The sequence below is a fragment of the Phascolarctos cinereus genome, unplaced genomic scaffold, assembly GCF_003287225.1.
Source record: "Phascolarctos cinereus isolate Bilbo 61053 unplaced genomic scaffold, phaCin_HiC Scaffold_4;HRSCAF=312, whole genome shotgun sequence".
Lineage (NCBI taxonomy): Eukaryota > Metazoa > Chordata > Mammalia > Diprotodontia > Phascolarctidae > Phascolarctos > Phascolarctos cinereus.
The window spans coordinates 634,300,998-634,445,176 of record NW_027555847.1 but is presented as its reverse complement, the minus strand read 5'-3'; the positions used below and the strand labels follow the sequence as shown (position 1 = coordinate 634,445,176).

At 38.0% G+C, this 144,179-nt stretch overlaps 1 protein-coding gene and 1 pseudogene across 1 annotated transcript; one reads left to right on the top strand and one right to left on the bottom strand.

Annotated features, from left to right (window-relative positions):
- Nucleotides 1–5,428: 5,428 nt before the first annotated feature.
- LOC110216076 (cyclic AMP-dependent transcription factor ATF-1 pseudogene) lies at nucleotides 5,429–5,960 on the bottom strand (annotated as a pseudogene).
- Nucleotides 5,961–30,459: 24,499 nt separating this feature from the next.
- DNAAF11 (dynein axonemal assembly factor 11) lies at nucleotides 30,460–133,329 on the top strand. The gene is made up of 12 exons (XM_020997910.2): nucleotides 30,460–30,537; nucleotides 51,627–51,794; nucleotides 56,995–57,072; nucleotides 61,634–61,806; nucleotides 66,998–67,230; nucleotides 73,414–73,599; nucleotides 77,524–77,601; nucleotides 84,119–84,184; nucleotides 88,532–88,601; nucleotides 93,095–93,190; nucleotides 124,375–124,457; nucleotides 131,658–133,329. Exons 1-12 carry the CDS (start codon nucleotides 30,528–30,530, stop codon nucleotides 131,833–131,835), a joined length of 1,419 nt encoding a protein of 472 aa, XP_020853569.1. The 5' UTR covers nucleotides 30,460–30,527; the 3' UTR covers nucleotides 131,836–133,329.
- The last annotated feature ends 10,850 nt before the right edge of the window (nucleotides 133,330–144,179 follow it).

The window sequence follows — 144,179 nt, the reverse complement described above, 5'->3', positions numbered from 1 at the left end:
TCTGTATGCCAACTGAGGTGCATTTATGCAAAGAGAACACAAACTAGATGATAAAACAGTCAAACTACACATTAAATAAAAAAGACTTTAAAACAAACAATTACACTTCTCTCTCATGCCTTTAACCAAAAAAGGTTTCTTAACCTGAGGTTTATGAAACAGTATATATGTGTATATACATATATGTATACATGTATATGGGTGTATATGTATGTGTATACACATATGTGTATACATATTTGAGCAATGTATTTCTATGTACTTATTTTCCTTTGTAATCTTAGGTATTTTATTTAATGTATTTAATAGTATTATTCTAAAAACGGGGCCATCAACCTTACTAGTGTCAAAGATGTCTATGGCATGAAAAGGATTAAGAAGCCCTGTCTCTAAAACATGCTATGTATATCTGAGTTCTGCTCCTATGTGACTTTGGGCGAGCAGCTTCCTAGCTCTAGGACTCAGTTTCCCTACTGAAATGAGGGAGCTGGACTAGAAGATTTCCAAAACTAACTTTCTGCTTTAAATTCTATGATTCTATAATGTATAATGAGTAACAAAGCAAACCAAGGTAATTATATGGGCTTCACACTGTCTTTACTCAAATGGTGTTGACCAGTGATACTCAGGTCAGAAAAGTTTTTTTTTCTTTAATCATCAGCTATGTTCAGGACACTACACTTGGCAGAAATACAAAGACAAAAACCAGCATGATTCCTAACCTCAGCAGGAACATGGAGGTACAGCACATAAACAAATAGGTAAGAAACAAGATGGTAGAACTCAATAGAGACAAAGGAGAGATTAGCCAGAATATTCCAGGACAGTCTGACCCTCTCACTTGTCACTAGAATCAGAAGAGTGTTGCAGGAGCACCTTGATCATGGATTAATTTATTTATTGCTTCCCCGTCTTCATGCCAACCCATGCCCTGCCTATCTAGGTCATTAACAACAAAGAAAGAAAGCTTCAGAAAGCACCATGTAGAAGGAGAGAAAGAAGATTCTTAGTAGAGTACTCTGTGGTCATGACCCTCCAGCTTTACAGCCACCTCCTTTGACCCTACATAGGCAATGGGCCCACGGGGCACAGGGAAAAAGAGAGAAGCTAGTTTTTTTTTTCTTAGCAGAGGAATCATAGATTTAAGAGATATATATATATACCTTAGCCTTATTAGAAATTCATCTGCCATTGAACTTAAAAACGACTGATTGATACGACAAAGTCTGTTCACAATGAATATAAATCAAAGAGAATGACTGACAGACAAGTAAACATTTTAGAGCCAAAGAGATTAGGAATTACATTAGCAATTAAAATAAATGTATTATCATTAATGACATTGTCAGTTACCATCTAACTCTGGATGGGCCTCACTTCAAGTTTACTTCTACATGACATACAAAGTCACCATAACATGTAAAGCTACTGTGTCAAAAGAATTGGCTTAAATAACTACTAAGCCACTATCAGTAATCTTTGAAAAATCTTGAACAGACGAGATATTTCAAAATAGAAGGCAGGCAAACCTTTTTCTGATTTTTATAAAGAAGAAGAGGGCAGTCTTCAACCCATAAGCCTGCCAGCTTGACTTCTATTTCTGGCAAAATTCTAGGAGGTGCTATTAATGGGACAATTTGTAAGCATTTGGATAGAGAAGTGGTCATCACTAAGAACCAACATGGCATTATCAAGAATGGTCAAGGTAGATGAATCTCACTTACTTTTGTGATAAGGTTACTAGATTGGTAGATCAGGAGAATGCTGTAGGCATTGGCTATGGTTGATAAGAAATTTTGGAGTTGCAAGGGAATTTAGAGATCATTTAGTCATTTCAAGCATGAGAAAACTGAGGGCCAAAGAAGTGAAATTAATTTTCCAAGTACAAATAGGTAGTAAGAATTCAAACCCAGCACTCATCCCATTATATCAGGTTCTTTCTCTCCTGTACCAGGCTAAAGTCAGGTGGATTTGGGCCTGGTTAGATGACTAGACCCAAAGAGGAGTTATAACTTGATCAATATAAACTTGGAAGGAGGTCTTCAGTAGAATTCCCTAATGATTTAATCCTGGCCTTGTGCTAGACAACCATTTTGTCAATGACACAGATGAAATGGTCTACCATTTCCTTCTCCAGGGGATTAAGGCAAACAAACCTTAGGTGACTTGCCCAGGATCATACAGCTAATAAATGTCTGAGGATGGATTTGAACTCAGGTCTTCCTGTTCCAGGTCCAGGGCTTTATCCACTGAGCCACCTAACTGCAGGTTATCTAACTCAAATACCCATCTTGAATTGCAGTGAATTCAGATATTCTTAGAAGGAGAAACTCTCTGAGAAGGGGCAGAATATGAGCTTTATTAATGCTACTAGAGAAGTTCCCCAAGATCAAACTCAAAGGTTTAGTTCTGATTGCTTAGGTTATATACTTGGAAGTTTATCCAGGACATTTCAAACCTTTTTTATTCAGAGATATAGGCTATTTTGATGTTTTGAGGGTCTGGGCAACACTGATTTTGTTTTGGTTTGGGCCCAGTTTTTGTTTTTTGTTTTTTTGGGTTTTTTTTAACCCAAATTTAGATTGCAGGCAACAGGGTCAGTGCATTGAAAGTTATGTTGGCTCAGTAACCCAGTGTTTTGAGCACTGCTTGTCATCAATATTGGGGTACCCTCTGTTGAGGGAGTCTCTGCTGGGGGGTCACCCAGTCCAAAGCTTTTGTATTACCAGCTATTTAGCACACACTTCAACCTATAAACATCATGTACCAGCAGCTGGGGAGGAACTGAGATGGAATGGCCCGTCCGCTTTTACTGACATGGACCTGTCTGAAAATTGTATTTATAGACTACATTTCCACTCAGTATAATTCACTAAGTGGGGGAAGAGGGTAATCAGAGTGGATCTTAGTCATTGTTTCAGGGTTACCAGCAGCAGATTTAGCTTTGCCCCTTCCCCCTGTGGTGTTTCTAGTCCTTTCTTGAGTCTTTTCTAAGCAAGGGGTAATTTTAATGGCCAAGCCCAGGTCACTGGAAGAAAACTGGGGATTGAAAAGACCAAAGAAAACAGGTATAAATATTTGCTCCCAATCTCATCAGTAGGCAGTATTGAGCATATGGCAGATACAATATTTACATACTAAAGTAGTGAAGAGGTGAATGGAATTCTGTTGCACAAAGTTGGCTAGGAGTTAAAGCTGGAGGCCTTTTGTTGGAAAAGAATCAGTGTGTTCTGCACAACCACCTGCAGGGCCTTCTGTATGCAAAGCAGAGCTGGAAGCCTAACTGACAAAACAGTTAGAAATACATTCAGTTGGCCAGAGAGATAGTAACCCTTTGTAACACTACCCTGAGGAAGGAGAGCAGAGGTCAGTAGGAGCATTGGCAGGAAGGAACAGCAGCAGAGCATCAAAGTGCCAAAGCCTTAAAAGAAATGTCTTTTGTCTCCCTGAGCCTCTGTTTCCTTATCTATATTATGAGGAGGTTGGACTAAATTGCCTGTAAGACCACTTCCCTCCAGCTCTCAAGCTATGATCCCCCCCCATTATGTCATCTATAAAAGTCCTTCTCTAATGGGTCACTGAGGTTCTTGAAAGCTATTCCAAAGGACAGAAAGTTCTGGGAGGTCTGAGTTTTCTAAGCTCTGAAGAAAGGCTCAATAATGAATAGCATGTTGATGATCTAATGCCCATCGTAGAGGCTCATGATTTTGGCTGCAAAGTGATGAATTTTTGCCACAACAATTTTTTAAAAATTTCAAATGCCTTTTAATTTTTACAGGAATAAGACAAAACAATGCATATTATATTAGGAGCTAACAATATTTTTGTAGGTAAGCTCAAAAATGAGTAGTTTGATTACAGAAGTACTGATGTACTAACAGCATATTTTGGATTTCAGATAATTATACAGGAATGCTCATGATTAAAATACTTGCAATTCAGAAAACCTTACTCACCATGAAAACATAAAAATGATCATCTGAGACAAAATATGTATTTTTTTCACTAAAAATTGTATAAACAGATGAAATAAGCACAAAATATAACTTCAGTATTCATGAAGAATAATGATATAAAGTCATTTTTTCTTACAAAGGTAGCATTTATTACCTCACAAAATAATTTCTACATGAATAATTGTTTTAAAATTACATTATTTTTAGACTCATAAGCCCTACATGAGATTTTGATTACAAAAACCTTCTTGGAAAAATATTTTGGTATGTATCTTCATCTGATTTTTAAAAATCCTTTAAAATTTGGGGGCTGGTAAACATTTCTTTTTATCAAAGCACAGTAGAATAAGTAATGCATATCAGTTACATATAGAATAAGCACATCATTTATTGTGAGCCATTTAGAGGAAGTTACCACACCCAAAATATGCAAAATCAACACAATTTTCAAAAAACTTGCAAATGTTCGTGATGATCTATCCAGTCTACTAAAATGTTTCTATAAAATGATTGGAATACTTCTTTGAAAGTTTAATTTTCAGTTCATGTGGCTTGGACATCTTGAAAGACAAAACCTAAAAAATGATTATGCCCTGGGTTTTGTTTTTATTTGTTTGTTTCTTGTTCTTTTTTTTTGGGGGGGGAGGTGAGTTTTTATATTATTTTATTCATTCATTCATTTATTTATTTATTTTTGTTAAATCTCTTGCAAACAAACATTTTTTTTTAATAAGAAATGATGAGCTGGTTGATTTTATTTTATTTTATTTTTTGGCTAGACAATGGGGTTAAGTGACTTGCCCAGGGTCACACAGCTAGTAAGTGTTACATGTCTGAGGTCGGATTTGAACTCAGGTCCTCCTGAATCCAGGGTTGGTGCTCTATCCACTGTGCCACCTAGCTGCCCCATAAACAAACATTTTCTCAAAGATCATTTGAAAGACTTGGCAGTTGAGCAAAGCACACATAATTTATACATTTTACAAAGCATTCGATTTTCTTTTAAATCTACAGTTTAGAATATTGGCAGACAAAAATGTTTACATAAACAGTTGAAAAGGGCATATTTCAGAACCTAGTAAGTAATGAAAATCTATACCAATAAACTATTGGTTACCCCTTACACACACACACACACATCAAACTTCCATTAGTGAATTATTTCAGTTGCAAATTTTGTCGATAACTACTATCTGGAAAATTGAAATTGTCAAAAATTCAAGTTCTGTTGATCAGGTACCATTGTTAATATTAATTCCAATTGAGGTTCCAGTTGTGTCAGGAGCTTGTGTGAAGTCCTCTTATTTCCATTAGGTACTGTTACCAGGACCTAGTAAATAAAATCTTTAGTCTGTATGTTTTGACTTCTAGTTTTAAAAGTTTCATTTTTGACCTTTTTGTTTAGAAAATCCACATAAAAATAAAACCCATTTAATTTTTAGGTAAGTTCATAAAATTTGTTTGCCTACTTTTTAGACACGTTCATGGGAATAGAGATCTTTTAAAGTTTTTAATTCTTCTATTAAAGTTTTATTTCAATTTTACAAGACTGCAACTCCATTTTCCAGACACAACATATTCTTTTTTCTCTCTGTGGCATTCTCGATCAGCTTCTCTATTTTTCATCAGTCTTATTTCTCTTTTCAACTGTGGATCACCTGTTTTGGTTGTCTGAGATGTTATAGTGACTGGAGATGTCATTACTACTGTCTGTGGAAGGTTTGTACTTGCTGGTGTGACACGAGTCTGATAAGTCTGCATATATCCTGATGCAGTCTGTTCAACCAGTTGGTTACTAGAGACAAGTGTCTGCCATCCATCAAATGTCTGTGCATACTGAAAAATTATTGTAACTTGTTGAGTATTGCCTACATTTGTCATTGTTCATGGCTGCAACCCTGTACTCCATCTGTGCTTGGACTGGCCAGCTGTAGCGTTCCATTTGGGGGCAATGGCAATGTATTGTCCAGTGCTAGTCTGGTAGACAGGAGTTGGGACAGACATAGTGCAACTGTTGAAACTCCAGGGTTTTCTTGGTCTCCCTCCTTATCGCTGGTGTCTTCTGAAGAAAGATAGTTCAAGATTTTTTTGCAAGACAGGCGCCGTGCTAACACCCCCGTCCCCCTCCCCCGAGTTTTCTGTGAAGAGCCTATTCTATCAGATGAATCCTGAGAACGTTTACTATCTGACCAGGATGATACCTGCACTGTCTGTACCTGGGGGAGGAGGTGGATTACTGGAGGTAACTGAGAAGTCTGTGCCGCTGACTCTGTTCTTGTTCTCCAGAAACATGTACACCTGTCATTGCTGCAGCTCCTCTTAGTGACAGCTGTTGAGAGACATGAGCACCCTGTACCGTTGGACCTCGTTGTGGATCTGTGTGTGTCCCTGAACTGGTACTTTTGTGGGACTCTTCAATAATCCACTGGGGTCACTGCTGACTTCCCCGTTCGAGTCCTTCCCCAAAGAATCAAGTTCCAAGCCAGGGTCTCTCTACCTCCTGCCTTCGCTCTGTCCTTCCCGCTGCGGTTCTGTCCAGTCCTTTCGTCTCTGGCTCCTCAGAGCTAGGGGCTGTGTATACGGTGGAGGGGCGGAGCCCGGGCTGTCACCATCTGCATAGTCCACTCGGCCCCCGGGCCACACCAAATTTCGAAAGCTTTTTAGTAAGTTGTAGAAAGGTTATCATAATTCTCAGTGGAAGGAGAAATCATACAGACGCAATCATGTTGTTTTGAAGTGCTGGAGTATCCTTACTAAAGCTCTCCCCTACCAGTGTATTATCATGGCCTGGAAACCACTTTGAATTTCCTAGAATGTAAGCTCTTTGAAGGATCCATATATATATATATCTGTATCTGTATCTATATCTAAAGCTATTTATCTATCTTTTTAGCTCTGTTTTTATAGCTGTATTTGAATCTACATTTGTATCTATATCTATATCTGTCAAAAGGAAAATTTTATGTTCAGGCCTTTCACCCTGATTAAAGAGTCACAAGTCAGGATGAGAGAATTAAAAAACATCAAGGCACATCGAGGGGCTGGTCACATGGGGACCCAGCCCTGTTGGGACAGCTTTCATAATAAGAATAAAACAATGCGGATAGGTTTGTTGTTCAGTTTTTTTTTCAGTCGTTTCTGACTCATAGTGATGCCATTTGGGGTCTTCTTGGCAAAGATCCTGGAGTGGTTTACCATTTCTTTCTCCATCGAATTTTACAGGTGAAGAAACTGAGGCAAACAGAGTTAAGTGACTTGCCCAGGGTCATACAGATACTAAGTGCCTGAGGCTAGATCTGAGCTCAGGAAGATGAGTCTTCTTGATGGCAGTTCCAGCACTTTATCTACTGTTCCACCTAACTTCCCTTCTCAGTCTCACTCACATACACTTTGCAGTATTATTTCACATTACCTGCCTACATACACTTTGCGTTCTAGTCAAACAAGCCTAAGCTTCTTCCCAAATGTGACATTCTTGCAAAGTTTGTCCCCCATGTCTGGAAGGCAATTTTTCCTCTCTTCCTCTTAGAATCTCTAGCTTTCCTTAAGACTTAGTTTTGGTGACATTTCCTATGTGATATCTCTCTAGACCTCCCCATACCCATAGTAATAGTTAATAGCTAGCATTTTTATAGGGATTTAAGATTTGCAGAGACTTTACATATGCTTTCTCATTTTATCTTCACCACAACTTTGTGAGGTAGGTGTCATTAATTCTATTTTATAGCTAAGGAAAAGTGAAGTGAAGAGAGGTTAAATGACTTGCCCAGAATCACATAGCTAGTGATTGTTTGAGGCAGATCTCATGCTCAGGTCTTCCTGACTCCAAGTCTAATGTGCTAGCACTTGTGATACCTAATCATCTCAGTAATTGCAATAAAATAAAAAAGAACTCTTAGAACATAGTCAAGAAAAACGTTTCTAAATTCACCATGTCCAACAAATATATGTCTCATTCTGCACGCTGAGTCTTTCATCTCTCTGCCAAGAGAATAGTATGCTTCACCATCAGTGTTCTGGAGTGGTGTATAAACATTGCATTCATCAGCAATCTTAAGGCTTTCAAAATTATTTGTCATTATTGTATAAATTGTTTTGCTGATTCTGCTCACTTTATTTGGAATCATCAGTTCATACAAATCTTCCCAGGAAACAATCCACTTCACCATTTCTTACAATATGATGTCTGAGTAATTTTATAATAACTGAGGAAACAAAGTCTGAGCTTTGTGGTTTATTAGCAAGGCGTGCAACTGCAGAGTAAATTGGGTCCAGGGCCCCTCAGTAGGCACAAGGACCTTGAAGAGAGATTTATAAGGGTTTCTATAGTAAAGTACAGTTACTATTTTTAGATTTAGGGACTTTTCAGGGTTCAAAGATTCTGACTGGTTACATCCATCTGCATCCTGCAAAACAGTGGTATAATAATGAATGTCTCCCCTGAAATCATGTAACTTACGAGAAAAATAAACTTAACTCAGCACAGTGGAGAGAGTACCAGGCCTAAAATCAGAAAGATTCATCTTTCCAAGTTCAAATCTGGCCTCAGACACTTACTACCTATGTGACCCTAGGCAAATCACTTAACCCTATTTGCCTCAGTTTCCTCATCTGTAAAATGAGCTGGAGAAGGAAATGGCAAACCTCTTCAGTATCTTTGCCAAGAAAACCCCAAATGGGGGCAGCTAGGTGGTGCAGTGGATAGAGCATCAGCCCTGGATTCAGGAGGACTGAGTTCAAATCTGGCCTCAGACACATAATATTTACTATCTGTGTGACCCTGGGCAAGTCACTTAACCCCTCCGCCTAACCAAAAAAAAAGAAAAAAAAAGAAAACTCCAAAAGGAGTTGGACATGACTGAAACCAAATAACAAAACTTAACTCAGGAAAATGAGACTTAACTCCAGCAACTGTACAAAAATCATTGGCAATGATACAAGATGGAGTCGGTTTGGTTCTCTACTATAATAGTTCTATAATTTATGGTATACAAATGGCATGGTATACAATTCCCAATTGATGGACACCGCCTTTGTTTCCAGTTCTTTGTGATCATAAAAAGAGCACTATTAATATTTTTTTATACATGAGTCATTTTCTTCTTTCTTTGATCTCTTAGATTTCAGACCTCCCAGCAGGATTGCTGTGTCAAAGGGCACATACAGTTTAATAGCTATGGAGGCATAGTTCCAAATTGCTTTTCCAGAATGGCTGGACCAATTCACAGCTTTACCAACAGAGTATTAATATCTGTGTTTTCTCACAGCCCTCATAGGATTTGTTATTTTCCTTATTTAGTCAATGTTAGCAATCTAATGGCTATGAGTAAGAACTTCAGGGTTGTTTTAATTTACATTTCTCTAATTATTAGAAATTTGAAACATTTTTTCACATAGCTATTTATAGTTTTCCTAGAAAATTATCTGCACCTATCCTTTTACCATGTACAAACTTATTCTTATAAATTTGAATCAGTGTATATTTTATGAATAAACTCTTTTCAGAGAAACTTGTTGCAAAGATTTTTACCTCAATTACGGGCTTTCCTTTCAGTGTTTGATCCATTTGGTTTTGTTTGTGCAAATGCTTTTAAATTGTATGTAATCAAAATTTTACATTTTATCTTCTGTGGCCTCCTAGCCATCTCATCTCTCTGGTAATAGCTACATTCCCTGACCCTTGTACTATACACTCCTGCTGAGCTCAAGCAATGCTTATCAGAGAAAAAAAGGTTTGTACACACATACTTTTAAGTTAAATCTTGAGGAAAATTAATATTATGCTGTATTATTTGATAACCAATATTAGTACATAATCCTTCCTCTCCTGTACTTTGTCAACTCTCCACCCCACCCCATTTCTCATTGTAGCTCAAAAGACACTCTCAGTCTGAACTGTAGGCATGGTTGAATAATCATTTCTGACACTTGCTTGCTAACCTGGGACCCTTCTACTTACAAATAAACAAAGAACCAGCTTGGGTTGGGCCCCTCCTCAGATATGAATTTCTTGTCCTTCTCTTTTCTTGTTAAAGTTAGTTGTGATCTGGTTTCCAAGGGTAAACCATACTAGGTGGATTCTCATTAGGATGGTTCTGATTTTCTAGCCATGATTACTAGAGATAGTAGATGCCCATTAAGCTATTAACATTCCTAAATTGCCAGAGATGGGCATGATGAGCCACACCTGAAGGCCAGCCCACTTTCCCCGGCTGTAGACCTGAGGATTACTCCCAAGGAAGTAATTGGGTGGAGCTGAGGTTACTCTTACATTTAGTAGCTTTTCAGTTGTCTCCTACTCTTAGTGACTCCTTTTAGGGTTTTCTTGACCAGGATACTGAAATGGTTTGCTATTTCCTTCTCTAGATGAGAAAACTGAGGCAAACAGGGTTAAGTGATTTGTCTAGGGTCACACAGTTAGTAAGTGTTTGAGGCTGCATTTGAACTCAGGAAGAGGAGTCTTCCTTACTTCAGGCTGGCATTCCACCCACTTCACCACCTAGCTTACTATCTCCTCATTACAATGTCTACCAATTGGGATTCTCTCCTTTGCCAGTGGTGTTTCAAGTGATGTATTGCAAGGCCAATCAAATGGAAGATTTACCTAGGTTAAAAGGCCCTGTTGGTCATCCCTCAGGGTCTTTCATCATTGAAAGAGGACATTTGGCCCAATTTATTGGTTATTGGTAGGCTAACTAATAAATTGATCAAGCTCACTCAGTTCCCTAGCTTTTTGGGTTGAGATGGCCAGTATGACACATTTTACTAATGGTTCACGCATCACTATTAACAAAAAACTGTCGTCCTTTGTCCCAATCTGCCTTTGTTACAATTTACTCACAACAGTCTGCAGTATTAACACTTTTTTAAATCTAAACAATCAAAACAATAAATCCAGTCTTGATTTATAGCTATTGCCTATTTCTGAAGTATAAATGCTTACACTGAAAATTCAACCATTGTCTCTCACAAGCCAAGCTACTTAGAACTGGCCCCAGCTCGCCCCTGAGTCAGGTGCAGCCAATTATTTGGAGACAGAAACCTGAAAAATGTCTTACGTATAACATAGCTCTGGAACTAGACTGAGTTTTCCTGAAAGCATTCTCTCTCCCATTCTGGGATTTTTTGGACCAAGTAAGAATGTGAGAATTAGGACAAAAGATGACATTTGTGAGGAGATAGATTTTGCTTCAGTCTAAAGATAGAAGTCCTTAACAATTAGAACTATCTGAGACAGAGTGAGCTCCCTGTGACTGAGAATGTTTATGTTGACACTGATAATCAATTTCTGGGAACATATAGAGTGGCTGGCTAAAGTATTTCTGAGGTCCCTGCCAAAGCTGAGATACAATCACCTGTTTCAGGCCAAAAGAGGCCATTTAACTTTTAATTTCTCTGAACAGTGACAGGTTATAACTTGTCTGGGGTTGTTAAAGAGGAGCCCTGTGTGCCCTTTATGTTTGTAAAAGTTTTGGCATAGGGACAGAAAACAGGAAAATGTGAAGTAGGAAGCCAAAAGATAGGGACAAGATTTTAATTTGCTTTTTATCAGAAATAGATTCTCTCAGCTTTTTTTGTTGTTGTTTCTTGATAATTGAACACAATAAAATTATAGTCATTTGTCAGTAATATTTCCTGTTTCTTTTTGTTCTTAGCCTTATTCAGAATGACACATTACACCCTATACTTTGCATTCTACAAGCGACTGCAGAGACAATCAGATCCACTCCAATGACACTTGAGACAATTTCTCCCACTTGTACTCATTCAGTGACATCAAGGTCACTGTACCCTTTGTCAAATATTTTAAAACCAGAGTCAAGTCTTAAGAACAGGAAGTCCATGGGGAAAAGAATTAACTTATGGCTCTTGTGATAAAAAAAATTGGAATTTCCTTATTGTTTTGGCAAACTGATGGGAAGACAAACATGTCAGGAAGTTCACTTATTCATTTGTAACAAAGGTTCCACAAATGTTTGCTATCTGTCTTCCCATCAGCTAGCCTCCTTGCCTAGAATATGAAGAGCATAGAAGGATCTCATAGGAGTACATTAACTATGAAATATCATTTCTGAAAACTCTAAAACCTACCATCAAAGACTATCTGCTACTACCCATACACTTTTCCATTCTCCTGGTAGTATATGAGGAGAAGGTCTTTGTGTTCCACATTCATTTTCTGCAAGTGTTCTTATAGCTAGGTGCTACACTGGATAGGGTACTGGACCTAGAATCAGGAGGACCCGAGTTCAAGTTCAGCCTCAGATGCTTTCTAGCTGTGTGACCCTGGACAGGTCACATCATCTTTACCTGCCTCAGTTTCTTCACTCATTTGTAAAATACCTCTCAGGATTATAAGGATAAAATAATATACGTACAGCGCTTCATAAACCATAAAGCATTGTATAAATGTTAGAAAAAAAGAAAACTAAAAGAAAATCCAAACACAAGTGACAGCTATCTGAGTTCAGAGACACAGCAAAATGGATGAATCAAGAAAAGGCAGAGCTGAAAACCCAGCAAACAAAAGCAAGTCAAAGAAACAGGGACTGCATACTGCCACCATAAAAAAAAAAAAAATCAAAGCTTTGCAGAGGCATATTGCATCAGGTGGCATAGTAGACAGAGCTCTGGCTGTGGAGTAAGGAGGACCTGAATTAAAATCTGACCTCAGTTACTTAATAGTTGTGTGACCCTGGGCAAGTCACTTAACCCTGATAGAAAGAAAGAAAGAAAGAAAGAAAGAAAGAAAGAAAGAAAGAAAGAAAGAAAGAAAGAAAGAAAGAAAGAAAGAAAGAAAGAAAGAAAAGAGTAGAAAAAGAAAACCTATTTGGAATTGTTGATCTTTAGGTCCATCTAGAACTTGAGAACTGATTGAAAAGGGGAAAAACTCTGCAGATGTTCTGGGAGCTGATTGGAGCAAAGCAAAATAAGGCTTATTGCCCTTTGGTGCAATCTATACTCTAAGAGAAGGAAAACTTGCTGATGTCTCCTGTTGCTACTTTTGGAGAAACTTCTCAGAGCCCCAGAGACCGAAGCTAAGGAAACTTTCTGGGTCTCTCGCTTAATGGAGCTTCTTGTCACTGAATTTGCTTAACATTTCTTTGATGCCCAACCAAGGGAGAAGACCTGGAAAGCTACAGACTCTGAGCTTAGGGCTGCTTTATCAATGAAAGAATGTCATAATATTGTTTTCCTAAAAGAGTTTAGTACAGTTTCAGCGGTCTGATAGTAGTAAAAAAGTGACTTTATCTAGCAGAGGAGTAGAAAGGTCAGACAAAGAGCTGATAACACATGGTACAAACTATTTCCTAAAAGAGGCCACTGACATCAAGACCTATAGTATAGGTATAGTATAGCATACTATAGTATAGTATAGTATAGTGCAGTCATGAGGTGCCATGGGCACGTGAGTTTCTATACTCATGTGCCTCAGCACTAAGTTTCTGTAAATATATGCCCACCTTCCCCTCTATGGACACTCCATGCATTAATGAGAGAGTATGACCCAAGTTTATGGGTGGATTATTATATTTTGATTATTCCTTCCATTGAATGTTTTTCTTACCTTTGCTTTGTTCTTTAGTAAGTGCTTCATGGTTAAGGTTCAGTGGTGTAATTGTGATTGATTTATGTAAATGGAAAGCATGGCAGTGGGGAATCAAGAGCAGGACTACTAGAACCCTGAGACTTAGTTGTAGTTCCCCCTCTGGGGAAATCTACCCTGACATGAAGTGGATGCAAAAAAGAAAATTGCTAGCTTGGCTGTGTGATGAGGCAAACAGGAAAATCCCCTTACTCTGATGAACCTTTGACCACTTCCAGCTGAGAGCTAAAGGATTTGATACTTTGAGATGGTGCAGCAAATCACTATTATCCCCTTCATTCCCTCCCCTCCATCCCAACCCCACTATGACAGCATCAGTTTTGTTTTGTTTTGTTTTTAAAAAACAGCCAGCTACTGCTTTCTCTTTTTTTGAATCAAAGAATGTGACGCACTAACATTCTCTGAGATGTTCTGTGAGGGATGGGAGAGTTCTGTCTTCTACCCCAGCATAGTTGTTTACAGCTTGCACATATCCTCTTGAACCAGGTGAGCCAGAGTTGATATTGGGCCTCTGCATCTTTTGCTTCATGTTTCTTTCCCAATCATAGATGATTGAAATGTGATTCTGAGATATGGCCTTTGGCCGAGCGACTTCTCCGGAAATTGATGGGCTCCTCAGGCAGTACTGGCAGAACTTTGGGAAGAGCCCTTTCTTCTCCCTCCACTGAAAAAAACTTAGCACTTTCTGGAGGGTCTAAAGCTCAATAGGATGATGAGATTAATCTCTGATCTGGTTAGACAGAAGACATGGACCTGTAAGGAACTGCTTGGACAATTCGGAACCAAAATGAAGATGAAATACTAATGAGCACTTTCACCAAATGTCTTACATCTGAAGTATCAACTTCCTGTGAGGGTATCATAGTTACAAATTACCACTACATGCTTAAGTTTTTGTCAGTGTATGTGAGTCATATGGGGTGTGTGTGTGTGTGTGTGTGTGTGTGTGTGTGTGTGTAGAAATAAATCTCTCCTATACCTGATCTCCATTGTACACTGATTACCCCTCTCCCTTTTGGGAATACTATAGATATGACCTGACTCTTAAGTTTCAAGTGATTCTCCATGGGAGTCTGGGGGTGGGATATAAAGAGGTAGAGAGTTATTTTTTTTAAAAGCAACAACAACAACAACAACAACAACAAACCTGATCCTTCTCTTAAGGGAAAACTCTTCTAGGACTGAGCATGGTCTGTGTGCCTGAACCCAAAGAAAGGAGCCCCGTAGTGATAGAGGGTGAGTTCCTCAGCTCTCCTGAGCACAGCAGAAGTTGTACATTGTTACAACTAGCTACATTGATCAAATTATCTGGACAATTAATTATTAGCCAATAATGAGTATTTACAAGTAAGACCTTATCACACAGGACATAACAAGGATATTTCAAAAATATTGGAGCACTTTCAATTACACTGTTCTCAAGAATGAAATGTTTTTTGAACTGCTAATAAATATGTCAAATTATTCTTCATTTTAATATTTATTTCATCCTTCCATTCCTATTTTGTGTATGTTTTATAATTACATAATAACTTTGTTCAAGTATATATGTGTATACTTTATAAATATTCACATTTTGAGTGTGGGTCTTCAGATTCTTTTCAACTGGTAGGATGTATGATAAAAAAAAAATGGAGACCACTGGTCTAAAGTCGAAATAAGGAAGAAAGGGGATTAATGTATCTTATAACCAAAGATAAAGATATCAGACTGCCCCTAGAGGCTAGATATGGTAATGTCAGGAATTGTCTCAGTTGTGGACAGAGGCTTTGTATCGGGAACAGAGCGGTGAAAAACAAAACAGGAGTGGGTCAGGGTAGAAAAACTGATGATTCCTCTATTTCATGTGAGGTTTTCCCTCAAAGAATGTTTTGCAGCTTTTTAGACCCCTTTGCCTCCCTCATTAGAACTGTGGATTGGATGTCACTCATGTGACCCCTATCCTTTTTATGGGTCCTAGATGCAAGATGAATGGAACCATAGTGAGAGGAAAGGATCTGTCATTGAAATGCAAGCAAAAAAATGCAACCAGACTACTCAGAGGTAAAAAATTCATATGAAAGAATAGGTACCTTTCTGCTTTCCTTCTCACCATCTTGGATACAGGCACCATAGGACTGGGCAAGAGGACTAGAGGACAGGGAGTGTTTCTTTGTATGTTCTGAAGTTGCCTTTCAGTTTAGGAGTTTCCTTTTCTTTTCCCCTTGGGAGCTAGAGGAGTAAGGGTGGGGCCCAAAGAACAGGAAGCAGGAAGCTGATTTAAAAAAAAAAAATATATATATATATATATATATATATTTTAGGGCTGTTGACACTCAGTTCTAAACTCAAGAGAAAGAAATAAAAGGTGAAATTATGATTTATGAGATTATGAAATGGGAGCAGGCACCCCTAGTTCTTTAGGTATTCACTGTGAAAAAGTCATGATGGCTGTGTCAAGTGAGACTACAATCACCTGTTAACAAGGCACAGAGGGTATTGGGGCAAACTATACAGAAAGTGCAGAGAAAAGTGGTGAAAGGGGTGATGGTGCAGGAACAGGGGATAGATGGGATGGTGAAGGCAAGGAGGCAGTATGAGGATGGAGAGGGAGAAGTAGAGAGTATCACTCACATGGGAGCACTAGGCAGCATGAACCCCATGGAGGTGGAAGAATGGGAGGGAAGGAGAAGCAGGAGTTTGAGGTCTCATTTGTATAGGTTTGTTTGTTTTGTTTTGCTTTTTGGTGAACAAACTGTCATCTGTGTGACCTTGGGGTTAACTCATTAACATAACCAAATCCTCTCCACGTTATCAGTAAAACATTAAAGTTATTAAAATTAACAAATCCATGTCACCTCAAAATTATCAGCACCTTTTCGTGTTCTGCTGGTTTTACTGTGGATGTCTGGAATTTGTCTGAGATTTGTAAGAGTAGAACCAAAATATCCTAACAGCGGCACTTAGAAGACTTTCACTGAATCAGCACATGCTAACAGGATATGAATTTTGGTTACTATATGATGTAATTTGTAAGTTATGCTTCTTTATCTTTGGGACGGTTTGTAAGTGACTACCAGTTCTCTCCTAGCAATCTTATTTCCTGCCATTGCTAGCTACTCTTACTGGCTCCTCTTCTTTGTGAGAACAAATCTCAAAATCTGAAATAGTTTTAGAAATAATTTATTAGGTTATTTGGTAGAGGAGAGCCAGCAGGAAGAGTTTTGGCTCCCTCTCCCCATGTTCTGGAATTAGATGCAGCAGATAGGATTTTGACAAAGGTTTCTGCGTTGGAGTAAATTTTCTGATAAAGGTTTTGTACACAGTCACCTGAAGGGAACCCAAAATACACATTTGGGTGGACCCAAAACATGTCCTGGGTGTGGTTACCCCAAACAAGAATGCTTTGGGTAGATCCAGGACCTGTGGGAACCCAAGATACCTTAGAAAGTTAACATTCTGGGTGCAGACAACCTTTAATCACATAGAGTTGGATTTAAACATCATAATAATTGTCCCGAAATGATATAACAAATCATTTTCCCCACACTACTTACAAGCTTACTATGCTAAGAACTGGGTGGGGGTGGGGGTGGGTGGTTAGGGAGACCAGAACAAGATGCAATTTTAACACTAAGTTTTCTTCTAGATTAGTCCAGTTTCTCAAGAGAGGAATGGGGATAAAGATTTAACTCTCTTGTCTTTGGCTGGAGCTATCCTTGTACATACTACCTTCTAGAGCACCAAACCCAAAATATGTAAAATAAAATACGTAAGATAAGATAAAATAAGATAAAATTACTGCAGGTATATGAAAATCCAATATTTAGAGCAAGTATTAGTGAAATTCTCTCATTACACACACACACACACACACACACACACATACACAGGATACATATATAAATATGAGTACGTATTCATGTGATTTTATCAATAGAAGAAACTCCCGGTTATTAAAGCAGATTAGCAACTATTCTGTAATTTAGAGTCTTGGGGAGCTGAGAGGTTAAATTGGCTTACTCATGGTCATGCTGCCAGTATCTAGCAGAGGAAAGACTTGAACCCAGACCTTTCGGTCACAGCACTCTCCTTTGTGTTTTGCCTTTAGGTGCTGTTTCATAAAAGTATCAGAATTCAGGAAAGATCGTGACTATGACCTATGATCACTGATTCTCAAACTAAGTGCTCATAAATCATTCATTGTGTAGAATACAGAGCACTGGATTTGGATTTATTCTGAGCCGACATGGCTTCATGAAGAATAAGTCAAGCAAGGCTTACTCTATTTTTTGGGCCACTATGCCATTGACAGTATATATGAGTTTCGGTCAGACATTTAAGTATATGAGAAAGCATCAGACAGTAGCAAGTAAACAGTAATATCTAGTGGTTTGTGTAGTGGAAAGAACACTGACCTTGGAGTAAGAAGACCTAGTCTTCACAGGATCATAGATTTATTATTATTGATAATAATAGCTAGCATTTATAAAGCACTTCAAGGTTTGCAATACAATTTACAAATACGATCTCATTTGATCTTCACAACAACTCTGGTAGGTAGGTGATATTATTATTCCCACTTTACAGATAAGAAACCGAAACAGGCAGATTTAAAGCTATTATAAACTTCAGAGGTCATCTAGTCTAAGGCTATTATTTTGCTGATGAGAAAATTGAAGACCAGAGAAGTCAAGCAATTTACCCAAGATCACCGGGTAGCAAATAGTAAAGCCACTATTATAAGATTCTTTCACACCAAATCCAATGCCTTTTTCACTGAACCATCCTACAAATTGTAAGCTCCTTGAGGGCAAGGACTATGCCTTTGTATTTCTGGTGCTTAGAACAGAGCCTGGCACATAGTAAGTGCTTTGAATGAACTCTGACATCATATTGGACCTGATACTGTGGACAAGTCACTTCACCTAGCCTCAATTTCTTCATCTTATGAAGGATTCAGATCTTTGCACTACCTCACTCCTAGGATGCCTGGGAGTTAATCATTTTATAAACTATAAATGGCTATAGAACTATCAACAAGTCAAGTCCACAAGGATTAAGCCCTTACTGTGAGCCAGGCACTGTGCTAAACCCTAGAAATACAAAAAGAAGCAGAAAGAAAGGTAGTCTCTGCCCTCTAATGAGGAAAGATCACACTTAAAAGGTGGCTGAACAAGGGAGCCTGTGTAAAGTTACCCAGCACAGAGGGCATGGCAGAGTAGTAGAGATGGATCAACAGTGGGAACTGGAGAGAAATGAAGGCCTGATTGGCCTGGGCTGCCACCTAAAATGGAAAGTTCTGGAAATAACCAGACAATCAAAAGGTAAGGGCTCAGGGCTGGAGGGCACTTTCTAAGGTGAGGGGTTCAGAGGAGGAGAGAGCTTCGAGGGTGAAAAGGAATCTATGGCATGGTAGACAAAGTCCTATAGAGACTGTGAGCTATATTACTTTTAAGATTACTTGAAAAGATCCACAAATGAAGAGACAGTAGCCCAACCTAATATTGCTACCTATTAGTGGCTGCTGTGCTGAGCAGGACAGGCCTCAGGAGAGATCCTTACTGGATATGTTTAGGAAAAAATGATTCACAGTGAAGAAAAATTACTCCTACAGAGGAGTTGGGGTGTGTGTGTGTATGTGTGTGTGTGTGTGTGTGTGTGTGTGTGTGTGTGTGTGTGTGTGTGTATGTGTGTGTGGGGGTACATGCGGTGTAGCTAGGTGGCACAGTGCATAGAATGCCAGGCCTGCAGTCAGAAAGACTCATTTTCCTGAATTCAAATCTGGCGTCAGACGCTTACTAGCTATGTGACGCTAGGCAAAAAACTTAACTCTGTTTGCCTCTCATCTGTAAAATGAACTGGAGAAGGAAACGGTAAACCACTCCAGGATCTTTGCCAAGAAAACCCCAAATAGGATCATAAGAGTCAGGAAACCTGAGTTCTCAACCTAGGCCTATGATCAGCTCATGGGCTAGTCAATCTAACTCTGCAGCCTGTTTCCTTATCTGTGAAAGTGGGGGGGGGGTGTGGTTTGACCTCTGTGGTCTTTTTTGGCTCATGTGATTTTTTTTTTCCCTAGCCTTCCTAGGTTAAGGACCAGACTGATTTTTAAATTGACTTTCATTTTACCAAAAAAAAAATCCTTAAAGGGTATCCAAGTCATGGTTTAGCTACACTTATCAATTGCATTTATTTATCCCAGGTACTGAGGTAGTGGAGTAGATATGTCCTGGTTCCACTGGAGTTGCTAATGCTAATAGATTTCCATGGAAACACCAGCAGATCAAATCTTGTCTATTTGCTATCCTTCTTGCCCATCACCACAGAGGTTCTACAGATGCTTTTGCTTGTAGGTGACACTGTGCCTACTACATTGATCTCTGGAACCCTGTAGAATCTTCTCAATGAGATTCATAGTCACTCAAAGAAATCATGGATCTAGAGCACCATCTAAACACCATCTAGCCTAACCTATTCATTTTACGAAGGAGAAAACTGAAGCTCTCTGGATGAATCTATATCATTAGTAAGTGTCAGAGTCAGGATTCAAAGCCAAGTTATCTCACTCCAAAAGCAGCATGCTTTCCCCCTGCATCATTCACTTAGGCAATAAACATTTAGTAAATGTCTAATATGTGCCAGGGGGCAGCAAGGTGGCACAATTGATAGAGTGCTGGGCTTGGAGACAGGAAGATTCATCTTCCTGAGTTCAAATCCAGCCTCAGATACACTAGCTGTATGACCCTGGGCAAGTCATAACGCTGTTTGCCTCGATTTCCTCATCTGTAAAATGAGCTGGAGAAGGCAAACCACTCCAGTATCTTTGCTAGGAAAACCCCAAATGGGATCATGAAGAGTTGGGCATGACTAAATGACAACAACTGTGTTCCGGGCCCTGTGCTAGGCACTGGGGATACAAAGGCTAAAGCAGTGTCTGTACTTCAGCAGCTCACATCTAATGGAGGAGACACAGAAAACAAATATGTACAAACAAGCTATCGAGAGGATAAATAGGAAACAAGAGAGAAAAGTGACTAGAATTAAAAGACGTTGGGAAAGGCTTCCTGCTGAAGAGATTTTAGCTGCAACTTAAAGGAAGCCAGGGAAGGCAGTAGGTCAAGAGGAGGAAAGAACATTCCAGTCACAGGGGATAGCCAGAGAAAATGCTGGGAGCAGAAAGATGGAGGGGTCTTGTTCGTGGAATATCAAGGAGGCCAATGTCACTGAAGACTAGGCACTGTGCTGAGAACACAAGTACAAGCAGAAAAAAGATTCCCTGCCCTCAAGGAAGCTTACATTCTAGTGAGGGAAGACAACACATAAAAGGAAGCTCAAAAGAGGAAGGGAGGAAGGAAGGAAAAAGAGAGGGTACCAGTGCCGAAGCATGGGAGAAAAGTCCTGAGAGGCTAATACAGCTTAGAGAAGGTAGCATCTAAGGAGGGACTTAGAGAAAAGGGAGGAGCTAAACAGGCAGAGTTTGAACTAGGGATGGGAAGGTTGAGTGCAAATGGACAGGGCATGAGAAGGTAAGACAAGTTTAGGGAATGGTGATTAGTTTTCTTTGGCTATAATATACAGTACATGAAAGGAAGTACGAAATAAAGAAGAAGTGGTAGGCTTTAGTCAGCTTCTAAATGGCTTTGAATGCTAGACTGAGTTTGCATTTTATTCAACAGGCAATAGAAACCACTGTGGAATTTGATCAAAAGAGGGAGCTTTTCGACGGCAAGGACCATGGATTTTGCCTTTCTTTGTACCCCCAACATTTAGCACAGTTCTTAAAACATAATGAATTCTATTAATCAACTGACTGGCATATTATCTGTCTTTAAATATCTAAAGGTTTCTAATATAGACATTTTAATAATTTGATGGATCTTTTAGCTAATTATAACAACGGTAATTCCTCCAAATGTACAGACAACAATCAACTCATATCATCATAACCTGTGGGACTCATATGTTCTCCTGTAAATTCTCTCAAGGGGTCTAGCCAACATTCTTGGAACCATCTTTTAGAGCTCCTGTTGCTATATGGTTACACATGCAGTGCCTGAGATACTATTGACTATTCCTATCCCTTTGCACACTTCCTTCCCTTTCTCTTAGAAAATATCTTAGAAAATATTCTCTTAGAATATCATTTGGATGATATTCTTCATGCCACCTTTTCTGCACAATTCTTTTTGGTCATAGATTTCAGGCTACTTGCATCCACCATCCACCTTTCCTTTTGGTGACCTATCACAAAGAAGAGAGATTAGATTTATTTTATTTCACTTCAGAGGGCAGAATCAGGATCAATGGGTGGAAGTTACAGTACTGGTACTATACATTGGATCAATGTAAAAAGAAATGGCCTAATAATCAGAGTTGTCCAGCATTGGAATCGGCCAGAGTTCCATATCACAGGCAAGAATTTTCAAACAGGCCGAATGGCCACTTGTCCGAGATTCTACAGAGAAGATTCGTGCTTCTACATGGTCATTGGACTACATGACCTCTGACATTCCTCCCAGTTCTACAATTCAATGATTTTATGGGTCCTACCCTGTAATGCCCTGCATAGGCATTACCTCCTCCACAAAAGCTTTCTTTGATTTCTGTTCTTCTCCAAAATGAGAAGTAATCAATCTTACCTTATTTCTCTAATAACACTTTATTTCCACTATTTCTTTTTATGTTAGCGGTGAGATACATTTATTGACTGTATGTCCCTGGGTAAGTCAACCTCTCAGTGCCCTAGACATCTCTCTAAGACTATATGTTGGGGCAGCTAGGTGGCGCAGTGGATAGAGCACCGGCCCTGAATTCAGGAGTACCTGAGTTCAAATCTGGCCTCAGACACAAAACACTTACTAGCTGTGTGACCCTGGGCAAGTCACTTAACCCCATTGCCTAGCCAAAAAAAAAAAAAAGACTATACATTGCTGGGAAATTGCATTGATAAGGGGGAAGTTCCTCATCTGGTCATTACCCATATCAACAAAATCACAGGCTCAGTCCCTATTCCTATTTCTTTACTATTTATCATATTTTAAATTGTATTATAGTTATCTATCTTCCAGTCTTGTTTCCTCTGCTAGACCATTGGCTCCTGGAGAACTGGAACTGCAACTTGCTCGTTTTTGTATACTTCAATGCTTTGAACTGTATTTTCTTATGATAGATGTTGAATGAATGTCTTTGCAGGATTAGCCTTTGAAAATAGTTGATCTTGGCAGAAAGAATATGTTTTCTGGTATCAATGATACTCAGACACAAATATGAGTGTGAACAGGATAGGATAGGAGAAAATACATTGGTGAAGATAGGGAGGCGACTGGTATATCACCTCTGATAACTTACCTCATTAGGTCCACCACAAAGCTACATTCCAAAGAGCATTTGACTTAGTATCAGCACACCCAGGTTCTAGTCTTAGCTCTTTCATTTATTAGCTGTGTGATCTCCTCTAGAAATGGAATAGTAATTAGGTGCTTGTTATGCATCTTACATATTCTAGGTGTATAGGAGACGTTTGTTGAGTTGAATAAAATCTCCTTTTCCTTCCTAGCATGGCAAGGCTTGTTAAAAATGTGACAATTGTAATTCCTTTCATAGTGTCTTGTTTGTAGTTTTATGATCTTATCTTGTTATATAGATAAAATTATATTTGCTTCTTAGAATTTCATAACCGTGTTATCTTCCCTCTGGGGAATGTAAATAAATCAATACTGCCAGTTCTTGAATATATATGGACATGCACAATTTATGCATAGCTATATTAATAATTAAGGCCCTCTATTCTCGCTTGAGAAAACATCACTTCTCCTGAACTCCCTGGGGAGATTTATACCTATAGCATTTGGTTAGTATCCTGTAGGTTTTGTTTCTTGCTTTCTTTTACTTTTACTCCTAAGAGAACATTCTTCCTTTCCTCAGTTATAACATCAGAGATAAGCATCCATATGGGCCCACATACCCCAGGGCACCTGGCTTTGTTAGTTAATGTTGAGTAAATGAAGAAACATTTCAGTTTCATCCTTTTATTCTCCTTAACCAATTATTGTACTCAAAGATCTCAAAGCATAGATTTGGAAGTGGAGGTAGAAGATAATAATTTGCTCCTTATCACCTGGAACCCCAGAAAAGGAGGGGCTATTTCTATTACAAGTAGAATGTGAGACTTCCTATACAAAAGAGAAAGCTGGGAAGTCATCTTTGGAGTTGTCATACCATTACCACAACAGAGACACAAATTTAAAGGCCTACAATATCCCATTCCCATTTCCTGCCAGCTACAAAGAATGTATAGTCAGTCAATACAATTTATGTGCCAAGTACTGTGCCTTTAAGCTCTGGGGAGACAAAGAAAGAGAAAAAGACATTTCTTACTCCCCAAAGAGCTTACATTGTAATGGAGCAAGACAGCACAAACAAAGAAGCTGAAAAGTAAGGGGATTCAATGGAAGGGATGCCTCTCAGGGGCATGATAGAGAGTCCAGAAGAGCACAGCCGGGTGGGAAATGAAAAGATGGCTACCATGAGTGCTCTTCTTCAGTGGAAAATCTGGGAGGATCTCTCTGCTCTCCACTCTGTGAGTTCAGGGCTGATGTGAATCTTGCAGGATGAAGAGGTTCCCGAGGCATGAAGGTGGGCAGGAAATGAAGAGATGGCTAGCTTCTCTTTGAGACATATCCGTTTTGTAGGGGGGCTTCCTTTTCCACCTTCTCTATTGCGAAGGCAGGATTACACCATAAGTGCTTATTGGCAGAAGCATTTGCCATCAACTGAAGAAGCTTCCTCTTTTTTAAACAACTTGAACCTGAAAGAGCCATCATTCAAATTGCCTCAGTGAGTGGTCCTATTCTACCTGGATCAGGATGTTGTTAGTTAATCCTCCCAGAATTTCTATTTAAGAAGAATACTCATACTAGCCATCTTTTTATTTCCCACCTGGCTCTGCTGGACTCTCCATCATGCCCCTGAGAGAAGTCCCTTCCATTGAATCCCCTTAATTTTCATTTCCTTTGTATGTATGTTGTCTTTAAACAACATTTAAAAATAGCTCTTTGGGGTAAGAACTGTCTTTTTCCCTTTTTTGTCTCCCCAGAGATTAGCACAGTATTGGTACAAAGTACAAGGTCTGCTACTAGTATAGATTTACTGTCAATTGCCTTCTGTAATTTATTTAACTTTTCCTTCAAGAATTGGGATGTTATGCCATTTGGTGCATATACGTTCAGTATTGATATTAATTAGTATGTGGAGTGCTATATTAGCTATTATTTTTATTAGTTTGTAACTTTCCTTCAATAAGTATTTTGTTGTTGTTGTTATTTTTCAGGCATGTCTGACTCTTTGTGACCCTATTTGGGGTTTTCTTGGCAAAGATACTGGAGTGGTTTACCATTTCCTTCTCTGCCTCATTTCACAGATGAAGAAACTGAGGCAAACAGGGTTGAGCAACTTGCTCAGCCACACAGCTAGTAAGTGTCTGAGGCTGGATTTTAGCTCAGGTTTTCCAAACCTCAGGCCAAGGACTCTATCCACTGCGCCACCTAGCTGGCCACAATGAGTATATTGTTGTATATTCACACGAACTTTTTTTTTGAAAGGGGAGGGGAACAAGCATATGTCAGGCACTATGTCAAGCATTTTACAAATATCTCATTAACAGCTCTTGGAGGTGCGTGTTTTTTATTATCCCCATTTTAGAGTTTAAAAAAATACTGAGGCAGACAGAGGTTAAGTGACTTGCTTAGAGTCATACGGTTAGTAAGTGTCTGAGGTCACGTTTGAACTCAGATCTTCCTGACAGCACTATCCACTAAGCTACCTACCCTCCTTTGTATGTTCTACGGCTTACCTGTGTGTGCAGAAGCAGAGCAGGGTGGTAGGAAGTACACTGGCCGGCCTTGGATTTCGAAGATTTGGATTAGAGTCCTGTTTCCACTTAGACTGTGACTTTGGTCAAGTATACATGTAAGAGGCTGCTTGGTCTCATGGAAAGAACTCCGTTTTTGTAGGTAGACAACCCGTTGAGTTTGAATTCTGGCTCTGCTTCTTCCTAATGACTGGGACTTCGACATTTAATTAGTTTCTTTTCTTATTTCCTTTCTCTTTTCTCATATAAAATGAAGGAATTAGATTAGATGTTTTGTGGTTCCTTCCAGCTGACATTCTGTCACTTAACCTCTGTTTACTTCCATTTTCTCAAGTGTAAAATGGGGGATAATAACAGCACCCACTTCTCAGGTTGTTGTGGGGGTAAAATGGGCTAATATTTATAAAGCATTCGGCACAGTGTCTGGCACATAGCAGGTGCTATATAAATGCTAGCTATTGTTGTTATTATTATTGATATTACTGATTGTATGCTGTGGTAAAGTCCTCTGATCAGCCTATTGGTTGCTAAGCCTTACTGATTCTCTTTTCACAATACCTCTTGCATCCATGCACTTTTCTGTACCCCCACAGGCATCCAACTTGTTCAGACCCTTAGTACCTGTATTCTTGACTATTGTAATAGCCACCTAATTGGCCTCAGCTCTCCATCATCTAGTTCTACTATATTTTTCCAATCTTAGTTCGTTTTGTTTCCATTCGTCCATTCTAAATTCCAGCCAAACTGAACTACTAGTTACTCCCCAAACTAGTTATTATATCTACATTATCTATCATAATCCATTCTCTGTGGCTGAAATGAATGAAAGGATGAGAAGCATTTATTAAGTGCATATTATATGCACTGGTGACACACACAGAAAAAACTAGGCATTCCTTACTGTCAGGGAGCTCAAACTTTACCTGAGTGAGGCAACACATAAAAGAATATTGAACTTCATGGCAGATGGGCCCTTGGGTTGTATTAGTAGTGTCTATGTATGTATATGCATATATATGTGCGTGTGTATACATATGTGTATGTATGTATGTATGTGTGTGTGTGTGTGTGTGTATGTATGTATGTATATGGAAGGGCTGGGGAGTGGGGGTGATCTTCCAGGAATAAAAGCAGAGTAGATGGTAAGGCTTAGGAATCCTCCATCTCACCAGGAGTATTGGGGATTCCCATCTCCTCCAAGTCATGTGAGTTGTCAGGCAGCCTTAATGGGATCTGGGAGATCTAGGCCTGGGGCAGGGGTGGGAGGCAGAGGAGGAAGGCAAAGGGGGATGGTGTCTGCCCATATATCCTTCATGGATTCTGAAACTGCCCAGAGAAGCGGAAGGAGGTGAGGGAAAACAAAGTAGGGGGACGTTTGTTCCCATGATTTTGAAATGCATTCCCCTTTTTGAAATCTTTGTTTAGACTCACGTTCCAACTAAGGTGTCACCTCCTCTGTGAAACCTTATCTTATCACCTCAGTTGTGAGTGGCCTCCATTTCTTCTCAAATCACCTATTTATTTGTGTATATTTTGTACTCCCAATAGAATGGAAGCTCATTGAAGATGAAGTCTTGGCTTATTTTTATCCTTGTGCCTAGAATATTTCCTTGTATATAGTAAGTGATTAATAAATGCTTTCTGAATTGAATTTTTGAGCCTCAGAGTCAGTTTCTCTACTTGAATAATAGCTAGCTAGGCAAGCTCTAAGAGTCCTTTTAGTTCAGTCTATAAGCATGGTCTCTATTTTCTGACCTGTAAAAAAGGGATGGAAAATAATATCTCATAAGGTTGTTCAAAGCTTAAATAAGACATGTAAAAAGCACTCTACAATGTAAAGGATTAATATTTAAGGTAATTGAAGGGAAGAACCATGTCTTTTATTTCTTTTGTACAGCAGAGAAGTCCTTATGGGGGAATGGTTTCATTGCCTTAAGAAGATTATCTTGTCTGCTGTGTGGAGGATGAATTGGAAAGGGTGAGATTGGAAGCCTGGAGACCAATTAAGAGGCTATTACAGTAGTGGAATAGAGAGGTTACATGCGAGTGGAGGAAAGGGACAGATATTAGGAGGCAGAATAGACAGGATTTAGCTACTGCTGGGTTGATCCTGAGGGGCTGTTCTGAAGACCTTATTGACTGACTTAATAATCAATCAAACGGGAAATTTTGGTACAATTGCTTGTGTTAGGCTGCTTCCAGCATACCAAGGGTGTGGTCCAGGTGGGGATAGTACTGCTAATGGCCACTAGAGGGCAGTTGAGGGACAGGGAAAGATGTGGAATAGCCAAAGCAAGAGCAGAACAAGGAAAGATATAGCTAAGTTTTCTTTCAGGGGGATCCTCAAAACTTATGGCAATATGAAATTGCGTCCTAACTTCATAGTTCCACTCACATTGATTCATTGTCTTTGGTTATGGTTTGGGTCTGGAAGAGGTTGCATGGAAAGGGCAATGGGACCTGGCTTTGAATCCTCCCTCCATGGCTTGTGAGCCCTGTGATTTTGGGCAAGCCAATTCCCCTTTAGGGGCCTCGGTTTCCTCATTTGTAAAATGAAGTGAGAAGATAAAGGGTTTTTTTTTCTAAATCCATTGTTCTGGATTGGGGAACAGGTAGGGTTGTTAGGAGAAAACTTCTAGGAGTTGTAATCTTAAGGAGTATGTTAAGGGGTCTCCTCAACTCGCCTTTTTAAGTTGCCATCTTTCCCAGAAACACTAGACCCAGAGTCTGGAGGAAGCTGTGAATGTGTCAAGGATAAAGCTCCCCCTGAGCCGACATCATGTGTTGTTGAATCCCAAGCTGGACTCTCTGTGTGTCCTTGGGAGGCAAGATAGGCGCCAGCCAGTTTGTGCCAAGCCGGGATAATGCTTGTGCAGCTAGGGTCTTTTGCAGATAAGTAGACCCTCCTATCTTCATAATCTAGTAGTTCCCATGGGAAAGAATGAGGCTTTTGCCATCAACTTGCTCCTCCGAATGGGGGTGGTCTTGTCTTTTTTCCCCACCTTTGCAGGACAGTTCCCTCTCCCATATCATGCCCCCTTTCTGGTATCCCCTCCTCCCTGCTACTATAAAAATGTAAACTTCTGTAAAGACTGGGAACCCTTTGGGTTCCACATGCATGTTCATTTCTCTTGTAATAAATCTGGTTTTCACATAAGTCTTGTGACGTTATAATTTGCCTGTTGACAAGTGAGATATGAGATAGCCTATTAAGCATGCAGAAGTTGGGGGAATGTAGATCGAGTAGGTCACAGGAAGGCTAAGGAAACTCATCAGATAGTATAACTAAAGTAGAGGGGCTTTAAACCTTCATACTGATTTCTGAAACTCATTCTCCCCAAACTTTCAAGTAGATCAGAGCAGAGAAGTGGAACTCCCATTATGAGAAGCAGGCTACTCTGCATCTCTCCTTTGTCCTGATCACATTTTACCCCGTATGATGTTTGTTCATATATGCTCCTATTAGTTCCTATCAATATCCAAAAACCCTTAAGGGTAGGGACGATGTCATTTTTCATGATAATATCCCCTGTGCCTTATACATAATATGTACTTAATAATTGTGTACGAGGTGTTCAGGGAGGACTAGTATCTCTGGTGTGAGGGTTTGCAGAGTCCTTTTCAGGGCTGCTCAACTGTCTTTGGATAGCTGTCACCCAACTTTCACCTGTAGCTCCAAAAAGCTGTAGCATGTTTATTGTCCGCATCCCAGTAAAACCATCTCAGCAGATGGGCTAAATCCAGTTGAGAGTAACTGACAGGCCTTAAAACAGCTGGTGAGTTAGGGAGATGTCTACCCCAAGCATGTGAAAACTTACCCTGGTGGAATGGGTAGATGAGAACCATTTGTTCCGATGGCCATGAAGGCTGCTGAAGCAGGTGTTGTGGAGTGCTTAGAGCCAAGGGCATCTATTGCATCCCGGGCCATCCCATCACCAGTCATTCTGACTTCTGTCTTACCACTGAACTTCGATGACTTTGGAAGAGAGAGTGAGGCTGATGACTGTGCAACTCTGCCTCACTTAAATCCAGTTCACATGCAAGTCCAGACATCACATCAGCAATATCATTGGCCCTCTTCCAAAATGAAGGACAGACTACAACAACTTCATAACTTCAGACTGTGAGGCAAAGAACACCAGGTTAGGGAAGAGAAGTGTGGGTTAGAATCCTGGCTCTGAGACTGTTTTTGCCAGTGAGACCTTGCAGAAATCATTTCACTTTTTTGGACCATAGTTTCCTCCACTATAACATGAGGAAGCTGGACTTGATTTCCAAGGGCTCTTCTAGTCCTTATCTGTCATTGAACAGCCATGTGAACCCAGGCACTTCTCATGTTTACTCATCCGTAAAATAGTGATACTAATTCTGCCTTACTTGCTATCTATCCTGTTATTTATAGGAGTTGGTTTCACCTGCCTCCTTAACTTAGCTGGGAACTCTTTTAGGCAAAGGAAAACAGCTTTCAGAAGTCTTTAGGAGGGGACCAGGAAAAGCTGCAGCACCTTGGGGTGGGAAGGAGGATGTAAGATGATTGACAAAAGGATATGAATGTTCGTTAGCCTCGGTTTTGGGAGCGGCCCTGGTGCAAAGGAAACAACAGAGCCTCCCAAGCCAGGAGGCTCTAATGCTGCTGAGGAGGCTACCTGTGTGGTCTTGGGCAGGAGAAAACCTTATGTGCAAAATAGGGACAGTTGGACCAGATCAGGGTTTCTTAACCTGGGTCCTAGACTGCTTCGGCAGACTGGTGAAGCCTACGGACCCCGTGTTTTTAAATGAATAAAATAAAATACCTAGGGTTACAAAGAAAAACAATTAGTTTTCAAAATAAAAGAAAAAAGGTCCATGCTCGCCAGGTTAAGATTCCTGTACTAGATCTCTAGGGGCCCTTCTTCTACCTCAACACTCAATAAATTAATCTAGAATTGCACTTCCGGCAACCTCGCCCCGCCTCCCCCCCAAGCCCTTCGAGCTCTAAGAGTGTGGGTCCCATGCGACCGCCGTAGAGTTTGCTGTTTCCATAGTAACGCTCCCGCCCGCAAAGAGAAGACTCCCGGGGAGCGGAGCCGGCTGGAAGCAGGTGGCGGAGCCGGAGCGGAACCGGAGCGGAACCATGGGCCTCAGTAAGCGCTTCCCACGCGCCTTCCCTTCCTGTTCGGCCTCGGCTTTGGGGGCCCACGTCCTGGCACCCCCCTCCCCCTCAGGCTCCTCATTATGGAAGAGACAGCCCCCTAGGGGTGGGGCCAGGAAGGAGTTAAGGCCCCCCCTTTCCCCTCCCGCTCCCTTCTCCCTCCCTCCCTCCCTCTTCCTTCCTCCTTTCCCCCACCCTAATCCCTCCTCCCTCCCTCTTCTTTCCTCCCTTCCCCTCTCTTTCCCTCCTCCTTCCTTCTTCCTTCCCTCTTCTCTCCCTCTCAGTTCCTCTCCTCCCACCCCTTCTCCTCCCTCCCTCTTCCTCTCCTCTCCCCCTTCCCTTCTTTCTTCCTCTCTTCTTCGTGTCTCTCTCTCCCTCCCCTTCCCTCCCCTTCCCCCCCACCATCCTCTCCTCTCCCTCCACTCTCCCTTTCCTCCCATCTCTCTCCTCTCTGATCCTTCCTTTTTCCCTTTCCTCTCTTCTCCCTCATTCACTACCTCACCTTTCCCTAATCCTTTTGAATCTTTACTCTCTCATCAATTCCACCATTCTCCTACTCTTCCCCTTCCCTCCTCCTCTTCTATCCCTTTTCCACCCTTTTTTATTTCCTGTCTCCTCCTCTCTTTCACTTCCTCTTTTCCTCTCACTTTCTCCCTCTCCTCTACCATTTCCCTTCACCTCTTCTTTCTTCCCCTTCTCCTCTCTCCTTCCTCTACAAATCTCCCCTCTCTTCCCATTGTGTTCTCTCCTCTCTTCCCTCTCTCACCTTGTTCCTCTACTCTCACACTTTCCCTAACCCTTCCCCTTTTCTCTGTCCCCTTTCCCCCCTTTCTTCCTTTTTCCTCTTCTCCTTCGAAACACCCCCCTTCCTCCTTTCCCCTTTTCTCTCCCATCTCCTTTCCTCTGCCCTTTTCCCCTTCATCTTCCCTCCTCCAGTCCACCCTCCTCGTTTCTTCCCCTTCCTTCATCCATCCCTTCTCCCTCCCCTTCTAAATCTTCTTCACCCTTTAGGGCAAGGGCGCTTTCTTTTTTCTTTTTCCCCTTCTGGCACAGTCCAGTTACTTAATAAATACCTTTTGAATTAGAGGATCTGGGTTTGAGTGCTAGCTTAGCAGCTTACTAGTATGGTGAAAGGAACACTGAATCTGGAGCCAGAGACATGGGTTCAAGTTCAGGTTCTGCTCCTTACTGCCTGTGTGACCTTGGCCAAGTGGCTTCACCTCTCAGGCCTGATTTTGCTCATCTGAAAAATGAGATGGTTAGACTACAGAGCCTCTGAGATTCCAGTGCAGATTCCTGAGATCTCATAGGGTACTGGAGAGCATGCCATTCAAGGAACTGAGTTTCAAGGAGAGAGCCCCTTCCCTCTAACTCTGTGATGTATCTTCAAGTTCTGAAGGGATGGTGTATGGAAGAGGAATTAGAATTATTTTGTTTGGTGTTTGTTTGGCAGAACTAGGACCTTTGTGTACATGTTGCAACTCAACTGTTTTGTTATTTCTTTTAGTTCCTTTTTTAATTAGGATGGTATGACACAGTGAAGAGTGCTAGGCCTGGAGTCAGGAAGACTCCTCTTCCTGAGCTCAGATCCAGCCTCACGCACTTATTATGTGTCGTGACACTTGGCAAGTCACTTCACCTTCTTTGCCTCAGTTTCCTCATCTGTAAACTGAGCTAGACAAGGAAATGGTAAACAACTCCAGTCAAGAAAACCCCCAAAAAGGTGTCATGAAGAGTTGGATAGGATTGAAAAACAACTAAACAACAAATAAAATAGAATATATCTTAGATATTATGTAGGCTAACTTCTACATTTTACAGAGGGAGAAACTGAGACCCTGTCTCCTGACTGAATTTTTACGAATCGTCCCACATGTCTGGAATTCTCTTCCTTTCATCTCCATCTCCTGGCTTTCCTGTCTTCCTTTAAGTCCCAGCTTTATAAGAAGCTTTTATAAGAAGTCTTTCCTGTCTCCTCAATGCTAGTGTCTTCCCTCTCTGATTATCTCCAGTTTATCCTGCATATGTTTTGTTTGTACATTGTTGTTGTTCATCCTTTGTTCTTGAAGTGGACCAATGGCATTAGGAGGGTGATGCCTTGACTTGCAAGTGAATTACATTTAAGTGAGGAAAGGCAGTGCAAAATCACCAGCCTCACTCTCTCCTCCAGAGTCATCAGGAGTCCAGTGGCAAGATGTAGGTCAGGATGACTGGGGATGGCCCCCTGTTTATCCATAGTTGTTTCTATATTGTCTCCTCCTTTAGATTGTGTGCTCCTTGAAAGCATGGGCTGTTTTTTGCCTTTCTTTGTATCTCCAGGAGTGCATGGCACATAATAGGCATTTAATAATAAATTCCTGTTGACTGGTTATCTCATAAGGGGCAGGAAATACAGCCACTCATGACCTAACCCAGTGCTAAATGTTATGGAAGCTTTAACCTGCTCCATTTTTTCTGACCTGGACCAGTTTGCCCCGCAGGCAGCCTCTGTTCCCTGAGAACTGCCAGACAGTCTGAATTTTTACCCTGACTGTATCTCAGAAACCCAAATCTCAATTGATTCACCAGCCTCAGCCGCCCCCAGTAGAATGAATTGCAACCGTGTGCCACCATTCCTGGTCAAAATTCATTTTGGCCATTCATCTGTCTTCTGTCAGAATCTTTTGGGATACTCACTATCATACAGTGTGTCAGATATCCTTTCTAGCCATGCAAAATTTGCAGATTTGGCTGCATGCCAATACATTTCTTTTATTGTTTTCAATCATGATGCTAATGAATACAATCTCCCCAAAATTACATTTATATAGTACTTACTTGGTTGTCATCATCTTATTTGAGCCTTACAACATGCTTACATAGGTAGTATGAGTAGTAGTATCACCATTTAGCAGAAAAAAGAGCCTGTGGCTAAGAGGTTAAGGGGCTTGCTCACTGTTAATATATCTAGTAAGTCATAAAATCATAGAATAATGAGAGCTGGAAGAAGCCTCAGCCCTGAGTAGGAATTCTTTCACAGTGTTCCTGGCAAGTGGTCTTTCAACCTCTAGTTAAATGACTCTAGTCTTGGAAACTCCCTGCCATATGAGCAACCATTTCACTTCTTTATAGCTCTAACTGTGAAATTATGTTGAGGCAAAATATGTCTTTTTTTCTAACTTTCATCCACTTCTCCTACTTGTGTCAGGACCAAACAAAGTAAGGCTAATCCCCACTCTGTGACAGCCCTTCGCAAACTTTAGAAAGGGATAATGTCCTTTCAGGTTTTCTTTGGATTAAACATATCCATTTCCTCTCGTTGTTCTTAGGGTATGATTTCTGGTTCCTTCACTGTCCTAGTTGCCTTCCTCAAGATTCATTCCAGTTTGCAAGCACTCTTCTGAAAACAAGGCTCCTTAAGCCAGAGTGCAGAGGAACCCTAACCTTCCTTGTTCTGGGCACTTTGCTTCTGCAAATACAATTTAAAATCCGAGCACTGCTGAGATTTAAACTGTAGTCTTGGTGGATTCCTGGATACAGAGTTGCTGCTACTAAACACTCCTTGTACCTTCATTGAATAGAAGTGACTCACCCAAGAGCACAGGGCTGTTAAGTGGCGTACTTGGACTTGGGCCTCCTGACTCCCAGTTCCATGATTTCCTCTATCTGCATGTCTCTCATTTCCCTCTCTGTATATTATTCTATTCGGCTCAGCTCCTTTCTGTTCTCCTCTAGCACTGTTAAACCTCTCTTTTCTTTCTTCTTCCCCATCTCATTCTCTTCTAGTCACTTACTATTCAATTCTGCCCCAGCCTTCCCCCCCTCTATCTCTTGGTCCAGTTGCCCTTTCCCTTTCTGATACAAGGCCTCCTTACCTCTTCTGTCTTTGGCAGTATCAGCATGGGTACCTTCTAGTTATTTAAATAAGGGAGGGCATCCTTTTCCTCACTTGGCTCCGGTAGATGGTTTAGGATTGGCTCCTGTGGGCTTACAGATTAAATTTTCTTTTGTGATTCAAAACTGTATGCCTCAGTGAATCTTGGTGACTGGACTGAGGAGCCAGTGCTCTGTGGTGAACAGGGCTGGGCCCTCTGGATTCAAAACTGACTTGCTGGAAGAGTTTTGGATGTAGATAAGGTATTGTCTCACTTTTGGTGGAGAAGCGGAGGAGTTGGGTTTGGATGCTTGCACAAGAGCACAGAAGTAGAAACATATGATAACCAGCAATCGTAGCGGGATGGGAGACTTCAGAGAGTCCTTTTGAGGCCTTTCACATCGATCTTGTTCTCCTCTCCTGGAGAGGTGTAGCTTCTTGACTTTTCCCCATCCATAATTCTTTGTCTTGGCTCTCTAAGAGGCAACGTGGCAGAGTAGAGTGGTGATAGAGCTTAGAGTGAGGAAGAGCCAGGTTCAAATCCCATCTCAGATGCTTACAAGTAGGGCAAGCAAGGGCAAGTCACTTACCCTTTCTGTGCCCCAATTCCTTCATTTATAAAATGAGGGGTAAGGTGGTGTCTGCCTCTAAATCTGTGATTCTTTCCTCATCTGGAGAATGGAACAATGGGGAGAAGAGGTGGTTAGAAGCCAGCCCTTTGGATTGGCCAACAGTTTGTTTTGGTTTTCTCTGATGGGGTTCAGAAGTCTGCATAGCTCTGTGTTAGGTATGCTAATTTGACCTAGGAATGTTAATTTGTGGTCATCCTCTTTTCTGTTTTATAATTTACCTAGTTGTCTAATGAAGTTACTTTAGATAAATATAGTGAGGTTTCCAGCAAAAGAAAACACTTTGTTCTCTGTACTAATTTTAAGAAATCAATGTGAGAGGCAAACCAATATTCTCCTGATGATGCTATGTAACTGTGAGTCAGAAAATTCTATGAACTGGGAAAAAACCGAAACAAAACAAAATTTCAGGTGGCCCAGAAGGCAATGGAAAAACACATGGTGGATATAAAACAGGTTACAGCATATTACCTGAGACATAGGATAAAAGACATCATTAAGGATTAAGGCAACAATGTGTAGGATCAAAAGAAGAGCTGGGCCAGTCACAAGTAGAGAATTTGGGACAGACAGCCTTCAGAGAGACAAAGAATCATAGAAAGCTCACCAGCATGGGGGGGGGGGTTCTGCTCTGGAAGCTTGATGGGAGGCCCTGGCTTAGGACCTCTTAGTATGGGCAGGTGGGAAGGGCTATCAGCTGCCTCTTTTGGGAAGGCTTCTTATGCTTTTGGTATTTCAGATCTACGCATGTACGTAAGGAAGCTAGAAAGGCAGCCTGGTGGACTCAAGATCTTGGTTCTAACCTCAGCTATGTCCTCAGGAGCCGGTAACATAGAAGGCCCTTTAGCAGTACTTGTTAATTAATATGTGAATTGAAAAAAACCCTTTCACTTACCTAGGCCCGTTTTCTCCTATGTAAAATGAAGACACGTACCCTGCAGCCCTGGCAGGGTTGGGTCTGAGGATCAAATAAAATTATGTTATATATTTTAGTCTAGCTGGACCAGTGATTTCACCAGGGTGGGGATTCCTGGCATGGAAGCTCCTACTTCCAATGCAGATCACCTTGCCTATTTTCACTTGGAGTTTTAGAGAATTACTTGGTACTTGGGGAGGTTGGCTGTCTTTGTCTAGTGTCACACAGCCAGTGTGTTTTAGAGGGGGAGCTTGAGCCCAGGCCTTTAATGTAAGGCTGGCCATTTATCCATTACACTATACTGTCTCCTAAGATAATACAAGGTGTCCCAAAGGTCTTAGTGCAGCTTTAAACTTTAGACTTGATAGATTCTTGTTATTCAATGTTCATGTAGGACATAGAAATTTGAGATCTATTCCAATTTAGAAGTGATTCTTATTAACTTGTATAAAGTAGTCAGTCTGTAAGCACCTACTATGTGTCAGGCACTGTGCTAGGCACCTAGAATACAAAGGCAAAAGACAATCCCTTGCCTTCAAGGATTTTGCAATCTAATAGGGGAGATAAGAAGCAAACAAATATGTATAAACAAGGTATAAACAGGATGAACAGGAAATAATTAACACAGAGAGGCAAGGCACTAGCATTACGAGGAACTGGGGAAGGCTTCCTGAGGAAAGTGGGATTTTAGCTGGATTTGAAGGAAGCCTGGGTAACCAGGAGACAGAGATGAGGACAGAGAGCATCCCAAGCAAGGGGAATAGCCAGTAAAAGTGCCTGGAATCCAGAGATAAAGTGCCTTATTCTTGGAACCCCAAGGAAGTCAGTGTCAATGTATCATAGAGTAAGTTAGTGGTGGGGCAGAATAAGTTGTAAGAAGACTGGGAAGGTAATAGGAGGGGGCTCTAGGTTACAAAGGGCATCAAACAGAGGATTTTATATTTGATGCTGGAGGTGAAAGGGATCCATTGGAGTAGGGGAGTGAAATAACATGGTTTGACTTGCATTTTAGAAAAATCACTCTGGCAGCTAGTTGGAGGATGGACAAGCATGAGGAGAGACTCATGTCCGGGAGATCCACTATCAGGCTATTGAAATAATACCAAGCATGAGGAGATGAGGATCTGTACCAGGGTGGTGGCAGTATCAGAGGAGAGAAGGGGATATGTGCTAGAGAGGTTGCAAAGGGGAAATCAACAGGCTTTGGCAGCAAATTAGATTAGGGAGACTGGAGTGAGGAGTTAAAAATGGCACTAAGTTTATAAGCCTGGGGCCTGGGAGCATGGTGTTGTCCTCTATGGTAATAGGGAAATTTGGAAGGGGGGTGGCTTTAGGGGGAAAAATAAGAAGTCTAGCTTTGGACATGTTGAGTTTAAGAGGTCTGTTTTGAAATCTTAACAGGCAGTTGGAGATGTGAGATTGGAGGTAAGCAGAGAAGTTAGGACTGGATAAGTAAATTTGGGAGTCATCAGCATAAAGATAATAATTGAACCCAGGGTTGCTGCTGAGATCATCAAGTGCAGTTGTATAGAGGGAGAATAGAACAGGGCCCAGGACAGAGTCTCGTGGGATTTCAAAGTTAGTAAGTGTATCTTGGAATAAAGATCCAGCAAAGGAGAGACTGAGGATAGGAGTGAGGGCAGTAGATGGTAGGAATTAGGGGAATGATTCAATGCCAAGGCTTGACTGGGGGTAATCAGCAATGATAAGGGAGTAATTACTTTAGAAGAAAGTAGTGTAGACTTGAACTAGTTCATCAAGGGGTTAAGATGGGGAGAAGAGGAGAGAATGGCCAGCTCAGCGGTGATGCCCAGGGCTGGTGGTCACTGTGGATAAAGAACAAAGTTTAGTATTGAAAGGGAGAGGGAGAGGCTGAAAGCCAATAGATTGATCTGATAAGGGAATTTCAGAGTTGATAAACATGGTGCCCTTGTGGGTAATGGCCAGATCAAGGGTATGGCCCTCTTTGCCTGTGAGGTGGAGGAGGAGGAGGTCATGGGAAATGAGGAAGTTGAGGAAGTGGGAGGCTAGAGTGTTCGAGTGATGGAAAGAATGCTGGATTTGGAATCAGGTGACCTGGGGCTAGGTCCTGTCTTAACCATCTGTCAGATTATTCTCTCTGGGCTTTATTTTTCCTTAACCCATGAAGAGGATGGTATTGGACTAAGTTACTTCCAGGTCCCCTTCCAGCTTCAAATCCTGCATGTCCAATGACCTGGGTTCAAATCTTCTATCCCAAACTTATTAACTGTGTGCCTCCTTTATGGTCCCAGTCTTTTCATCTGTAAAATGGGGATAATAATATCTGCATCATTTATTTCACAGGATTGTTCTGAGAAGATCACCATATAAAACTTAAAGTGCTACAGAAACAACTTATTAGCAATGATAAAAATAACAAAACTTTCTTCTTTTGATAGTTATCAAAATGTTTATTGGTACAGAGGATCTAGGTTAAGTTCAGTAGTTTTTCCTAACCAAAAGCTCAAGCAATTAAGGATTATTGCATTGACCTTTGATTTCTAGGACTAGCAATTGACCCTTTTTCAAAAGAACAAGGGACTTTTGATGCTGATACATTATTATGTAATGCTTTCCTGCCTTCCTCTCCCTCTTTTGCTCAATAGAACTGATATCATTATTAGGCTTTACTATGTATTGTACTTCAAAGTGCAAACAAAAATAGATTTTTTACATATATATGTACATATATACATACACATATATACATATATATGTATTTTTTTTTCCTTTTTGGTGAGGCAATAGGGGTTAAGTGATTTGCCCAAGATCATATAGCTAGTAAGTGTCAAGTGTCTGAGGCCAGATTTGAACTAAGGTCCTCCTGACTCCAAGGCCGGAGCTCTATCCACTGTGCCACCTAGCTGCCCCCACAGATTATATTTCTCTAAGAATTCTTTAATTCATATATTTTCAATAAGTTGTCCTACCATTACTCTGAAATAGATTTTATGGCTCTTTTAAGTTCCTACTTTTGTTATATTTGTTCTCACATGTTGCCAAATTATTGGACCTTGAGCTGTAGTTTATCTGTAGAGATACACTACTTCAAAGTATTACAACAAAGCAAATTAATGTTCATGAAGGACTTCAGCATTTTCAGTTGTTTTTTTTTTGTTTGTTTGTTTTTTTGGTTTTTTTAGTCCAGAGCTAAAAAAATAATTGTTTCAGTCCAGTGATTTCATTAGCATGGGGAGCACCCAATGTGGAAATTCCTTGTCAGAGGCAGATTAGCAATTCAGCCATAACTATTAATTTTAAAGTTGCCAGGGGGCATTCAGAGGCTGAGTTATATGCTCATGGTTAGGCAGCTATTATGTATAAAAGGCAGAAACATTCTAATTAAAACTAATAATGCCAAATAAGTGTTTCTCAGAACTGTGAAGATCCAAATTTGCCAGTGGTCATAAATGACAGTTTGAAATGAGAAAACAGAAAAAAAAAATTGAAGACATAAGGACTCAAAACAAAGTAGTCCAGGGTCATTAACAGAGGAAGAAATAGCCCAATGTGCTTTTCTAGCCCCTGAAAACAATACCATTATCCCCACAAGGAAAATTTATATTTACTTCAGTATAAGATGTTCAAGAAAGCCAGAAAATATGGGTCACATTTTAGAAAGGTTCCTAGATAAAATTGTTATAATAAAAAGAGTATTGGTCATCAAAGGAGTATGCCCCAGTTATCTGGACAGTTGACTCATTTAGGATATCTCATTTGCTTATGCTGCTGAATAAATGAGGTATTAACTATATCTCATTTATATCCAGGAGATAAGGCTGAGACAGTCCACCTGTTCTAATACACACATCAGGAAAGTGTACATAGTATAAAAATACTGAACCTTAAAGCTCTGAAATTCTTTTCTGTCTGCAACATTAACAGAGTTCCTGTTTTGTTCTCTTTGTCTCTTTTTTAAAGAAGCACTAGGGATAGCTGTTTATGGTACTTGGAATTAATTGCCTTTTATTCTATATCTCCGATTGAGTATGGAAATTAGAGGGAGTGAACACTAACCCCCCACTCAGAAGCCACCAGGTCTTTGGCCCACAGACAGAAATGCTTCTGAAATATGCTAAAACAAGTGCAGCTAGAGTCCAGCTGACTCGAAATAGCAGAAACTGAGAAACTCTCCTTTTCCTTCTATTCATCTTCCCCATCTTTTTTCTCTTTTATACCCTTGTGTCACCAGCCTCAATCTCTGTAAGAGACTGAAGTAATAACTTGAAAAGTCTCTTTTAAATAAGGTTGGATTGGATTTCTCAATAGAACTCTCTTCTGTAAGGGGTAAATTATTTGGGGAAAGTACCCTTAATATTCCCTATCATTTATTTAATTAAATCCATGAAAATAAGGAGGATTATGACAGGGTAAATTTTTAGTGACTTTACTGGATCCTGGATGTGACCTGGGGCTTTGATGTTTTAAATAAGGAAAAAGAAAATGAAATTCGATAGTTTTTTATGAAACCTTTTCTACACTCTATTTTGTTTTGTCTCTTTCTATTTTGTGCATTAAATAATCACTTCTATTACCACAGTCCCATGAGGTCAAATTAATATATGCGAGATATTTTGAGATCTTTGGCTAAGTGGTCTCTCAAAAGTGCAGATGGGGAAGGATGGAATGTTTGATAATTTATGAAAGTTTCAAAGTTATTTGTCTTTCTGGTGTTATTACTGTTTAAATTGTTCAGTTCACACAAGTTTTCTCAGGGTTCTCTGAAACCACCCCTTTCATCATTTCTTATGGCATAATAGTATTCCTTTACAGTCATATACTATAATTTGCTCAGTAATTCCCCAATTGATGAGTACCCCCTCAGTTTTTAGTGTTCACCTTCACTAAAAGAACTACTGTAAATATTTTTTGTACATATGAGTCCTTTTCCTCTTTCTTTGATCTCTCTGGGGTGTAGGCCTAGCAGTGACATGGTTTAGTAACTTTTAGGGCATGGTTCCAAATAGCTTACCAAACCCTTCTGACAGAAAGGTGATAAACTCAGGGTACAGTATGAGACATACATATTTTGGGGCATGTCTGATGAGGGAATTTGTTTTGCTTGGTCTGTATATTTATTACAAGGGTTTTGTTTTTATTTTTCCAATGGTGGGAGGTAGAAGGGAGAGAAAAATATTTTTAATTGAAAAAATTAAAAATGTTTTATGGAAACAATGCTTCTTAAAAAAATGTAACTGATCTAAATGAGATGGATAAAATTATAAAATGCTTTCAGATTAAAACTGTGAAATACTATCATTTTCCAATTCTACATAGGTATTCAGGCATATTTCTTCTAGCAGAATCTGTTTTTAGAACTAATGTTTCCCATTACAGAGGAAGCTATGTTGTGAAACAATTTTTGGAGGTGCTATAAAATGGTATGCTACAGAAGGCGCTGGCTTAATATAGTATAGTTCAGAACAGAACCACTGGGAAATTCCAGATTTTCACAGTTCTACCTTCCTCTGTGATTTTCCATTTTCTTTTAATCTATTTTAATTATGTATTACAACTGCTGTTGGGTGGTCTTTTCTCTTCTGTGCTAAGTGAGGGTTTAAAAAAGCCCCACCTTTTGTCTTTGTGAAATCTGCAGTTTGTGCTCTTTTTCTGGGGGTGGGGGTTGGTGTGGGGGGTTGTTGCTGCCAGAGATTTTGTTTTCTCAGCCTTTGATAATTACTGCTGCATAAAGCTATTTACTTCTGTGTGTGAATTTGGTAGGACACTCAGGAGAAGCCTCATGATAAGCCTTACTCCACAAATTGATAGCTCATCTGTTGTCAGGTTACTCAAGTTGGCCCTGTTCTAATCAAACCCTTTGGGTAAGCAGATCAACATTCATCCATTTCAGAGTAATATACTTCTAGAGACAGCAGCCCTAGAAGACCTTGACTAGTCTCCACTAGCCTTAAATCATTCACAGGACTGAGAAGCCTGATTAGTTCTGTGAACTTCCCTGAGTTTTACTGCACATTAGTAAAAAAAAGTTGTCAGCTATAAGTTGGCTACAGGGGAATCTTATTCTGCATATTGCATCATGTTCTCAGTATGTCAGGCTAGTGTTCCCTTGGCATTTTTAGGATGAGAGATATTATAAGAATGATCTTAATTATCCAGAGCCATTGTTGCTACATGTCATTCCCTGGTAGATGATCTTCTAGTCAAACGTAAAAACCTTAGTAATGAAGTAAGCTGAGAATTTAAATCCTGTAAAGTTCCCTAGTCACATCCAGCATAGAGTTGGTTCTGAGGACTTTCACTCAAATGCTTTTTGTCACTCACACCGTGCCTATATCTTTTGAGCATATTTGTGCTCAAAAAGTGCTGCCTCTTTGCCCTTTCTCTCATGCTTGCATTTTCATTCTCCCTCACTCACCTATAACCATACTATACTTCACCATAACTAAATCCATCAAGCACCTTAGATTGTCATGCTAAACAATGATTTCTGGACCATCTTAAAAGTGTTGTGGTTTTTTTTTTTACTAGTCAGGAGATAGTTAAGATTGTAGATGACTGTACAAATGCTGTATTGTCCCTCAACTGTCTTTCACCAAGGTTTCTCAACCCTAAAATATCATGTTAGAGGTCATCTAATCAAAATCATCATTTTATACTTTCAGTATTTGGTCCAAATAGCTGGCTGTTGGTTAGTCAACACCTATCATTTTTGTCACAGTCTTGCTATTTCAACTCGACTCTATAATATATTATTCTTTCCATGGAGATGAAGAGTAAGAGATTGGCACCTTTTTATTTATTTGATGCAACTAAGGAATGATATGAAGCTATCCCTAAACCGCTATGATGCCATATCACCCTTTTCTTTTATTTCTCAAATATCTCATTTTAAGGTGGTTTAATTATTTATTGATAAGACCTCTTCAATTTATCCACATTCTTATTGATGTGTTGGCTCTAAAGAGATAAGTTAACATTTCACGAAACTTGAGATGTGCTCCCTTTTTCTTTATAAACCTGGAAAACGTGGTATTTCCATATTAGCACAGCATCTTTAATTTCTGTCAGTTCATCTTTTCCATTGCATCAAGATTTATCTCAATAATATCATTCATGTTCTGATTCTTGTCTTCAACGATGAAAAGCCTTATCTTTAGTGTCATTGAGCCCTTTAAAAAAATGCAAACCAAACCCAACCCAACCCAACCATTTCTGTTTTCCTAGATCAGTGACAGTCTGGTGCTATACATTAGAGTAGTAGTGTTTGGCCAATCTTATCTTCATAGGTCCTTTAACTGATGAAAGAGTTTTTTTGGTTGTTTTTTTAAAAAAATTTAAAAAATTATTTATTTTTAGTTTTCAACAATCACTTCCATAAGCTTTTGAGTTTTAAATTTTCTCCCTCTCCCTTTCCACCTCCCTCCCCAAGAAGGTATGCAATCTGATATAGTCTCTCTATATATATTTGTATTAAATATTTTCACATTAGTCATGTTGTAAAGAAGAATTAGAACCAATAGAAGAAACCACAAGAAAGAAGAAACAAAACAAAACAAAACAGAAGGATCTGCATTCAGACTCCACAATTCTTTCTCTGGATGTGGATAGCATTTTCCATCATGAGACCTTTGGAGATGTCTTAGATCCTTGCATTGCTGAGAAAAGCTAAATCTATCAAAGTTAGTCATCGCACAACGTGGCTGTTATTGTGTACAACATTCTCCTGGTTCTTTTTCTGAGATGGGGTTATTTAAGAATTTTACTTCTTCTTCTGTTAATTTGGGCAATTTATATTTTTGTAAATGTTCATCCATTTCATTAAGATTGTCAAATTTATTGGCATACAGTTGGGCAAAATAGTTCCTAATTATTGTTTTAATTTCCTCTTTGTTGGTGGTGGGTTCACCTTTTTCATTTTTGATGCTGGTAATTTGGTTTTCTTCTTTTTTAAAATTAAATTAACCAAAGGTTTATCTATTTTATTAGTTCAATAGTTTTCTTAATGTCAATTTTATTAATTTCTCCTTTGATATTCAGAATTTCTAATTTGATATTTAATTGGAAATTATTAATTTGCTCGTTTTTTTAGTTGCATGCCCAATTCATTGATCTTCTCTTTCTCTATTTTATTCACGTAGGCATTTAGAAATATAAAACTTCCCCTAAGAACTGCTTTTGCTACATACCATAAGTTTTGGTACATTGTCTCATTTTTGTCATTCTCTTGGATGAAGTTATTGATTGTTTCTGTGGTTTGTTGTTTGACCCATTCATTCTTTAGGATTAGATTATTTAATTTCTAATTAATTTTTAGTCTATCTTTCCATGGCCCTTTATTGCATATATTTTTTGTATCATGATCTGAAAAAGATGCATTTAATAATTCTACCTTTCTGCATTAGATTGTGAGATTTTTATGCCCTAGTAGGTGGTCAGTTTTTGTGTAAGTGCCATGTACCACTGAGACGAAAGTATATTCCTTTCTATCCCCATTCAGTTTCCTCCAGAGGTCTACCATATCTAACTTTTCTAAAATTCTATTCACCTCCTTAACTTCTTTCTTGTTTATTTTGTGGTTAGATGTACCTAGTTCGGAGAGGGGGAGGTTGAGGTCCCCTACTAGTATAGTTTTGCTGTCTATTTCTTCCTGCAACTCCCTGAACTTCTCCTCTAAGAATTTGGATGTTATACCACTTGATACATATATGTTTAGTAATGATATTACTTCATTGTCTATGGTGCCTTTTAGCAGGATGTAGTTTCCTTCCTTATCTCTTTTAATAAAATCTATTTTTGTTTTGCTTTGTCTGAGATCAGGATTGCTACCCTTGTTTTTTTACTTCAGCTGAAGCATAATATATTCTATCCCGGCCTTTTACTTTTACCCTGTGTGGATCCCTCTGTTTCTTTCTTTCTTTTTTTTTCTTTTCTTTTTTTTTTGTCTAGGCAGTGGGGTTAAGTGACTTGCCCAGGGTCACACAGCTAGTAAGTGTTATATGTCTGAGGCCAGATTTGAACTCAGGTCCTCCTGAATCCAGGGCCAGTGCTCTATCCGCTGTACCACCTAGCTGGCCCCATCCCTCTGTTTCAAACATGTTTCTTGTAAACAACGTATGGTAGGCTTATGGTTTCTAATCCATTCTGCTATTCATTTCCGTTTTATGGGAGAGTTCACCCTATTCACATTCACAGTTATGATTACTGTGTCTTTCTTTCCATCCTATTCCCCTCTCACCCATTTATGCTTTTCTTTCTCCTTTTCTCCCTTTCCCCCCTCACTAGAGTTTTGCTTTTGAGCACCACCTCCCTCAACCTGCCCTCCCTTCTATCACCCCCTCTCTTTTCTTTCCCTTTTCTCTTACTACTTCTTCCCTCCCTTTTTTCCCTCCTTCCCTTTTCTTTCACCTTTCCCCTCCTACTGCCTGTATGTCAAGTTAAAATTCTATACTTAACTGAGTATGTTAGTCTCATCTTGAGCCGAATCCAATGAGAGTAAGGTTCAAACAATGCTCATCTCCCTTCCTTCTTTCCCTCTACTATAATATGTCTTTGTGCCTCTTCATGTGATGTAATTTACCCTTTTCTGCTTCCTCCTTTCCTCTTCTCCCACTACAATTCCTTTTCACCACTTCATTAGGTTTTTTATCATCACATCAAAGTTAACTCAATCCTACCCCCTCTGTCCGTGTATATCCCTTCCAAGTGTCATAATTAAGATATAGTTCTCAAGAGTTATAAGGGTATCTTCTCATGTAGGGATGTAAACAGTTTAATCTTATTGAATAACATATTTTCCCCCCTTTCCTCTTTACCTTTTTATGCCTCTCTTGAGTCTTGTATTTGAAGATCACATTTTCCACTGAGCTCTGGTCTTTTCATCAGGAAAGTCTAGAAGTCCCCCTGTTTCATTGAATGTCCATCTCTTCGCCTGAAAGATTATGCTCAGTTTTGCTGGGTAGTTGATCCTTGGCTGTAATCCAAGGTACTTTGCCTTATGGAATATCATATTCTAAGCCCTCCAGTTTTTTAATATAGAAGCTGTGAAGTCCTGCATAATCCTGACTGTGGTTCTACCATATTTGAATTATTTCTTCCTGGCTGCTTGCAGGATTTTCTCCTTGACCTGATAACTTTGCTGTAATATTCTTTGGTGTTTTCCATTTGGTATCTCTTTCAGGAAGTGATCAATGTATTCTCTCGATGACCATTTTACCTCTGGTTCTAGGGCCTCAAGGCAGTTTTCCTCGATGATCTCCTGAAAGATGCTTTCCAGGCTCTTTTTTTCATCATGGCTTTCATGTAGACCAATAATTCTTAAGTTATCTCTCCCAGATCTATTTTCCAGGTCAGTTCTTTTTTTAATGAGGTATTTTACATTTTCTTCAATTTTTTTCATTCTTTTGATTTTGCCTGACTGATTCTTGATGTCTCATAGAATCTTTAGCTTCCAATTGCCCTACAAACAAAATGTAGTACCAATGAACCAATTTCAATGAATTGTTTTCTTCAGTTAGCTTTTGTATCGCCTTTTCCATTTTGCTAATTTTACTTTTTAAGGACTTGTTATCTATGGTTAATTTTTGTCCTTCCTTTTCTAAGCTATTAACTCTCTCTTGAATACCTCTCATTTCTTTTCCCAATTTTTCTTCTGCCTCTCTTATTTGATTTTTAAAATCCTTCTTGAGCTTTTCCAAGAAGGCTCTTTGGACTTAAGACCAATCTGTATTCCCTTCTGAGGTTTCAGATGTGGGTATATTGATAATGTCATCATCTCCAGAATTTGTGTTTTGATCTCCCCTGTCACCAAGATACTTTTCTATGGTCATTGTTTTTCTATGTTGGTTCTTGCTCATGTTGTTTGCTTTTTTTCTGGCTTTTAAAGCTGATCTCTGCTTCTGGGGCACAGGGTGCACTATCCCAGGCTTCTTGTGCTGGGGGTTAGGGACCTGGTTACTGGAATGTTGAGGTGGGGCTTGCCACTGGCTTGCTGGTATGCTTCCATTCCTGTATTGGTCCCCTTCAGCCACAGCAAGAGGGACCTTTCCTGTTAATCCCCCTAGATTCAGGAGCTAAAAGATTGTGTATCTAGTCTTTCTGCTGACTCTACTTTTCAGGATTTTTCCTGGGGCAGCATTCTCTGGGTTTTTCAAGGTCAGTAAGGGAGGGTGAGCACTACTTACTGCTTACTTTTCCATCTTGGCTCCCAGAAGTCGAAATAGGTGGCTTTCAAACATTCAGTCTGTGAGCTAATAGCTCCAGGAGCAGTGCTTTTGCTGATGCTACTGCCCCTGATTCAGTCACTCCCAAGGCCTTTTCCTGGTTTGCTGGTACCAGGGCTATGTTGCACACACTGCTGCTCTGCGCTGGAGTGCTTCTCTCTCTCCCAGTTCAGATAGACCCCTCCAGCTGACCTTAAGTTGTCTCTGGTATCTGTGGGCTAAGAAGACTGGAATGTGCCACTGCTGCTGGTGATTCAGTACCCTGAAGCCTGCTCCGTCTTTGCTCAGGTTAGGTCTATGCTGGGTCCTGTGTTCTGGGCACTCTTCTCTCAGACCAGTGAAGCAGACCTTTCCTGTCCACCTTTCACGTTGTCTTGGGCTGGAAATCTGCTTCACTCTGTCTCTTTGTGGGTTCTGCCACTCTAGAGTTTGTTCAGAGTTACTTTTTAGAGGTATTTGAAGAGATTTGGGGGAGAGCTCAGGCTAGTCTCTGCTTTCACTCTGCCATCTTGGCTCCGCCCTCCAAAATGCTGAAAGTTTTATTCTACTAGAAGTTGAGGCAAGTGTTAGAAGTTTAATAAGACTTAGGGCACTGAAGACAATTCCTTTACAGCAAAGTAAAGAAGTTCCTTAATATGCTTAATGTCTATCACATGTACTCACTGATAGTAGTGAGTAAACCCATGTAGCAGCTCGGTCCAATTAATGTTTTTCTTTCATTTGGCTTATGCTAGAGTTAATTGTATTCTGTTGGATCACTGATACTGTCTCATGTATCAGTAATGATACATCTTCCTTGAAGCTCCCTCCATGAAAATTTACCATCTTAATTTATCTATTAGCTCCCAGTTTAGTCTCTGTCCTTGGCTCCCTGGTCTCCTTGTTCTATCACTACCATCTGCCTTCTCTGCTCCTATTGATATGCTGTTAAATGCAGCTGGAGGAAGTCATTTAACTGCATGCAGATTAAGTCTGCTACAAATTTATCTTGTTTAATCTCAATGGGACCCTAGGTGATGTACATTAATACTTTTCCTGATCTGTTCTGGCATAATCACTGTGGCTCTCTTTGCTTACCATTGCTACTTCCAAACTTTCCAACTACTATCATCATTCACTAACCTCTCCTCCTTTGAGGTTCATTCAATACATGTTTATTACCCAATCAAAATTCTGATAGCTGATATATATCAATGTCCAGAGCACTCTTTCTATCCTCAGTGAATATAGTGACAGTTCATATGCCAATTCCTGCCCTCATTGTTGGGGAATTCAGCATAGGTAATGGTATTCCCTCAAACGCCCTAACTTCCCTGTTCCTTGATATACTCATTTCCCACAGTCTAGTTTTCTATTCCATCTAAGTTATATACAGATATGGTAATATACTTGGTCTTCTTGTTACCCAGAAGTGTTCATTTCCATGTACATAAACTCTGAAATTATTTTATTGGATCACAATCTTTTATCATTCTATCTTTCCTTCTGCCTTGTAACCGCTAAACTTATTTATACTCAATGTAATGTCTGGTTTCTTCAGCCCTCAGTTCTTTCCAAGGCAGTCATTCCTATATTGGCTGTACTCTCTTCTCCTCCCCATTTGGAACCCTTGGTGAACCAGTTCAACTTCATACTATCTTTTACCCTGGAGTCTCTTGTCCTCTTATCTTGTTCCTGATCTTGCATTGCCAAGACCTATCTTTGGATTGCTTTCACCATCTTCTATTTTTGCTTCTATTCGTATGTTACTGAACAAAGCTGGAGAAAACTCAAAAAACTGGACTGATTAGATCCACTCCAAGTGTATGTTGTATAATCTCAACTGAGTCCTCATTGCAGTAAGGCAGTCTTTTATACCTCCCTAATTTATTCCCTATCACACCCACCACAGCAACTATTCCAAAACTTTTCATCGCACCTCAAACCTCTCATGGCATCCCCTTCCACTACCACCTCAGCTGAGGACCCTATTTAATACTTAACTGAAAATATTGAGACCATTTACTAAGAACTTCCTCTTCTTTCCTCCTCATCTTCCATTACTCAGATGTCTCTCCCTACTATCTCTTCCCACATCCCTGTCTCACATGAAGAAGTGGCCCTTCTTGCTAAGGCAATCTCATCTCCATGTGTCCTTGATCCCAATATGGCCTTTCTGCAGCATCTTGCCCACCCTGCCCTCATCATCCCTATACTCTCACTAATTTTCACTCTCTCTATGGCCTGCTTCCCCATTGCCCACATACACCCTCATTTATCTCTCCTACCTTCATCCTTAAAAAACCTTAACTTGATTTGACCATCTGTACTAGCTCTCATTCTGTATGCCACCTACCTTTTGTGGCTATACTCCTTGAGAAAGCTGTCTACAATTAATGCCTCCATGTCCTCTCCTCTTATTCTCGTCTTAACTTTCTGCAGTTTGGCTCCTGACCTCATAACTCAACTGAAATGCCTTTTCCAAGATTACAGTGATCTATCAATTGCAAAATCTAATGGCCCTCCTTTCATCCTTTTTGATCTTTCTGCAGCCTTTGACACAGTTGACTATCCTCCTTTCCTGGATACTCTGATTTTTTGTTTTTCATGACTCCTCTCTCCTGGATCTCTTGCTATGTGTCTGACCCCTTCCTTCTCAATCTCATTTCCTAGATCTTCATCTAGGGCATACCCATTAAATGTGGATGTCCCCTAAATGTCTTTCTCTGTCCCTTTTCTTTTCTCCCTTTATTCTGTATCCCTTAATGACATATGGATTTAATATTCATCTCTGTGCAAATGATTCTCAAATCAGTTTACCCAGCTCTAACTTCTCTCATGACCTCCACTTTTGCATCACCAGTTGCCTATTGAATATCATGAACTGGATATCCCATAAAAATTTAAAGCTAACTTTGTCCAAAAGCAGAATTCATTATTTTTCTTCCCAAACCCTCTCGCCTTCTGAAGTTCCCCATTTCTGTTGAAAGCACTGCCATCTCCTTGTCATCAGAGTCACAAGCTAGGTGTCATCCTCAACTCCCCACGTGCACTTACCAGACCAATGTTCCCATCATCTCACACCTGGACTATTGTACAAGTTTACTTTTCTCTGCCTTTCCCTGATTGACTTGCCCTGGAATCTCTTCCCACCCCACTTGATCCTCTGCTCAGCTTCCCAAATGATTTCCCTAAAGTGCAGATTTGACCATTATCACTCTGCTGCTCAGTAAATGCCAGTGGCTCCCTGTTACTTCCAGGATAAAATATTAAATCGTGTTTGGCATTTAAATCCTTTCACATCCTGGCCCCTTCCTGTCTTTCCATTCTTCTTACATGTGATGCCACTCCTCTTTTTTGGTGACTCTGGTCTTGCTGTTTCTTGCATGACACTCCATATCTCTTCTCCTTGCCTTGCACTGGCTGTCCCCCATGCTCGGGATGCTCTCCTTCCTCACTTATGTCTCCTGACTTCATCTCTGGCTTCCTTCAACACTCATCTCAAATCTCACTTTGTGTAAGAAACCTTTCCCATATCACCATCCCCCAGCCCCCACTGCTAGTATCTTTACCTCCTATTTACTTTGAATATATCTTTTATGTATGTAGTTGTTTTCATGTTGGGTCCACCATTAGTATGTGAGCTTCTTGAGGATAGGGCCTATGTTTTTGTCTTTCTTTATATCTGAAGCACTTAGTGCCTCACACATGGTGCTTAAAAAACATTTGTTGATTCACTGATTGTTAAATTTGTTGGTCTTTTCTTAACCCTCATCTTTCTTGTCCTTTCTTCAAAGGCCTCCATAACCTGGTCCTTTCCACCTTCCTTTTCTTAAACCTTAAACACCACCACTCCTCTCACCATGTGTACTTTGCTGTCCAGCCACTTTGGCTTCCTCGTTGTTCTTCTTGCAAGTTGCTCCATATCTTGACTCCAGGCTCCCATGACTAGAACTCTCCCTCCTCATTGCTGTCTCCCAGCTTCCTTCAAGTCTCAGCTCAAGTCTTGACTTCTACAAGAAGCCTTTCCTGAACCCCTATCATACTGGTGCTTTCCCTCTATTGATTATCTCCAATTTATCCTGCATATTTCCTTGTTGTAGATAGTTATTTGTATGTTGTCTTCCACACTAGATTGTGAGCTCCTTGAAATCAGGGATTGTGCTTTACTTTTCTTTGTTTCCCCAGCAAGTGGCACCTTGCGTGGTACATAGTAAGTAGGCACTTAAAAATTGACTGACTGAAGATGATGGTATCATATTCACTTGCTCTACAGATCCTAATTTCTTCATTTTACACAATAGCTAACAATAACTGCTGGGCACCTGTGTGTTAGTGTTGTGTGCTTCAATTATAATACTCTTCCATTTCATCTACTTGAGAATTTCTTAAGGGTAAGCAATTGATTTTTTTAGTTGAAAGGTAAACTATTCCTTTTATAATTTAGTAAATAGTAAGTCATTTTGAATGAAATATGTACAGTAATGACAAATTGTTTTTCAGTTACTGAAGATCTTATTAGGCGAAATGCAGAACATAACGACTCTGAAATTTTTTCCTTGGAGGAACTCTCCTTGCACCAACAAGAAATTCAAAAACTAGAAAATATTGACAAATGGTGTCAGGATTTAAAAATTCTCTACCTTCAAAACAATCTCATTGCAAAAATTGGTAAGTTTTTGATAATTTTATCTCAATTTCTTTAGCATTTTTGAATTAGAAAACTTTCTCAAAGGAAGAATCAATCTTTTATGTAGAATAAGAAAATAGAGCTCAAAGCACAAGCCTAGACAACTCTTTTATTCAGGGATTGATTACTGAATTTATTATCTCCCTTTGCCATCCATTAATCAGTTCAGCTGTATGTCGTATCTTCCATCAGAGAGTTTCCAAAGGTAGAAAAATAATATGAATCTCATTTGGTATTTGTAGCCTTGAGTTTTTGATGTGACTTCATGTAGCATTGGTTGAAAGTTTAGTTATTAAAAAGGATGTGTCCCTGAGGTTAACCAAATGTTTACACCAGTTTATCAGGCCAAGGGAATATGAAGGAACTGGGTGAGGTGTGGAATGTCAACAGAAATAGTAGCAGTTCTTTGATTGTCACAGAATACTTTATTGTTGTTATTATTATTATTATTAAGTTTATTGCCCAAATGAAAATGGAAATGATGAGAAGCAGGAAGTGTTTATTAAGCAGCTAAGATGAGCTATTATCTTTTTAAAGCTCTACACAGATGGTTCGTTATGGAGTGGAGGTGACTAATTCTCAAAGATTATGCCAGTGTAGGTTCATATTACTAAGCTGTGGAGGTTTTGGATATGAGTTCTGCAACAGACTTTATAGTAAATATACATACATACATACATACACACATATGCAGCATAATGTGTATACACATGTATGCACATGTGTATATATGTATTTCCATATACAATGTACATTATATGTATAATACATTCTGTGTGTGTATACATATAATATATATACATGTGTGTATATATGTATATGTGTGTATATATATATATATATGTATCTGTGTGTGTGTTTTCTGAGGACCAGTGTTTTTAAGTTCAAAGAGGCTTATCACTAGGTTAATCACTGGTTTGTCACAGCAACTTAAGATCTTACTAATACACAGAAGGGGGTGAGTTGCCTTTTTTTTTTTAATTAATGAGGGAGTACCATCATTAATAATATATCCTGGAAGTTGTTGTATAAAGTATGTGTTAGGCACTTGAGGTTATATGAAGACAAGTAAAAAAGCTTACTGTTTCTCATGAGGCTTACAGTCCAGTACAGGAAGTCAGATAAGTAGCTAAGCTAAGATAAATGGAATCCAAATTAGAATATACATACATAATATATCAGGTGTGCTATTAGAATATAAATGTAGTGAGATCAGATGAGAGAAGTCACTTCCAGCTGGTGGGGTTGGGGAAGGCCCTCTAGGAGAAAAAAATTTCATATGGGTCATGAGTACTCATTATGTCCCAGGCAAGTCACACTGGTGAATACACGCAAAAGAGATGGTTGCTATATCAGTATACATGGAGTATACAGATGTGTGTGTTAGATATAAACACAAATAATTACACAGAAAAGTTCATTATTAAATCATAGTAAGTGAAGAATGAAATATTTTGTTAGTTCAGGTGAGGAAGCAAGGATTCCTGTTGAGGTTGAGAACAGGGAAGGCTCAAAATGTCACCTGTGCCACACATGTTAACAAGTATGCTGTGGGTTCTGACTATTAGTGTAAATATTGACTTATGAGAGAGGTTTTGGGGTTTTGTAGAGTGTGAGGTATATACAGTGAGAAATTTTTAAATTTAAGTTTTTCTGTTACTATTGTCATATATGAATAATTTAGAATTGTTTCCTGAAAACTTAGACTTTGCATTCCTTTTTACTAGACATTGAAATCTTCCAGATTTCTTTAGATAATTATTTCAAGGATCTTTACTAGAAATTAGAAGTTCTGGCACATAGTTGAATTAAAAGGCTGTTACATCAAATCACCAGCCTTTATGCATTGGGACATTGAAGTTTAGTACTAATTGTACAGATTTAAAATAGTTTCTCAGTTTCTTCATTTCCACAGCTGGCTCTTTTAAAACTAATAAACAGTACGAAGCCTTTCTAGAATTGTTGAAAAGTTTCAATTTTTGCTTTCAAATATTTTTAACTACACAAGTTTTTGTTATTTTTCCTTTGCATAATGGGGCTCTTTTCTTAACCCTCTTGAATCTGGTTCTGTCCCCTCTGTTCCAATAAAACTATACTTTTAGTGATCATTTCAACCCTAAATCCTATGATAAAGGCCTTTCTAATCACCAGAATAGAGCAGTGGTCTATTATCATTATTCATTTTCTTTGACTGTTCTGTGGCATTGACATGCCCCTTGGCTTGTCATACTACCTTGGATTTACTTCTACATATGTAATTATTCCTGTATTCCTAACGCACTCTTTTGACTTTCATACACACAGAGTCCTTTCCCCATTTTGGATATTTTTCTTGGTTCTCTCCATTTTTCTCCACTACATTTTTTTACTTAGGTTATTTTATCTAGTTCCCAGCTTTAGCATTCACATCCATGTTGACAATTCCCACTTTTTGTTCTGTAGCCCTAATTTATCACTTGAGTTCTTGTTTTTCATTTCCAGCAGGCTACTTGGCATTTCAACTTCAGTATTCCACAGTAATTCAACATATCTGGAAGTCCAGTCCCTCATCTTGCTTCCCAAACTGTTTCTCCTTCTTACTTTCCTATTTCTGTTAATTTTCTCTGTTACCCAGGATCAAAACTTGAGTTACTTATGACTTCAACCTTCATCTCCCTTCGTATCCACTCAGTCATTACATTCAATCTGATTCCTCCTCACCCCACCATAATGCCTCTTGTATATGTTTCCTCTTCTGTTTTCACTTTGAGAGCCTAAGTTGAGATCCTCATCTCCTTATAGTTCAAAGACAGGGGTTAGAATTCTTGATCTGTTATAACTTGTTTGATCTTGGGCAAGTCACGTGCCTTCACTGGGTTTCAATTTCCTCATCTATGAAATGAAGGGATTAGACCAGATGACTTCTAAGGGCTCTTTCAGTTCTAAATCTTATGTCAGACTATTGCCCACTAGTTGGTCTCCCTCCCTCACTCCTAGATGTATGGATGCATCTGTCTTACTTGGATTGTCTCATGTTCTTCAGAACCCTTCAGTGACACTGTCACCTACAGAACAGATTCCAACTTCCAAGGAAGGTTCCTTAAAGAGGCTAAGATTTTTTGATGAATAGGATCATAGCAGCATTTACCATTAAGCAGTCTATCTGAAGTCTCACTGTTAATTTGGAAGGTACAGAGTTTCTCACTTATATCAGAATTTTCAAATGTCAGTGGAAGTATATTAGATTGTAGGTTATGCCTTCTTATAGCTCTCTGTAATTGGTGATTGCAACATGTAAGTTAAAAATATTTATAGTCATTCAGTGGCAACCCAGGCATAAACTCATATGTTTACTGATTTTATGTGATTTTTAAGCTGAGAAGCAATATAGCGGAAAGATTGGATTTAGGCCCAAAATACCTCACTTCCTGTCCTGACTCCATCATTTACTAAGCTATTGATCTTGTGCTAGTGACGTTACTTCTCTGTGCATTAATGTCATCATTTGTGAAGTGGGGATAATTCTACTTACTTTATTTCTCTCATAGGCTGGTTGTCAGAAAAGCAGTTGATAAGTCATACAGCCCTATGTAAATGTTAACCATTATTACAAGCAAGTAATTCTTTTTATTGTTCAGGCTAACTTCAAAACAAAACTAAGGTACAGTTTAAAAAACAGCTTATCTTTTCATTAAGTGACAAAATATTGTTTACTTAGCTTTTTATGAGCTAACTATGAAAATAATACTATTGATATTTTCTTAAATGAGAACAGTAATGTTTGAAAAATAATGTTTAAACTGGCATTAAGTTACTGTTAAGTAATAACTTATTATTATTTATCACTATTACATTACTAAATGAAGACATTTGTTTAAATCACCATGATAATGAGACATAGGCTGAGGGTCAAATCCCTACACAGATCATTTTATTTACTCTGCTCAACTGCCAGAGATTATAGTCCTAACTCGTAGTCAGCTCTAGAAAATGTTTAGTATCTCTTACAGTGAGGGAAAATAGAGCATGTGGAGGTGGAATACCCACCCACCATCTTTATTTAAAACTGATTCAAAGACTGTGCACTACTGTCACCAAGTTAGTAACTTTAGTTTTGGGTATAAAAAAAAAGACAGCATCTGTTTCCTACCTCGGTGAAGTTAATCTTCCTAAAACATCTAAACTCACATTTTCATTTTGAAGATATCGTGTACTTGTGGGTGCTTAATGAATGTTATAATATTACTTTTTATAGCTATCTACATATTCAGTAGGGAAAATTATGTATGGCTATAGGTGCAAATATTTGCAAGTATCGGGCAATAGTCTGACGTGAGATTTAGAACTGAAAGAGCCCTAACAAGTCAGCTTGCCTAATCCCTTCATTTTATAGATGAGGAAAATGAAACCCAGCAAAGACACATGACTTGCCCAAGATCAAACAGGTTAAACAGATCCAGAATTCGAACTCCTGTCTTTGAACTATAACTACAAACCTAGTGATTTATGTACACTTATGATCTAAAAACGTGCAGTCATAGACTCTTGGCACTGAAAGGGGCCTCAGAGACCATCTAATCCCACTCTTAGCCAAATTGTTAACTCCACCTAGCCGTTAGAGTCTAGCTTTCACTTGAGATCTATGAGAACTAGGAGTTCCCAGCATCCAAGGGAGTCTATGTGTCTAACATTTTTATATTTTATTAAAGTGTTTTCACATGATGCCTCATTTGAGGAAGTATTCTAGTGAATCTTTTATATTTATCTTTTGGCAGAATTTTCTAGCTTTATATTGTCATGTGAAGTAAAATCTGAAAAGCTCTCTATATAATTATTAACTGATATCTTTTAATTATGGATAGAGGTAGCATGATGTCATGGAGATAGTTCTGCATGTGTAGTCAGGAAGACATGGGTTCAAATCACACCTCAGAGACTTCCTAGCTCTGTGATCTTGGGTAAGTCACTTAACTTCTAAAATAAAGTGGTTGAGACTTGGTACTCTATGATCTTAGGACCTAGCTACAGGTTGGAGGTTTTTGTGACAAGGAGTCATGACTCATTCCTCATCCTTAAGCACTTCTCCTGCTGGCTGCAGTGATTTCAGAGATTGCTTGATTTGACCTGTCTGTGCTCACCATTTGATGTGTACAAAAAAGTTGTTTTATAATAAAAACTAATTTAATTCTTGGTTTATTGCAGAAAATATTAGCAGACTAAAGAAATTACAGTATCTGAATTTAGCTTTGAACAACATTGAAAAAATTGAAAATTTGGAAGGTAAGATTTTTCTCTCCAATGTTGAAAATAAATATTTTAAAAACTAGAAGCACAAAGAAATTTGGTTACTAATAAACTTTTAGTATTTTAATAATAATAATTTTTTTACTTTAAAGTATTATTTTTTTACTAACATTTCAGTCATAGACTATTACTTTTCAATACATCTAAGACTTGATGGAGTTTTTCTTGAGCTCCCAGGTTTTTTAAGTTGTTAGGGGCTCAATGTCAGTTGTAGAACTGACCTAAAGCACGACTTCTTGAATTCTTTCATGTCGTGGAATCTTTTGAGAGTTTGGTAAAGCGTAGGCACCTCTTTTTAGAATTGTGTTTTTAAATGCATAAAATAAAATACAATACATAAGATTAACAAAGAAACTAATTGTATTGAAATACAGTTACCAAAACATTAAAAAAGGCAATTTGTTGGTGCAGTATATAGAGTGCTAGGCCTGGAGTCATGAATATCTGAGTTCATACCCAAACTCAGACACTTACTAGCTGAGTATATTACTTAGCTGCTGTCTACCTCATTTTTCTCAATTGTAAAATGATGATAATAATAGTGCCTACTTCCCAGTTGTGAGGATCAGATGCAGTAACATATGTAAATGCTTAGCACAGTGCCTGGCACATAGTAGACACAATATAAATGCTAGCTATTGTTATTCAAAAAATGTACACCCCAGGGTTAGAATCCCTAGAGTTTGGTTGTTGTGTTTTTAAAAATTGTACTTCAAGCATACTGAGTAGAATTATGATGAAACTATATATATGGAAAAGTAATTCAGTATAATTGTAAACCTATAGGTACAGGGTGGTGGTGGTTTTTTTTTAATTTAGTGGGGGGAAGAATGAATTTGATCAACATATGATTTTATAGGATCATAAGATTTAGAGCTGGAAGGGACCAAACTCCTCATTTTACAAATATGGAAACTGAGACCCAGGAAGGTTAAGGAACTTGCCTGAGGTCAGACAGATAGTATCTCCCTTACCAGAACAGATCAGAAAATGTTTGGCGACTTATCTTCTTAGTTGCCTGGAATACTGAGAGGTTAAGAGACTTACATACCCATCCCACAGTCAGTGTTTATCAGATGTAGACTGGATCCCAAGTCTTCTGGACTCAGTCTAGCTTTCTCATCATGTCATGCTTCCTCTTAATATTGATATACTTACCTTTTTATATTACACACACACACACACATACACATATATATATATATATATATATATATAAATAAAATATATACTTATATATTGTTACATTACATTATATAATATATAATATATACATATACATTATATTACATTATATCACATTATATATAATATTTCACATTACATTAATCACATTTAATAGCTTTTATAATTTACAAAGTGTTTTCATCACAGTAACCTTATGAGACCAATAGTGTAGGTATAGTAATGTTTCCATTTTACAGATGAGGAGACCTAGGCATATAGAAGTTACATGACTTGCCCTTGCTCACAGGGAAGGAAAGTGGTTGTGCTAGAACTTGAATTCTGAACTTTGGATTCTTAAATTTAGTGTTCCTCCTACTATAACATATTGCTTCTTTAAACATATTTCTTAAAAATAGGGTATAAACCTATTTTTATGAATTGACTAATACTTTATGCATATTATGATAATTCTCACCTGCCTAACACTTTCTTTTAGGGCTAGCCTCCCTTTTTTTAATGATTATCATCATCATCATCATCATCTTCTTCTTCCTCATTACAAGAAATAAACGTTTATTGATCGTATTCTGGGTCACAACATTGTAGTAGGTCCATGTTAATTTTCCTATCTAGAGTAATCACCTACAGGAGGTAGCATGGTATACTTGGTTGAGTTCTGGAATAGGAATCAGGAGGGACTCATCTTAGCCTCAGACCCTTACTAACTATGTGACCTTTGGGCAAATCACTTAACTGCTCTCAGAATCCTCACTAGTCAAATGATGCTAATAATTACTCCTATTTCATAGAGTTGTTATGAGGATAGATGGGATAATAGAAGTAAAACATCTTAAATCTTAGAGCCATCACATAAATGTGAGCTATTACTACTTTTAACAATGGATTTACTATTCCATCAAAACTCCATTTGTGTTGACGAAAGAATTCAAGAGAAATGTAATACTAAATAGACTTAAATCATAAATAACTTCAAAATGACTATCTAGAAGACTAGAACTTCCCTTTCCATTATGCTATCGTTGCTTTATCTCTTTGCCCCGCAACTCGCACAGTCCCCAATCTCTGTTCTGCATTTTTCCCTTACGCCTGTGCAGGGTGGAGACTTCGATGGCAGAAATGACATTAGCTAGTATGTGCTTTAGACCTATTTACAGTTGGTAGGTAGTCGGTAATGATACATCACTTTATGTTGTAACCTGTCTCATGTAAATTACCTGTTGTTCCCTATGAGATTATACGTTCATTTAAGGCAGACTCTGTTCATATATTAGTAACCTCATTTATCCAGCATTATCAGGGAATGAAGTCTATCACTTTGGGCAAATCACTTTATCTTTAAGCCTTAGTTTCTTCAGTAAATGTAAAATGGATAAAAGAATATCAGTATCTCTACCTAATAAGGTTGTTGTGAATAAACCATTAAATAGTTACCAAACACACCAGAAATGTGAGATACTTTTGTTGGTGCTTTTTAGTGGATTTGTGATTCCTTGATATGGATTCTCTCTCCATCTCACAGATCTCATGTCCGTGTCTTATCCTGTGTAATCCTTGTTAGTATCATTTTCTAAGTCTTCCATAGTGGATATACCTGATGTGTTGGAGGCCTTCCTCTAATTCTCTTAGCGTTTTTAGAGTACCTGTACACTACTTGGGCTTGTTGTCTATTTTTTTTTCCTGATAACTTCCAGCGTACACGTGCTTTGCATCAATAAAGTACTTTATTCCACTTCCTGCATACAGGAAATTGTTGATAACATGTTGCAGCCTGCTCACATCCTCATTATGTCTTTTAATTACTCTTTTAGTCATTTGTTATTTTTTCCCTAAGAGCCTGGTTTTTTAAAAAATGATTTTCTAACCATATAGCATCACTAAGAGAACTCTGGTGATGTGTTTTGTTTGTTTTGTGGCAGTGAACAGTTGGAATCATTGAAATACTGCACAGTTTTCTCAGTGCAGTCCTGTTCCATCTCCCTCTGCATTTCAATTGTGGGCCTTCTTTACTATCCATATAAATTGTTTGACTACCATATAGATATTGATGGATTAACCTGACAGAATGGCCATCCAGGTTCATGTCACAAGCTGGGCAATATGCATCGTTATTGACTTAAGTTGTCTATTGTGGATACTGTACATAAATAAAATCTGTTTATTATTGCTGCAGATTTTATTGAAGAATCTTTGTAGCATTCTTTTTTGCTGCATACTTTGTCATTTAAAAATTTATCTCTACATTCCATTATTTGGCTTCCAGGTGGTTGGGGGATTTCTAAGTTGTTAGAGTCTATCAAGATGATGCAAAATAATTATGTTTCTTATTATTCCCCCGACAATGACAATTGGTAGGAAGGAGACCCAAGATACTTTCAACAGGCAAGAACACTGGACTGAGTCTACTAAAGTAAAATTTCATAGGGACAGATGTAAAAACTTACATTTGGAGTCAAATAATCGATCATATAAGAAGTGTGAAAACGTATGGTTAGACAGAAGTTTGGCAAAAAACTTGGGGGTTTTAGTGGACTGCAAGCCCAGTTTGAATCAAGAATTTTGATTTTTATGAAATTTGAAGGTTTTTTTTGTCACAATTAAAGCGGTGCAGTGAGAATTAAAAAAGAAGCTATTGAATGACAAGAATATTTTCATTAAAAATCTCTGATAGGATAATATCTAAGATTTATATAGAGAAGTGATAAAAATAGAAGACAAAGAGCCCCATTCTAATGGATCAGCAGATAAAAGGATGTGAATATACAGTTTTTCCTGGAGTTATGCTCTTAGTGGGGACATTGAATCTAAAGACCTACCTGGGTAAAAGTTGTATTGACTTGATCTGTGTTATGCCAGATTTGTTGCGAGACCCTGGGTCATGGACTATTTGGGGTATTATAATTATATGTGTTCATATTCTGTTCCTCATTAGGTGGTGATTTCAAATGTGAAGGTAGGAACTTCATCTTAACACAATGTTCTGCACACAAAATACACTAAATTTTTGTTAAAGGAATGAATGACTTTTCAACTTTTGTACCTCACAAATCACTTTGTTTTGCAACTCTCTAATGCATTTATCGTATGTTTTATAGTTTTCTGTGTGTTTTGTGCCCCTCATAGTCTATGAGTTTTTTGAGGTCAGTGATTGTGACTTCTCTGTTTCCTCTAGCACTTGGTATAATGGTCTGCTCAAAGGAGATGCTTAATAAATTTAGAAAGTTAACGAATAGATAAGCAGTGGTTTATAAGTGTTATGGCTGTTATTGATACTACACCCAAGCCCATGCATTCTTTGCTACTTAAGTTCTTTCCTTACCACTTGGTATTGTTTCACCATTTCCCCCCACAGGATGTGAAGGATTGGAAAAACTGGATCTGACAGTAAATTTTGTTGGAGAATTGAGCAGCATTAAAATTCTTCAGCGTAATATACATCTTAAAGAAATTTTTCTTATGGGTAATCCATGTGCAGACTTTGAAGGATACAGAGAGTTTGTGGTTGCTACTCTTCAACAATTGCAAGTATGAATATTTTAATGGTTCTGAATACTTCAGTACATTGTCCTAAACTGAGCTCATTACAGTTCTCCCCAAACCTTCCCATCTTCCAAACTTTCCTTGTGCTGTCTAGGATGCCACCCTTGTCCACCAGGCTCACAACATAAGTGTCATCCTTGACTTCTCACTCTCTGTCACCCCACATATCCAATCTGTTGCCAAGGCCTATTGATTTTACCTTGCAATGTCTCTCAAGCATGCCCCCTTCTCTCCCTCCTTTGATACTGCCACCACCCTGGTGCCTCATCACCTCACATCTGGACTGCTGGTGCATCTGCCTGCCACAAGTCTTTCCTACTGAGGTCCAGATTCTATCCATCAGTCTAAGTGATTTTCCTAAAATGCAGGTCTGACCATGTCTCTCCCCTACTGAATAAACAAATACCACTGGCTCCCAATCACCTCTGGGATCAAATATAAAATCCTCTGGCTTTTGAAGTTCTTCCTAACCTGGATTCCCTTCCTACCCCCTTGCTCCACTTTTCAAATCTCCTTATACTTTATCCCACCTCCAGCCCCCTTGTGCCATACTGCCATGTACTCTTGGATCCTCTGACACTGGCCTCCTGCCTGTTCCATGAACAAGACACTCCCTCTTTTGACTCTGGGTATTTCTCTCTGGCTGGCCTCCATACCTGTGCTTTCATTCCTAGTCTCTAGTGCTTGCTTCCCTGGCTTTCTTTAGGTCACAGCCAAAATCCAGCCTTCTATATAAAGCCCTTCCCAATCCCTCTTTTTTAGTGCCTTCCCTCTCTTGTTTCCTATTTATATGGTTTATGCATATTTGTTTGCTTATTGTCTCCCTCATTTGTTTGTGTGATCCTTGAGGGCAGGAATTGTCCTTTGCCTTTATTTATTTATTTATTTTTAGTGTCCCTAGCACTTAGCATAGTACTTTCCAAATAGTAGGTATTTAATACTGTTTTATTGACTATCACATAAAATTCTAAAATTTAAATATTAGAGTAATGCTAATTTTTCAGTTTTGTCAGTGGATGAGATCTTCTGCATGTAGATCATATAGATAACTGAAGTTTATGACCTTTAAGGATTGAAACTTTTTTGTATTTTGACAATTTTTATGGAAACCATTCTAAAGGCAGTATATATTTCCCTGCTTTATTAAATAGAATATAATAAATAATTTGGCCTTTTCTTATAGCATCATTATAATATATGTAAATTATTACACTATATTGCTCTGAGAGATTATTGAAGTTTTCAAGGTTTTTTAATTTGTATACCAAATAGTATACATTTATAGATGTTGTTGTTTGTCCTTTGTGCTCAAAGAGGACCAAAATCGTGCTGTGTCCTTCACTAATAGTTCCATTTTTATGAATATTCCTCTAGAGTGGGTTTCTTTTTTAATTTATTTTTAACATTCATTTTTTAAAATTCTGAGTTCCAAATTCTCCCTTTCCCTCCTGCCCCCCATCCATTGAAAAAGCAAGTGATATGCTAACAGTTATAGAGTGAAGTCATGCAAAACATATTTCCATATTAGTCATGTTGCAAAAACAAACAAACAAAGCAAGAAAAATAAAGTGAAAAAAGTGCTTCAGCCTGCACTCAGTTCATCAGTCCTCTATCTGGAGGTGGTTAGTATTTTTCATCATTGTTCCTTTGGTATTGCCTTGGAGCATTGTCTTGATCAGAGTACCTAAGTCATTCACAGTTGATTGTCCATGTAATACTGCTCTTGCTATGTACAATGTTCTCCTGGTTCTGCTCACTTCATTTTGGATCACTTTATATGTCTTTCCAGGTTTTTCTGAAACCATCCTGCTCATCATTCCTTATACCACAATAGTATTCCATCACCATCATATACCACAACTTTATCATCCATTTTCCCATTTGATAGGTGTCCCCTCAATTTCTAATTCTTTGCCACCACGAAAAGAACTGCTATAAATATTTCTGTACATATAGGTCCACTTTCCTTTTCTTTGATCTCTTTTAGGTACAGACCTAGTAGCTATATTGCTGGATCAAAGGGTCTGCACTGTTTGTATGTAGTTTCAAATTGTTCTCCAGAATGGTTGACCCAGTTCACAGCTCCATCAACAGAGTATTAGTGTCTCAGTTTTTTCACATCCGCTCCATCATTAATCATTTTCCTTTTCTGTCATGTTAGCCAATCTGATAGTTACCTCAAAGTTGTTTTAATGTCCATTTCGCTAATCAGTAGTGGTTAAGAATGATTTTTATGTGACTTTTGATAGCTTTGATTAGAGTGGATTTCTTGGTGCAACTATGTTTTATGAGCCATAATGTTGATTTTTCTTTTAATGTTTTGAGTGTAATTGATGTCTTCTGTTTTTCGGCTTCATTTTAAAATTAATTTCCCATGATAGCCTCAGGCTGGAGAGCATTCTTGGGCCATTAGGGAAATTCCATTTCCCTGGTTTGCCTGGAAATTATCCCTCATTCAGACCACAAACTGTACCCCGTACCAGCTGATTGAGGCTTGTATTCCCCCAGGGGATTATTGGTCATCAGGGCTCCTTTAAGAGGCAGGATGCCAGCTTTTGCCTCAGAAAGCTTGCAGAGTATGAAATATATAAAAAGAAACCTCTGGGTAGGGATTCTTTTCTCAACCTGTACCATATCTTACTGAGACCCCAACAAGTCTGACCTCCTGGTTTTACCTTTGCCATAGCGTTTTCTTTCCAAAGACATTTTTTTTAACTAGCTTAATACCATCAGGGTCCTATAGTATCCAAACAACATCTTCTAACTGAATCAGTGTTTGTAGCTATTCATTAATTTAGGAAAATCACAAAATTATAGAATACCAGTATTGGAAGGAACCTCAAAGACCATCTAGTCTAACCTCAGCCTCTAGTTAGGAGTCCCTGTTCCTTTCAAGACAGTCCATTCACTTTTGGATCACTAATTGTTAGGAACTGTTTTCTTGCATTGACCTAAAATCTGCCTTTGCAATTTTCATCTTTTCTTCCTAGTTCTACTCTTTGAGGCTAAGCAAAAAACACTTGAAAACAGTTATCATGCTTCTTGAAAATCTAGAGGCTAAACATCCCTTGCTCCTATAACTGATCCTTCTATGTCATGACTTTGAGCTTTTCATTATCCTGGTTGCCCTTCTCTGGGTTCTCTTCTCATAGGACTTACTGATGCTCTCCCTAACACATGGCACCCAGATTTGAACACAGTACTCCAGATGAGGTCTAAGTCAGAGGACAAGGGGACCAAAACTTCTCTTGTTCTAGTACCTATATCTTTGTTATAGCAACCTCAGGTAGCATTTATTTTCTTGGCTGCCTCATGACATCATTGGCTTATCTTGAGTTTGAAATCCACTAGAATTCACATATCTTTGTTCATACAGACTGCTGTCCTTCTGCTCCCCGTCTTATACTTATGAAGTTGATTTTTTGAACCCGAGGCAAAACTTCACATTATACATTTATTGCCATTAGGCTGCATATTATTTATTTGCACCATTCTTCTAACTTTATTCAGATCATTGAAAAAAAAAGTTAGAAGTTAAACAGCACAGGGCCAAGTGATATTCCCTGGATCATTACCCTGGAGATTTGCTTTCAAGTTGACGTCAGATCATTAAAGAGTATATTTTGGATTTGGCTACTTAGCCAGCTATTAGTGTTCCCAATATATTTAACTGGACTAGCAGCTGAGTGATGCAGTGGATAGGATACTGGGCCTAGAATCAGGAATACCTGAATTCAAATCTGTCTCTAGACACTTACTAGCAGTCACTTCACCTTCGCCTGCCTCAGTTTCCTTAACATTAAAATGGGAATAGTAACAGCACCTACCTTAAAAGGTGGTTGTGAGAATCAAATGAGGTAATATTTGTTAGCACAGTGACTGGCACATGGTAGGAACTTTAAAAATGTTTAGTGGTTGATTGATTGGAATGCACTTCTACCTCACTCTTCTCTCAGCTCAGTTCATACTCCTTACTATGTGAAGTCTTTTCTGAGTCTCTCCAGCTGCTGGTGCTTCTTCCCTAAGTTTCCCTTGCATTTAAAAATATATTTACAGGCTGTTTCTCCTATAGGATTTTAAGTTCCTTATAGACAGGAACTATTTCATATTTGTCCTTATATCCCCAGTGCTTGAGCATACTTCCTGGCACGTAGCAGACGTTTAATAACTACTTGTTAATTGGCTTCTGGACTAAAATTCTACAGCAGAAATAAGACCAAAAGAGATGGCAAGCTCTCAAAAAATGGGATTCTGAAAACTTTCTTCAGAACACACTTCCAAAGAGTAGGAAAAAGTCAGTTGTTTAAATATATCAATATGTATTCATATTATACTATTTTAAAACCTAGACTTTATAAATACATGAAGAAAATGAAACAGACCTAATCATTGACAGAAGTGTTAATTTAACCTTATTATTACTGGTAAGGAGAATTAGTGAACTAGATTGTTTTAATAATATGTAATGAGCATTAAATTATTCCTCTTAGCTTGTCTATCTGATGAGTATAAAATATTCATCAGAAGGTTAAATATTTTGTCAATCGTTAGTCAACATTTATTAAGCACCTACAATATGCCAGACAATGTGTGTACTGAATTTGGGGGATACAAAGAAAGGCAAAAAACAGTCTCTTCTGTCAAGAAACTTACAGTCTAATGAGAGAGACAACATGCACGCACCTATGTATAAACAAGGTCTATAAATTGGGGATAGTCACAAAAGAAGGCAGTAGTAGTATTAAGGAGGCCTGGGAAAGGCTTCTTTCAGAAGGTGAGCCATGGAAGTGTGAGGCAGAGATGAGGAGGAAGAGTGTTCCTAGCCTGGGGAACAGACCTTAAAAACAGTTGGTATAGGAAGATGGAGTGTCTTGTGTGAGCACCAGATAGGAGGCCAAAGTCATTGGATTGCAGACTACCTGGAGGGGATTAAGGTATAAGAAGACAGAAAGATAGGAAGGGGATAAATTTGTAAAAGGCTTTGAACACCTAATAGAGCCACTAGAATTATTTTTTTATGCATTACTTAAATTATATCACTGTTATGACACACTATACATTCATGTAGTTTAAATATTCCAGCCAAGGTCAACATAGAGTGAGTTTGAATTGCTACTTTTGAATAATCATTTTGTTATTATTATTGTTATGATTATGACTATGATTTTTTTATAAGCGTTTGGATGGCAAGGAAATAGAACGATCAGAGAGGATTAAGGCATTGCAGAACTACCCAGTAATTGAACAAAAAATCAGAGAGCAGGAAAAGGCTTATTGCCTCAAAAGATCCAAAGAGAAAGAAGAGGCTGAAAGAAAACTTCAAGAAGAGGAAGAAAAGGAAAAACAGAAGGAAAACAGAAATAATCCAGGCTTCAATGAACGTTCCTACACAAGCATTGACAACACTATGTATGTAAACTAACCTTCATGTTTCTTGTTTATTGGCGATTCAAGAATCAATAGAAATTGCAAAATTCTTTTTTCTTATCAGGATTTTTACAAATTAATTTTCCATTCGAAGAGACTTAGCTCTAAGACCATAAGCTTCCAATTATTTGATTGCAAATGACAACCATGTGGATTATGGCCACCAAATGGTCCTCTTAGAAGAAGGGTTTTTGACTTGGATTTTGTGAACTTAAAAATATATTTTGATAATTGTACTTCAATATATTGCTTTCCTTTGTCTAAGTATTTTATTTTGCTCATTTAAAAACCTAATTCTAAGGGGTCTATAGGCTTCACCAGACTGCTAAAGGGGTCCATGATTTAAAAAAAGGCTCAAAAACCCTGTTTTCCATCAATGTATATGCAAACCTCTTACCAAAGCCTAATATTTTCGACTGATCATTTAAATTATTATATCTTAAAATGCACTCAGCAACAGCAGTGAAAAATACATGATCTGACTTGCTTATAAATCTGCAGCTCTGCCTTTATGAAATATATGTGTTGTTGAAAAGTTGTGTGTAAATCACATTTTTAGAAATTAAATCATACTGTCATTATAACAAAGACGGAGGTATTACACTGGAACTTCTGTGGCATGTTCTTTTGCAAATCATGTCCCTGATTATGAGCATCACACACCATGCCTCTGGTTATCTTTTGCATTTTGCAAGTCTTATTTATTTTTAAACATTTATTCTACATAAGGAAAAGGCTCAAATATTTCTTCAAGTCCAACTAAATAGTCTAATCTTTACTAATCTTTGTTTTTGCTCATTTTTCCTGTTTCCTCCAGTCACACTGTTCACAGTTAGTGTGAATATCATATTATTCATTGACATTGGTCCTGAAATATTGGTTTATTTATTAACAGTTTTTGCCTTGTGAACTAATTTCAGAGATGGGCTTGCATTGTAATGGTTTTCTAATAAAAGTGTATGTACATTTTGCATTTCAACATGTATTTGCTGATAAATAATTTTCTTTCATGGATTTTCTAAAACTTTAATGATTTAGATTATGAAAGGTTGAAAGTGGCACCCCATAAATCTTTTTTTCCTGGCAAGAAGGGAAAAAAAGAGGAAAAAATATAGCCAGTTATTTCAGCCACAAATATTACTATGGTTTTCTAATGTGGTAAAATTTATCTTGGAAGCCTGCATTTAAGCCTGCATCAGGAATTATTGTTGTTTTTCTTTTAGTGGTCAAAATTACTGTGCATATCATAATGTACCTTTATTTAGCTGAATGTGGCTCAGATGGACCTTTCTTCCCTATCCTGTTTTTTCTTATATAGGGTGTCCCAAAAGTATTAGTATACTTTGAAGCTTCAGTAGCTAGTTTTTAAGGCAATTATTTAAAGCTTTAGTAATTTATATTTACACCCAGACTTTTTGGACACCCTGTATTTACCTATAGTAAGATGTTGCTCACAGGATGGAAGATTTAATTATTTTGTGTAAAATAAACAGCTGCATATATACTTTATATTTCCTACATTCTCCATGAAGCTTAACTACCCATTTGGTAATGAGTCTCCTTGCCTCTAATTTCACATAAGTTTTTGATTAGTCCTCTATATCATTGTATATTAAAGTTATTTATGGATGTTTTGTGTTGCTCATCATATGCAGAATAAGCTAACTGTGCAGTGGGATCATGTACCTCTCCTGTAAACTTTGTATCTCCCCTAGCACTTAGCGTGGAAGATTGCATGTAGTTGACGTTTAATAAATGATTGTTGAATTGATCAGAAATATTTTATCCTTTATAAAACAACTGGTTAATTCAGTCAGACAACATACATTTATTAAGCACTTATAATATTCCAGGAACTGTTAAATGCAAGGGAAACCAAGAAAAAGTAAAAAATGGTCCCTGCCTTGCAAGGAATTTACATTGCAATAGGGGAGACAGAGTGCAGATAAAGAAGTTTGTATAAGAAACATATAGAACTGATGAACAGTAACCTTAGAGTTGAAGGCATGAGCAGCTTCGGGGATCAGGAAAAGCCTCCTGCAGAAGGTGATACTTGAACTGATGCTTGAAGGAGGTGAAAGATTCCAAGAACTGGGATGAGGAAAGAGAGCATTCCATAGACATTCCATGCACATTGGCATAATGATGGGAGATGGAGGCAAAGCCAAGAATGCATTAAAGGGATAATGGGTAAGAAGATGAGGTAGATATGAGAGTACCACGTTGGGAATAGCTTTACACACCAAATGGGGTTTGTAGTTGATCTTAGAGGTAACAAAGAGCCATTCAGGTGGATCGAGTGTCAGGAGGAGGAGGTATGGTTGGACCTGTAGTTAGGAAAATCACTTTTGTTAGTTTTGTGGAGGATGGAGCGAAATGGGGAATGACTTGAGGCAGGGAAGACAAGTAGGAAGCTATTACAGTAGTTCAGACAAGAGACAAAAAGGGCCTGAACTAGGGTGGTGACTGTATGAGTAGAGATGAGGAGACTTATCTAACAAATGTAGAGAAAAAAATAAACAAGATTTGGCAGGTGGATATGTGAAATGAGAGTGAGCAGTCAAGGGTGATACCAAGGTTGCAACCTAGAGCGATTGGAGAGATGGTGATGGTCTCAATAGTAATAGGGAAGTTTGGAAGAGGGGTGAGTTTTAGGGGAAAGAAAGTGAACTGTATTTTGGACGCACGAGTTTGAGAGTTGGAAATGTCCAGTGGGCAGTTGGTAATGTAGGACTGGAGGTCAGGAGAGATACTAATGATGGATCAGTAGATCTAGGAATCATCTTCATTGGTAGCTGGAGAGATCACCAATTAAGTGAGTATAGAGAGAAAAGAGAAGGGGGTCCAGAATAAATCTTTGGAGGACACCCATGGTTAGTAGGCATGACATGGATGAAGATCTAGCAGGGGGGCTTAGAAGGAGGAATCAGAGAGATAGGAGAACCAGGAGAAAGAAATATCACACAAATCCAGAGAGAAGAGTATCTAGAAGGGGATGGTCAGCAATGTCAAATGCTACAGAAGGGTCAAGAAAGATGCATATTGAGAAAAGGGAATTAGATTTGGTAAGTAAGAGATCATTGATAACTTTGGAGGGAGCAGTTTTAGTTGAATGTTGAGGTTGGAAGCCAGATTGCAGAGAGAGTGAAGGAAGAAAGGAAGTAAGGAAATAAGCATTTATTAAGTGCCTACTATGTGCCAGGCATTGTGCTAAGTGTTTTCCAAATATCTCATTTTAGCCTCACAACAACCCTAGAAGGTCAGTGTTATTATTATCCCCATTTTACAGTTGAGGGAACTGAGGCAGACATGTTAAATGATTTGACCAGGATCGTATAGTAGTAAGTGTCTGAGGCTGGATTTGAACTCCAGTCTTTCTGACACAACATTATTAGTAGCAAAGCCAGGGTCCAAATTGTTATTGGCAGTTAAAATTTATATAAAAAGAAGTCATTGAAGCTGCAGATAAGATAATGGAAGGATGTAGTGGAATTATTTTCAGAAAGTGATTTAAATGTCCATGACCTCATGATACTTTTAGGAAAGGGAGAGGGGTGAGTAATGTGCAATGGGAGGCCACCTTCTGGCATCCAGAATGGTGGGGCACATTTAGAGCCAGAAATGAAACATCATGGCCTTTGGGAAAAATTAATCAATCAACAAACATTTATTAAGTGGTGATACTATGGTAGATGCTAAGAATACAGATACAATAAATGAAACAATCCCTACTCACAAGAAGCCTATATTGGAGGAAATAAGGGTATATTAAAAATGGTATAGAATTAATATAAAGAGAATAAATACAAAGTAGTGAAATAAAAGGTAGCACAAAAGGAGTTCGATGCATGCCTAGACTATGTGAAACATTGTCACACATACGGAAGACTCTTGGGAGCATCTTATGGGAGACAGAAGAGCTGATGCATGCACTTCTGTTTCTACATCAGTCCCCAGTGTGGTTGGAAGCATTCTTTTCCCATTAGAAGCCTGGACAGAACTGACAGGGTATTTAAATCCACCTGCCTAAGCAGAGTTGATTTATCTGACTATGTGCCTAGGGCAAAGGACTCTTTCACTCAGGTGACCCAGTGAGGTAAAAGAGGAGGCTCCCAGGCCTGTCCCTGCCCTACTTAGCCATATGTCCACAGAAAAGAGTCATAGTTTGGGTCTTTGTTTATTTGTCCTTTTCAGTTCTAGGTGTCTGACATGGCAGCATGAGTCATGAGAATCTTGGGCTCAGTATTCTAGGCTCAATATTGTAGCCAACTGAACAGGGAATCCTTGAGGAGCAGTGGTCTAGGATATTAGCCTAGTGGGGTTTGGACTTGACCATGGAGAACTAATGCTAAGTAAGAAGTGAGACTTATCACTCTTCACAGACTAGGTGTAAGGAGAGCAACTTGGAGGTATTGGTTGTAGACAGTTTTGTCAAGGATTTTCATTGAGAAGGAAAGAAGTTATGTAGCACAACAACTACTGGGAATGGCAGGCTTTAATGAGGGTTTTCATGGATGTTCTAACTTGTTCTAAGGTCAACTGAAATAAAATCAAGATCTGTTGTTGAAGTACCATTGCCTCTCCATTGAGGGCAAAGTAGGGTAGATGGAGGTTTTGGGCTTTACTGTTGTTGTTTTTCATGATACTGGACGCTTGAGTATATTTGTGGGAGGAGGAGAAGTAAGCAATAAAGAGGGAGATATTGAAGATGAACAAGAGAGATGAGGTGTTTGATGCAATGAAGGCATGGAGAAGCCTGGGATGAATGAGATGATAGGTATGTAACTTAGGTTAACCTAGGTAAGAAGAGACAAGAAGAGACATATCTTTCTCTGGGACAGGAAAGATAAAAGACCTTAGGAATCTTGAGAGAAGAAAGAGGTTTGCAGCAATTATTATGGGGATCAGAAGCATAGAATCTGAGAGGGGGAAGGGCCCTCAGAGGATATCTAGTCCAGCTCATCCCCAAGCTATAATGCACTTTATAATAACGCATCTGAGAAATGGTCATCCAGGCTGTGACCTAAAGGCAAACCCACTACCTTCTTAGGCATCCTATTACATTTTTGTATGGCTTTAACTTTTAGTCAGTTTTCCCTTACATTGAACCAAAATCTCTGCAACTTTCTTCTCATTGCCTTCTGGAGCCAAAAAGAACAAGTAGTCTTTCTTTGAAGAGACATTCATTGAAACATTTGAAATCAATTAGGATCAGAGAATTCTAGTCTGACCCTTTAATTTTTTCAAGGAGGAAATGTAAGTCCCCCCAAAATGAGGTGATTTACCAAAGGTCTCGCATCTAATTAGGAGCAAGTAAATGAATGATAAGGTAGGAACTGACTGGTGATTTTGATAATGTAGGGAACTCTCAGGTGAAGAAACTCCACGTGTCAATGTAGGTCACTTGTTCTTGTTGTTAAGTAGCTTCAATTGTGTCTGACTCATGTCTGTGACTCAAATGTAATCCCATTGGAGGTTTTCTTGGCAAAGATACTGGAGTGGTTTGCTATTTCCACAAAGGTAAACAGCATTAAGTGACACACAGCTAGTATGTGTCTGAGGCTGTATTTGAACTTAGGTCTTCTTGACTCTAGGCCCAGTACCCTATCCACTGTGTTACCTAGCTGCCCTGGTAGGTCATTACCTTCTCTGAAACTTAACAGTTATAGAAATCTCCTTAGAGCACCAAGAGGTTAATTCAGTTGCCCTAGGTCACAAAGCCAGTATATATTAGAGGTAGGACCTGAATGCACATCTTCCTAGTTTTGAAGATGGCTCTCTCTCTCCACTACACCAGGCTGTCTCTGTTGCAGGTCATTGAGTGACATATAAAAGGATTACCCGGTAGCAGCCATTCACAAAATCTAAAAAAAATCAGAACAGGGCAATCTTTTATCATTATAAATGATGAAAAAATAATGGTAGCTGGCATTTCTGTAGCATTTGAGAGTACACAGAATCCTCTACTACCTTCTTTCTTTTGACCCTCATAGCAGCCTCACTGTGAGGTATGAGATAGCTCTATACAAAAACCTTTCTTCCATGTAATAATCTATCTCAGTTTTGATAGTCATTCTGTAGGTAACAGTTACATTGTTGTACTAGAATATGAAAAAATGACTTAATTTAGCTATTTTCATGTACCTTGTATTTGTTCTTTTCCAGTCCATATTCTCTGCTGCAGGAGAAAGACAACCAACAACCAGCATTAGAAGAAAAGAAAGTCAGTGAAAAGACACCAGATGAATTGGACAAGGAATTCTGGGAGAAGCCCACCTTATTTACCCCTGAGTCTAGACTAGAAACTCATAGATACTTGGTAAAACAAAGGAAAGATAAAGAAAAATTAAGGTACGGTTGCTAATTCATACTTTGGTAACTGATTAAATTGTTATGGATTTCTTAGAAATCACATTTCTTTATTCATTGATTATTTTAGACCTTTAGCCTAAAATTCTTATTAGTGTTTTTGGTTTTCCTTGCTAAATGCAATGTCTTGTACCTTTCCTTATTAAATGTTACCAAAAACTTTGCTAGTAATACACCTAATTCTTTAGACACCATTGAATATGCCAACCTTGGGTGATATTGAATAATTTGTGAGTATTTTTTTAGATAATCAATTAGTATATATATACCAATTTAATACCAATTTACTTATCACTCTAGTCAACAAATGGTTAAATAATAGCTACTGTATATATGTGTGTATAAATCTCTATACCTATCTGTCTTTCTGTTGCTGTCATCTATCCATCCATTCTATTTGTCTGTTTATCTCTCTCTCTCTCTCATCTTTCTGTATGTCTATCATCTATCTAAAATCTGTCTGTCAACTTTAGGTTTGCAATGTGTTTTTAAAACATATTATCTCACTTAATCCTCACAAACAACCCTGTGAGATAATAGATGCTGTTATAATCTCCATTTTACAGATAGAAAAACGGAACCTGGGAGAGGTTAAGTAATTTGCTTAGGGTCCCAAACCTGTCTGGTAAGTGTCCAAAGCAAGATTAGAACTCGGGTCTTACTAACTATGAGTTCAGTGCTCTCCCTACCATACCATTTGGTTGCTTCATGATCCCTAGAAGAATTCTGTGTTTTCAAAAATAAGTTCAAAAAATAATAAACATGACAATAATGTCTTATCTTTTCATTATACTTTAGAATTTACAAAGAACTTTAGTGTACATGTTGACTTTGACACTTTGAAAGAGTATCATTTCTTCCACTAATGGAGATCACTCTCTTCTTTCTGTTCTTGAGTTGTGGGTGGCCATCTTCTGGTGAGGGGGCCCCTTAGCATTTAACTACACTAGGCATTAGACAACAGATGTAATCTGTCACTGACCTTGAACTCAAAAGCTTGCCAGTTTGATAAGATCGACCGGAGATTGTGTTTCGTTGGTATAGCTTTTGAGAACCCAGAGTTATCTTTACACCAAATTGATAACAATGGGGATATTTTCGTTTCATAGAAATGTCTTATTTGATGAGCAGATTTACTTGTGTTCTCATTAAGTTCTCTCATTAAGAGTTTGCATTAAGTAACCAGTTGGTCATTTTGATTAACTAGAAAATCTATTCTATTTTTCCACTTTAAAAATAGAAGCAGTCAATTAAATGAATGAGTAGGATATTATCTTTTTTTAAAGCCAATTATGAAGCCAAGATACATTCAACTTGATTGTCCTGTTTATGCCAGACAATTCATATTACTCAGATTTGTAGGTAATAAAAATGACCTCTTCTTTACTTGAGAATTTGTAGCTTATTCTTTTTGGAGGGATGGATGAGCTGATTTCCCTAAATGCTTGCCCTATATGACCAGCCAGGAGAATGGCTCCCCAATTTTAGTTGACACATACAGGGACAGAAGGTGTGTAAGTGGGCAGAAGGGTGCTGGTAGTATTCTCCATAGATGATGAAACTTTTAACTCACCTATACACTCTTTGGATTGTGCACACCTCAGGAAATGTGCAAATGTATTACATTTGAGCAAATGACCCTACATTTGCATTATTTGGGGTGGTATTTTTATTTTTACAGGAATCTGTTCTTTGGATATCTGTTGTTATGTTATCTATTATAAGATCAGTCAATGGAAGTGGGATTATTTCTTCCTAACAAAGCTATGTTAGTTATTTAACACCACTCTTTGATCTCTGAAGTGTTTACAAATTGCTTATTTGATGATGTGTTTGAAGTTGACTGATCTGTAATCTCCAGAGTAGTTCTTTTTAAGTTTGTTAATAGGTACAATGTCATTCCATTCATCTAATTGCTTAACCCAGCACATCTACCCTAATATCTACCACTTAGGGGAATTTTTAGAATTTTTGGCCTGTGAGGAAGTGAATTAAAGAGTGTGATTAGTGCATTTAATAATAATAGGTAGCATTTATGTATTGCTTTAATGTTTCCAAATGCTTTACATATATTATCTAATTTTATCCTTATAACATTGGGAAGGGGGAGTAGGAAGGGAGTAAGCATTTATTGCCAACTAACCAGGCACTGTTCTAAGTGTTTTATAAATTTTATAAGTGTTTTACAAATATTATCTCTTTTGATCCTCACAACAACCCTTTAAGGTAGGTGCTATTATTATCCCCATTTCACAGTTGAAGAAACTGAAGTAAACAGAAGTTAAATGACTTGCCCAAAGTCACATAACCAGTAAGTGCCTGAGCTGGATTTGAATTCAGGTCTTCCCAACTTTAGGCCCAGCTCTATTCCCTGTACCATCTGGCTGCCTTTTAAAGTACCTTTGTCTAAGAAAAGCATAAAATGAAATACAAATATCTTCTCCATCCCCATGATAAAAAAAACTAAAGACAATTTGAAAAAAGAAGGATCATGTTAGAGAATGGCTGCTGCTGATTTCATGCACTTTTCTTCATTAATGAAAAAAGACAAGGTTGGAGACAAACTGAAAATCAGGTTTTTCCCTAAGCATTTGTTTGTTGCAAATTAAATAGTGCTACAGTGATCTATACACTGCCCTGATTGTTAAATCATGAAGCAATTATGATATATTATAAATTATAGTTTTAAATAAATCAGAGGCTATATACACAAAGTAGAGAAGTAAATGGCAAGTATCTGGACAAACTATAAATAAAATATGATAGCCATTCGTTATTGGCACAACCCTAACCTAGCCACTTGGGTGTTCAATACATATACAGCCCCACATGCTTAATAAAAACCACATATCCCTATGCAAGGGGATGGAGGACAGGCAACTCTCAAAGTATATACAAAGAGAGAAAACAGAATAGGCTGTATAGGCTCAGAACTTGGGAACTGAATCAGCAGTAGCCATAAAACTGACATAAGTTTTCTTTAGCTGCCATTTTTCCCTCTCTCATGTCAGGCATGACCTGAGGTTGGTAATCTGTTTTTGCCTCTTCTTTTGGCCAGCGATGGGCAAGGAGGATTGCTTGGAAAAGGTACTCTGTTCTCAGTCTACTTGGGGGCAATAGGAAGTAATAAGGAAATGGGGCTGAGCAGGTCAGCTTTTGAAGGGGAGTTACTGGTGATGAAAGCTGACTCCAGACTAGGCGCATTCCATCCTCAGCTAAGTGAACAGCTTTGAAGCTCCCCTTGTTGCTCTGCTTTAGTTATAACACCATGGAAAGAAGGAAGAACCCTCCCATACAACACATATACCCATTCCCTCCATTCCTCACATACAGACACAAATTAATTTATGTATATTTTTCAGGGAAAGGTAGCCCTTTGGGTATCTATGTGACGCAATGGATAGAGCTCCAGGCCTGGAGTCAGGAAGACCTGAGTTCAAATGTGGCCTCAGACTCATACTAGTTGTCTGGCCTTAGACAAGTCACTTAACGCTGTTTGTCTCAGCTTCCTCATCTGTAAAATGATCAGGAGAAGAAAATGCCAAACAGTTGAGGATCTTTGCTAAGAAAACTCCAGGTGGGGCCACGGAGTTGGACGGGACTGAAACCTGAACAGCAACAAAAGCTCTTTTCATAGGAGTCATTCAGCAAATTGCTTTACTTTGCAATTCTGCCTCATCACTGTAGATATGACCACATAGAAATCTTTCTCTGATTTGAATTTCAAAGCAAATGACATAATTATAGTAACTTGACTCATATAGAAATATTGGTGGAATTCAGACGTTTCTGTTTATTTTTCATGAGCTATTTCACTGAGGTATTACTCCCTTTAACATGTACTTTAGTAAAACAAGAATTTCCTTCCATCTCCATCCCACCTCACCCCTCTCTGTTTATTTTTAGTGATAGAAAGAAGAAACAAAAGCCACCTAGGACTTTGATCACTGCAGATGGACGAGTCTTGAATATTAATGAACCCAAGTAAGTGAGAAAAACAGTAACCTGAAGAAATAAAATTAGTAGGATTTGTAGTCATGGTTTTGTTTTTAATAACAGGTGTGCTTTGCAGTGAATAAATTTGTCAATTTTAAATGGTTAGGAAGCTCTAAAAATGTCATTTTCTTCCATATATTCTCAAGTAACAAATTCACTATATTTTCAAACAGTACCAGATTAGATTCAATTTAGCTGACATTCATAAACATTCCATGAACATACAAGCATACACATAAGACTGTCCCAACTAGTACTGTTTCATAATAATATCGGTAATACATTATAACTAAGTCCTATCGTAAAGTCATGGAATCTCACTGTAATGACTTTCCCCGATTGCCTATTTTTATGAAACTGTTTCCTTTAAACACCCAGTAGTGTATTTTTTTTTTTGGAACCAACTAATGAATGTTGCTAGCAGGGTATGTCTTTCACTCCTCTATAGAATTAGATGAATATTGTAAACATGCCTTGAGTTAGAACATGGCTGGATTTGGCTTAAATTAATTGATTTGTTCTGATTTAGTAGTGAATAAGCTAATAATGATACTGGGATATCTCTTATGAATGTATCCCCTACAAATCAAATTTTAAAACCCGAGATAAAATCACCAAACATATTTTGGACCAAGGAAATAAATTATAGAAAATATAGCATGCTATCTGTTACACTTAGTGATTTATAGTGTTAGGTTATATGAAGGGTGGGCAAGAATTAGTTTCAAAATACAATCACAAAAATGTAGTAACTTCTCACTTACCTGTAACAAAACAAATCATTCCATTTCCAAGTTCATATATGTATCTATATATACACACACATGTATTTCCCTTGGATGCATCATCTCTCTGTCAGTAGATGGGTAACATGATTCATAACAGCTTGTCTGATCACTGATTCATTCAGAGTTCTTAAGTATTTGAAAGTTGCTTTCTTTATGATGTTATGTTATCATTATATAAATTGTTCTACATCAGTTTACTCCGCATTAGTTCATGCTTCCTTAGATTCTGTGATACCATCTATTTCATCATTTATTATTGTGTAATAATATTTCATTTCACATACAATGGTTTATTCAAATGTTCCCCATTTGATAGCCATCCCTTTAATTTCCATATTGCTTCTTTTTTTTCTTAATTTTTTTTTTAATTCCCTTCAGGATCTGGAAAGTTAGTTTTGCTTGCAACTATTCCCACCCTGGTTTTGTGCTCCCTCTTAACTATTACCCCCTATTCCTGCCTGAACAAACATTTATTGAGTTTATTGTATTTCTATACCTAACCGTTGGCAAGTGTGTGTATGTGAGTGTGTGTGTGTATGTGATTATTCTTGCTATTGTCCTCCTTTGTCTGGTTCAGGTAAAAGTTAGTCCTTACCTCAGCTCCTACCCCTTCCTCCAGGTTTGTATATTCTTCTTCTCATGTACCTCAATTATGAGAAACAGTAAGTTTTACCTTCTTCTTCCTCCTTTCTACACTGCTGCATTCTTCCTTTTACCCTTCCTTTTCTTTCCCCTCTTAAAACTCTCAGAATAGGACAAGTCTACCCCTAGTGTCTCTTTTTCTTTTTTCTTATTTAATTTCATCAGTGCTCTCAGAAGGCATTAATATTTGAAGGGATTCTTGTTTCTTCTTTCTCTAGTAGAATGTCAGTACTTTATGTCAAATGGTGATATAAATGGACCTTTCGATGTTTCTTCTGATCCTTGTGTTTGTCCGTCAAAGTTCCTACTTAAGTCTGGTCTTTTCATCAGGGATGCTACAAAGTGCTCTATTCCATTAAAGGTTCAGCTTTTCATTTCTATAGGAGTATATTCAGCTTTGCAGTGTAAATTATTCTTGGTTGTAAGCCCATGTCTCTTGCCCTTTTCATTATTAGATTCCATGATCTCATCTTACTTAATATAGAAGATGCCAGGACTTTTATGATCATGACTGTTGTTCCCTGGTACCTGAACACTTTCTTTCTGACTGCCTGAAATATTTTTCTTTAAAGAGGGAACTCTAGAATTTGGCTGTTATTTCTGGGAGTTTTTCTTCTGAGATTTTTATTTCAGGAGGTGATCAATGCATTCTTTCTGTTTTGTCTTACTATGTGCCAGATGCTATACTAAGTACTGGGAATACAGCAAAAGGCAAAAATGGACCCTGCCCTTAAGGAGATCACAGTTTAATAGCAGGGGACTACATGCAAACAACTGTGTACAAATGAGATATGTACAGGATTAATTGGAGATAATCTTAGAGGGAAGGCACTCATATTAAGGAAGACTAGGAAATATATCTTTTCTAATGGAAGATGACATGTTAGCTGAGGATTGAACAAAGTCAGGGAAGCCAGGAGCCAGAGGTAAGGAGAGAGGAAATTCTAAGTGTGAGGGTAGCCAGTGAGTTGGGGAATGAAGTGTCTTTTTTAAAGAATAGCGAAGTGGCCAGAGTCACTAGATCACAGATTAAGTGGAGAGTAATAAAGTATATGAATACTGAAAAGGTATGAAGGGGCCAAGTTACAACGAACTTTGAACCAAATATTTGATTTTGTATTTGATCTTGGAGACAATAGGGAGCTACTGGAGTGGGTTGGTGTGGTAGCCAGCATGAAGGATAATCAGTGGATAGCCCATCTGCCACATTGGTATCCATGAAATGTCAAGAGATCTAGAGATCATCCATCCTCCCGCTGGAGAATTCAGTGGAGAGAGCTAGGAAGTTGAAGAGGATGTGAAAAGCTGCTGTTGACATCACTGGAGGAAGTCTCTACACCAGTGAGATCACACATCCATTATCAGGCTATCAGTAAACATTTATTAATCTCCTGCCATATGCCAGGCACTGTGCTAAGTGCTGGGGTATGGGAAAAGCAAGATAGCCCCTGCTTTCAAGGAGTTCAGGATCTCATTGGGGAGACAACACGTAAACAACTATGTACAAACAAGCTATGTACAGGATGAATTTTTAAAAAAACCTTAGGTATTTAACAATTCCATGAATTATAAGTAGATAAAAAAAGATTTTCCTAATTCATATTGACTTTTTTTGCTTAAATTTCATAAACCATAAATAATAAAAATAAAATTGTGAATTCCTCCTCTATAGGTGTATCCATTCCATTACAATCTTGAGAGATCATTTTGGTTATTGTTTTATGTTATGTTTTGGGTAGATACTGTTATAGTTTAGAATAATACTTCATCTATGACATATTTTCCCTCAGAAATATCTTTGTGTTCTGTTTTTATGATTCAATTCAGCATCCTTTCATTGTTGCACTCTTACAATATCTGCCAAAAGCTCTTCATGTTGGATTATTTATTTTCATTGTTAAAAGGCTTCAAATTATACTTTCTCCTTTCTTTAATCCATCTTTATTCTATTGCCATGCTAATTTCCCTTATGAATAGATACTCCTAGGCTTGAAAATCTCTACTACACCCTCCTAGCTTACAGTATCAGGTTTAGATTCCTTTACCTTCCACAATCCAGTACCACTTTTTCTCTTAAACCTTATTTTATATTACTTTCTACCCTGTGGTACAGCTGAACTGGGCCACTATCTCTCTGTAACCAAAGACAGTCAGAACTTTCTCACCTATAAGTCTTTGCTCACTCCATTTCCTATTTGTGGCTTGGTATTGCCCCCCCACACACACACAGTTTACTTACTGAATTTATTCCCTTCCTTCAAAGCCCAAATTAGATGTCACCTCCTTCATCAGAGCAGGCCTAGTCCCCATTGTTAATAATAATTTAGGTATCCTAAAACCTTACATAACACTTTGTTTTACATCTGTCTGGTATACTTAGCATGCATTATTGTTTATTACATTTATGTGTTTATGTGTCTTATTCCCCTTACTATACTATAAACTCAGTGAAGGAAGAAGCCATGTCTTATCTAAGTTTTGTATATATTCCTAGCAACTAGAATGGTGCTTAGAACACTGGGATGTATATTTAATTGAATTAATTTTTTTTATGAAAACCTGTTTTTGAAATTACATATAATTTATTTAAAATATGAATTGACCATATATACATATATAATAAAATCCTATTCCTGTTTATTGTAAGCAACTTTCATGTATGTTTTGTGGATTTGTAAAATTGATTTCATATACCATAATTTCATTTTGGGATACACTTTGGAGAATTATATGAATTATTAATAAAATAATTTAAAAAACATATTTAATGTGTCATTTAGGAGTCAGGAAGAGCTGGGTTTGTGTCTCGCCTCTGACATATACTGGCTGTGTATTGCTGGACAAGTCACTTACCCTCCCAGTGCTCCCAGCAGTTCTTGGGGAGCTGCTGAGCAAGTTCCAGGCTTCTAGGGAAGAGGGGTTTTCCTGGCTAGGAGCTCTCTACACTGATGAAATCCTAGGCTGGTAAAAAATAAAGTTTAGTGGGAGATTTCATAGCATGGGGATTAAAAGGCTAATAATAAAAACAAGAATAAGGATGGGAAAATGTTGGAAAGGCAATTCCATGTCTGTTTTTGAGGTTTAGGAAACTAAAATCTAAGGAATGTTAGCTACAAAAGGGAAAACTATTGAAATTTTTAATTAACAAGTTTTCTGTTTATACATTAAAAATAAATTTATATATTCTTTAAAAAATAAGTTTTTATTGATATTTTCTGCTTTTACATCTGTTTTTACATCTGTATCCCTCCTCCTACCCCTCCAAGATATGATAAATAATATTTTTGAAGAGGAAAAAAATGTCATCACAACTGATCAGTATGTTGAGAAATTCCAGAAACATGTGCATACCTGTGGACCTCCCACCTCCACCAAGGGATGGGTTGGAGGTGTCTTCTCATATCTCTTCGTTTGAGTTTCATTTGTTCTTTATAATTTTGTTATATTTATTTTTGCTTTTTTTTGTTGTGTCATTTCCATTTCCATTGTTGTAGTTACAGTGTATATTGTTTTCCTGGCTCTGCTTACTTCGCTGTGCATCAGTTCATGTAGATCTTTCCATGTTTCTGTATGTTCATCACACACATCATTTCTTACAGCACAGTAATATTCTTTGTACTTTCAGTCTGCCCCATTACATTCCTTATCACTCACTTTCTGACTTCCTCTCCTGTGGCTGTGATTTCAAGGGAGGCTAAATCTCAAAGCATCTGAGCCACCTCCTACACTGGGCATTTCACAGTTCACCAGCTTAGTCCTTTGTCCCAAGTGATTTTTGGATGGTCAGAACTGTCCCCCTGCTGGGTGCTGTACTCTTTCTCTCAGGTTTGATGGAGTGTTGCATATCCCCTGCACATATACTATGTCCTGTCCCAGTGATCTGCCCCATTCGCCCTGTTCCTCAGTTCTCTGGCCTGGTAGAGGCAGTTCAGAATCTGTTTATCTCAGCATTGGCAGTTCAGACCTTTGCAACATTGGTACTTCCAGTTTTTAGCCCTTAATAGGTTTTTGCTCCCTAAGGGCTGTCACCAAGCTGGCTTTCAAGGCCTGAGTAAACTTCTGTACCCAGGATCCCCAAGGCACTGAAAAGAGGGAGAGGGAACCAGGCCCTGGGGTGGGTTTTGATGTAAGCTTATGTTGTCTCCTTGAATCTGCTATGGAGACCGCACTGCTGAGAGCATGGAAGGTTGGAAAGGGGTATTGAGTGAGCATCAGTTCTTGAGTTGCCATTTTTTGTTTGTTTGCCTTATCTTGGGTTCTAAGTGTCCTATACCATGGAAAAAGCTAAAGTTACTTTTTTGGCACATAGTTTCTGTTTTGGAGAGGCTTGAAAGGTCATGGGATCAGAGACATTTCTCTAGTTGCTCACATGATCAAGTTAATTTATTTTCAATTAACAAAATCTTTTCTCTTTTTCTTCCCCTCCCCCTTGAAATTAAAAAAAAAACAGCATTTCCTGTAAATATTATGCAGTCATGCAAAAGAAAGTCCTGAAGTCCTGCATTGTCTCTACCAAAAAATATTGTGCTTCCTGAGTCCATCATTGATATATCAGGTGGTAGTTCATCATTGGTCCTTATATTCATGATTGGTCATTGTGTCAGTCAGAGTTTTTATATCTTTTGTGTGCAAAAGCTGTAGAATGATATCTAGATTTTAAAAATCAGGATATAAAAATTCTTATTAGTTAGGCATCTGTTTATGCACAAACAAATCTTAACCTTCTAGATTTCTTCACAAAAATTAATTTAATAGATTAAAAAAACCCAAAGTTTTAACCACCAGATGTCTCTATTTCTGCACCAATGTTAAATATATCTGTAACATACCATGAATTTTGTTAAGTTTGAAAAAAATTATAGATAAATCCAATTTAATTTTCAAGGTTTTGCTGAATTCTGGTGAAGTTTTGGAAATAAAATAGAAATATTGTTGTTCAAGTACCAAAATGCCCACATTAATAGAAGTTTTTGTAGTGTATCCTTTTTTGCTTTTAAATATAATGTGGTGAGACTTTTGTCTATCCATTTATTACTGGACAAACTATTTCTTTTTCTATTTTCCATTTTTACTAGGCTTGATTTTTCTTTGAAAGATGATGAAGAAAATAATCAAATTGTCCTGGATCTTGCTGTATATAGGTAAAGGTATTTTATTGCTTTCTATGGTACTGCTGCTTAACTTATGAGTGATTTTATTTATTCTCATACCTAAATGGAAAAGAAAATGTGTTATTCTTTTATGATAGGCAAACCCCAGTGACTCGCTGTTAGAGGCTAAAGCCTCTGGATTAGACATTCTAACAGATGGTGGAGCTTCAAACATTTAACATCCATCTGATTTTGAGGGTGCTGGTTATGACATTGTCCTGTTCTCCCAATGTCTACCTTGATTTGGTCACCGCACTTCTTGACACTACAGCCCCAGAGAGTTTACATAGTAGCCTTTCCATAGACACTTCAGGCAATGCAAAGGCTGATCAGACCCCTTAAGTGTATTTTTGTATTGAGTAGATGTTGCATGGGGTCATGGAGAATGCGTACACAAGGAAGGGAACCCAGAAAACTCAAGGACCAGTATGAACAAATTCCTTTCAGTTCTGCATTGTCCTCATTATACTTTGCTTGAGAATGACATTGACCAGTTTTATAACATGAGCAACAAGATTCCTACGTGCTCTCCCTCTCAGAGTTGGTGGAGATTTCAGAGTCATTCAGTCCAATCCGTGCTTGAACAAGAATCCACATAACATATTCAACAAGTGGTCTTCCAACCTTTGCTTAAAGACCTTTAATGAGAGAGAATAATCTACATCCTGAGACACTCCATTTTATTTTGGGGTAACTTTGTTAGGGATTGTTTCATTTTATCAAGACTGATCTGCTTCACTGCAAATTCTGCTGATTGCTATGTCCAAAGAGAAAATTTAATTCCTCTGCGAGGTGATAATCCTTCAGATATTCAAAGACAGCTTTCATATCTTTGTTAAGTCTTCTCTCCTCCAAACTAAGCATCCCCTGTTCCTTCAACCAGTCTTAATACAGCATGATTTTGAGACCTTCCACTATATTAGTCACCTTCATTTTATCACTCTCCCAAATGACCTTCCTAAACCATCATGATGCAAACTAAACGTTGTACTCCAGGTGTGATTGGACCAGAGCAGAGGACAATAGAACAACACTTGTGCAGCCTAAGATCACATTAATTTTGGGGGCTGCCATATCAATTTAGGTCATGAAAGTGTAGCAAGCTAATGAATTGAGAGGTCTTGAAGTTTTGGTGGGGCAACATTGTGAATCCTGGAGTATCTACGTATATGGTCAGAAGACTTAATGAGCTGTGGTTTAGCTCATTGGTGTCTTAATTCAAATAGAACCACACAAAGATCCCTCTGGGCTGCATATTGAAAACCACATATTAGTATTATCTATCTTCTAATGTAGTTTTATTTATTTTTAAGAGCATTTCCCAATTACAGTTTAGTCAGGTTTGGACCACACTTGGGAAAATTGCAGGCTATGTGTTTGACATCTCCGGTTTAGCTTATGTCAATTCTCTTGAATTCATACGAACATCTTCTTGCTGAATATTTTTCTGGCAATGTGATTTATTTATCATTTTATTGAAATATTTTGTTTTGATGTAACAGAAACATCCCAAAAAACATATAAATAAACTTCACAAAGTATATTCCCTCATAACAAATAAGAAAACTTCTCCCCCAGAGAGCAGTTGTGACTGAAAATAGATGTCACTTTTCATCATTACAATTCACCATTTGTCAACAAAAAGGAACAATAAAAATTAGTGGCTTCTGTAGAATGTTTTAAAGTTTACAAAAGGCTTTGTACACATCATCTCACTCAAACCTCATAAAAAGTCACAAAACCAGGGACTGAGGGCAGTATTAGCCTCATTTTCTTGGTGACCAACTGAGGAAGGCTTATACTTTAATAATTTGGAATCAACAGCAACCATTTAGCCTAATTTCGGTTATATTTTGGTGTGGTCTTCATTTACATTGTTTTAGTCATTGTGTGTATTGAGTTTTGGGCTTTAGTTTCATCAAGCAATCTTGTAATCATCAGATGTATAATGTAAATAGAAAGAATATCTTGAACTTATAATGTCCTTTAAGGATTGCAAAGTACTTTCCTCACAACAGCCTTTCGAAGGAGGTCATAGAAGCATTATTGCTCCACTTTTACAGATGAAGAAAATAAGGCTCAGAGAAGTGAAGGGCCACTGTCACATAGTAAGTATTGGAGGCAGGACTCAAACCCAGGTCTCCAAGGCTAATGCACTTGGTATTAGGACAAGCTGTTTTGCCAGGAATTCTTACAGTTGAAGGAATTGAATTAAGATGTATTTTCATTAAAATAATAAAATGAAATTAAAAAGTATCATTCCAGCGATCAATATTACATTAAAAAGATGTTTAAATTAGCATGATTTCTTTCTTACATTTTTGTTATTCATATTTTTATTCACCTGTACTGAATTTTCTAATATTTTTAATCATGATAAAATTTCAGAAAAGCATTTGGCTATATGTAACACCATTAAAAAATAGCTAGGTGGTGGTTCAGTGGATAGAGTGCTGGGCCTGAAGTCAGGAAGACCTGAATTAAAATCCAGCCTCAGGTGCTTACTAGCTGTGTGACCCTGGACAGGTCGCTTAACTTCTGTTTGCCTTAATTCCCTAAAGAGGGAAATGGCAAATCACTCCAATATCTTTGCCAAAAAAACTCCATAGACAGCTTTAACATGCTGTAGTCCGTGGGGTCACAAAGAGTCGGACATCACTGATTGACTGAACAGCAGCAATAACATCACCATTAAAATCATTATCTAAGTTTTTGGCCTAGGAGGCAATATCTTTAGCTTTAGGGAATTGATGTTAGAGGAAAAGTTATAAATTTTGTCACAGTTGTTAAGAAAATTCCCAACATTTAGTCAGAGGTTGGGCTCTCTAACTTTATATTTATCTCTAGTTAATCCTGGCTTCTTTGTGGTTGAAGTAAAATTCAGTTTACCAGAAACATTTGGGCAATGAAAAAACAGATTATAATATAGTTTATGCATGTAGACAGGCACTGGAAGGGGAAATTGGAGAAAGAGCTAACCTTTCTTTTTTTTTAAATTTTATTAATTTGTTTTGATTTATCAACAATCACTTCCATATGCATTTGAGTTGAAAATTTTTCTTCCCCTTCCTCCCCACCCCCTCCCCAAGACGGCACACGATCTGATATAGGCTTTACATTTACATACCCATTAAACATATTTTCACATTAGTGAAGTTGTAAGTAAAAATCAAAACCAATAGGAGGAACCATCAGAAAGATGAAACAAAACTCAACAGAAGGTAAAAATAAGTGATAGCGATTTGACTTCCATAGCTTTTTCTTTGGATGTGGACAGTGTTTTCCATCCCGAGGCCTCTGGAGATGTCTTAGATCCTCGTAATGCTGAGAAGGGTTCAGTTAAACAATCTTAGTCATTGCATAACGTGGCTGTTATTGTGTACATGGTCCTCTTGGTTCTGCTCACTTCACTCAGCATCAGATCAAAGAGCTGACCTTTCCTTGGGACTTCCTCAGCCTACATCTTGTGTGAGATGCTTGTAAAGTTGGTAACTTTCCTTGGCATCTCCTTTCTGTGCCACAATTCACTCCTGCCTTTGTTCCCCAAGGTAATGCCACACTTGCTCAAAATTCTTAAATCCATCCCTTATCAAATTGCTTGATAGTTTATAGATGCTTCTGGGCATGCCCAAGTTTTCTTGGCCTTTCTAAACACAATTCTTGTGCAACATCATTAGAGTTTGAAGGACTTTCCACACTTAATCTAATGCCTATGAGATTGATTGGAAATATTATTAGGTACTCGAGTAAAGCAGTCACTCAAGCCTTACATATGTAAATGTTTTACCTTATGCAATAAATTTCCAACATTGTCATATAAACAGATTAGGAGATGTGACCTTCCTACCTTGTGCTGATTCTGCTAGATGTTACGTCAGGTACAGGATGAGAAGTTCCTCTGTTGACTGTGTTGAAGCAGTATTGAGTAATCTACTATTAATTATATATAAAGTGACTGGCTGAAAATAGTAGAACTAGTAGACTCACCAGAAGACTTCATTCCAGTGTGGAAGGATAAAATAATATATTCACCTTTGTTGTTACAGATCTAATATAGTTGGGGATAGAAAGATAAAATACGAATATATTAATGACTATAAAACTGGAGTTACTGTTAAATTGAACTCCTTTCAATCTGAAGTTTTCCTGGGACTTTGACTTGAAACAATTTTTGGGACTGGTCACCACAATAAAAATTGAATATCATAGTAATGTAATATTTGTTTAATTGAATAGAATTGAATTTATTTAAAGTTACTCATGAATATTTGGATTAACATTTGTATACACTTATGTTTTTATAAGAATTATAACTTTTTGATGCATTTAATCCTGAAGGTTCATGGATACTTCTCTAATTGATGTTGATGTGCAGCCAACTTATGTTCGAGTAATGGTCAAGGGGAAGGTAGGTATAAATTTGCATAATAGTATGGTCATCTGGTCAGTCCATAAGCATTTTTAAGCCCTTACTGTGTACCAGGCCCCGTGCTGAGCACTGGGGATATAAAGAAAGGCAAAAATAGCCTCTGTCCTCAAAAAGCTTATGTTCTAATGGGTGAGGAAACATGGAGATATTGTATTTGTAAGATAACTAGCAGGGGGTTAGGGGAAGGGGACATGGAAAGGTCTATTTCAGAAAAAGGAATTTTAGCTGAGTCTTGAAGGAAGCCAGGAAAGTCAGGAGGTATAGGTAAGGAGGGAGAACATTCTGGGCATGGGGAACAGTCAGTGAAATTGGAGAAGACTTCATATTTGATTCTGGAGTTGATAAGAAACCATTGGAGTTTGAGGGGGATGGGATGATGACATGATTGGACCTGCACCTTCAAGAAAGATCACTTCAGTAGCTGAGCAGAGGATGCATTTGAGTGGGGAGGAACTTGAGGCTGGGAGACCAGCCAAAGGCTGTGGCAATAGTCTAAACATGAATTGGTGAAGGCCTGCACCAGGGTGATGGTTATGTGATTCGAGAGGAAGGAACATATATGAGAAATGTTTTGAAGATAGAAATATAAGAGATTGAATATGTGGGGTGACTTCTAGTGAGGAGTTGAGGATGACACGTAGGTTGTGAGGCTGGATGCCTAGAAGGAAGATGGTGCCCTTGATAGTAATAGGGAAGTTTGGAAATAGGGAGGGTTTGGGAGAAAAGAGAATACAAGCTCAAAATCAAATCCTTAAATAAATTATGCTTAGTTTTAAAGAAATGTGCTGCCCTTAAATAAGTTTAACTAGACTAGAAAAATTGTTAACCAAGTTAACAAACCATACTATAGCTATTTAGGAAACCAATATTTCTTACACTGGCAGTTACAATTAATGGCTGCTAGAAATTGTGGAGCTTCATAGTTTCCTTAAATATGTCTACCTATTGACTTTATGTACTATGATAATGTTCACATATGGATTTTGCATAAAAATAATTTACAGTAATTTGTTCTAAGTGAAATAATGCAATCTATTCCATGTTTGGATTTTAATGTATAGAAAGCATCTTTTTATCATTTTAATTTATAGAAAGCATCTTTCTATCATTTTTAGCCAATAATGTGTCTTTTAAAAAATATTTATTTTCAATATTCATTTTTAAAAATTTTGCCTTTCAAACCTCTCCCTCCTTCCATCCCCTCCCCCACCCCTTGAAAAGGCAAACAATATGAAGTCAGTTATACATATGAAGTCATGCAAAATGAATATTAGCCACATTGCAAGAAAAAAAGCAATAAAAATAAAGGAAGTGAAAAAAAGTATGTTTGAATCTGCAGTCAGAGTTTACCATTTTTCTCTCTGGAGATGGATAGCCATTTTTCATTATGGGTCCTTTGGAATTATCTTGGATCATTATCTTGATCAGAGTAGCTAAGTCTTTCACAGTTGGCAGTTGCTACAGTATTGCTGTTATTGTGTGCAGTGATCTCCTGGTTCTGCTTACTTTACTCTATCAATTCATGTAGTTCTTCCCAAGTTTTTCCAAAACCATGCCCCTTGTCATTTCTTACAGCGTAGTAGTGTTCCATCACAATTTTATACCATAACTCATTCAGCTGTTCCTCACTTGGTGGATGTCCCCCTCAATTTCCAATTCTTTGCCAACACAAAAGGAGCTGCTGTAAATATTTGTATACATATAGGTCTTTTTCCTTTTCTTTGATATCTTTGGGATACTGACCCGTTTTTTTCCTTCACTGTAAAAGCTTTTGCTTTGATGCCTCTTTTATGTGAGATAATTTTCCCCATTCTTCCTTTCTCTTTCCCCTTCCCCTTTTCCCAGTGCATCCCTTTTTCTTGCCCATCCATTTTTTTGAGATCATCCCAACATAATTGACTCACCACCATGCCCTCTATGTAGAGTCCTTTTAGCTGCCCTAATAGTGATAAAATTCTTAGGAGTTTCATATATCATCTTACCATATAGGAATGTAAACAGTTTAACCTTTTTGAGTCTCTCTTGATCTCTCTTTCATGTTTACCTTTTTAATGTTTCTCTTGAGTCTTACATTTGAAAGTCAGATTTTTCTATTCATTTCTAGTCTTTTTGATCAGGAATATTTGTCCTGAATAGAGTCCTCTATTTTATTAATATCTGTTTTTTCCTCTGAAGGATTGTACTTAGTTTTCCTCAGTAGGTTATGCTTGGTTGTAATCCTAGCTCTGGAATATCATATTCTAAGGCCTCTGCTCCGTTAATGTGGTAACTGATAAATCTTATGTGATCCTGGCTGTGACTGTATGATATTTGAGTGGTTTCTTTCTAGCTGCTTGCAGTATTTTCTCTTTGACCTGAGAACCCTGCAATTTGGCTGTAATATTCCTGGGAGATCTCATTTGGGATCTCTTTCAGAGGTATTCAGTGAATTCTTTAAATTTCTATTTTACTCTCTGGTTTTAGGATATTGGGACAATTTTATTTATAGTTTCTTGGAAGATGATGTCTAGGCTATTTTCTTCATGTCTTTCAAATAGTCCAACAATTCTTAAATTATCTCTCTTCCATTCTATTTTCTAGGTCAATTGTCTTATGGTAAGGTACTTCATATTTTCTTCTATTTTTTCATTCTTTTGACTTTATTTTCTTGTTTCTTGATTTCTCATTAGTCATTAGCTTCCATTTGCTTAATTCTAATTTTTAAGGAATTATTTTATTCAATGAGCTTTTCTACTTCTTTTTACCATTTGCCTAGTTCGCTTTTTCAGATGTTATTTTCTTCAGCATTTTTTGTGCCTCTTTTACCAAGCTGTTGTCTTTTTATAATTTTCTTGCATTGCTCTCATTTATTTTCCCATTTTTCCTCAACCACTTTTATTTGATTTTTAAAATGATTTTTTAACTCTTCTAGCAATTCTTGTTGGGTTTGTGTCCAATTTGCATTTTTTTCTTTGAGGCTTTGTTTATTGCTGTTTTGACATCATTGTCTTCTGAGTTTTAGTCTTGATATTCTGTATCACCATAGTAGCTTTTTATAGTCATTTCATTCATTCATTCATTCATTCATTCATTCGCTCATTTTTCCAGCCTATTTCTTGACTTTGATCTTTATATTTAAGTTGAGCTCTGTTCACCTTAGGGTGTGGGTGGGAATGTCCCAAGCTTCAGGCTTTTTCATGCTACTGTTTTTTGAAGAAGTTTTCAGTGCTTCCAAGATGGTGTGATCTGGAGAAGGTGTGATTACTTTTCTCCTGGTATATGCTTTGGTCCTTAGCCAGGGACCCTGTATTCCTTGCAACTGAAAATGCTACTGCTCCTCAGGGCCCCCTTTGCTCCTTTGTGATAGAAAGTATTCTTCTCTGTCCTGGAACCAAGACTGGGAAGTGAGTATGGGCATGGAGTTGCCAAATAGCACCTGGTCCTGTGCCCAGTGCTAGCACAGGGTTCCCTATAATCTCTTTCAGACTAGTTGCCCAGTCCTCTTACCATGTGTAGGATGAGAGCTCCTGAAACCGCTGCTGCTGTTACTTTTGCTACTTCCAAGTCCCACAGGTGGTGTTGTTGCCACATGTGCTCTGGACCATCCTTCACCCCAATATCACAGACCTCTCCTGCCTTGAACTGTAAAATTTCTCACCCTGACCTTTTGTTGGCTCTGCCACTCCATAATTTGATTTGAAGTGCTATTTTAAAATTATTTGGATGGGAATATAGATAGAACTTGGCTGTAGTGCTTCCTCTATTCTGTGATCTTGGTTGTGTCCATTTCCTCAATAACTCTTTCAAATAATACTCTAAGATCTCAGCATAGATTGGGGTGACCCTGGTTTCTGGAAAGTTATTCTAGTGGAGTTCAAGCTTTGTCCAGTCCCCCCAACCTAGAAAGGCTTTGTCTTTAGCCCCATGATGGAGCACAGAATCACAGCCTTTCAGAATTGGAAGGGGCCTAAAGGCTCTCTTGTCCAACCCATAACTCATGGTTAGTGTACCTGTCATGCAGGGACCAGCATAGCAAATTTTGTTGAAGCTCATCACGGGGTTAGCCACAGAGTGATGAATTTGGGAGGACCACAGAAACTCACACTGACTAAATGCTAAAGGGTTGCAATCTAAATTGTTGACTGGGAATATTCACTCTGAAGAAACCACAGAACCTTGAGGTATTGAACTATCAAGGTTTAACTATGAAACTATTATGTATATAGTTAGAAGCTCTGTTTACATACTTAAACTGCTGTTTGACAATCTGAAAAACAGCCAGATAAATCAACAAAATTCCTAAATTTTACAGTCAAGACCAACTGTACAATGGATACAGGTTTAGGGACAATTTTTATGTCTAGGTAAGTGAGTAAAATATTTTTAATAGCACTGTATATTTTATATCTGAGAGATAAACTTTGAAGATATTTGTCAAAATAAATCACCCATTTACTCTATGCATCACTGCATTACTCTTGATTTGTTTTCAGCCATTTCAACTTGTGCTTCCTGTTGAAGTGAAACCTGATAGTAGTTTTGCTAAAAGATCTCAGACAACTGGACACCTGGTGATCACCATGCCAAAGGTCTGTAATGGATTGATTTCACACAAAGATAGTCTTTAAAATCTGCAGCTTTATGAAGAAACAGAAATTAAAATGGAGGCACACAGGGCCTCGGCACAAATCTCTGCTCTGAAAGAGACAGGCGTGACCTTGGACAATCCACATAAACTTTTTTTCACCTTAATTTCCTCATCTGTATAAAGAATGGTTTGGACCAGATTTCTAAGGTTCCTTCCTGCCCTAAATCTATGACCCTGTGAATCCTATGGCATTGAGTAGCAAATTAGCTAAAGGAACTCAGATTCTCATGTTTAAATCTGCTGAAATAGAATGATAGGAAGTTAAAGCTGAAAAGGACTTTTGATATATAGCATTCTAGGGTCATAGATTTAGAGCTGGAGGGGACTTCAGAGGCCATTTGGTCTAATCCCTTCATTTTACTGATGAGGAAACTGAGGAACACAGAGGTGAAGTGATACAGATAGTAAGAATCAGAGGTAGGATTTAAACCCAGCTGATCCTCTTTCCACTGGACATCATCTAGTCCCTCCCTCATTTTATAGTTATAGTAATTTAAGCCAAAGGGTATAATTAATACATATTTCTTATGACATATATATTTTTGAATATATGCTTTAGTGTGTTGCAGAAAACCCTAAAAGTTTCAAAGACAACAGATGCAGAAAAGCAACTTGATTCTTTTTTTAGTTATTTAGGTTCATTGTAGCAAGATACTCGTGCTACCCCTGTAGCTCTGTGGGATGTAATTAGATACCTTCTGGGGTGCTAGACCACCAGTGTGAGTGGGAGGTAAAGAAAATAGTCACAGAATAGGTACTACAAATGTAACATGTGCAAAACTGAGTTAATTATCTTTCCTCTTAAACTAAAGATTCTTGATTAAAAAAAAATTTGATGAGTATTTCAATATAATTGGTTTCTTTTGTAACCCATGAATTGTACCATACATTTAAAAATATTAGTTTGAAAAGACGTCCATCGGTTTCAACAGATAGCCAAGATGGGCCCAGGACACAAAAAAGTTAAGAATTTTTGTTTTAAGAGGAAAGATAATCAGTTCCCTTTTGGACATTTTGCATCTAATCCTTTGACCCCGTCGGGAATTTCTACTGTGATATCCTTGATTAGTCATCTAGTCTCAACTTGAAGAGCCTCCAGTGAGGAGGAAACCACTAATTTTCCAAGGCAGGCCATTCTACTTTTGGGCAGTTCTAATTGTTAAGGATTTTTTACTTTATATTCAGCCTAATTTGCCTCTACAAATTCTGCTCATTGTTTCTAATTCTCCCCTCTGGGGTCATGTAGAAAATTTCCTAAATTAGGAAAGCTATATAACTAGAATAAATGGTAATGGAAATGTGTCATTATCACAATTACTATTATTATTAATCACATTCCCTGAATGTGGACATTGTACCCCAAGAGTGATTCAGGCATTTTATAAACTCATTAAATGCAATTAATAAATTCATCCTTTAGTGGCCTAAAATAATACCTTATATCCTTGAAATAGTTGATCTGGCTTCCAGAAATGCCTAATTCACTCTTAGGGAGTTGTTTATAATTGGGGAATCTTGTTACTTTGTTTCATTGTCATAATTTTATCTTTTCTTGACATCAGAGCTATTTTTCACATTTCTGTCTTTTGTTCTTAAGAATTTGTGTACTTTATGTTACTTGATTCTTTATATACATTTATGATGATCTTTTAGATGGGACATTTTTTCTCTCTCATATATATATATATAGTATATATACTATAAATGACTATATTATATGTGTGTGTGTGTTTTGTAATTACATCTCCTAGAACATTCTAGAGCTTTTCTTCTTGAATTTGCTTACAGAAATGATGAACCTATCTGATATAACATATGGTAATATTGAAGTAGAGAGTTGATCATAGGACTCCTGACCAGTTTGGTTCTTCCAGACCACTTGATAAGATTGCATAATATGCAGTCTTAGGCTGGACCCTTTTCATATTTTGAGTATCACTTTGTATTTTGTAAAATATGTGTGACTTTGAATGGCTCACACCCTGAGTGGACCCTTAGCAGATAATTAAGGGTGTTAAACTGAAAGTCCAATTAACAGCTTTGAAGGAAGTATAGAAGAGCTTTGACACATCCTTGGTTCTTTAGGAGGTATGAAGATAGTCTTCTATCAGCTTGATGCAATTATCAGGCACCTGTTGATTAGCTAAAGGAGCAGTCGTATCTGGTGACTTTAAAAAGTCTTAGATAGAGGCGGAGCCAAGATGGCAGAGTAAAAGCAGTGACTTGCTTGAGCTGTCCTCCAAACCCCTCCAAATACCTGTAAAAAATGGCTCTAAACAAATTCTAGAGCAGCAGAACCCACAAAAAGACAGAGTGAAACAGATTTCCAGCCCAAGAAAACCTGGATAGTATCACGCTGGACTGGGAGACAAACCCAGTTCAGCATGGGTGTGCAGGTAAGGACCAGGCCTCAGCAAACCTGGAGCTGGCCTCAGGAGACTGAATCATGGGCAGCTGTGGCAGTTTCCAGATTTCTCAATGCACAGACGCCAAAGACAAATTAGAAGGTCGGTAGGAAGAGTCTGTGACTGTAGTGAGAGAGAAGCTTGGTCCAAGCCCTAGACCTGGTGCAGTCCTGGGGCAATGGTTGCTTCTAGAGCTCAGCCCACAGACTGAGGGGGAATTGAGTGGCTGATCAGAGGAGGATTGCAAGGATATCTTTACTGGTGCTGAGGGAGGATTCTCTTGCTTTGCCTGTGCTTGGATCTGGGTCACAGTTCTGGGTGGCTGTCCTGGGGCAAGGAGGAGTGTTGGCATGGTGGAGTTTGTAGTGGCAGTGAAGACAGAATCCTCCTTACAGTTCCAAGACAGAAAAGAGGGCTTGTGGTCAGTCATAGACCAGAGCACAGGCCAGGAAAGGAGGAAACACCTCGCCCTTGATCATACCACCTTAGAAGAACTGAAAACATACAGGTCCCTAGAAGTATCTCTGAAAACAGCTGCACAAAACCCCTGAAACTTGGGACAGTACATTCTCCACACTGGAAGGAGACCCCTACCTTAACAAAGAATTTAAAACTCAAGTAATTGGCTGGGATCATGAGCAAATCTTTCTTTGGTGACAAAGAAGATCAAAACATACAACCAGAAGGCAACAAAGTCAAAGCTCCTAATCCAAAGCCTCCAAGAAAAACATGAATCAGTCCCAGGCCGTGGAAAAGCTCAAAAAAGATTTTGAGAAGCAAATAAGAGAAGTAGAAGAAAAACTGGGAAGAGAAATGAGAATGATGCAAGAAAATCATGAAAAACTAGTCAACAGCTTGCTAAAGGAGACCCAAAAATATACTGAAGAAAATAACACCTTGAAAAATAGCCTAACCCAAATGGCAAAGGAGGTCCAAAAAGCCAATAAGGAGAAGAATGCCTTCAAAAGCAGAATTGGCCAGATGGAATAGGAAGTCCAAAAGCTCACTGAAGAAAATACTTCCTTAAAAATTAGAATGGAGCATTTGGAAGCTAGTGACTTTACGAGAAATCAAGACATTGTAAAACAAAACCAAAAGAATGAAAAAATAGAAGACAATGTGAAACATCTCATTGGAAAAACAACTGACTTGGAAATGGATCCAGGAGAGATAATTTAAAGATTATTGGACTATCTGAAAGCCATGATCAAAAAAAAAGGATACACATCATCTTTCAAGAAATTATCAAGGAAAACTGTCCCGATATTCTAGAACCAGAGGGTAAAATAGAAATTGAAAGAATCCACCGATCATCTCCTGAAAGAGATCCCCAAAGGAAAGCTCCTGAGAATATTGTAGCCAAATTCCAGGGTTGCCAGGTCAAGGAGAAAATATCGCAAAGCAGCCAGAAAGAAACAATTCAAGTATTGTGGAAGCACAATCAGGATAACACAAGATTTAGTAGCTTCTACATTAAGGTACTGCAGGGCATGGAATATAATATTCCAGAGGTCAAAGGAGATAGGATTACAACCAAGAATCACCTACCCAGCAAAACTGCATATAATCGTTCGGGGGGAGGGGGAAATGAACATTCGGTGAAATGGAGGACTTTCAAGCATTCTTGATGAAAAGACCAGAGCTGAATAGAAAATTCAACTTTCAAGTACAAGATTCAAGAGAAGCATGAAGAGGCAAACAGGAAAGAAAAATCATAAGGGACTTATTAAGGTTGAACGGTTTACATTCCTACATCGAAAGATGATATTTGTAACTCATGAGACCTTTGGCAGTATTAGGGTAGTTGGAGGGAAAAAATTTATATGTATGGATAGATTGATAGAAGGCACAGGGTGTCTTGAAGATGAATGGGTGATATCTGGAGAATAAAATTAAAGGGTGAAAGAGGATTATACTGGGAGAAGGAGAAAAGGAGAGGTAGAATGGGGTAAATTATCTCACATAAAACAGGCAAGAAAAGGCTTTTACAGTGGAGGGGAAGTGGGGGAAGGTGAGAGGTAATGAGTGAATCTTATTCTCATAGGATTTGGCTTAAGGAGGGAATAACATACACAATGGGGTATGGAAATCTATCTTACCCTAAAGGAAAATGAGGGGGGAAGGGGATAAGAGAGCAGGAGGATAGAGGGGAGTGGGTAATCAGAAGCAAACACTTCTGAAGAGGGACAGGGTCAAAAGAGAGAAGAGAATAAATGGGGGGGGATAAGATGAAGGGAAATATAGTTTTCCACAGCATGACTACTATGGAAGTATTTTACATGACTACATATCTATAACATGTATCGAGATGCTTGCCTTCTTAATGAGGGTGGGTGGGGAGGGAGGAAGGGAGAAAATTTGGAATCCAAACTTTAAAAATAAATGTTAAAAAATTGTTTTCACATGCAACTAGGAAATAAGATGTTCAGGCAATGGGGTATAGAAATCTATTCTATCCTACAAGGAAATAGAAGAGGAAGGGGATAAGAGAAGGGGGGGAGAGAGAGAAGGGCAGGCAGATTAGGGGAAAGAGTATTCAGAATGCATGCTGTTTTAGGGTTGGGTGAGGGATGAGATGGGGAGAAAATTTGGGACTCAAAACCTTGTGGAAGTGAATGTTGAAAACTAAAAATAAATAAATTAATGAATCTTTAAAAAAAGTCTCAGCTGGATACAGTACGTAGAGATATTACTGCCATCAAGAAAGCTGACTCTAGCACTGGAGAGAAATCAGTTCTAGAACTTGGGAAGAGAGCCAGCTTTGGAAGAACCCAGCTCTGGAGAGGGAATTGCTCTTAGCCTTTTCCCTTGTGTCTGACAAAGGGAGGAAGGATCATTCTCCCTCCCCCCTGCCCTTAAGCAATGGCATCTTGAAATGGAGCAGTTCACTCAGTAGGACATGCCCATCAGAGAGCAGCCTTAGAGGGTGGCTAAAGAATTGGATTGACCTGGGGAGAAGAGGAGGCTCATGGAGTCCAATGGAGTGTGACCTATCCAGGAGAGATGCCACATTCTGGAGCATTAGTGTGAGAACACCTTGAGAAAAGAAAGGACTTTGGGGTCTTGCAATGCTGGAGGTGTGAGTTGTCTTGATCATGTACGTTCCCTACATGTATGTTTACTTTTCCAATCATGCTTTGGGAAAGTTGGTTCTATATTTATTGGGGAAATATTTTGTTACTACTGCTTATGCTATGGCATTTAAGTAAATGCCTTTGATTTGAGCTATGTCTTCTGGCTGCCTGTTTAAGGTAAATGCATCTATGGGGACTCATGAGCTAAAGATAGAGTTCAAGATGGGGATGTATCGTAGAGGAATTGTTACAATATTAAGAAATGAAAAAGGTATGCACAGTATATAAATGGGATTTCTTTTTAAATAATGAAGCAAAAGCATTGGATAGAGTGTAAAGAGAAAATAACTAGAGTAAATAAAATAGAGTGAAAATTTGGTGAAGAGGTAAAATAATAATAATAATATTAGAGAATTGTATATGCCAGATATAAAAATCACATTCATAATTTTCTGATTTTTCAGTTTCTATTTGAATTTCCTAAATATATCAGTATAAGAATTTGCTAACCCCTATCACAAGACAAATATAAACTGAATTTCCTTCACTTTCTGGAATAAATCTGAGGTGAAGAATGAAATAGATGAACACCGTTAAGTTAAATGATATTAGTTTCTATGCCAATTTAAAAGACACCTTTTAGACTTAGCTTATGTAACTATATTGTCAGATACCAAATTTATAACTAAAATGGCTCATTCTGTAAGTCAGATCCTCATAGATTCTTTTTAGATTCTCCCTTCAAAACTATATTGTATTTTTAACAGAAAAAGAAATCCCAGAGAAACAAATATCTAGAAGCTGCTCTGAAACCATACCCATTCCAGAATGCTTAAGAGGAGAGATTTCCAAAGGACCAGAGGACTGCATTAGGATTCTCAGAAATCAAACAACTTTATGAGATGACCAAGCCCTAAAAGATGATGGACTGATGAGATAACCCATTCCTTTTTTTTTAAAAGCTTCTTCTTTATGCACCTCTGTTCTGTAAAGTCTGCTTGCCAAAGAGGACTGCCCCCAATGGCTCCTGCCAATGTTTTGGTCAGTCTCTTTGATTCTTCCCCTCACGTTGTTTCCCCCCATAAACCCCATGGTTAAAAACTCTTGATGAAGAATTTGCCATATCAGATTTATTTGTCATATCACTGATTTATTGAGGAGGCTGCATCTCTCCAGAGAATCAAAGGGGGTAATGAGAGAAATTATTTTGCTATTATGCTAACAACAAATTATTAAATTAGGATTAAGTTTTTATTTCTTCATTCAGGGACCAGTCTCTGTAGGTCAAGCAGGCAATCTCTGAAGGACATGGCTGATAGATGAGATTGTTTAATCCATGGAAACGTGCTCCTCCATCTTGGGCAGTACCCCACCCAACTAGGAGACCTTACTTCTGTTTAGAGTATAAACACAATCTAATCTTGGTGAATTTTTGCCCTTAGGGAATAAGCCCATGTCCTTGCACCCCCATTGGAGTTTAGAGTGACTCACCTTATGGAGAAAACCAACCAGAGTGGTGTGGTGGAGATGGATGCCTCTATCCAGATTGCTAGAGGTGGCTGAATCTCATGATCAAATCACATTCTTATCAGGAGAAACTGAAGACTGTTAGCCTGTCTCCTGAGAGCCCATCTCTAGCATATTTGCTTCTCTGGGATCCCTTTTTCTATTAAACATCTCTTACAAAGTACATTCTAATACAATTCAAGTTTGAAGGGATAATCTAAAAAGGACCTATGAGGTGTCTTCTCTTAAGGAACATCTGTTACCACATGTTATTGGTTGTCATTTCTCCTTTCTCATTGCCCATTCAGGGCTTAATCTATTCCAGTCTGGCTTCAGATTTCACTATTCTACTAAACTGGCGACTTGCTCAATTTGATGGTGTCTTTTCACTTCTTAATCCTATAGGACCTTGCTGTAGCCTTCACAATTATTAACATAGTCCTCTCTCCTACCTGGATTTACATAACACTCTTCTTTCCTAGTATTGTGGGGCAGTGGATTTAGAGCTACAGAGGACCTCAGAGGCCATCTAATCACAAACAGATTTATGTCCCACAGCCTCAACTGGTCCCTCAATGCCTCTAGGCAATCCTGCTATACCTCCCTTATTATCCCGCTCTCCACAACGGCTCTTCCAAACCTCGTCATCCCTTTTCAAACTGCTCATGGCTCCCCTTCCCCTCACTCTCTTAGCTGACAACCTTGCTTCATATTTTATAGAAAATAATTAGGCCATTTGCTGTGAATTCCCTCTTCTTCCCTTTATATGTTATTCTGGAGTTAATAGGGAACTACTAGAACTCATTGAAATTGTGGGGGAGGCTACAGGACCAGACCTGTGCTTTAGAAAAATCACCTTGACAAGATGAGAAGAGGGTAGATTGGAGTAGGGAGAAACTTGAGGCCAGGAGACCCAGTTAGAAGGTTACCACAATAGTCCACCCAAGAAGTGATGAAGGCCTGAGCTAGAGTTGTGGCTGTTTAAGTGGAGGAAAGGAGAAATGCTGTGAAGGTTAGAAATGACAAGATTCAGCAACTGACTGAATATTTAGGGTGACCGAGAATGAGAATGGAGGATGACACCAAGATGGTAATTCTGGCTGAATGAGAGGATGGTGAAGTACTATACTAGGAAAGAGGAGAGAAGTGAGGTGGAGGGGAACTCAATGAGTGCTTTTTGGTAAGACTGAGTTTGAAATGTGCCTCCCTACTCCACTCCATTTTCCACCAAGCCACCAAAATGAGTTTCTTAAAACATTAATCTGGTCATGTCACCCTTTGCTCAGTGGCTCCCTGTTACTGCCAGGATCAAATGTGCACTTGTTGACATTTAACTCTCTTCACAATCTAGTCCCTTCTGACCCTTCCAGTCTTTTAACACATTGCTACCTTCCTAGAATTCTTCAGTCTAGCTATGCTGATTTCATTGAGGTTTTTTCTCTCTTGTATGTTTTGTGTGCTCTGGTCATGCTTATTATCACCTCTCTTGGTAAGGGTTAGTTTTTTGGAAAGGGTTAAGTCTTTAATGGTAAGACTATTTGGACATACTTTAAATCAGTTTCTGATATGGTGATTTTTCCGGGTTTCCATCCTGACACTTTCAAGACATGTTTGAGAGCCTCAACGTAACATTGCAATGCAGACTCAGAAAATGTTCTCCTTCCACATTTCCCTCACACACATTCTCATTTCCTTCTTCCTGTCTTTGCACTGATTGTCACTCAGACTGGAATGCATCCTCTCCTCCCCTCTGCCTCTTGGAATCCCTGGTTTCTTTTAGACTCAGCTCAAGAGCTACCTTTACAGAAAACCTTTTCTTTTTTCCCAGGAGCCCATGAACTATTTCCCTAAATTAATTTGTATTTATTTTGTATATATTATGTATGTGCTTATAAATATCGATGTTGTCTCTCTCATTGTTGTGTAAGTTCCTTTAAGGCAGAGCCTGCCTCACTTTTGCCTTACTGCCTCCAGCACTTAGTACAGTGTCTGGCATATAGCAAACATGTAATATTTGTTGAGGAAATGATTGACTTTTTCTCTGATGTTGGTACCATGTTTTAATGCCTCTATTTGGAAGGGTGGTCACGAGACATATTTCTCTAATTTAATATGTATCCTACCCGTCCTTCAAGGCCCAGTTTAAGTTCTTCATTCCTCATGAAACCTGGTAGTATTATATTGTAGCGGGAAGCCTGGACTTGGAAAGACAAGACCTGAGATCAGCCCCCTTGGCCTTGTTGTGGTTTGATGCAAGCCTCAGTTCCCTAAATCTCAGTTCTCTTTTCTGTCATTCAACAAATATTAATAGTAAGCACCTCATATTGCATTGGGTACTGTGGATACAAACAGAAAGTGCAATAGCACCTGCCTTCAATTAGCTTACATTCTTATTTATACAATGGGGATATTAACACTTGTACTATTTGCTTTGTATGTTTGTTATAAACTATAATTATGGCAATAACTTCTATGCTTATAACTTCTAAATCTGTGTTTGCATCCCTGTTCTCTTTTTGTGAATTTAATAAGTCAACAAGCATTTGTTAAGGACCTGCTTTGTTCCAGGCACTATGCTAAATCCTAGGGATACATTATTAGGAAAAGACATGCTGGACTCCTATTGCATTATGTACAGGCATTCCTGAAGTTCATAAAAAGCAAACAGGGCATCAAAATAAGTGAAATGAAATAGAATTTGAATATATTTTAAAATTTAACAAATGATTTGTCCAGACATTTTTTTTTCCCTGTGCTGATGCACAATTTTGGGAAAAATGTAGCTTTAATGTAGTGTTGCAGTTTGGAATTAAACCTAGTGAGACTACACTAATACACTGGTGTCATATTTGAAGTGTTAATTCTTTATCTGGTGAATTTTAAGCTCCTATTGAAACTGAGGCTTAGGCCAAGTGGCCTCCTTTTCATATCTTCCTATGTGCTTCCTGATTGCCCTTGAATTTATACTATTATGTACTTTTCTCTAATCATTGGAGTCATGTATTTCCAACTATATTATAAGCCTGACAAGGATGTTAATCATGTCTTATACTTTTCTGTATCATCTATTGGATCTAGCACAATGCTCCCAATCCTTAGTTTATAATGGGTTCTCATTAAAAAGATATTTGATCAGATTGAATTACATCTACAATTATCTATATATACTAATATTTAAATTTGTTTTTATCAACATTGGAATATTTGGGGCAGTTTCTACTGAGGGTGTAACTTTAAGTTGTTTAACAGAAAATTTGAATTTACTGAGTGGTTTGTTTAGTTTCATCAGTTCGTTAAATTAAACTCTAATCTAGATACTCTATTAGGACATTAGAGACACATTCCAGATAGATATTCCAGGGGTTTCCTTTGGGTGTTCTTTAAGAATAATTAATTGAGATTAAGAAAGTTGCCATATATATATATACTCATTCTGAATCAGAATTACCTGTGGATATGCATCTAGCTCAACATGAACTTAGGAAAATTATAGTGATTGAAGAGATGCAAAGTTCACAGCATCTTTCATGAATAAGATGCGAATGTTTATATGTGTGTGTGTGTGTGTATATATATATATATGTACATATGTGTGTATGTATGTGGGAAGAGAAAGACAAAGAGCATTATGTTTTATTCCTCTCTGCTAACTTGGAGTACATGGTTCTGAGCCCTTTTCTCTGTCTAGCATACAGTTATTGGTAAAATTAAAACAAAACAAAAACCTTGGTAATTATTTCACATTATATTTCATAGAATCTAAGTTCAAGCTGGTTTTAGCTCTGCCACTACCTATCTGTGTGTCTTTAGACAATTCCCTTAATATTTCTGCCTTCCCACTGTCTTCATCCATAAAATGAGAGGATTGAACCAGATGACTTCTAAGGTTATTTTCATGTCTGGAAGCCAGGTCAACAAGTGACAAACAGTTAATAAATTCTTACTGTGTGCCAGGTACTGTGCTAAGCTTGGGGGATACAAAAACAAGCAAAAAGAAAGGCCCTGCCCTCAAGGGTGAAGACCGCACAAAAGGGGAGGGGGGAAGACACCCAGGGACAGGCATCCTGGTGAAATGCAAAAAATGAAGGATGAATGGTCTGGGCCCTTCTAAATGGAAGTTCCAGGGGGAACTTGCCAATGAAAGAAGCTAAAGCATGGTGGCAAAGTCTGGTTGAATAACTCTATGGTATATTCAACATAGATGTTGCAAACCTTTTGCAATTTGTTTTCTTTGAGCTTTGGCATTGTGTTTCTGTAATAAATGGGGTGGGTTTTTTAAAGTGTGTATAGCTTCATTGTTATTGGCTCCCTGATAAAGTATTATAAGGCTTACAACACTGACCTTAGTCAGAAGACCTGTGTTCAGGAGACTTTACTGCTTACTAGCCATCTGACTGTGAGCAAGGCATTGTTCTTCTCTGTATGTGAGTTTCCTCACCTGTTAAATGGGAATCATACTTACACTACTTATTATCACACAGGAGTATAAGGCAAGTACATTTACTTTTAAGTTTTAGGTATGGTGCTTAAGCAGTTGTAGTGCTCCAAAGTAAGCTAGATGCACTAGGGATGGAGATATGTAGAGCACTGTACCATCTCTTCAAATGCTTATAATTTGGGAAAACAACAACTAATAATGAGAGTCAGTTGCAATAATAAAAAATAGTGTGTAATTGAAACATGTACTCATGGCTAGTTTAGCTTGCTTAGGCTTTATTTAAGGATACACAGGGACAAGAGTTAGATATCTCAAGATCAGTATCTGCTCTGTGTGCTCCCTCTAGCACTGAAATGTCACCAGAGCCAGGGGTGTAGTTACTTATACCAATATTTTACTCCTTGTTAGTCAAGATTCCTATCAGAGTTAAGGAAGCCATTCCTTCAGTGGGGCTTGTGACTTAATAGGGACTCTTTGCCAAGGATCATGTGTGAAAAGAACTTGGCTTGATCTCAACTTGGTCCAGGTTATATTTAACCTCCATACTGTCTTTCCACCTTGAATTCAAATTATATATGACTCCAGGTTCATTTTGAAAGAGATTGTTCCTGATTTCTTGATTCACTGAGTGTAAGGAAAGAAATTTTTATCCCAACTTACAAATTTAATTTTTCCTCTAATGCAACACAGTTTGTGAACAAAGGAGCCCTTTCTTCTCTGATTAGTTACTGTAGGAAAAAATCTATTCTATTCAGATATGACTCGAATTCTAATAAATATGTTTTGACTATTTCCCTTTCATGGCAGGTCCTACAACTTTTTCTCTATTTTTTTCCCCATTTATCTAAGAGAAGGGATATAGGGAAAAGGAGGGGGAGAGAAGAAAGGGGGAAAAGTTTTTCTTTTGAGTTCTCAATTTTCTTTTTAAGTTCACAACACTAAATTGAAGGCTGTTTAGGACATTCTGCCACTGAAGTAGTTAACTAACCTTCCATTTTTTCCCCTGTTCTGCTGCTCATGAGACAGCCACTTGTGATTTTTTTCCCTTGGAAGCTCTGCAAAAGCTCCTAATTCTTCAGGAGAGGAGAAAATATTTTTAAAGTCTCACAATTCAATGGGAGATTTTTGGACAAATGACAGGTTGTTTGATTGTAGGATTTAGTGCCTGGATAAGTTGGCACTCATGGGCATCCTGACCTGTGCGGAACAAACTGGTAGCACAGGTCATTGCCACCCCAGGATCAGGACTGGCCAAGCAAACCAGACCAGCTGCTGTGGCTTAGGGTTATCTTGATACAGTTACTTTTATCCCTGTTATGTCCTTAAGTAAAACTTATGCAGGCAAAGCCATCTGTGAGTACATTCCATTTGTCAGGCCTCAGGAATCCTCTGAATGTGGTATTTCATACCAAGACAGATGAAAGATGGTTGTAGACAGAGATATGTTCTAACAGGGACTAGGGTAAACACAAGAGTGAATGATATATTACCTTGACTTTCTCTGTCAAATATTGACCTTTTAAGAGTGATATGATATGAGACTAGATTTGTGGGGGAAAAAAGCTTTAGAGATCTTGCAGTCTACTCCTCTAACTGTACAAATGAGGAAACTAAGGCCTGGGAATGGTTAGGGCCACATGTGGCCTTCTAGGTCCTTGAGTATGGCCTTTTGGCTGAGTCCAAGTTTTATAGAACAAATCCTTTTATTGAGGGAATTTTTTCTGTGATGTTTGGATTCAAAGGCCTCACTTGAGGACCTAGAGTGCCACATGTGGTAGACAGGCCAGAGGTTCCCCACCCTTGTGTTAGTGACTTGCCCATAGCCACTTAGTAGCTGAACCCAATTCTCTTGACTTGAGCACCTGTGTTCCTTCTACAGTGCCAAAGTTCAGAGAAGAGACAGGAATGGGGAGATATCTAGTATTGATTAACCATTCTACATTTTTAAAAAATTAATTAAATCAGGCATTGGAAAGCTAATGAAAATAAGCATAGTTTAATCAGTTGTTTAGTTGAGATTAACTTTGGCAAGAAACTTTTAGGAGTGAGGAGGAAATACTTCTAATAATTTTTTCTGACTTTTAGGCTATAATATTTTGATAATCTTTTGTGTGGCACTGTCAGATATGACCAACCTTCTCAAGCATGACACAACTGCAAAGCAATCAGTTGATTCAGATAGTTTTATTCTATTTTAAAAAGTTATGTATATGTATGTATGTATCATTGTTTTATATAAAATGTTAGCTAGCCCATCTTTTACTAGTATTTTTCCCCACTCATCTAACTGGATGTCTGTTTAAACAAAGCTAACGTTATTTAATCTCTTCCTCTAACTATGAGTGTCACCCAAGTCCTGGGTCCTCTTCTCTCTCTTTATTATCCCCTATCTTGGTAAGATCAAGCTTCTGTGGGTTCAGTTATCATTTCTATGCAGATGATTCATAGATCTCCAACCTTAGCCACCTTCTTAAGTGCTAATCCTATAACTACCTCTTGGACATTTTGAACTAGATATCCCAAAGTCATCTCAAACCTCACATGTTCAAAATATAACTTATTGTCTTTCTCTTTAATTCTACCGCTCTTCCAAACTTCATTATTCCTGTTGAAACTACTGTCATTTTTCCAGTCTCATAGAATCAGAGAATTTGAGAGTTGAAAGAGACCTCAGTGGCCATTCAATCCAACCTCTACATGAAAAGGAATCCCCACTGTCATTCAGATTGTGCTTGCTTCTCAGGTTCACAACTCCTTACTATTACTGATTCTACATAGTTAATCAATTGCCAGGTCTTTCCTTTTCCATTTTAATATCTCTAATTATTATTTTTATTTACATAACTCTCACCCTGGTATAAGACCTTATTATCTCTTGTCTGAACTATTGCTCAAGGAAGGTGAGGAGGTCACTGTCACTGCATCTAAGAGTTTGTGTTAAGATGTAAGAAGACTGAAAAAGTAGGAAAGGTGTAAGTTATGAAAGACTTAGTTTTAGTGGAATGATAAGATGGGACCCCGATTGTAAGTGGTTGCTTAAGAAAAGTGTGGGAAGAGAGAAAGTGGAGGCACCTATTGTGGACAGCCTTTTCGAGGAGTTTCGCTACAAAGAGCAGAAGAGATATAGGTGATAGTGAATTGGAACAATAAGGTGAGTGTTTTTTCAAGATGGGGAAGATATGGGCATGTTTGTAGGCAATAGGGAATGAGCCACTGGACAGGAGGGAGAGTTTGAAAATAAGTGAAAGAAGGTTGATGACAGAGGGGACAGTCTTTAGGAGGAGACTGGATGGAATGGGATCACTTGAACAAAGAGAGGGGCTAACCTTGGTAAGGAATAAGGCCACTTCATCATATGACAAAGGGGTGAAGGAGGAGAAAATGACAGAAAGTACCTGAGTGACAGGAGATGAGGAGGAGGGGAGAAGAGGGAGCCCACTTCCAAAGAAATAAACCACTTTATTCTTCCTAGAGAAATCCCTTAAGAGGACTAGGGAATTAGGAATTTGCATTTACCTTTCTTTGGAAAGTGGTTCTGGCTGTTTGTAGTGTAAAAAAAAAAAGTAAAAGCAAAGCAGCAAATTTCAACTATAAATTTTCATGATTACAGAATCTCATAGTTTAAAATGGCATGAGATCCCAAGTAATTCAACACCTGAATACAGTTCCTTTCTATAATATCTTAAACAGGTCATCATGAAAGAAGGGACCTATTATGCTGACTAATTTTTGAAATTTCATTTTTGTATAGTTCTATTTTTAGGACAGTTTTCTTTGTAGGCAGGCAAAAATATGCTTTGCTGCAACTTCCAATGACTTTAGCTCTCTGAGACAAAGGGAAAAAGCCCAAGCCACTCTGAAATTATTTGTGCTATACGTATTCTATCCTAAAAATCCAAATGCTTAAAATATTCAACATCAGTTCTACAGGTGCTTGGTAATAAATATCAACAGCAGAAAAATTTAAGCAGAAAAAAATAATTAACAATAACAAGTGAATTACATTCACATTGATATAAGGATCATTAGAAAAATAACTTATTTTAATATCTGGGCCTAATTGCTGTGAGCTTTCAACCAAATGACTGATTTATGAATCTGCAAACCAGTCAATATAGTTCACAGTATCTTGGTATAAAAACAATTTAGGCAGATTGAAAATTCTGAGAATAGAAATTTCTTATGAATAAAGGGGTTAACTGTGTATTGGAATACTCTTAGTAATGGCATTAATTAGTTTTATGAACATTTGGCTTAGATAAAAAAATATTTGCAGGCAGTTATCTAATCAAAGACATACAGATAGCAGAAGTAATCCTTTGGCATTTAAAAAAAAAACTGATGCTCAGGGAACTTAATGTGGCAGGAGTTTCAGTGTTAGCTCCAGTCATTGCCACATACTGTTGAGTAATATTTGAATATAATTTTGAGATATTATGGTAGAATTTGGTTATAATGTCACAAAATTATGTTACTTCAAATAACATTGCATGAAGTATGTCATTAGAGCAGTGAATGAAAAAGATAAGTAGAGTCTGGAAATAAAATACTTGAACATATTATTCCTGGAGGAGTAATTGTTTCACATGCTTGGGTTGATATAATAACGTAAAAGTATGCTATGCCTTTTCACTACTAAATAAAGTATGCCTTTTAACCCAGTTTCTAAGGACCTCCACATGTGACTTTGCACTTTATGACCATCACTTTTTTTTTCTGTCTCTTTGACACCTAGTGGTCATAGTAAATTATTTATTTCTCGTATATGTGTGTGTGTGTGTGTTTGTGTGTGTGTGTGTAAAATATACATATACACACACACATACACACGGGTGTATATATGTATATATTTATATTTATGTATACATACACACGCAGAGTCACACACACACACACACACCCTTTTATGAAAAGAAGTGGGGGAGGTGTCTTCTCATAAGGAAAGTCTTAACAGAACATGTTAATAGATTCACCCAAGTCTGGCCTTGTGGGAAGGAAGTGTTTATGACTGTTGTGGTTTGTGTGATATAGTATAATTTCACAGAATGTTAGAATCAAAAGGAACTGGAGTTTATGCAGTCCTAATTCCACTTTTTTATAAATGAAAAACTAAGGTACTGAGTTGGGAATATAGGTATAGAGTTCTTTATTTTTCCTTTTTTTCTTCAACATTCCAGAAAACATTTAAGGCCTGCTTGAAGCAATCACTGACCATACTGAAGTCAAGATAACTTGAGTTCAAGTCCGTCTTGGCTCGGTGACTCTGAATAATTCACTTTGCCTCTCAGTGACCCAGACAGACTCTCTAAGACTATAAGTTGCAAAACATTTTTTGATAAGCATTTGTAGAGGCAATGTCTTCATTGGGGTATTCCTTATAATCAATGAAATCCTATAATCAGTAAAATAACAGAGCTGGACCAAGGAAGACCTACTATGTGCAAGGTAATGTTCTGGGTTCTGATAATGCAATAATAAAACAAACAAACAAGAACAGTCAATGACTATAGGTAATTGGGATACAATATATATTTTAAAATAAAAATTTTTATTGACATCTTTTACATAAAATTCCCTCCTGTATCTCCTTCTCAGAAAGTCATCCTATAGAACAAGATTTTTTTTTTAAGAAAAAGAGGAAGAAAAAAAACTAGCAGAATTAATCTATATGTTGAAAAAAACCCAATATATATATATATGTATAAAAAACCCAATATATATATATATATGTATAATGTTGTACACTTGTGGACTATACCACAGCCCCCACCCCTCTTTTATGCAAAGGAGTGGGGGAGGTGTCTTCTCATAAGGAAAGTCTTAACAGAACATGTTAATTGACTCACCCAAGTCTGGCCTTGTGGCAAGGTAGTGTTTATGACTGTTGTGGGTTTATGTGATATAATATAATTTCACAGAATATTAGAATCAAAAGGAACTGAAGGTTATGCAGTCCTAATTCCACTTTTTTATAAATGAAAAACTAAGGTACTGATTTGGGAAGTGACTTGACCAAGTATACGTAGCTAGTCAGCATCAGAACCAAAGTTGGGACCCATATCTCCTGACTCTCAGTTAATTACTCTAACACAGAGGTGTCAGCCACATAGCTGGCAGGCCACGTATGGCCCCTAGTACTCCTGAGTGCTGCCAGAATGAGATTAAAATATAATTGGGCAATATTTAACAAAATAAAAATACAATAAGACATAGGTAATATTAACATAGTTTTCTAAGTCAATATATGGCCCACAAGGATCACCATGTACAGTTTAGTGACTCCTGTAACACACCTCTGTGCTTTGAAGGATGCCATGTTACATGTCCAGTGTGACATTAGACCCTCTCTGATGTTAATGTCAAATAGCTGCTTCAGTATTTCTCAGGAGAAGTCACTAACCACCATTGTTTTCCTATTTTCTGCCCATAATCATAACAGTTAACATTTACGTATCATCTACTATATTCTAGGCACTGTGCTGAGTGCCTTCACAAATATTATCTCCTTTGATCATCACAACAGCCTTGGGAGGTATGTGTGATTATTATCTTCATTTTACAGTTGGGGAAACTGAGACAGAGGTTGATTTGGCTACAGTCACACAGCTGGTAGGTATCTGAGGCCAGATTTGAACTTAGGTGTTCCTGACTCCAGGGCTAGTGCCACCTAGCTGGCATACTTAATTGGATGAGCACTTACCTGATTACAACTATGGCTCCACATCAGCATTCCTTGGAGGACAAGCAGCTGCTTCTTCTTTGGAGGGTCCAGGTCCCTCTTCTTCAGGAAGAGTCTCATATTTGTTTCTTAGCTCTAAGTATTCAGTGATGATTCTTCCCTTCTCTGTGTAACGTATTTCTACCCTCCAACTTCCTGACCTCTGTGATTCTCCAAAGCCTTCTGTTTTGTTTTATACCACAGCCCTTAGAAACCCTCCTTTCCTTCAAAGGTCACTTCCTACAGTCTGATCCCCCACTTGATGGTATCCTCCATTTTACTTTGTGTTGACTCTATCTGTCTGTCTGTCTGTCTATCTATCTACCTATCTGTCTATCTATCTATCTATCTATCTATCTATCTATCTATCTATCTATCTATCTATCTGTCTGTCTATCTATCTCTATCTACATATACATGCATACATACACACTAATTTAGAGAGAGTGCAAACACCTAATGCCACTAAATGTAGTTTTGAACTCAAAGTAGATCTCAGTTAATCACATACAAATTATTCTATTTAAGATTCTGTATTTAGTTATATTCTATATGATAATGGAGTTTAAAAACCAATACATTCATATTCTATCAGTCAAGTATGGCCACATCTATAGGGAGTCAGCTCCTCATCACTAAAGTCATTCAAGCAAAAATGAGATGGCCACATATCATGGATTTTTCCTTGATACAAAGAGAGAACTAGGTAGCCTTTGAGGTACTTTATGGATCTAAATAACAAGATTCTCTAATATTATGAATATAATCACAATTTTATGACATTAAATAATATTTTGGAGCTTACCGCACAGTTGAACTATTTCTCTAAACTTTTTTCTTAAGTAATTGCTGATAATTTCTCCCATGATTTAACCTCTGTTTGCCTTAGTTTCCTCAACTGTAAAATGAGGAAAATATTAGCACCTACCTCACAGGGTTTTTGTGAGGATCAAATGAGATAAAAAGTGCTTAATACATAGTAGGTGCTATATAAATATTTATTCCCTTCCCCTCCCTATAACTCCCTGTAAGATTCAGTAATCTTATACTAAATAAATTTTGAAAATATTTCAGTCCTAAAGCATCTTGGAAAGCAGGAAGGCAGGAAAGCAGGAAGGAAGACTAATTTGGGCAGTTGTGGTGTTGGGGTGGGGAGGCATAAGGTGTTCATAACCTTTTTATTGCAGCCTTCTACTAACTTAAGTGGATTCCTTCCATCTTATATTAGTAGATGATATTCAGTTCAGCAATCACATATGAAGTGACTGTTTTGAAGGTATTAAATGACCTGGTGTCCCTGATTTCATTGAGCTTCATGGGGGCTGGTGTTGAGGAATAAGAGGGGTATAACACATACACAAATATATATATATATATATACACACACACACACACACACACACACACACACACACACACATACACACACATACATATACATATACATATACATATATATATATATGTATATATACATATGTGAATGTAATGGAATACTATTGTACCATAAGAAATGATGAGCATTCAGATTTCATAAAAACATATACATATATACATATATATACATATATGTGTGTGTGTAATACAAAATAATAAATGCCAAATACTTTATAGAGAGTTATAAAACAATATTTTATGAATGTCAGAAGACAACCAACTGGGAGATCCTGAAAAGCTTTTTGGAAGAAATGGTACTTGAGATAAGCTTTAAAGGATAAATACAAATGAATGAGAGAAAAAGAGGGCATTCAGATATCTCAGGCATAGGAAATACAAGTATGGGAATGAGAAATTATTCAAAGAATAGAAGCATGTCCCATTTGGCAGGAGCAGTAGGGTTCATGTAGAAGGCAATAACAGATAAGGCTGGGAAAAGGTTATAAAGAACCTTGAATGTCAGAAAAATGAGTGTAAACTTTACTCAGTATTCGATAATAATGAGCCACTGAAAATTTTTGAGCTGAGGAGTAAATGGACTAGAGCTTTGCATTATGATGATTAGCCTGGCAAGAATATGAAGCATGGATTGAAGGAGAAGGAAAGTGGAGGCAGGAGAACTGTTAGGAAACCTTTGCAGTTGTCCTGGTGGGTGCTAATGAGAGACTCTGATAAGGCCAAAGGGATAGGGAGTAGGACATAGACTCAGGAGATGTTGTGAAGATAAAATCAGCAGGACTTGGTAACAGATTTTGATGCGAGAGATAAGAATGAAGAGGAAGTCAAAGACAGTGCTAATGTATTACTATTCCACTATTACTATGAATAGTGGAAATCCAGGTGTCCCCAGGTATTAGTTCTTAATTTTTCTGGTATGTAATTCAGAAAGACAATCCTGCACTGATTTTTGCCTTCAAAGAAGTTTTGTGACTAGATCAGTTAGAAACATCTTTAAAAGACAAACAAACCCCCAAACCCCAAACCTTAGATTCTGGAGCACAGCAAATTTTCTGTGAAGAAAAGTTCTATATTTGTTATGCTACTTGCATTTATTTAAACACAGAGAATCTTTGTCCTTATTATGCAGCAAAATAATAGTGTTGGAGAGGGGTTTTTTAAGATGGTAATTAGGCATATGCTGCACTTTCTTATTAATACATTTGCAAGGTGAAACAGTTTTAAGCTGTCCCAGAAAAAAAAAAAACAACCCAAACTTCGTACCTCAAAGAGTCTCCGAATTAGAAGGGACCCAGACAGAGATTATCTACTCCAAGCCATGCCAAAATACTAATCTCCTCTACAATATCCAAAACAAGTGGTGATTCAGTCCTCCTCTTGAAAATCTCTAGTAATGGAAAATATGCTACTTCCTGAGGCAGCCTGTCCTATTTGTGAATAGTTCAATGCTTGGGATTTTCCTAATAGTAAGTCAAAAATCTGTCTCTCTGCAACTTCTGTCTACTCTTCATAGTTTTGCTCTCTGGGACCAAACAAAATAAGTCTAATCCATATAAATATGAATTATGATAATGATAGAATACAATAATTATGTGAAAATGAAAATATTACTTTCTTTACTCTTATGCTAATGGAGATGGTACAGAAATCATTATAAGTAGGAGATTGTATATAAATGCATATGATTTTCAGGTGAGTGGTAGGGTATTTTTAGTGTAGTTCTTGTACTTTTAGAATTAGAGATCTGTCAGTGCCTCTTTTGGGCAACTAGGTGATGCAATGGATAGAACACGAGCCCTGGAGTCAGGAGGACCTGATTTCAAATCCAACTTCAGACACTTATTAACTGTGTGACCCTGGGCAAGTCACTTAACCTGTTTGCCTTGGTTTTCTCATCTGTAAAATGAGCTGGAGAAGGGAATGCCAAACCATTCCATTATCTCTGCCAAGAAAACCTCAAATGGTGTCACAAAGAGTCGGGCATGACTGAAACAACTCAATAACAATGCTTTTCTTTAATTGAGTTAATATTGTGAATTTGGCATTTTAGTTGGCCCGGGAGGGTAGAACTAGGAAAAATGTGTGAAAATTAATGTCTGGAATATCTATATGGAAGAGTATGCTTTACTCAGAAAGAACAGAAACAGTGTTGTAGCCTTGTATATTAAACTGATAGACTCATGAGATGGGGAAGCAAAGTGCAAAGCTTTTGAATGCAAGTCAGTAGAGGGGGAAACACAAACAATATTGTAGTGGAAGTATACTACCTCATCATCGAGAGGAAAGAAAGAATGAGTTGAGGAAATCAGCACAGAGGTATCATGTAGTAGTGCTGTAGACCTCAGCTATGCAGACATGGACAGGAGCACACTGTCTAAATTAGAACTACAAATTAAATTGTTGCTTTACCTTATTAATAATTTGAGTCATCAAAAGATGGGGAAAGCGATGAAGGGAACTGTTTTTCTGTACCTTATTCTGACTCTCATAAGAGGGAACCAGTTGCTCCTGGAAGGGCGTGACCACTACATTTTAGAATTTACTATAGAGATAAGGAAAATTGGGCAAGATATGCCACACTTGGGAAGAGCAGATTTCAAAGAGGCCAGAGAAGAGGGTAGGTAAAATGCCTTCTTGAAAAATGCCTACAAAAGGAAGTCTGCCTAAGAATGGAATGTTTTCAATTTTAGAGATAAAGATACGAACAATTCCAATATAGAAGAAATGAGGGAGCAGTCTAAAGAGACCAGTGTGGACATACAGGGAAATTGTATACAAACTTAGATTTTAAAATCACATTTATAGAAAATGACATTCCAGGAAACTGAAGTTGAGTCCAAAAGTGGCACAATAATGGAACCAAGTGTTGGGAGTAATAAAGCTTGTCCTAATGAATGCCAAGGACAAGAAAAATGCCGTTTCAAGCTACTCTGGGGCCAAAAAGGGAATAGAATGTCTTTGGTTAAATAGGACTATGACAAATGATGATTTAGAGGAAGCAAAACTACTCAGCTTTTATCTTGTTTCTATCTTGTGCCAAGGAAAATAATCTTTGGACTAGCAAGAGAGCAAAATTATCTAATAAGGAGTAGATTCAAAATAAATGATAATAAGAAAGCAAGAGTTCAAGTAATAAGGCTCTGATGGATTATATCCTACACAATTGAAAGAACTGATAGATATTAAAAAAAAATCTTGCCAAGTGAGGGAGAGTTCAACAGGACCAGAAACAGGAAAATATTATCCTAATCTGCACTCCCCCCTGAAAGGAAAGTCTTTTAAAAAGGACTTTATTTTTTTATTCTCAAGCAAATTTTCCCCCCTCTAACTTAATAGTATTTTTTTCCAATTACATGTAAAAATAGTTTTTAACATTCACTTTTATAAGATTTTGAGTTCTGGTTTTTTCTCCCTCCCTCCCTTACCACCCAAGACGACAATCTGATATAGATTATACATATAGTCATATTAAACATATTTCCACATTAGTCATGTTGTGAAGAGGAATCAGAACAAAACCGAAATACCATGAGAAAGAAAACAAAACAAAACAAAAAAATACTGTGCTTTGATCAACATTCAGACTCCATAATTCTTTCTTTGGATGTGGATAGCATTTTCTATTGTGAGTCTTTTGGAATTGTCTTAGATCATTGTATTGCCGAGAAGAGCTAAGGCTATCATAGTTGATCATCTCACAAATGTTGCTGTTACTGTGTATAATGTTCTCCTGTTTCTGCTCGCTTCATTCAGCATCATTTCATGTGAGTCTTTCCAGGTTTTTCTGAAATCCACTTGCTCATCATTTCTTATAGCACAGTGGTATTGCATTACATTCATATACCACAACTTATTCAGCCATTTCCCAATGGATGGGCATCCCCTCAATTTCCACTTCTTTGCCACCACAAAAAGAGCTACTATAGTTTTTTTTTTTACATGTGGGTCCTTTTCCCATTTTTATGATCTATAGTACAGACCTAGTAGTGATATTGATGGATCAAAGGGTATGCAAAATTTTATAGCCCTTTGGGCATAGTTCCAGATTGCTCTCCTGAATGATTGAATCAGTTCACAACTCCACCAACAATGCATTAATGTTCCAATTTTTCCACATCTTCTCCAACTTTTATCATTTTCCTTTTTCTGTCATATTAGCCAATCTGATAGGTATGAGGTAGTACCTCAGAGCTGTTGTAATTTGCATTTCTCTAAACAATAGTAATTTACAATATTTTTTCATATGACCATGGATAGCTTTAATTTCTTCATTTGAAGACTACCTGTTCATATACTTTGACCATTTATTTAATTGAGGAATTACTTGTATTCTTACAAATTTGACTCAGTTGTCTGTATGTTTTAGAAATGAGGCCTTTATCAGATATATTGGCTGAAAAAATTATTTCCCAGCTTTCTGCTGTCCTTCTCATTTTGGTTGCTTTGGGTTTGTTTGTGCAAAAAACCTTTTAATTTAATGTAAACAGAATTATCCATTTTACATCTCAAAATGTTCTCTATCTTTGGTCATAAATTCTTCTGTTTTCTGTAGTTCTGACAGGAAAACCATTCCTTGCTTTCATAATTTGCTTATGGTATCAACCTTTATGTCTAAAACATGTACCCAATTTTGATTTTATCTTGATGAGATGTTGGTCTAGTCCTAGTTTTTGCCATACTATTTTCCAATTCCCAGCATTTTTGTCAAATATTGAATTCTTATCCCAGAAGCTGGAGTCTTTGAGCTTATCAAACAGTAGATTACTATAGTCATTTGCTACTGTGTCTTGTGTACATAACCTATTCCACTGATCCACCACTCTATTTCTTAACCAGTACCAAATCGTTATGATGATTGCCACTTTATAATATAATTTTCGATCTGGTATGGTTAGTCTGCCTTTCTTTGCATTTGTTTTTCATTAATTCTCTTGATATTCTTGGCTTTTTGTTCTTCCAAATGAATTTTGTTATTATTTTTTCTAGCTCTGTAAAATAATTTTTGGTAGTTTGATTGGTGTGGTACTGAATAAATAAATTAATTTGGGTAGAGTTTTTTTTTTATTGTATTAGCTCAGCCTATCAACGAACAGTTGATAGTTTTACAATTGTTTAGCACTGACTTTATTTGTATGAAAAATGCTTTGTAATTGTGTTCATATAGTTCCTGGGTTTGTCTTGGCAGGTAGATTCCCAAATATTTTATATTATCTACAGTTATTTTAAATTGAATTTCCCTTTCTATCCCTTATTGCTGGGGTTTGTTGGCAATATACAGAAATACCAATGATTTATGTGGGTTTATTTTATATCCTGCAACTTTGCTAAAGTTGTTAATTATTTCAAGTAGTTTTGTAGTTGATTCTCTAGGATTCTCTAAGTATGCCATCATATAATCTGCAAAGAGTGCTAGTTTCATTCTTTTGTTGCCTATTCTAATTCCTTCAAATTCTTTTTTCTTCTCTTATTGCTAAAGCTAACATTTCTAGTACAATATTGAATAATAATAGTGATAATAGAAATCCTTGTTTCACTCCTGATCTTACTGGGAAAACTTCTAGCTTATCCCCACTATGTATTATGCTTACTGAAGGTTTTAGATAGATAGTGCTTATCATTTTCAGGAAAACTCCATTTATTCCTATGCTGTTGTGTTTTTTAATAGGAATGGATGCCATATTTTGCCAAAAACTTTTTTTCTGCCTCTATTGCTATAATCATATGACTTGTTAGTTTTGTTATTTATATGGTTCATTATGCTGATAGTTTTTCTAATATTGAACTAGTCCTGCATTCTTGGTATAAATCTTACCCTGTCATAGTCTATTATCCTGGTGATAAATTGCTGTAATCTCTTTGCTAATATTTTATTTAAAACTTTCTCATCGGTATTCATTAGGGAAATTATCTATAATTTTTCTCTGTTTTGGCTTTTCCTGGTTTAGGTATCAGCACCATATTTGTGTCATAAAAACAATTTGGTAGGTCTGTTTCTTCACCTATTTTTCCAAATAGTTTATGTAGCATTGGAATTAATTATTCTTTAAATGTTTGGTAGAATTCATTTGTAAATCCATGTGGCCATGGATTTTTTCTTAGGGAATTCATTGATGGCTTGGTCAACTTTTTTTCTAAAATTGAATTAAATATTTTATTTCCTCTTCTGTAGTAAAGTCAACTTATACACACAACCTCTATTTATACCCTTTCTAACTGCCCTAATGAAGATGCAGTTCTCAAGAGTTACAAGTATCATCTTCCTATGGAGGGATGTATTTTTCCCCCATTTATGCTTTTCTCTCTCCTTTTACCCTGTCCTACCTCACCAGTGTTTTGCCTCCCTTTATCTGTCCTCCCTTCTGTCTGTCCCCCTCTCTTTTCTTTCCCCTTTCCCCTCCTACTTCCCTATAGGGTAAGATGAATTTTTATACCCAATTGAGTGTGTATGGTATTCCATCTTTTAGCCAAATCTAATGAGAGTAAGGTTCAAACAATGTTCACCTCCCTTCCTTCTTTCCCTCTACTGTAATAGGTCTTTTGTGTCTCTTCATGTGATGTAATTTACCTTATTCTGCCTCCTCCTTTCCTCTTCTCCCAGTATAATCCTTTTTTTCACCCCTTGTACAATTTAACCTTATTTAATTTTTTCTTCTTTACCTTTTTATGCTTCTCTTGAGTCTTGTATTTGATGATTAGATTTTCTGTTCAGCTCTGTTTTTTTTTTTCATTAGGAAAGTTTGAAGGTCCCCTATTTCATTGAATATCCAGCTTTTCCCCTGAAAGATTATGCTCAGTTTTGCGGGGTATTTGATTCTGGATTGTAATCCAAGCTCCTTTGCCTTCTGGAGTATCATATTCCAAGCCCTCTGATCTTTTAATGTAGAAGCTCCTAAGTCCTATATAATACTGACTGTGGTTCCTTGATATTTGAATTTTTTTTTCTTTCTGGCTGCTTGTAGTGTTTTCTCTTTGATTTGATAGGTCTGGAATTTGGCTACAATATTCCTTGGAATTTTTCACTTTGGTATCTCTTTCAGCAGGTGATTGGTGGATTCTTTCAGTTACTGTTTTTTCCTCTGGTTCTAGGATATCACAGCAATTTTCTTTGATGATTTCTTGGAAGATGCTGGCCAGCCTCTTTTTTTGATCATGACTTTCAGGCAGTCCGATGATTCTTCAGGTGCTCGTGGCTTGCTCACTATGCTGAGGTGGCCTGGCCTAGTCATGCCTGTTGTCATTTGGGTTCTGGGCCTGGCAATTTGCCTTCTATACTGGAGCTAGAGGCCTTGTGGCTCACCTGCTATGCCACTGGTCTGATGAGCCAAGACTGAGGGGCACCAGTTGTTGATTTGTGCTGTGGCTAAGAGCTTCCCTCTGGCTTGCCCTAACACCACTGCACTGGGCTGCACTCCCCATTTACCCAAGTGAGACAGACACTTCCTGAAGTCTTTCTAAGTTATCTTAAGCTGGAAAATTATTTTGCTTCATTTTTTTATAGTTTCTGTTGCTCCAAATGAATTTAGAGGCGTGATTTAATTTTTTTTTTTTTCCCAAAGGAAACTGGGAAGAGCTCAGGCAACTTCTTGGCTTTTTCTATGCCATCTTGGTTCCTCCCTCCCTAAAAAAAGATTTTCAAAAAGACTATTCTTAAAAAATGTAGTCTTTAAAATACAGATGAATGAACAAATTCAATTAAATTCCTAGCAAATTTTAAAATATATTGTTAAAACGAATGGCTTGAGAGTATTTAACTGTCTTTCAATTTGTTAAAGGTCATAATCAGGAAGAGTGATTAGACCTCTTATGATCGACCCTTTAGGACAGAACTACCAGCAAGGGGTGGAAGTTTTAGTGAAGCAGATACGGTCTTGATTTAAGGAAAACATCCTAAAATGAGAGCTTTACGAAAGTGGAATGGGTTATCTCAAAAGGTGGTCACTGTCTGTCAGTGAAGGTCTTCAAGAAGGGTTGGTTGGCTTTTTTTCAGCTATGTAGTTGGTAGGATTTATGCTTCATGTAGGGATTGGACTATAAGACTTCTGAATCTCCTCCCTCTGGCATTCTTTTGTAAATCTCAACAATTCAAAGGTCTTCCCTGAAAGAAACACATGCAAAATCTTTATATCATCAATATTCTGCATGTTATGTGGCTGCAAATCGTATAAGCCCCTAATCCCTAAAGAATCAATATTGAAGGTTGCTTTAAGGTCAATGGAGAGAAAAATGATGTGAGTCAGTTGCCTGTAACGTAGTGCAAAGAGGCAAACTTAGGCTTGCAAAGAGGCACATTTGGACTTGCTGTCAGGAAAAATCATAACAAAACAGAACAACCCTTCCTAACAGTTAGAGCTGGCCGAACTGAAATGGGCTACCTCTTTGGAGGGCTTCAAGAAGAGAGTCTAGATGACTATTTGTCAGGTATTTCTAGCAGGGATTTTTTTTGTACATGGATTGGGGAGATGGCTACAGAGGTCCTTTTCTTCTCTTAAGTTATGTGATTCTGTGATTTTGTGATAATATGAATGTAAACCATCGTCTAGCAACCTAAGAGCTGGGCTCACGTGGACTAGGTCAAGTTTTGGGATTGCTTACCTCCCCCCCTGCCTGTCATCACTCTCCTTTTGGCTCCTTTTGCCTGCATTCCTACTTTGATCTAGAAAATATTAGACTTTAGCCTAAGTATGACTTGTGTGTAGGCCTCTAAATATATGTGTACTGTGTATGTTCTGGCCCTCTTTCAGAGCCAGCCAGGGTATATCTCCCCTCAAAATTCCAAGGGATAACCCTTTGATATTTATCTATTTCTCCCCTCTATTGCAATTACCTTGAGACCCACTGATTGTGTTCCACCAATTATTAGAGGCCAGTGATTCTTACTCCAGTTCCATTTAAGCACTTAGCATTAATAAGTTTTTACAAAACTATATTTATTTCAAAGATATAACAAGAATAAAGTTAGAAGCATTTCCCCCAATATCTTGGGAGCAACTGTCCCTTATGCCATCTCAATCTGGCTGGGGGCACAGTAGGCTCAACTAAGTTGAGTTCCTATTAGGTATGCACTAAGTTCATACCTAATACTGGTCCCATCAAGTTCATATCCAAAGATGATATCTCTGTCAGATAGGTCATTTCAACCTCCACTGGCATAGGTCCAGAAGGTCACTCGTTGCTACTTGAGACATCAGTTTGGGGCTGGCTGTAGAACCCAGCCTGGAATGCTGGGGTGCTGAAGCACCTTCCATATGCGTCAGTCTCACCTGGAATGGAAAAGAACAAATGAAAAAGCCAAAAATCAAGACCTGTTTTGGGGGGCCATGTGGCCTCAGAAGGGAGGAATCCTGAAGGTCTCTTACCACATGAATTCTTTCCTGACTTTTTTAGTGAAAGAGTGACTGAAGCAAATATGGATCTGGCTGATACTGACAGGTATGCTTATGACAGATGCCTCTGCAGCCCATCTAAGAGCCTCTTCTTCAAAACAAAGTTAGCTGGCATGAACAATATCTGTGCATGCTCTACAGTCTCTCCAAGGCACCTTGGTGTCACCAAGATTTTGGATTCTCTTAGAAGTAAGCTCCCTAGCCTCTCCATGTGGAAAGATTCTGGGATATCTAGATCCCATGCAAGCACTCAAAGTAATGATGCATATATTGGGCACAGAACAGCCTTTATTCTGTCTCACATGATGTACAAAAATACTTCAGTAACTAAAAATGGCATGATAGTAACTGGTAACATTCTCTTTTCCCAATAAGTTCCACCTTTCAGAGTCATAAAATCCTCTATGTCCATAGTATAATACTATGGTTTGGACTCCTCTTAGTAATTGAAACTGACTTGGAGTTGCTACCAGAGCAATTCTCCAGAAATTTTGTTAAGTTCCACTTACCCTGGAGACTGCACAAATATCCAGATATATGGTTTTACCTTGTGATTTGGACTTCCTCTGTAGGGAAACACTCTCAACTTCCCACTCAGATATTCCCTGACATTTCTGCTTAATGTATTCCCTGCCTCACTGCCTTCAAAAACTATTCTAAATCTCTTGTACTTTCCCCTCTGCAAGCCAATGCCATTGCCTTTTACTTTAGTGAAAAAAATTGAGGATATTTGATGTAAGCTCTCTCTTCTACCCTCATTTTCATCTCAAAACCTCTAAACATCGTCTTCCAATCTTTCCTCTTGTCCTTCTACTTCTGACAATAGAGTGCCCTCTCCTTGCCAAAGCCAACCCCTTTAGGTGAGTCTTTGATCTTATCCCCTCCCGCTTTCTCCAAGGGCAATCTCAATATTCCTTTCCTTCTCATCTTCAATTTCTTCTTATCTACTTAACTATCTTAGTTTTCAGTAAACAATAGATGGTACTTCATTTGGGCATTGGAAGGAGAAGGATTTAAGCAGGAAGAGATGAGGCAATTGTAAATTCCAGATGTGAGGGCTAAGAAAATCTGCCTAGATATATAGAAGTAAGAGAGTGTGGGATGAAATCAAAGAACTGATAGTCCAGTGTGGCTACAATATAGAGTGAATATAAAATATAGAGTGAATAAAAAGAGATTACTGTGAATAAGGCCAGAAAAGTAGGTTGGAGCAGGATGGTGAAAAGTCTTCAGTGCCAGGCTAAGAAGTTTCTGTTTCATCCTATGGATATTAATGTTTTTTGAGCATGGCGGTATCCCAGTGAGTACTATGCTTTAGGAAGATTATCTTGACATCTTTGCGAAGGATTAATGTGGTAAGTGGTGGAAGTCAGAGAGACCAGTTAGTCTGCTACTGGTCCAAACTGTAGTCCAAACAGGAAAAGAAGATGACTTGAGCTAGAGTTTTAGCATTATGGGTGGAGAAGAACGTATGGACTTGAGAGATTCTGAAAATAGAGTAGGCACAATTTAGCAGGTGATTGGATGAAACAGAGATTCCTTGGAATTCAGCCTTTTTGGTTAGAAAGATTTTGATGGCATCAATAAAAATAGGTAAATTAGAAGAAGTAGGTTTTGGGGGGGAAACCGATGAATTGGAACATGTTAGGTTTGAGTTTCCATTTAAACATCCAAGTGGAAATGACAAACAGGTAGCTGCAAATGTGAGGATGATGCTAGGGGAAGACATTTGGGTTGGATATGTAGATTTTGAATTTATCTCCAGGAAGGTGATAATTGATGGTCCAGAGGTAGTAGTCCTACTGTACGTGCTCTGTCCTGGTCAGACCACTGCTGTTATTTACTGTTCTTTCTATATGACAAACCAGTCTTTTTTCTATCATTCATTGTCAGGATGATGTTTTATGCCATTTTTCTGTACAGAGACAGGTCATCTATCTCATAATTAAGGGTCTTGAGCTCAAGTCTCACAGAAGCTATTCAGTTTTGCCTTACTTTGTTGAAAAAAAAAGCTTGTTTTACTTGTTTTGTTTAAACATAGCAAAGTTTAAAATGGGATTCTTTTGTGTCCTATTAGCTAAAAATGTATTAATGTTTAATAATCTTTAAATGTGCACACGCACACACACACAAACACATCATGTGCAGTTTTGGAAGATAGATCAGGAAATAACATGGCACTTACTGTTATTTTTCCTTGTTTCAGGTAGGAGAAGTAATTGTGGCTAAGAGAAAAGCATGTAAGCCTGTGAAAAATCCAGAAGGAAACAAATTGCAAGAAAAGAAAGGGTAACATTTCTTATTTGAAACCTTAGTTTACTTCTTTCCATTTCAATTTGAAGTGAGGATGTTACTGTTTAACCATTCTGTAATTATGAAAGAAAAATAACAAATGATATTGCTATAAATAGTAAAATTTGTCTGATAAGCCTGAGACTTGACAGTTGTGTTGGTTCATAAAGGTACTGGTTGCAGTGGCCCCAGAAGAAGAGTACATAGACCTGCTTAAAGTCCTCAGATTTCCCACCATCAGCGCATACCTTTAAAATGTCTATGCCAATATTGTAGCCACAGAAAAGAGTAAGCTATATTTATGTTTCTGATATAGCACATTCAAGGAGTTGGGCATATCTCTGATTAAAGGCAACTGAGTCTGTGCAATGACTTCCAAAGAGGAGGTTTGTTTAAACTATAGTTATGGTCTTTGTTCTTAGACAAAATGTAATCTCCCTACCCCCCCCAATCAGTTAAACAGGGTTTTTCTTTTCTTTTTTTTCAACACAGCAATTTAAATTCCAACTACATGTGTAAATTACAAGAAATCCAGTTCATCATAGCTGAATACCACTGCAAAGGATTAACTACAGGAAGAAGTAGCAATATGCAGAAGGGGTGTCAACTTTGAGTCTTAAAAGTAATAGTTTAGGTAATCAAAATCATTAGGAGCCTGGCTTGCTGATAACAGGGCCTCCATTTACTGCAGTGATTACACTTATGGCTTACAGAATCTCAGTAAGATTGTTGAAGCTATGCATGACCTCCTTAACCATACTGTTGCCTTTTGTGCTCTGTCAGCTTGATTACTCGATAGTGCGGTAATCACTTTTCACCATGTACAAGGTGTCTTTGTCTAGGCTATATATGGTGCTTGATCATTTAGAAGGAGATATTTTATTGTTATTATCATTGCCTCTTCCTGGACAACATGATATGCACGCTGTAGGCATGGATGTCTGCCGGTGAGAAATTTAGGCTGGTTAAAGGATTGACAGGCCAAGGGAGAAAAGGGAACCAGAAACAGGTGGTGGAAAATGAAGTCTGTGGACTAAATTAAGAAGTGACAACTGTTCTCTCTGATCCCCTAACCCAAAAGGATGCTTCAGATATCAGTGTCTTGGAAACCATGCTGCCCTTTGAGTCAGATGGTCTGGTCCTGCTATGTATTTGATGTCTTGTCACGGACAAGTCATCTTACTTTTCTGGGCTTCAGTTTCCACACCTTTAACATGGAGCTAATAGTAGTTTAGTGTTTACCTTTCAGGATTATTGTGAGAATCAAATGAGATAATGTACATAAAACACTTTGTAAATCTTTAAATTTTTTTTTTTTATATTTTTAGGCAATTGGGATTAAATGACTTGCCTAGGGTCACACAGCTAGTGTCAAGTGTTTGGTCTGAGGCCGGATTTGAACTCAGGTTCTCCTGAGTTCAGGGCCAGTGCTCTATCCACTGTGCCACCTAGCTGCCCACACTTTGTAAATCTTAAAGTGCTTAGTGTCAGTTATTGTCTCAAAGTGAAGAGTACCTCATATCTTGCTCTGTTTTCCTAGGCAAGAATTCTAACCTCTCTGAGCTATAGTTAACTTTCTAAGTTGCAGAGAAAATGTTCGCCTACATTGATAGAGGCAGATTCTTTACCCACAACTTCCCTATACAGTGAAATCACTGTCCAGTCCTTGTATCTTCTAAATGGTAGTATAATAGTAGAGCCAAGATTCAGACTGAGGTCCTCTGATTCTAAAACTGACATTCATTCCACTATGCCATGCCAAGAAAGGAGAAGTATTGGCAAGGCTTAGTAACTGATTAGTTAGGGACAGGGGAGAAGATGAGAAAAAATACATAGATGAGTCCGAAGTTGTGAAAGTGGTTTGCTAGAAGGATGGTAGTTCTGTCAGTCAAAATAAGGAATTGGGGGGGCAGCTAGGTGACATGGTGGATAAAGCACTGGGCCTGGAGTCAGGAGGACTTGAGTTCAAATCTGGCCTCAGACACTTGACACTCACTAGCTGTGTGACCCTGGGCAAGTCACTTAACCCTGATTGCCTCATGCCAAAAAAAGGAAAAAAAAGAAAAGAAAAGAAAAGAAATGAGAGTTGTAGGGGCAGCTAGGTGGTGCAGTGCATAGAACTCTGGCCTTGGAGGAGGACCTGAATTCAAATCTGGCTTCAGACACTTGACGCTTTGACACTTACTAACTGTGTGACCCTGAGCTATAACCCTGATTGCCTCACCAAAAATCCAAAAACAAAGCAAAACAAAAGAGGGGATTTTGGAAGAGAATGGGGGAAGTGGGAGGAAGATAAGAAATGAATTCTGTTTTGGACATTTTGAATTTAAGATGACTATAGTTTGAAAACAAAATTGATCATTCAGGAGACAGACTAGGGCTAGATGTGTAGATGTATAGATAGATATATAGATTGATTTGGGAGTCATTTGCCTAGTGATGATAGTTGAATACACGGTGACTTTTTATTGCGCCGAAACATGGAGTTTAAAGAGAAAGGGGGCGTGGCACAGGGCCCTAGAGATGGCAGCACACAAAAGGGATGGAACATGGAGTATGATCCACCAAAGGAGGCTGAAAAGCAATGACGAGGCATATAGGGCAAGACTCAGGAGAGAAGCATCATGAAAACTAAAAAAAAGAAAAAGTATCCAGGAAGAAGAGGGCGACCAGAAGTGTCAGATTCTACAGAGAGTTCAATAAGGGTTCACGCTAAAAAGAGGCCACTACGTTTGGCAGTTCAGAGATTACTGGTGACCTTGGAGAGAGACATTTCTGTGCAGGGATGAAGTTGGAAGTCGATTGCAAAACAATTGAGAACTGAGGGAGAAGAGAAGAAATGGAGGGGAGGAATGGAGTGTTTTTTAGGAGTCTGATTGTGAAAGGGATGAGAGATAGAGGATGATAGCTTGAAGTGATAATAAGACAAATTGAACATTTTTTAAAGTATGAGGCAATAACTGACACTTTTTAAAGGAGATATCTGAGCATAACTGTAGCATTTGGGAAAAGAAACAGAAGATATTGAGAGTTTGAAAATTAGAGGGGAAGATGATTACCAGGGCAAACTGCCAAAGGAGAAGGAAGGAGATGAGATGTCCCTGTTGAAAACATGAGAAGGGGAGCAGTAGGCCTTGTGGGTGACCGAATTGGCAGCAGCGGCTTCGGAAATTCTGAGCTTACAAATGGTAAGGGGGTCAGACAGTTGGTCAGCAGGAGATTACAGGGGACCTTTTACTGGCACTGGTTGCAGGACTCTGTTACATGGTTACCCATACATGGTTCCTAGTCACAGTTCCAGGGCAAGAAGGAGCACTAGTGTGTTGCATTATATGACAGCAGGTGAACAGGGACCCTAATCACAGTTCCAAAGCATGAAAGAATGCTCATGGTTGCTCATAGACCAGACCAGAGGCCAAGAGAGCAATGATCACACCTCTCCTTAGACCATACTACCTTGAAAGGACTGAAAACTTGCAGACCCCCAGAACTAGCTCTGAAAGCAGCAGCAAGAAATTTGGAACAGTGCCCCCTCCACCCAAGGAGCAAAGCCCAACTTTAACATAAAGTTAAAAGTCAAGAAATAGGCCAGGTAAATGAACAAAGAACAAAATTACTATAGAAAATTATTATGGTGACTGGGAAGGTCAAAACACAAACTCGGAAGAAGACAACAAAGTCAAAACAGCTACAAAGAAAAGCCTCAAAGAAAAATATTAATTGATCTCATGCCCAAAAAGAATTCCTGGAAAAACTAAAAAAGAATTTTAAAAATCAAATAAGAGAGGTAGAGGAAAAAATAAGAAAATTAATAAGAGTGCTGTAAGAAAACCATGAAAAAAATCAATAGCTTGGTAAAGGAGGCACAAAAAATCCTGACAAAAATAACACCTTAAAAAACAGAATAGGCAAATGGCAAAAGAGGCACAAAAATTCACTGAAGAAAAGAATACCTTAAAAAGTAGAATTTGCCAAATGGAAAAGGAAGTACAAAAGCTCACTAAATAATTTCTTAAAAATTAGAATTTGGCAAGTGGAAACTAATGACTCTATGAGACATTGAGAAACAATAAAACAAAATTTTTAAAAATGAAAAAAATAGAGAAAATGCAAAATAAAAATAACTGTCCTAGAAAATGGATTGAGGAGAGATAATGTAAGATAATTGAATTAGCTGAAAGCCATGATCCAAAAAAAGAGCCTAGACATCATATTTCAGGAAATTATCAAAGAAAACTGCCCTCATATCTTAGATCCAGGAGGGGACAAATGAAGTTGAAAGAATCTACCAATCACTTCCTGAAAGAGATCCCAAAATGAAAACTCCCAGGTATTTTATAGATAAATTCTGGAGCCCTCAGGTCAAGGAGAAACTATTGCAATTAGCCAGAAAGAAACAATTCAAATACTGTGGAGCCACAGTCAGAATAACACAAGATTTAGCAGCTTCTACATTAAAGGATTAGAGAGCTTGGGATATGATATTCCAGAGGGCAAAGGAATTAGGATTACAATCAAGAATCACCTACCCAGAAAAACTGAATGTAATCCTTCACATAAAAGAATCTCGAGCTTTTATAATGGAGGGGAACATGGAAAGGGGGTGGGCAAGGCTTGAACCTTACTCTCATCATAAATGGCTCAAAGCAGGAATAATAAACACATGTAGTGGAGTTTAAAAATCTATCTTACCCTAGGGGAAAGATTTAAGAGGTGGGTGCTGATGGAAGGGGAAGGTGGATTGGGGTAGGTGATGGTCAGAAGCAAAACAATTTTGAGAAGATACAGGGTGAAAGGAGAGAGAGAGAGAGAGAGAGAGAGAGAGAGAGAGAGAGAGAGAGAGAGAGAGAGAGAGAGAGAGAGAGAGAGAGAGAGGAGAATAAATGGAGGAAGTGCAGAATGGAAGAAAATACACAGTAATCATAACTGAAAAAAAATTACAGCAAGTTTCTCTGATAAAGACCTCATTTTTTTCAAATATATAGAGAACTGAATCAAATTTATAAGAATACATGTCATCCCCCAGTTAATAAATGGTCAAAGGATATAAATAGGCAGTTTTCAGATGATGAAATCAAGGCTTATCTATAGCATATGAAAAAAATGCTCTTAATCACTATTGATTTGAGAAATATGAATTAAAACAACTATGAAGTACCATCTCACATGGATATGACTGGCTAATATGACAGAAAAGGAAAATGACAAATATTGGAGGAGATGTGGGAATATTGGGACACTGATGCACTGTGGAGTTGTGAACTTATCCAACCCCTCTCTAGGGCAATTTTGAATTATTTCCAAAGGGCTATAAAACTGTGTATGCTCTTTGACAAAAACTATTACTAGACTTGTATCCCAAAGACATTAAAAAAGGAAAAAGACCTACATGTACAAAAATATCCATAGCAGCTCTTTTTTTGGTGGCAAAGAATTGAAATTTGAGAAGATGCCCATCAGTTGGGGGATGACTGAACAAGTTGTGTTACATGATTGTTCTGGAATGCTATTATGCTATAAGAAATGATGAGCAGCATGCTTTTAGAAAAACCTGGAAACTTATATGAACTGATGCAAAGTGAAGTGAGTAGAACCAGAAGAGTGTACATAGTAACAGCAATAGTATAAGATGATCAGCTGTGAATGGCTTAGCTATTCTCAGCAATACAATTATCCAAAACAATTCTGAAAACTCATGATGAAAAAAGCTGTCCGCCTCCAGAGAAATAATTGATGTAGTCTGAACGTAGATTGAAGTGTACTATTTTCTACCTTTTTTTTGCCTATTTTTGTCTGTGGTTTTTTTTTTCCCCACAATATAACTGATATGGAAAGATGTTTTGCATGGCTATGCATGTATAATTTGGGGCAGCTGGATGGCACTGTGGTTAGAGTGCTTTACCTGGAGTCAGGAGAACCTGAGCTCAGATCTGGCCTCAGACACTTATGGGCTTTGTGACCCTGGGCAAGTCACTTAACCCTGTTTGCCTCATTGTTCTCACCTGTAAAATGAGCTGAAGAAGGAAATGGCAAACCACTCCAGTATCATTGCCAAGAAAACCCCAAATGGGTCACGGAGAGTTGGGCATGACTGAAATGACTCAACAATAACAATGGAATGGGTATGATCTGTATCAAATTGCTTGCCCTCACAGGGAGGAGGAAGAGGAAGGAGAGATGGAGAAAATTTCAAATTCAATATTTTCAACAACAAATGTCAAAAAATTGTTTTTACATGTAATTGGAAAAATCTAAAGAAAACTAAACAAATAAAATAGTGTATCTTTAAAAAAGACTTAGAAGATCTCTGGCATCTTGGGTACGTTCTCTTTAGAGAATCCATGGCAGACAACAGATAAGACTCACAGATTGGGAGGGTCTGGTTGGGCTGTGGTCTGTGTCACTGGAGGGCCCGTCAGTGAGATCACAGACTCATTCTCAAGTGAAAGTACATCATTGTATTAAACTCAGTTATAAAACACGTTTACATGTATCATAGCACTTAGAGTAATCCGCACCATAACCCTTGAGGGTAGACGTGATAGAGATGGCATTATCATTTCACAGATGAGGAAACGGGCTCGGGGAGATTCCATGTCTTGCCCAGGTTCATATGCTAGTAAGTGACAGAGCTGATATTCTTCCCATTGTCACCTTTCATTGACTACACATGTGTTTGTGGTGTCTGTGCTCATACTCTTGAAGCGATTCATGAGTGAGTTCGTTGAGCTGGCTCCCCCTAGTAGTCTGGAAGCTAATGAGGTTATGTGCTCTACTGGTCTTGTAGTTGAAAAACTGGTTTCTGAGATTTTGGTTCTAGCTTTGCAATATTGGACAAACAACTTCACCTCAGTTTGCTCACCTGTAAAATAGGAATTATAATATTTGCACTACTTATTTCCTGGGATTGCTTAGATAACAATACTATGTAAATCTTAAAGCACTATATAAATGTATTATTTTGATAGCAAGAAACTATGTCTTTCTTATTTAAAATTGATATCTTCCCCAGAACTTAGAACAGTGCTTTCTGTAAATTGGGTATTTAATACATTATTATTAAATTGGATTGAGTATATTTGAAACTTTTATTTAAATTATGTTATCTTAACATGTATAGCTTATATATACTTATAATTTTGGAAATCTCTGATTCCATAATCATTTTTCTCTTTGTTTTTGTTGTTGTTATAATAGAAGCAAAGAAGTTGAGAAACTAGAAGTAGACCCCAGCAAGTATTCATTCCCTGATGTGACTAATATAGTCCAAGAGAAAAAAACCACTTCAGGACGAATCCAAGCTAAACCTCAGGTTGTACCCTGTGCTGAAGACCCGGACTTTGAAGATAACCTTGAAGTACCACCTTTGATTTAAACCTTCAGAAAGTGCTTTCATTGATTATGATCTGCATGATCTGTTTCCTTCAGTTCAGAGAATGCATCGTATTAAGTTAAAATTATATTGTAGCTTAATTTATAGCAAAATTATTTCTATTATATTCCTACCTACTTTGAATAATATTCTCTTAAGAATAACATATATTTTGTCTCTGTACCACTGCTTCTATTGTAACACATCAGACATTATTTAAATTTTATTAATATTTTTCTACCAAGTTTTTCATATAAATCACAGAAATATTTTAAGAACATATGAAAGCAAATGGTCAGTCGATTAAAAAACTAGTCATTAGAGTGGGAAAGTAGTCTTTAATTTATATTTATGTAAAGCCATTATTCTATAGTTAATTGGTAGGGCTGTAACTTTTCTGTATGTTTAAAATCTTTCTAATTGTAAACCTGGATTCTAGTCTCCTAGGGTTAGAAATGTAAGGAGTGGGGAACATAACAATTTGATCCCAAGGTAGAGTAGCTTTTTGTGCCAGGAAAAGATTTGAGCTCTTCAGTGGCCTCTACCAGTATCCTGAGATCCTGGAGAGATCAACCAGAGGCTGGAGACTAGAACAGGAAAAGAGAAACTAGTATGGAGGGGAACCCACATTGACAAGTAACACTGAGGTTCAGCTGTCACCAGAGGAAATCACAGCTGTTTAACACTGTCTGTAAGCTCTGTGGCCTCCATAGGGAAGGGCACTGAGGTACCTGGCTAGGAAACTAGAGTAAAGGAGGCAGCTCCCTGCACAGGTCAGAAGCATCCATGGAAAAAAGTCGCTTCAATAAACCAGTCAAGACAGAAAGAATTCATTCAGCGTGAAACAGCTTCTGAAGCTGGAGCCGTTGGTCTTTCTGGGAGGTGACTTCTTGAATCAGCGTGGGCATGCTAACCTCCAGCTGCCAAATAGTGGCATGTTCCTCTTGATTAGAGAAGACTGGGAACAAGAACAGTGTTTCTAATGGTCTGTGATTGACAAGATTAGACCCTTTTAGTCTTGAAGCCTTGAAGCTGCTGCTGGCGGTCTGAAATCCACAACTGAGGTTATTGAGGTGATGTCTCTAATGATTGAGAACCTTAACGGACTTAGCCAGTGAAATCTGTGTGAGTTCAAATCTAGAGATTAACATAGCAGCAAAGCCTATGCAGGAGTAACCCCGGAGATTCTCAGTAGAATACTTGGAAGGCAGTCAGATAGGCAAAGAAGAGGGAAATAAGGACAAGAAGAGGCCCACTTTCTTATACATTTTTCTGCAAAGCTAGAATGAACTAGTTAAATCTTGTAAATGTTTTTTTTAAATTTGTTATGGTAACTATACCAAAAACTTTCCTAGGTCTTAGTAAAACCATCCCCAGTTCATGTTAACACATGCAGTAACAAAGTGCTGACATACCATAGGTCAAATCAAGTGTTTCCTAAACATAACAATGGCATACAGTGACACAATAAAAGCTTGATATAACAAAATAAGCTTATATTCTGTGCTATTCTGCTTTTCTTCCATGGAAATATTATATGGAAACTCTTCTCTATAGAATTTCTGTTCTTATCCAAAAAGCATGTATGATAGTGGGAATAAGATTGGCAACAGAATTTAAAAAGCTGGGTAGAAACATCTCTGATATCTCCATTTCCTCATATGTGAAATGAAGTTAATAATTGTTCTCCAAGCATTTTAGGAATATGAAATGAGATAATGTGTATGAAATCACTTGTAGTGTGAAAGCATCATATAAATGGCCAAAATAATGACATCATCAGTGCTTGTCACATCTGTATGTGAGTATGACTGGTATACAAGTAGTATACAAGAAGAAATCTTTTCTGCATTGCTTATTTGGAAAAGATCACTTTCTGACTGCAGTTCCTTTTTTCATTATAACATGCTTGGAAAATCTGACAGAAAAAAAAAATTACTTCCTTTTTATTGACAGCATGCAAATCCGATATGTCAATCCTTTTTATTTTCCCAGAAGGCCACAGCTAAAATTGACTATTTTCTCATATCAGTCTTTCTAGATTATTCCCAGTTTCCTTTTACTCCAAGTTTATATTTTTGTTACTCATATTGCCTCATGTTAAAATGACAAAGGGGCAGCTAGGTAGTGCAGTGGATAGAGCACCGGCCCTGAAGTTAGGAAGACCTGAGTTCAAATCTGGCCTCAGACCAAACACTTGATACTTTCTAGCTGTGTGACCCTGGGCAAGTCACTTAACCCCAATTACCTTAAAAAAAAAAGGTAAAAATGACAAAGCTATAGCTGTGCAAGAGGGAGAGTGTCTCCCTTACCCTCAGTTGATGTAGTCACAGAAAGCCCAGAATATCTCACGAAGTGCTGAGGAGTTTTTATATAATCCCACAAAAAAGTGAGAAGTTTCTTAACTTGAGAAGATTATAGAACCTGGCTCTCAGTGAAGGCAGCTGGGCAACTGATACCACACAAGGTACTCCAATGATTGGCTGAAAGAATCAGTTGTGACCCTTGGTCCAATTTAAAAAAAGAAAGAAAAAGAAGCCGTGCAGCAGTTGTATAGAGTGAAAGGCGATTGTGTAGGAGACCCATGTACCTAGAGCAATAATGGAGGAAGGGATTTTTTTTCTCCTCTTCTCCTTTGGCCATGTCATTTCATAAATGAAAACTGCACAGATCTGTTAGAACTAGAGGGTAAAATAAAGACCAGAAGAATCCACTGATTACTTATAGAAAGGAACCTCAGAAGGAAAAATCCCAGGAACTTAATGGCCAAAATCTAGAGTTTCATTTCAAAAAAAAAATGTAGGCATCCGGAAAGTACCAAGAAACCACAATCAGGATCATGGTCATCCTGAAAGCTTCTACTATAATTCAGAGATGAGCTTTTAGGGTTTACAACCACTAATCACTTACCTTTCAGAGTTGAGTATCATCCTGGTGCTGGGGGAGTTTGAGGCAGGGCATGGGGGGGAAACATATCGTTAATGGAACAGAAGACTTTCAAGCATTTCTGCTGAAAAGATTGGTACTAAGTAAGAACTTGAAAATATAAATGCGAGAGTTTAGAGAATTCTAGAAAGGTACATTTATTTGAGTAATTAGAAGTAACCTAATGATGATGTAGTACCAACATTCTAATGGAGGAGAAGAAACAAATGCCTCCTCAGAAACTTAGTGTCTTCAAAGGGAGTTAAATAAGAAAAAACAGAAGCCCTACTGATTGATTCGATTCTGAAGATTTTTAAGGGAATAAAGAAAAGGGAAGGTGGCAGGAATGCATTAGTGGAGAAAGGAGGAAAAAGGGAATGGAACTAGCTATTTCAAATAATTGAGGTACATAAGAAGAGTATACAACCGTGGCAGGAAGGGTGACAGACATCAGATGAATCTCACTCTAATCCCAGCCAGACAAATGGGAGTTGAACACACATACGTTTACATATATGCAAGAACTCAACGGGGAAATGTGGGAATGGGGGTGGGGGGAGTTAAGAATAAAGATAATATTGGAGAGGAAATAGAAGCAATCAAAATAAATTTCCTAATCTTGAAGGGGGAATTAAAAGAAAAACAAAGGAAAAATAATTGATACAGAAATTAGAAGGTGGTGGTGTCTGTTAACTTGGGAATGGTTGGAAACATTGTGGTGTATTAATATGATGAAATATTATTATGCAATAAAAATGTTCAAATAGACTTAGGGACTTAAATCAATGCAGTGATCAGCAGTGTCTATTGAAGGCATGGGATGAATCTCCTGACAGAGAAGTGTTGGACTCAAGGTGCCACACAGAAACATAGATTTTTGGACTTGGACACATTGTATATGTGTTTTGCTTGACTATGCTTATTTGATACAAAAGATTTCCTTTATTTTTAATTGGGAGAGGGGAAAGATTATGGGGAGAGAAGGGTAACTTGCTAAAATTAGCAAAAATTATGTCACAAAGGCCATTAAAATTTATTTTTAAATATACAGTAGTGAAAGTAGGATATTCAGAAGAAAACAGACACTCGGCAGTATTGAAAGTAATATGTGTTAATTAATTTTTAAAAAGTGAATAGAGTAAAATGGAGCCTCAAGGTTTTATATATAATTCTCTTTTTTTATTTGGCCTTTTATATAGAAGCATTCTTTTTATGGTGTTTAAGTTAAGAATAAAAAAATTAAAAAGCTAATTTGGTCTACTGACTGCTAGTTATTGGGAAGCACACAGGTGGAGGCTCATAAGTTATAGTGCCTAGAAGTAGACTCACAGGGTTACCCCTAGAAGCCTCTAGGCTGCAAGAATGAGTGCTAATTAGGGAAGTATCCCAAGCAGGTGTTACATCTGCAATAGATATATTCTTTCTTAAAATGGTTTTTCCCCCAATTACATGTAAAGAGAATTTTTGACATTCATTTTTTAAAATTCTCACTTCTAAATTTTCTCTCTCCCTCTCTTACCTCCACCTCCCTAAAACAGTAAAAATTTGACACAGGTTATGTATGTGCAATTATGTAAAACATTTCCATATTAGTCATGTTGTGAAAGAAGAGAGAGACTGAAAGGAAAAAAAACATGAAAAAGAGACTGAAAGGAAAAAAACATGAAAAGAAAAGTAAAAAATTTTTAAAAAGTGAAAAACAGCTTCGGTCTGCATTCATACTCCATCAGTTCTCTCTCTGGAGGCACAGAACATTTTTCCTCATGAGTCCTTTCGAATTATCTTGGATCATTGTATTGCTTAGAGTAGCTGTCATTCACAGTTGATTGTCATATAATATGAAATAGATACATTCTTGAAAAGTTGCCTATACATCAAATTTTAAGTACCAAGTCATATTTTAAGCTCATTATTTCCTAAGATTAAAAAGGAATATCACAAGGGACAACTGAAAGGCACATGGTAGGTAGAAGTTGGTTGCATAAGTTTTACCTATTAAAACATAACCAATGAGGAACTCCTAAGAACAGTAGTAAAAGATGTTATCAATGAAATGTATGATAGGAAGAGAAGATAGAGTGGTCACATAGGAGAGTGAAGGATGACAGGTGACCAGCCAGAGTACTCTACTGATATACTCATGTCAGGATAGAGAAAGGCTTCTAATACGTTGGGCTGACCCCTTTAGTGAACTTTCCAGTGTACATGGTCAAGAATCACACAGGCTGGGGAGGTATGGTTGAGTTGTGATCTGTATGCCTGGAAGGAATTTAGACTTGATTAGGTCACCAATCTGTTTGAATAAAGGATCTCACTAAATACTTTTGTGAATCACAGAATAATTTTAAAGTTAAAAAAACCTCAGGGTCATCTAGTCCAATCTGTGCCTGATAGAATTTCTGTCATAACACATCCATCAAGAGGCTGTCTAGCCTTCTATTGACGACTTCCAAGGTGAGCAGTTCCACTCTTGGATAGCTCCTTTAGGCAACTTTTTGGCAACTTCCACTTACTGCTTCTACTTCCTGGCTTTTTTATATGACGCAGAACAAATCTAATCCCTCTCCTACTTGACAACATTTTAAGGACTTGAAGATAGCAATCATGCCTTTTCTGATCTTGTCTTCCCTAGAAATTCTTTTGTAAAATGAGTCCTTTCCTAAGTATTGCCATAATTGCTCAAGCTTTCATCAGAAATATCCATGGGCATTGCATTCTTACCTTGCTTTTGCCTCATAAGATCATCTCAGACATTCTCCTAACTTACTATTCATCTATTCTACCCCTTCCACTTTGTGTTTTGTGTGAATGAGGAAGGCAGAGGAGGGGGAAATAACTGGATGGTTGTTTTTTTTTTAAATCACATGAAGTTTTGTTTTTTTTGCAAACTGCTAAAGTCCTATCTTGACACCTTATCAGAGAGTAGAGTTGACCTTTGAAATCTCACCAATAGATCACAAGCTGGCATAATGGGAGGAATAAGAGGAGCCTCCCTTCTCTGTTGGATCTTAATCCACTTTTGGAGAGACATGTTTTTTTTTTTTAAGGCAATTGGGGTCCAGTGACTTGCCTGAAGTCACACAGCTAGTGTCAAGTACCTGAGGCTGGGTTTGAACTCAGGTCCTTCTGACTCCAGGGCCACTGCTCTATCCACTGCACCACCTAGCTGCACCAAGAGATGGGTTCTTCTCAGCACTGAAGAACTTGAGAAGGATGAAGTAACTCTCTGAGGGAGACTAATCAGGCTTTCCAAGGCCACCTTCTCTGGCACATTATAACCCTACCCCAAAATATCTGTAAAACAAAACTTAGAAATAGCTTGTGTCTAGTGTTTACCCGAAAAGAACTAATTTTTTCTTCTAGAAAGATACTCAAAATATAAATTAGATCAAGTGTCAGAAAGATATTAGTTTTCTTCACCACAAAATACATTTAAAACCACAGAAAACTCTAAGCATGAATTAATAAATACTGAAAGTGTGACATTTGCTGCTGATGAGTTGTTTTTGGTTGTGTCTGACTCTCTGGGACCCCCATTTAGCTAACACCTTCCTAGAAGATTATTGATATTAAAAAACCCATTTTGTGGAATTTCTAAACGGGAATCCCATCTTCACCTCAGATCTGTAGTATCTAAGCAACTCACTCAAAATCCATATCTTCTGGCAAGGTAGGACATGGCTTGGGCTCATCCTCCTGGCAGTGGTCACCAATTTCTCTGAGAAATTGTTTCAGACCTTCCCTCCTGCTAGACAACCAGAATCCTGTTCCAAGGACTTTCGATACAAGGTTGGTGTCAAGGTTAGAGACATCTATCTCATTATTACTCAGTCACCTATACTCAGGGGAAGAAATACAAAGCTCAAGAGGTAGCAAAAAGCTCGACTTCTAGTTGCAGGTTGACCTAGACAATGCATGCTCCTGCTGCTGCCAGGAATGTGGAAATTGGTCGGGAGGGGCAGTGAGGAGAGAAAAAAATAGGTGCTTACTACATGCTAAATTCTGGGGATACAAATAGAAAAAGCAAAATAATTCCTTTCCTCAGGGAGCTAGTAGAAGGCTATAGCATATATAAAGAAGTGGCAGTCAGGGAACTTTTTTTTTTTCCATTGGGAAATCACAGGGATGATGGCAAAGAGGTGACCAAGGAAGACATTCAAATAGGATATTTAAGGCATGGACTGGTGTCTGGGAATGATGCGGTCTAGAGGGCCCTTTTTCTTCTTGCTTGACACTAATCAGGAGATAGTCCCCGTGTAGTGGATTTTTACCCAGGGCTTTGTCTGGGGAGGTATGGTCATCTGGGGGACAGTATCAGGTTGGATGACAAGGTGATTGATAGTATGGATAGCCGGATGAAACGCAAAGGATGTTCCACGGTCTGGAGTTGGTGGAATAAAAACAGATCCTTGAAGTGAGAATATTAAATAAAAACATAATGTGAAATTTGTGAACAACACACACAGCCAGTCTTAACTTCAACTAGATGACACAGTTTGAGCAGGAAAGCCTTTCTTTCCCTTCTGCCTCCCATTGACTTATCATAGTGGCTAATGTTCTAGCCTTAAAGGTTTATTTCATCAGGGGAAAAGGTTAAGGAGTTGACTGAAACAATATGGGAATACTAAGGAATCAAATGCTAGTATTGGGGAGTACCAGACCCAGGAGAGAGGATCTAGGTTCAAATCCTGGCTCAGCTACTTATTACCAGTGTGATATTTGAAAATCATTTAACCGCCCTCTCAGCTTTCTCACCTACAGAATAAGGTGGTCGTTTATGTGGCCCTGAAGGAGCACATGGTCCAAGGTGGGACATGAGGAGGGGGACAAGGAGGCCCTGATGGAGCGTGAGCCTATTCATAATTGAGGAATATCTTCAGGTGGGGTTTCAGCTTCCCTAGGGGTTCAGATTCAGGGTAGAGCTCTCTCAGGGCAGAAGGCAGCATTGTGGAGGGGTGGGTGGCAACAGGAAGGAGGCAGGTTCGGGTGGTACAGCTGGTGGAGCTTGAGTTGTATGAAGCAGGGCAAATGTGGAGAATGTTATCTCCTGTCATATAATTCAGTTGATTTCCTCAATTCAGTTTATTCTACTCTTGTGTCTCACTATACAATCTCCATACCTCACCTGCTGGTGACAGAGAAAGGTAAAAAAAGAGAAAAGAGAATTAAAGTAAAATATGGGCATATGTCCTCTACCTCTTCCTTCTTTTTTCTACCACCACCATAATAAAGTATTATGTGGTATCCATAAGAAAAAAGGGCAGATAGGTGCTGCTGTGGATAGAGCACCAGGCCTGGAATCAGGAAGATTCATCTTCATTGATTAAAATCCAGCCTCAGACACTTACTAGTTGTGTGTCCCTGGGCAAGTCACTTTACCCTGTTTGCTTCAGTTTCCTCACCTATAAAATGAGTTGGAGGAGGAAATAGCAAACCACTCCAATATCTTTACCAAGAAAACCCCAAATGGGGTCACAGAGAGTCAGACACAACTGACCTGAGTAAGAAAAAAAGAACAACTTGGGTTTTAGAAGATAAAGTAAGTTGAAATTTGATATATGACAAGTAACCACTTCTGTGCTTAATCAAAATATTAAAATTCCATTGGTACAGCAAATACAGATTGATTTGTCCTACCAGTCAAATTAACAGAGACATTTGGAGAATGAACAAATAACATGTCTTAAAGGACCAGTTAAACTGTCCTGACAGTTTTTCCAAAAGACATTTCTCTAACAGTTACAACTATAACTATTTTAAAGACTATTTCTATAAGCTAGAAATAACCATCAAGGAACAGTAAGTATGAATTTGTCATTAATTATATTTTTTTGTTAAATCTAGAATTCTGTTCCCCTAAGAGATTCTAATTACGTACTCCCACTTCTGTATAGGCACATGCTCACATGTTTCATTGTGAAAAGGCATACAAATGCTTCCTTTGAAAAATAGTACAGGACTGAGTACAAACCTCTGAGGATCTTTCAAAAGAAAGAAAAAAAAGCCATATATTATGCTGGATGTTGATTTTCTACTTTGCTATTGTGCTTTACTTAAAGAGTCCTGCTAAGAGAAATAGCTTTATCCATAAGAAACTTTTTCTTCCAGTAGTTTATGATTCTAAGTGTGAAATAAGTGGTATAAACAATAAATATACTCCAGGCATGGGGAAAATTTTATGGACTGCAGGGCTCCTTTCCCATGGAAGAAGAATTTGAGCCAGGTTTTGAAGAATATTCCGTTAAATCATTTTTCAATTGTATCTGATTCTTCATGACCCCATTTGGGATTTTCTTGGTAAACGTACTGGAGTGGTTTGTCATTTCCTTCTCCAGCTTATTTTACAGATGAGGAAACTGAGGCAAGCAGGATTAAATGACTTTCCCAGGGTCACACAGCTAGTAAATGTCTGAGGTCGGATTTGAAACTCATGAAGTTGAGTCTTCCTGACTCTAGATCTGTCACTGTATACACTATGAATCCGCCTAGCTGCCCCTTTGAAGGCTTACTTAGAGGAGTAGGAAAAAGGAGTGCCTAGTTAGTGGTACATTATGATTGAAAGGGCAAACATAATATAATAATGAAATTTATAATGTAATTAATAGCAATCATGTAGAGTCATTATAGTGTAGGCCCTAGTAGAATTGCTAGAGAAGGCATCTTAGAGGTCATCTGGTCCCATTCCTCTCATTTCACAGCTCGGGAAGCTACCATCCTCCCTGCCTTAGACATAGCCAAGGAATATGGGAATTTCTTTTGCTTGAATATACATGTTTGTTATCTAGGTTTTGTTTTCCTTTTTTTTTTTTTCTCAATTAGACGGTAGAGGTAAATGGGAGAGAAAGAAGGTAGATTTTCATTGATTGGAAATAAATAAAATTTAATTTTAAAATAAATAAAAATAAAATTTAATTTTTGAAAAAGACAATGCATGAAAAGGGAATAATTGATGTACTAAGATCCTATATGAGGGAAGATAGGATTGGTAAAGTTAACTGAGAGAGGTTATCTTGGTAAGAAGGAGAAACACTGATTCTTTGAGGCATGATGGAAGGAAGAGAGTGATTATTTTACTCTCTCTGGGCCTCAATTACTTTATCTATAAATTTATGGTATTGGATTACATGACCTCCAAATTCCTTCTAATTCTAACATTTTGTGATGCTATAATGAATAAAATGCTGTTTCCCATGGGGAATTCTTCAAGGGAAATCTGTTAATGCCCTATGATTTCTTCATTGTTTAATGGGCTATAAAAATACCTCCTAGCTCACGTAATGGAAACACCTGCTAAAGGCCAGCTGTTAACTGTCAAATCTATCCAGGATACAAAGTGACAACTTCACTCCTATATTAAAGTCAAAAATTGTATTATTGTTACTTTCAGAGTACTGAATTATGACTCTGGTCACTGAGGGGTTGGGGGTGTATGTTCAAAGAGTTGAGGAGGAATTCTATTTAATTGATGCTTAATTGTATCTCAATGTACTTAGTTTAGGTAAAACTAGTATTCTGATAGGAATTTAGGCACTTGGCAGTTTATTCTTTTCCTTCCTTAATCAGGTCTCAGGCTCCAACTTGGATCTGTGCAATCGCAGAGTCTTTGGCAGGGGGAGGGGCCTTGACCAGAGGTGACACTCTCCTGAACACAGCATAAAGTTCAACCTGGACTACTTTCTGTTTCTCATATATGACATACTATTTCTCACTTTTGTGTTTTTTTCAGAGACGGCCCATCATACCTGAAATAATAATAATATTAATAATAATGATAATAATAATAGTAATAACAGCTCACATTTATGTAGTCATTTCAGATTTGCCAAGTGTTTTAATATATTGTATCTTTTGATCTTCACAACAACCCTGTGAGATAGGTGCCCCATTTTATAGATTAGGAAACTGAAGTAGAGAAAAGTGAAGCCTTTACCCAGGGTCATACAGCGAGTATGTGTCTGTGGCAGGATTTGAACTCAGGTTAGCCTTCCAGGCACAACTCAAGTGTTACTTCCTACTTACACAATAAAGGCTTTAGGACTGTTGGGTTTCTAAGAAATATGATAGAAAAATGTTTTCTGCTGGGAAACTTTGCTGCCCTCAGGATGTGTGACACAATGGGTTTGTGTAATTTGCTTACGTATTTTGCTGTAAATCAGTTATCTGCTCATATTTTACCACTTTTATCACTGGTCAGGTATCTCATAGTGGATATTCCTTTCATGTATGGGTTGTCCTAGGTGACCTCTGAGGTCCCTTCCAACTCTCAAACTATGATTTTGTGATTCTAAAATTCTGTGAATATTAACAACAGTGGCCACCCACAGTGGTTGCTATAGCTCACTAACTTTCTACCTTTCTCTCAGTCGATGTCTACTACTTTCATTTGGTTTTTCTAAATTTTCAGAAGATTACGAATTGTTCATTTATACTTGGCTGAGATGAAAACTTTGCCTATGGTACTAGTTGGTGTGTCTGTATTTAATCTGGCTCATCCCTTACAGCTATAAGGAAGCGTAATGTGTCCAGGATCAGTGTCCTGGGATTTGCAAGTCAGAGGTCCAAGCATTCCCTTTCCACCATGAGAACAATTTGGTAGTGCCATGTTTAGGCAATTGGGGACAGAATTTTCCAGCCTCGTGATCTCTGAGCTAGAGAGTAGACAAGGCATGCATGTCTAGAAGAGACAGATTGAGAGGGAAAAGCAGGCAGGCCAGAGCTGAAATGCAGCAGCAACAGTCCTCAGCCCCACTGGAACTTAATGACTGGAACTGGAAAGAATCAGGGGCAACAAGTGAAAGTAGAAACTGAAAGGGAGAAACTTTAAAAGAGAAAATGAAAGGACAGAACAGTGGCAAAAAAGAGAGAGATGCAGGTAGACCATTGGGCCCTAAAAACATCTTTGAACAGATGATTAAGATTGAAGCTATCAGTTGTACTCATTTCTTCAAGGAGTGAAGGAAATTTTTACCCCCCACTCACCATAAATATCTGCTTTTTCCTGAACTTTGCTCTCTGTTCAGTAATATACTGCTTGTGCCTTTTACTCAATCATTTCCTATCCTGGTTTTTGCCTCAAACATAGAAAAGGAAGGAATGGAGGAAACAAACATTTATTAAGTGTGTAATGTGTGCAAGTCACTGTGCAGAGTGTTGTATAAATAATCTCTCATTTGATCCCATTAAATTGCAAGCTCCTTGAGGGCAGGTGCTATCTTTTGCCTCTTTTTGTATTCCTAGTACTTAGCTCAGTGCCTGCCTAGCACATAGTAATTGTGTAAAAAAAAGTGTTTATTGATTGATCCTAACAACAGCCCTCTGAGGTAGATTCTATTATTATCCCTATTTACAGTTGAGGAAACTAAGGCAGAGAGAAGTTAAGTGACTTGCTTAGGGTCACACAGCAAGTATAACAGATTGAATTT

Excerpts from the sequence above, each read along its gene's own strand:
- DNAAF11 (XM_020997910.2), top strand. Across the intron at positions 77,602-84,118 it reads TTGAATATTAATGAACCCAA|GCTTGATTTTTCTTTGAAAG; the intron begins GTAAGTGAGAAA and ends CATTTTTACTAG. Across the intron at positions 84,185-88,531 it reads CTGGATCTTGCTGTATATAG|GTTCATGGATACTTCTCTAA; the intron begins GTAAAGGTATTT and ends TTAATCCTGAAG.